This window comes from Stegostoma tigrinum, unplaced genomic scaffold (assembly GCF_030684315.1).
Source record: "Stegostoma tigrinum isolate sSteTig4 unplaced genomic scaffold, sSteTig4.hap1 scaffold_188, whole genome shotgun sequence".
Classification (NCBI taxonomy): Eukaryota; Metazoa; Chordata; class Chondrichthyes; order Orectolobiformes; family Stegostomatidae; genus Stegostoma; species Stegostoma tigrinum.
In genome coordinates, this window is record NW_026728128.1 from 87,227 (window position 1) to 231,405 (window position 144,179).

Genomic DNA, 144,179 nt, shown 5'->3' on the forward strand with positions numbered 1-144,179 from the left:
TGCGATGCAGTGACAGCGTGAAATGCGATGCAGTGACAGCGTGAAATGGGATTCAGTGACTGTGGTGAAGGAGATGCAGTGACTGAGGGAAATGGGATGCAGTGACTGTGTGAAACGTGATGCAGTGACTGAGTGAAATGTGATGCAGTGACTGAGAGAATTGGGATGCAGTGACTGAGTGAAATGGGATGCAGTGACTGAGTGAAATGGGATGCAGTCTCTGAGTGAAATGGGATGCAGTCTCTGAGTGAAATGGGATGCAGTCTCTGAGTGAAATGTGTTGCAGCCACTGAGTGAAATGGGACGCATCAATGAGTGAAATGGGATCCAGTGATTGACAGAAATGTGATGCAGTGACTGATGGAAATGGGATGCAGTGACTGAAGGAAATTGAATGTAGTGACTGAGTGAAATGGGATGCAGTGACTGAGGGAAATGGGATGCAGTGTCTAATTGAAATGGGATGCAGTGTCTCGGCGAAAGGAGATGCAGTGTCTTGGGGAAAGGAAATGCAGTGACTGAGTGAAATGGGATGCAGTGACTGCGTGAAATGCAATGCAGTGACAGGGTGAAATGCGATGCAGTGACAGCGTGAAATGCGATGCAGTGACAGCGTGAAATGGGATGCAGTGACTCTTTGAAATGGGATCCAGTGACTGAGGGAAATTGGACACAGTGACTGAGTGAAATGGGATGCAGTGACTGAGTGAAATGGGATGCAGTGACTGAGTGAAATGAGATGCCTTGTTTGACGGAAATGAGATGCAGTGACTGAGGGAAATGGGATGCAGTGACCAAGGGAAATGAGATGCAGTGACTGAGCGAAATGGGATGCAGTATTTGTGGGAAGGAGGATGCAATCACTGATTGAAATGAGATGCAGAGTCTGAGGGAAGGGAGACGCTGTGTCTATGGGAAATGGGATACAGTGAGTGTCAGAAATTGAAAGCAGCGTCTGTGAGATACGGGAACCAGTGACTGATGGAAATGGGATGCAGTGAGTGATGGAAATGGGATGCAGTGACTGAGTGAAATGGGATGCAGTGACTGTGTGAAACGTGATGCAGTGACTGAGTGAAATGGGATGCAGTCTCTGAGTGAAATGGGATGCAGTCTCTGAGTGAAATGTGTTGCAGTCACTGAGTGAAATGTGTTGCAGCCACTGAGTGAAATGGGACGCATCACTGAGTGAAATGGGATCCAATGATTGACAGAAATGTGATGCAGTGACTGATGGAAATGGGATGCAGTGACTGAAGGAAATTGAATGTAGTGACTGAGTGAAATGGGATGCATTTTCTGATGGAAATGGGATACAGTGTCTCGGCGAAAGGAAATGCAGTGACTGAGTGAAATGGGATGCAGTGACTGGGTGAAATGCGATGCAGTGACAGGGTGAAATGCGATGCAGTGACAGCGTGAAATGTGATGCAGTGACAGCGTGAAATGGGATGCAGTGACTGTGGTGAAGGAGATGCAGTGACTGAGGGAAATGGGATGCAGTGACAGAGTGACATGAGCTGTAGTGTCTGATGGAAATGTGATGCAGTACCTGATGGAAATTGGACGCAGTGACTGTGGTGAAGGAGACGCAGTGATTGAGTGAAATGGGATGCAGTGACTGAGTAAAATATGATGCAGTGACTGAGTGAAATGTGATGCAGTGACTGCGTGAAATGGGATGCAGTGACTGTGGTGAAGGAGATGCAGTGACTGAGGTAAATGGGATGCAGTGACAGAGTGACATGAGCTGCAGTGTCTGATGGAAATGTGATGCAGTACCTGATGGAAATGGGATGCAGTGACTGAGTGAAATGAGATGCAGTGACTGAGGGAAATGCGATGCAGTGACTGAGGGACATGGGATGCAGTGACTGAGGGAAATGCGATGCAGTGACTGAGGGACATGAGATGCAGTGACTGAGTGAAATGCAATTCAGAGACTGAGGGAAAGGAGATGCTGTGACTATGGGAAATGGGATGCAGTGACTGTGGGAAATTGAATGCAGCGCCTATGAGATACGGGAAACAGTGACGGATGGAAATGGAATGCAGTGACTGTGGTGAAGGAGATGCAGTGACTGAGTGAAATGGGATGCAGTGACTGTGTGAAACGTGATGCAGTGACTGAGTGAAATGTGATGCAGTGACTGAGAGAAATGTGATGCAGTGACTGAGAGAAATGTGATGCAGTGACTGAGTGAAATGGGATGCAGTGACTGAGTGAAATGGGATGCAGTGACTGAGTGAAATGGGATGCAGTGACTGAGGGACATGGGATGCAGTGACTGAGGGACATGGGATGCAGTGACTGAGGGACATGGGATGCAGTGACAGAGTAACATGAGCTGCAGTGAAGGAGGTACTGGGAAGGAGTTTCTGAGTTAATAGGGATTCAGTGCCCGAGCGGGCTTGGGGCGCAGTGACTGAGTGAAATGGGATACAGTGCCTGACCGAAAAGGGACGCACTGACTGAGTGAAATGGGATGCAGTGACTGAGGGACACGGGATGCAGTGACCTGAGGGAATTGGGATGCAGTGACTGAGGGAAATGGGATGCAGTGGATTGCGTGAAATGGGATGCAGTGACTGAGTGAAATGCGATGCAGTCACTGAGTGCAATGGGATGCATCACTGAGTGCAATGGGATGCAGGGACTGATGGAAATTGGATGCAGTGACTGACGGAAATGGGATGCGGTGACTGAGGGGAATGGGATGCAGTGACTGAGTAAAATATGATGCAGTGACTGAGTGAAATGTGATGCAGTGACTGCGTGAAATGGGATGCAGTGACTGTGGTGAAGGAGATGCAGTGACTGAGGGAAATGGGATGCAGTGACTGAGTGAAATGGGATGCAGTGTCTGAGGGAATTGGGATGCAGTGACCGAGTGAAATGAGATGCAGTGATTGAGCGCAATGGGATGCAGTATTTTTGGGAAGTAGGATGCAATCACTGATTGAAATGAGATGCAGAGACTGTGGGAAAGGAGACGCTGTGTCTATGGGAAATGGGATACAGTGAGTGTCGGAAATTGAATGCAGCGTCTGTGAGATACGGGAACCAGTGACTGATGGAAATGGGATGCTGTGACTGTGGTGAAGGAGATGCAGTGATTGAGTGAATTGGGATGCAGTGACTGAGTGAAATGTGATGCAGTGACTGAGTGAAATGTGATGCAGTGACTGAGTGAAATGTGATGCAGTGACTGAGTGAAATGTGATGCAGTGACTGTGTGAAATGCGATGCAGTGACTGCGTGAACTGGGATGCAGTGACTGATGGAAATGGTATGCAGTGACTGCGTGAAATGGGATGCAGTGACTGACGGAAATGGGATGCAGTGTCTGTGTGAAATGGGATGCAGTGGCTGTGTGAAATGGGATGCAGTGGCTGTGTGAAATGGGATGCAGTGGCTGTGTGAAATGGGATGCAGTGGCTGTGTGAACTGGGATGCAGTGACTGTGTGAATAGGGATGCAGTGACTGAGGGAAATGGGATTCAGTGACTGAGATGAATGGGACGCAGTGACTGATGGAAATGGGATGCAGTGACTGAGGGTAATGGGTTGCAGTCACTGAGTGAAATGGGATGCTGTGACACTGTGGAATGGGATGCAGTGACTCAGTGGAATGTGACGCATTGACTGAGGGAAAGGAGATGCAGTGAATGTGGGAAATGGGATGCTCTGACTGAGGGTAATGTGATGCATTGACTGTGGGAAATGGGATGCAGTGACTGAGGGAAATGGGATGCAGTGTTTGAGGGAATTGGGATGCAGTGTCTGAGGGAAATGGGATGCAGAGACTGAGTGAAATGGCATGCAGTGATTGAGGAACGGAGATGCAGTGACTGTGGGAAATGGGATGCAGTGACTGACGGAAATGGGATGCCGTGACTGAGGACAATGGGATGCAGTGATTGAGTGAACTGTGATTGAGTCACTGAGTGAACTGTGATGCAGTGGCTGAGTGAAATGGGATGCAGTGACTGACGGAAATGGGATGCAGTGACTGAGGGAAATGGGATGCAGTGACTGAGTTAAAATGGGATGCAGTGACTGAGTGAAATGTGATGCAGTGACTGAGTGAAATGTGATGCAGTGACTGAGTGAAATGTGATGCAGTGACTGAGTGAAATGTGATGCAGTGACTGAGTGAAATGTGATGCAGTGACTGAGTGAAATGTGATTCAGTGACTGAGTGAAATGCGATGCAGTGAATGAGTGAAATGAGATGCACTGACTGATGGAAATTGGATGCAGTGACAGAGTGACATGAGCTGCAGTGACTGCGTGAAATGGGATGCAGTATTTTTGGGAAGTAGGATGCAATCACTGATTGAAATGAGATGCAGAGACTGTGGGAAAGGAGACGCTGTGTCTATGGGAAATGGGATACAGTGAGTGTCGGAAATTGAATGCAGCGTCTGTGAGATACGGGAACCAGTGACTGATGGAAATGGGATGCTGTGACTGTGGTGAAGGAGATGCAGTGATTGAGTGAATTGGGATGCAGTGACTGCGTGAAATGCGATGCAGTGACTGCGTGAAATGCGATGCAGTGGCTCTGTGAAATGGGATGCAGTGGCTCTGTGAAATGGGATGCAGTGGCTGTGTGAAATGGGATGCAGTGGCTGTGTGAAATGGGATGCAGTGGCTGTGTGAACTGGGATGCAGTGACTGAGGGAAATGGGATTCAGTGACTGAGATGAATGGGACGCAGTGACTGATGGAAATGGGATGCAGTGACTGAGGGTAATGGGTTGCAGTCTCTGAGTGAAATGGGATGCTGTGACACTGTGGAATGGGATGCAGTGACTCAGTGGAATGTGACGCATTGACTGAGGGAAAGGAGATGCAGTGAATGTGGGAAATGGGATGCTCTGACTGAGGGTAATGTGATGCAGTGACTGTGGGAAATGGGATGCAATGACTGAGGGAAATGGGATGCAGTGACTGATGGAAATCAGATGCAGTGTCTGAGGGAAATGGGATGCAGTGTCTGAGGGAAATGGGATGCAGAGACTGAGTGAACTGGCATGCAGTGATTGAGGAACGGAGATGCAGTGACTGTGGGAAATGGGATGCAGTGACTGACGGAAATGGGATGCCGTGACTGAGGACAATGGGATGCAGTGATTGAGTGAACTGTGATTCAGTCACTGAGTGAACTGAGATGCAGTGACTGAGGGACATGGGATGCAGTGACTGAGGGACATGGGATGCAGTGACTGAGGGACATGGGATGCAGTGACTGAGGACATGGGATGCAGTGACTGAGGGACATGGGATGCAGTGACTGAGGGACATGGGATGCAGTGACAGAGGTACTGGGAAGGAGTGACTGAGTTAATAGGGAATCAGTGCCCGAGCGGGCTTGGGTTGCAGTGACTGAGGGAAATGGGATACAGTGCCTGACCGAAAAAGGACGCACTGACTGAGTGAAATGGGATGCAGTGACTGTGTGAAATGAGATGCAGTGACTGAGGGACATGGGATGCATTGACTGAGGGACATGGGATGCAGTGACTGAGGGACATGGGATGCAGTGACTGAGTGAAATGTGATGCAGTGACTGAGTGAAATGTGATGCAGTGACTGAGTGAAATGTGATGCAGTGACTGAGTGAAATGCGATGCAGTGAATGAGTGAAATGAGATGCACTGACTGATGGAAATTGGATGCAGTGACAGAGTGACATGAGCTGCAGTGACTGCGTGAAATGGGATGCAGTATTTTTGGGAAGTAGGATGCAATCACTGATTGAAATGAGATGCAGAGACTGTGGGAAAGGAGACGCTGTGTCTATGGGAAATGGGATACAGTGAGTGTCGGAAATTGAATGCAGCGTCTGTGAGATACGGGAACCAGTGACTGATGGAAATGGGATGCTGTGACTGTGGTGAAGGAGATGCAGTGATTGAGTGAATTGGGATGCAGTGACTGAGTGAAATGTGATGCAGTGACAGAGTGAAATGGGATGCAGTGACTGCGTGAAATGCGATGCAGTGACTGCGTGAAATGCGATGCAGTGGCTCTGTGAAATGGGATGCAGTGGCTCTGTGAAATGGGATGCAGTGGCTGTGTGAAATGGGATGCAGTGGCTGTGTGAACTGGGATGCAGTGACTGTGTGAATAGGGATGCAGTGACTGAGGGAAATGGGATTCAGTGACTGAGATGAATGGGACGCAGTGACTGATGGAAATGGGATGCAGTGACTGAGGGTAATGGGTTGCAGTCTCTGAGTGAAATGGGATGCTGTGACACTGTGGAATGGGATGCAGTGACTCAGTGGAATGTGACGCATTGACTGAGGGAAAGGAGATGCAGTGAATGTGGGAAATGGGATGCTCTGACTGAGGGTAATGTGATGCAGTGACTGTGGGAAATGGGATGCAATGACTGAGGGAAATGGGATGCAGTGACTGATGGAAATCAGATGCAGTGTCTGAGGGAAATGGGATGCAGTGTCTGAGGGAAATGGGATGCAGAGACTGAGTGAACTGGCATGCAGTGATTGAGGAACGGAGATGCAGTGACTGTGGGAAATGGGATGCAGTGACTGACGGAAATGGGATGCCGTGACTGAGGACAATGGGATGCAGTGATTGAGTGAACTGTGATTCAGTCACTGAGTGAACTGAGATGCAGTGACTGAGGGACATGGGATGCAGTGACTGAGGGACATGGGATGCAGTGACTGAGGGACATGGGATGCAGTGACTGAGGGACATGGGATGCAGTGACTGAGGGACATGGGATGCAGTGACAGAGGTACTGGGAAGGAGTGACTGAGTTAATAGGGAATCAGTGCCCGAGCGGGCTTGGGTTGCAGTGACTGAGGGAAATGGGATACAGTGCCTGACCGAAAAAGGACGCACTGACTGAGTGAAATGGGATGCAGTGACTGTGTGAAATGAGATGCAGTGACTGAGGGACATGGGATGCATTGACTGAGGGACATGGGATGCAGTGACTGAGGGACATGGGATGCAGTGACTGAGGGACATGGGATGCAGTTACTGTGGGACAATGGATGCAGTGACTGAGGTACTGGGAAGGAGTGACTGAGTTAAGAGGGATGCAGTGCCCGAGCGGGCTTGGGGTGCAGTGACTGAGTGAAATGAGATGCAGTGACTGAGTGAAATGGGATGCAGTGACTGTTGGAAATGGGATGCCGTGATTGAGTGAAATGGGATGCCGTGATTGAGTGAAATGGGATGCAGTGACTGATGCAAATGGGATGCAGTGACTGACGCAAATGGGATACATTGACTGAGGGAAATGGGTTGCAGTGATTGAGGGAAACGGGATGCAGTGACTGAGTGAAATGTGATGCAGTGACTGAGTGAAATGCGATGCAGTGACTGAGTGATTTGAAATGCATTGTTTGATGGAAATATGATGCAGTAACTGACGGAAATGAGATGCAGTGACCGAGGGAAATGTGATGTAGTGACCGTGGGAATTGGGATGCAGTGACCGAGTGAAATGAGATGCAGTGACTGAGCGAAATGGGATGCAGTATTTTTGGGAAGTAGGATGCAATCACTGATTGAAATGAGATGCAGAGACTGTGGGAAAGGAGACGCCTGTGTCTATGGGAAATGGGATACAGTGAGTGTCGGAAATTGAATGCCGCGTCTGTGAGATACGGGAACCAGTGACTGATGCTAATGGGATGCTGTGACTGTGGTGAAGGAGATGCAGTGATTGAGTGAATTGGGATGCAGTGACTGGGTGAAATGTGATGCAGTGACTGAGTGAAATGTGATGCAGTGACTGAGTGAAATGTGATGCAGTGACTGCATGAAATGCGATGCAGTGACTGCGTGAAATGGGATGCAGTGACTGATGGAAATGGTATGCAGTGACTGCGTGAAATGGGATGCAGTGACTGACGGAAATGGGATGCAGTGTCTGTGTGAAATGGGATGCAGTGGCTGTGTGAAATGGGATGCAGTGGCTGTGTGAACTGGGATGCAGTGACTGTGTGAATAGGGATGCAGTGACTGAGGGAAATGGGATTCAGTGACTGAGATGAATGGGACGCAGTGACTGATGGAAATGGGATGCAGTGACTGAGGGTAATGGGTTGCAGTCACTGAGTGAAATGGGATGCTGTGACACTGTGGAATGGGATGCAGTGACTCAGTGGAATGTGACGCATTGACTGAGGGAAAGGAGATGCAGTGAATGTGGGAAATGGGATGCTCTGACTGAGGGTAATGTGATGCATTGACTGTGGGAAATGGGATGCAGTGACTGAGGGAAATGGGATGCAGTGTTTGAGGGAATTGGGATGCAGTGTCTGAGGGAAATGGGATGCAGAGACTGAGTGAAATGGCATGCAGTGATTGAGGAACGGAGATGCAGTGACTGTGGGAAATGGGATGCAGTGACTGACGGAAATGGGATGCCGTGACTGAGGACAATGGGATGCAGTGATTGAGTGAACTGTGATTGAGTCACTGAGTGAACTGAGATGCAGTGACTGAGGGACATGGGATGCAGTGACTAAGGGACATGGGATGCAGTGACTGAGGGACATGGGATGCAGTGACTGAGGGACATGGGATGCAGTGACTGAGGGACATGGGATGCAGTGACTGAGGGACATGGGATGCAGTGACAGAGGTACTGGGAAGGAGTGACTGAGTTAATAGGGAATCAGTGCCCGAGCGGGCTTGGTTTGCAGTGACTGAGGGAAATGGGATACAGTGCCTGACCGAAAAAGGACGCACTGACTGAGTGAAATGGGATGCAGTGACTGTGTGTAATGAGATGCAGTGACTGAGGGACATGGGATGCATTGACTGAGGGACATGGGATGCAGTGACTGAGGGACATGGGATGCAGTGACTGAGGGACATGGGATGCAGTGACTGATGGAAATGAGATGCAGTGACTGAGTGAAATGGGATGCAGTGACTGTTGGAAATGGGATGCGGTGATTGAGTGAAATGGGATGCAGTGACTGATGCAAATGGGATGCAGTGACTGACGCAAATGGGATACATTGACTGAGGGAAATGGGTTGCAGTGACTGAGGGAAACGGGATGCAGTGACTGAGGGAAATGAGATGCACTTATTGTGTGAAATGAGATGCAGTGACTGTGTGAACTGGGATGCAGTGCCCGAGCGGGCTTGGGGTGCAGTGACTGAGGGAAATGAGATGCAGTGACTGAGGGAAATGAGATGCAGTGACTGAGGGAAATGAGATGCAGTGACTGAGTGAAATGAGATGCACTGAATGATGGAAATTGGATGCAGTGACAGAGCGACATGAACTGCAGCGACTGAGTGAAATGAGATGCCTTGTTTGACGGAAATGAGATGCAGTGACTGAGCGAAATGGGATACAGTGACTGTTGGAAATGGGATGCAGTGACCAAGTGAAATGAGACGCAGTGACTGAGCGAAATGGGATGCAGTATTTGTGGGAAGTAGGATGCAATCACTGATTGAAATGAGATGCAGAGTCTGAGGGAAGGGAGATGCTGTGTCTATGGGAAATGGGACTCTGTGAGTGTCAGAAATTGAAAGCAGCGTCTGTGAGATACGGGAACCAGTGACTGATGGAAATGGGATGCAGTGACTGATGGAAATGGGATGCAGTGACTTAGTGAGATGGGATGCAGTGAGTGTGGGAAATTGAATGCAGCGTCTGTGAGATACAGCAAACAGTGACTGATGGAAATTGGACGCAGTGACTGTGGTGAAAGAGATGCAGTGATTGAGTGAAATGGGATGCAGTGACTGGGTAAAATGCGATGCAGTGACTGAGTGAAATCGGATGCAGTGACTGAGTGAAATGGGATTCAGTGACTGAGATGAATGGGACGCAGTGACTGATGGAAATGGGATGCAGTGACTGAGGGTAATGGGTTGCAGTCTCTGAGTGAAATGGGATGCTGTGACACTGTGGAATGGGATGCAGTGACTCAGTGGAATGTGACGCATTGACTGAGGGAAAGGAGATGCAGTGAATGTGGGAAATGGGATGCTCTGACTGAGGGTAATGTGATGCAGTGACTGTGGGAAATGGGATGCAATGACTGAGGGAAATGGGATGCAGTGACTGATGGAAATGGGATGCAGTGTCTGAGGGAAATGGGATGCAGTGTCTGAGGGAAATGGGATGCAGAGACTGAGTGAACTGGCATGCAGTGATTGAGGAACGGAGATGCAGTGACTGTGGGAAATGGGATGCAGTGACTGACGGAAATGGGATGCCGTGACTGAGGACAATGGGATGCAGTGATTGAGTGAACTGTGATTGAGTCACTGAGTGAACTGAGATGCAGTGACTGAGGGACATGGGATGCAGTGACTGAGGGACATGGGATGCAGTGACTGAGGGACATGGGATGCAGTGACTGAGGGACATGGGATGCAGTGACAGAGGTACTGGGAAGGAGTGACTGAGTTAATAGGGAATCAGTGCCCGAGCGGGCTTGGGTTGCAGTGACTGAGGGAAATGGGATACAGTGCCTGACCGAAAAAGGACGCACTGACTGAGTGAAATGGGATGCAGTGACTGTGTGAAATGAGATGCAGTGACTGAGGGACATGGGATGCATTGACTGAGGGACATGGGATGCAGTGACTGAGGGACATGGGATGCAGTGACTGAGGGACATGGGATGCAGTTACTGTGGGACAATGGATGCAGTGACTGAGGTACTGGGAAGGAGTGACTGAGTTAAGAGGGATGCAGTGCCCGAGCGGGCTTGGGGTGCAGTGACTGATGGAAATGAGATGCAGTGACTGAGTGAAATGGGATGCAGTGACTGTTGGAAATGGGATGCCGTGATTGAGTGAAATGGGATGCCGTGATTGAGTGAAATGGGATGCAGTGACTGATGCAAATGGGATGCAGTGACTGACGCAAATGGGATACATTGACTGAGGGAAATGGGTTGCAGTGATTGAGGGAAACGGGATGCAGTGACTGAGTGAAATGTGATGCAGTGACTGAGTGAAATGCGATGCAGTGACTGAGTGATTTGAAATGCATTGTTTGATGGAAATATGATGCAGTAACTGACGGAAATGAGATGCAGTGACCGAGGGAAATGTGATGTAGTGACCGTGGGAATTGGGATGCAGTGACCGAGTGAAATGAGATGCAGTGACTGAGCGAAATGGGATGCAGTATTTTTGGGAAGTAGGATGCAATCACTGATTGAAATGAGATGCAGAGACTGTGGGAAAGGAGACGCCTGTGTCTATGGGAAATGGGATACAGTGAGTGTCGGAAATTGAATGCCGCGTCTGTGAGATACGGGAACCAGTGACTGATGCTAATGGGATGCTGTGACTGTGGTGAAGGAGATGCAGTGATTGAGTGAATTGGGATGCAGTGACTGGGTGAAATGTGATGCAGTGACTGAGTGAAATGTGATGCAGTGACTGAGTGAAATGTGATGCAGTGACTGCATGAAATGCGATGCAGTGACTGCGTGAAATGGGATGCAGTGACTGATGGAAATGGTATGCAGTGACTGCGTGAAATGGGATGCAGTGACTGACGGAAATGGGATGCAGTGTCTGTGTGAAATGGGATGCAGTGGCTGTGTGAAATGGGATGCAGTGGCTGTGTGAACTGGGATGCAGTGACTGTGTGAATAGGGATGCAGTGACTGAGGGAAATGGGATTCAGTGACTGAGATGAATGGGACGCAGTGACTGATGGAAATGGGATGCAGTGACTGAGGGTAATGGGTTGCAGTCACTGAGTGAAATGGGATGCTGTGACACTGTGGAATGGGATGCAGTGACTCAGTGGAATGTGACGCATTGACTGAGGGAAAGGAGATGCAGTGAATGTGGGAAATGGGATGCTCTGACTGAGGGTAATGTGATGCATTGACTGTGGGAAATGGGATGCAGTGACTGAGGGAAATGGGATGCAGTGTTTGAGGGAATTGGGATGCAGTGTCTGAGGGAAATGGGATGCAGAGACTGAGTGAAATGGCATGCAGTGATTGAGGAACGGAGATGCAGTGACTGTGGGAAATGGGATGCAGTGACTGACGGAAATGGGATGCCGTGACTGAGGACAATGGGATGCAGTGATTGAGTGAACTGTGATTGAGTCACTGAGTGAACTGAGATGCAGTGACTGAGGGACATGGGATGCAGTGACTAAGGGACATGGGATGCAGTGACTGAGGGACATGGGATGCAGTGACTGAGGGACATGGGATGCAGTGACTGAGGGACATGGGATGCAGTGACTGAGGGACATGGGATGCAGTGACAGAGGTACTGGGAAGGAGTGACTGAGTTAATAGGGAATCAGTGCCCGAGCGGGCTTGGTTTGCAGTGACTGAGGGAAATGGGATACAGTGCCTGACCGAAAAAGGACGCACTGACTGAGTGAAATGGGATGCAGTGACTGTGTGTAATGAGATGCAGTGACTGAGGGACATGGGATGCATTGACTGAGGGACATGGGATGCAGTGACTGAGGGACATGGGATGCAGTGACTGAGGGACATGGGATGCAGTGACTGATGGAAATGAGATGCAGTGACTGAGTGAAATGGGATGCAGTGACTGTTGGAAATGGGATGCGGTGATTGAGTGAAATGGGATGCAGTGACTGATGCAAATGGGATGCAGTGACTGACGCAAATGGGATACATTGACTGAGGGAAATGGGTTGCAGTGACTGAGGGAAACGGGATGCAGTGACTGAGGGAAATGAGATGCACTTATTGTGTGAAATGAGATGCAGTGCCCGAGCGGGCTTGGGGTGCAGTGACTGAGGGAAATGAGATGCAGTGACTGAGGGAAATGAGATGCAGTGACTGAGGGAAATGAGATGCAGTGACTGAGTGAAATGAGATGCACTGAATGATGGAAATTGGATGCAGTGACAGAGCGACATGAACTGCAGCGACTGAGTGAAATGAGATGCCTTGTTTGACGGAAATGAGATGCAGTGACTGAGCGAAATGGGATACAGTGACTGTTGGAAATGGGATGCAGTGACCAAGTGAAATGAGACGCAGTGACTGAGCGAAATGGGATGCAGTATTTGTGGGAAGTAGGATGCAATCACTGATTGAAATGAGATGCAGAGTCTGAGGGAAGGGAGATGCTGTGTCTATGGGAAATGGGACTCTGTGAGTGTCAGAAATTGAAAGCAGCGTCTGTGAGATACGGGAACCAGTGACTGATGGAAATGGGATGCAGTGACTGATGGAAATGGGATGCAGTGACTTAGTGAGATGGGATGCAGTGAGTGTGGGAAATTGAATGCAGCGTCTGTGAGATACAGCAAACAGTGACTGATGGAAATTGGACGCAGTGACTGTGGTGAAAGAGATGCAGTGATTGAGTGAAATGGGATGCAGTGACTGGGTAAAATGCGATGCAGTGACTGAGTGAAATCGGATGCAGTGACTGAGTGAAATGGGATTCAGTGACTGAGATGAATGGGACGCAGTGACTGATGGAAATGGGATGCAGTGACTGAGGGTAATGGGTTGCAGTCTCTGAGTGAAATGGGATGCTGTGACACTGTGGAATGGGATGCAGTGACTCAGTGGAATGTGACGCATTGACTGAGGGAAAGGAGATGCAGTGAATGTGGGAAATGGGATGCTCTGACTGAGGGTAATGTGATGCAGTGACTGTGGGAAATGGGATGCAATGACTGAGGGAAATGGGATGCAGTGACTGATGGAAATCAGATGCAGTGTCTGAGGGAAATGGGATGCAGTGTCTGAGGGAAATGGGATGCAGAGACTGAGTGAACTGGCATGCAGTGATTGAGGAACGGAGATGCAGTGACTGTGGGAAATGGGATGCAGTGACTGACGGAAATGGGATGCCGTGACTGAGGACAATGGGATGCAGTGATTGAGTGAACTGTGATTGAGTCACTGAGTGAACTGAGATGCAGTGACTGAGGGACATGGGATGCAGTGACTGAGGGACATGGGATGCAGTGACTGAGGGACATGGGATGCAGTGACTGAGGGACATGGGATGCAGTGACAGAGGTACTGGGAAGGAGTGACTGAGTTAATAGGGAATCAGTGCCCGAGCGGGCTTGGGTTGCAGTGACTGAGGGAAATGGGATACAGTGCCTGACCGAAAAAGGACGCACTGACTGAGTGAAATGGGATGCAGTGACTGTGTGAAATGAGATGCAGTGACTGAGGGACATGGGATGCATTGACTGAGGGACATGGGATGCAGTGACTGAGGGACATGGGATGCAGTGACTGAGGGACATGGGATGCAGTTACTGTGGGACAATGGATGCAGTGACTGAGGTACTGGGAAGGAGTGACTGAGTTAAGAGGGATGCAGTGCCCGAGCGGGCTTGGGGTGCAGTGACTGATGGAAATGAGATGCAGTGACTGAGTGAAATGGGATGCAGTGACTGTTGGAAATGGGATGCCGTGATTGAGTGAAATGGGATGCCGTGATTGAGTGAAATGGGATGCAGTGACTGATGCAAATGGGATGCAGTGACTGACGCAAATGGGATACATTGACTGAGGGAAATGGGTTGCAGTGATTGAGGGAAACGGGATGCAGTGACTGAGTGAAATGTGATGCAGTGACTGAGTGAAATGCGATGCAGTGACTGAGTGAAATGAAATGCATTGTTTGATGGAAATATGATGCAGTAACTGACGGAAATGAGATGCAGTGACCGAGGGAAATGTGATGTAGTGACCGTGGGAATTGGGATGCAGTGACCGAGTGAAATGAGATGCAGTGACTGAGCGAAATGGGATGCAGTATTTTTGGGAAGTAGGATGCAATCACTGATTGAAATGAGATGCAGAGACTGTGGGAAAGGAGACGCCTGTGTCTATGGGAAATGGGATACAGTGAGTGTCGGAAATTGAATGCCGCGTCTGTGAGATACGGGAACCAGTGACTGATGCTAATGGGATGCTGTGACTGTGGTGAAGGAGATGCAGTGATTGAGTGAATTGGGATGCAGTGACTGGGTGAAATGTGATGCAGTGACTGAGTGAAATGTGATGCAGTGACTGAGTGAAATGTGATGCAGTGACTGCATGAAATGCGATGCAGTGACTGCGTGAAATGGGATGCAGTGACTGATGGAAATGGTATGCAGTGACTGCGTGAAATGGGATGCAGTGACTGACGGAAATGGGATGCAGTGTCTGTGTGAAATGGGATGCAGTGGCTGTGTGAAATGGGATGCAGTGGCTGTGTGAACTGGGATGCAGTGACTGTGTGAATAGGGATGCAGTGACTGAGGGAAATGGGATTCAGTGACTGAGATGAATGGGACGCAGTGACTGATGGAAATGGGATGCAGTGACTGAGGGTAATGGGTTGCAGTCACTGAGTGAAATGGGATGCTGTGACACTGTGGAATGGGATGCAGTGACTCAGTGGAATGTGACGCATTGACTGAGGGAAAGGAGATGCAGTGAATGTGGGAAATGGGATGCTCTGACTGAGGGTAATGTGATGCATTGACTGTGGGAAATGGGATGCAGTGACTGAGGGAAATGGGATGCAGTGTTTGAGGGAATTGGGATGCAGTGTCTGAGGGAAATGGGATGCAGAGACTGAGTGAAATGGCATGCAGTGATTGAGGAACGGAGATGCAGTGACTGTGGGAAATGGGATGCAGTGACTGACGGAAATGGGATGCCGTGACTGAGGACAATGGGATGCAGTGATTGAGTGAACTGTGATTGAGTCACTGAGTGAACTGAGATGCAGTGACTGAGGGACATGGGATGCAGTGACTAAGGGACATGGGATGCAGTGACTGAGGGACATGGGATGCAGTGACTGAGGGACATGGGATGCAGTGACTGAGGGACATGGGATGCAGTGACAGAGGTACTGGGAAGGAGTGACTGAGTTAATAGGGAATCAGTGCCCGAGCGGGCTTGGTTTGCAGTGACTGAGGGAAATGGGATACAGTGCCTGACCGAAAAAGGACGCACTGACTGAGTGAAATGGGATGCAGTGACTGTGTGTAATGAGATGCAGTGACTGAGGGACATGGGATGCATTGACTGAGGGACATGGGATGCAGTGACTGAGGGACATGGGATGCAGTGACTGAGGGACATGGGATGCAGTGACTGATGGAAATGAGATGCAGTGACTGAGTGAAATGGGATGCAGTGACTGTTGGAAATGGGATGCGGTGATTGAGTGAAATGGGATGCAGTGACTGATGCAAATGGGATGCAGTGACTGACGCAAATGGGATACATTGACTGAGGGAAATGGGTTGCAGTGACTGAGGGAAACGGGATGCAGTGACTGAGGGAAATGAGATGCACTTATTGTGTGAAATGAGATGCAGTGACTGTGTGAACTGGGATGCAGTGCCCGAGCGGGCTTGGGGTGCAGTGACTGAGGGAAATGAGATGCAGTGACTGAGGGAAATGAGATGCAGTGACTGAGGGAAATGAGATGCAGTGACTGAGTGAAATGAGATGCACTGAATGATGGAAATTGGATGCAGTGACAGAGCGACATGAACTGCAGCGACTGAGTGAAATGAGATGCCTTGTTTGACGGAAATGAGATGCAGTGACTGAGCGAAATGGGATACAGTGACTGTTGGAAATGGGATGCAGTGACCAAGTGAAATGAGACGCAGTGACTGAGCGAAATGGGATGCAGTATTTGTGGGAAGTAGGATGCAATCACTGATTGAAATGAGATGCAGAGTCTGAGGGAAGGGAGATGCTGTGTCTATGGGAAATGGGACTCTGTGAGTGTCAGAAATTGAAAGCAGCGTCTGTGAGATACGGGAACCAGTGACTGATGGAAATGGGATGCAGTGACTGATGGAAATGGGATGCAGTGACTTAGTGAGATGGGATGCAGTGAGTGTGGGAAATTGAATGCAGCGTCTGTGAGATACAGCAAACAGTGACTGATGGAAATTGGACGCAGTGACTGTGGTGAAAGAGATGCAGTGATTGAGTGAAATGGGATGCAGTGACTGGGTAAAATGAGATGCAGTGACTGAGTGAAATCGGATGCAGTGACTGAGGGAAATGGGATGCGGTGACTGAGGGAAATGGGATGCAGTGAGTGTGGGATATTGAATGCCTCGTCTGTGAGATACAGGAAACAGTGACTGATGGAAATGTGATGCAGTGACTGTGGTGAAGGAGTTGCAGTGATTGAGTAAATGGGATGCAGTGACTGTGTGAAATGTGATGCAGTGACTGAGTGAAATGTGATGCAGTGGCTGCGTGAAATGGGAAGCAGTGACTGAGTGAAATGTGATGCAGTGACTGAGTGAAATGTGATGCAGTGACTGAGTGAAATGTGATGCAGTGACTGAGTGAAATGTGATGCAGTGACTGAGTGAAATGTGATGCAGTGACTGAGTGAAATGTGAGGCAGTGACTGAGTGAAATGTGATGCAGTGACTGCTTGAAATGGGATGCATCACTGAGTACAATGGGATGCAGGGACTGGGTGAAATGGGATGCAGTGACCGATGGAAATTGGATGCAGTGACAGAGTGACATGAGCTGCAGTGTCTGATGGAAATGTGATGCAGTGACTGAGGGAAATGGGATGTACTGTCTGATGGAAATGTGATGCAGTGACAGAGTGACATGAGCTGCAGTGACAGAGGTACTGGGAAGGAGTGACTGAGTCAATAGGGAAACACTGCCCGAGCGGGCTTGGTGTGCAGTGACTGAGGGAAATGGGATACTGTGCCTGAACGAAAAGGGACACACTGACCGAATGAAATGGGATGCAGTGACTGAGGGACATGCGATGCACTGACTGAGGGACATGGGATGCAGTGACACACGGACATGGGATGCAGTGACACACGGACATGGGATGCAGTGACACACGGACATGGGATGCAGTGTCACATGGACATGGGATGCAGTGACTGAGGGAATTGGGATGCAGTGACTGAGGGAAATGGGATGCAGTGACTGAGTGAAATGGGATGCAGTGACTGAGTGAAATGTGATGCAGTGAATGAGTGAAATGCGATGCAGTGAATGAGTGAAATGCGATGCAGTGAATGAGTGAAATGCGATGCAGTGACTGAGTGAAATGAGATGCAGTGACTGAGTGAAATGAGATGTATTGTTTGATGGAAATATGATGCAGTAACTGACGGAAATGAGATGCAGTGACTGCGTGAAATGGGATGCAGTGACTGACGGAAATGGGATGCAGTGTCTGTGTGAAATGGGATGCAGTGGCTGTGTGAAATGGGATGCAGTGGCTGTGTGAAATGGGATGCAGTGGCTGTGTGAAATGGGATGCAGTGGCTGTGTGAACTGGGATGCAGTGGCTGTGTGAACTGGGATGCAGTGACTGTGTGAATCGGGATGCAGTGACTGAGGGAAATGGGATTCAGTGACTGAGATGAATTGGACGCAGTGACTGATGGAAATGGGATGCAGTGACTGAGGGTAATTGGTTGCAGTCACTGAGTGAAATGGGATGCTGTGACACTGTGGAATGGGATGCAGTGACTCAGTGGAATGTGACGCATTGACTGAGGGAAAGGAGAGGCAGTGAATGTGGGAAATGGGATGCTCTGACTGAGGGTAATGTGATGCAGTGACTCTTGGAAATGGGATGCAATGACTGAGGGAAATGGGATGCAGTGACTGATGGAAATCAGATGCAGTGTCTGAGGGAAATGGGATGCAGTGTCTGAGAGAAATGGGATGCAGTGATTGAGGAACGGAGATGCAGTGACTGTGGGAAATGGGATGCAGTGACTGACGGAAATGGGATGCAGTGAATGAGGGAAATGGGATGTAGTGACCGAGGGAATTGGGATGCAGTGGCCGAGTGAAATGAGATGCAGTGACTGAGCTAAATGGGATGCAGTATTTTTGGGAAGTAGGATGCAATCACTGATTGAAATGAGATGCAAAGACTTTGGGAAAGGAGACGCTGTGTCTATGGGAAATGGGATACAGTGAGTGTCGGAAATTGAATGCAGCGTCTGTGAGATACGGGAACCAGTGACTGATGGAAATGGAATGCTGTGACTGTGGTGAAGGAGATGCAGTGCTTGAGTGAACTGGGATGCAGTGACTGAGTGAAATGTGATGCAGTGACTGAGTGAAATGGGATGCAGTGACTGCGTGAAATGCGATGCAGTGACTGTGTGAAATGCGATGCAGTGACTGCGTGAAATGCGATGCAGTGACTGCGTGAAATGCGATGCAGTGACTGCGTGAAATGGGACGCAGTGAATCAGTGAAATGTGATTCAGTCAGTGAGTGAAACGTGATTCCGTCACTGAGTGAAATATGATGCACTCACTGAGTGAACTGTGATACAGTGACTGAGTGAAATGGGATGCAGTGACTGAGTGAAATGGGATGCAGTGACTGAGTGAAATGGGATGCAGTGACTGAGTGAAATGGGATGCAGTGACTGAGGGACATGGGATGCAGTGACTGAGGGACATGGGATGCAGTGACTGAGGGACATGGGATGCAGTGACTGAGGGAAATGGGATGCAGTGACTGATGGAAATCAGATGCAGTGTCTGAGGGAAATGGGATGCAGTGTCTGAGGGAAATGGGATGCAGTGATTGAGGAACGGAGATGCAGTGACTGTGGGAAATGGGATGCAGTGACTGACGGAAATGGGATGCCGTGACTGAGGGACATGGGATGCAGTGACTGAGGGAAATGGGATGCAGTGACTGATGGAAATCAGATGCAGTGTCTGAGGGAAATGGGATGCAGTGTCTGAGGGAAATGGGATGCAGTGATTGAGGAACGGAGATGCAGTGACTGTGGGAAATGGGATGCAGTGACTGACGGAAATGGGATGCCGTGACTGAGGACAATGGGATGCAGTGATTGAGTGAACTGTGATTCAGTCACTGAGTGAACTGTGATGCAGTGGTTGAGTGAAATGGGATGCAGTGACTGAGTGAAATGAGATGCAGTGACTGAGGGACATGGGATGCAGTGACTGAGGGACATGGGATGCAGTTACTGTGGGACAATGGATGCAGTGACTGAGGTACTGGGAAGGAGTGACTGAGTTAATAGGGATGCAGTGCCCGAGCGGGCTTGGGGTGCAGTGACTGATGGAAATGGGATGCAGTGACTGATGGAAATGAGATGCAGTGACTGAGTGAAATGGGATGCAGAGACTCAGGGAAATGGGATTCAGTGATTGAGTGAAATGGGATGCAGTGACTGATGCAAATGGGATGCAGTGACTGACGCAAATGGGATACATTGACTGAGGGAAATGGGTTGTAGTGACTGAGGGAAATGGGATGCACTGAATGATGGAAATTGGATGCAGTGACAGAGCGACATGAACTGCAGTGACTGAGTGAAATGAGATGCCTTGTTTGACGGAAATGAGATGCAGTGACTGAGCGAAATGGGATGCAGTGACAGAGCGACATGAACTGCAGTGACCAAGTGAAATGAGACGCAGTGACTTAGCGAAATGGGATGCAGTATTTGTGGGAAGTAGGATGCAATCACTGATTGAAATGAGATGCAGAGTCTGAGGGAAGGGAGATGCTGTGTCTATGGGAAATGGGATACAGTGAGTGTCAGAAATTGAAAGCAGCGTCTGTGAGATACGGGAACCAGTGACTGATGGAAATGGGCTGCAGTGACTGATGGAAATGGGATGCAGTGACTGAGTGAAATGGGATGCAGTGAGTGTGGGAAATTGAATGCAGCGTCTGTGAGATACGGGGAACAGTGAGTGATGAAAATGGGATGCAGTGCTTGTGGTGAAGGAGATGCAGTGATTGAGTGAAATGGGATGCAGTGTCTGCGTGAAATGCGGTGCAGTGACTGCGTGAACTGCGGTGCAGTGACTGCGTGAAATGGGATGCAGTGACTGCTTCAAATGGGATGCAGTGACTGAGTGAAATGAGATGCAGTGACTGCCGGAAATGGGATGCAGTGACTGAGGGAAATGGGATGCAGTGATTGAGTGAAATGTGATGCAGTGACTGAGTGAAATGTGATGCAGTGACTGAGTGAAATGTGATGCAGTGACTGAGTGAAATGCGATGCAGTGAATGAGTGAAATGAGATGCAGTGACAGAGTGAAATGAGATGCATTGTTTGATGGAAATATGATGCAGTAACTGACGGAAATGAGATGCAGTGACTGAGGGAAATGGGATGTAGTGACTGCGTGAAATGGGATGCAGTAATTTTGGGAAGTAGGATGCAATCACTGATTGAAATGACATGCAGAGACTGTGGGAAAGGAGACGCTGTGTCTATGGGAAATGGGATACAGTGAGTGTCGGAAATTGAATGCAGCGTCTGTGAGATACGGGAACCAGTGACTGATGGAAATGGGATGCTGTGTCTGTGGTGAAGGAGATGCAGTGATTGAGTGAATTGGGATGCAGTGACTGAGTGAAATGTGATGCAGTGACTGAGTGAAATGTGATGCAGTGACTGAGTGAAATGTGATGCAGTGACTGAGCGAAATGTGATGCAGTGACTGAGTGAAATGGGATGCAGTGACTGCGTGAAATGCGATGCAGTGACTGCGTGAAATGTGATGCAGTGACTGCGTGAAATGGGATGCAGTGACTGATGGAAATGGTATGCAGTGACTGCGTGAAATGGGATGCAGTGACTGACGGAAATGGGATGCAGTGTCTGTGTGAAATGGGATGCAGTGGCTGTGTGAAATGAGATGCAGTGGCTGTGTGAAATGGGATGCAGTGGCTGTGTGAAATGGGATGCAGTGGCTGTGTGAACTGGGATGCAGTGACTGTGTGAATAGGGATACAGTGACTGAGGGAAATGGGATTCAGTGACTGAGATGAATGGGACGCAGTGACTGATGGAAATGGGATGCAGTGACTGTGTGAAATGGGTTGCAGTCACTGAGTGAAATGGGATGCTGTGACACTGTGGAATGGGATGCAGTGACTCAGTGGAATGTGACGCATTGACTGAGGGAAAGGAGATGCAGTGAATGTGGGAAATGGGATGCTCTGACTGAGGGTAATGTGATGCAGTGACTGTGGGAAATGGGATGCAATGACTGAGGGAAATGGGATGCAGTGACTGATGGAAATCAGATGCAGTGTCTGAGGGAAATGGGATGCAGTGTCTGAGGGAAATGGGATGCAGAGACTGAGTGAAATGGCATGCAGTGATTGAGGAACGGAGATGCAGTGACTGTGGGAAATGGGATGCAGTGACTGACGGAAATGGGATGCCGTAACTGAGGACAATGGGATGCAGTGATTGAGTGAACTGTGATTCAGTCACTGAGTGAACTGTGATGCAGTGGCTGAGTGAAATGGGATGCAGTGACTGAGTGAAATGGGATGCAGTGACTGAGTGAAATGAGATGCAGTGACTGAGGGACATGGGATGCAGTGACTGAGGGACATGGGATGCAGTGACTGAGGGACATGGGATGCAGTGACTGAGGGACATGGGATGCACTGACTGAGGGACATGGGATGCAGTGACAGAGGTACTGGGAAGGAGTGACTGAGTTAATAGGGAATCAGTGCCCGAGCGGGCTTGGGTTGCAGTGACTGAGGGAAATGGGATACAGTGCCTGAGCGAAAAGGGACGCACTGACTGAGTGAAATGGGATGCAGTGACTGTGTGAAATGAGATGCAGTGACTGAGGGACATGGGATGCATTGACTGAGGGACATGGGATGCAGTGTCTGAGGGACATGGGATGCAGTGTCTGAGGGACATGGGATGCAGTGTCTGAGGGACATGGGATGCAGTGACTGAGGGACATGGGATGCAGTGACTGAGGGACATGGGATGCAGTGACTCAGGGAAATGGGATGCAGTGATTGAGTGAAATGGGATGCACTGAATGATGGAAATTGGATGCAGTGACAGAGCGACATGAACTGCAGTGACTGAGTGAAATGAGATGCCTTGTTTGACGGAAATGAGACGCAGTGACTGAGCGAAATCGGCTGCAGTATTTGTGGGAAGGAGGATGCAATCACTGATTGAAATGAGATGCAGAGTCTGAGGGAAGGGAGATGCTGTGTCTATGGGAAATGGGATACAGTGAGTGTCAGAAATTGAAAGCAGCGTCTGTGAGATACGGGAACCAGTGACTGATGGAAATGGGATGCAGTGACTGAGTGAGATGGGATGCAGTGAGTGTGGGAAATTGAATGCAGCGTCTGTGAGATACGGGAAACAGTGACTGATGGAAATGGGATGCAGTGACTGAAGAAAATGGGATGCAGTGACTGAGTGAAATGAGATGCACTGACTGAGTGAAATGAGATGCACTGACTGTTGGAAATTGGATGCAGTGACAGAGCGAGATGAGCTGCAGTGACTGAGTGAAATGAGAAGCATTGAATGCACTGTCTGTGAGATACGGGAAACAGTGACTGTTGGAAATGGGATGCAGTGACTGTGGTGCAGGGGATGCAGCGACTGACTGAAATGGGATGCAGCGACTGAGTGAAATGGGATGCAGCGACTGAGTGAAATGAGATGCAGTGACTGAGGGACATGGGATGCAGTGACTGAGGGACATGGGATGCAGTGACTGAGGGACATGGGATGCAGTGACTGAGGGACATGGGAGGCAGTGACTGAGGGACATGGGATGCACTGACTGAGGGACATGGGATGCAGTGACAGAGGTACTGGGAAGGAGTGACTGAGTTAATAGGGAATCAGTGCCCGAGCGGGCTTGGGTTGCAGTGACTGAGGGAAATGGGATACAGTGCCTGAGCGAAAAGGGACGCACTGACTGAGTGAAATGGGATGCAGTGATTGTGTGAAATGAGATGCAGTGACTGAGGGACATGGGATGCATTGACTGAGGGACATGGGATGCAGTGACTGAGGGACATGGGATGCAGTGACTCAGGGAAATGGGATGCAGTGATTGAGTGAAATGGGATGCACTGAATGATGGAAATTGGATGCAGTGACTGAGCGACATGAACTGCAGTGACTGAGTGAAATGAGATGCCTTGTTTGACGGAAATGAGATGCAGTGACTGAGCGAAATGGGATGCAGTGACCAAGTGAAATGAGACGCAGTGACTGAGCGAAATCGGCTGCAGTATTTGTGGGAAGGAGGATGCAATCACTGATTGAAATGAGATGCAGAGTCTGAGGGAAGGGAGATGCTGTGTCTATGGGAAATGGGATACAGTGAGTGTCAGAAATTGAAAGCAGCGTCTGTGAGATACGGGAACCAGTGACTGATGGAAATGGGATGCAGTGACTGAGTGAGATGGGATGCAGTGAGTGTGGGAAATTGAATGCAGCGTCTGTGAGATACGGGAAACAGTGACTGATGGAAATGGGATGCAGTGACTGAAGAAAATGGGATGCAGTGACTGAGTGAAATGAGATGCACTGACTGAGTGAAATGAGATGCACTGACTGTTGGAAATTGGATGCAGTGACAGAGCGAGATGAGCTGCAGTGACTGAGTGAAATGAGAAGCATTGAATGCACTGTCTGTGAGATACGGGAAACAGTGACTGATGGAAATGGGATGCAGTGACTGTGGTGCAGGGGATGCAGCGACTGACTGAAATGGGATGCAGCGACTGAGTGAAATGGGATGCAGCGACTGAGTGAAATGGGATGCAGCGACTGAGTGAAATGGGATGCAGTGATTGAGTGAAATGCGATGCAGTGACTCAGGGAAATGGGTTGCCGTGACTGAGGGAAATGGGATGCAGTGACTGAGGGAAATGAGATGCACTGATTGTGTGAAATGGGATGCAGTGATTGTGTGAAATGGGATGCAGTGACTGAGGGAAATGGGATGCAGTGACCAAGTGAAATGAGATGCAGTGACTGAGCGAAATGGGATGCAGTATTTGTGGGAAGTAGGATGCAATGACTGATTGAAATGAGATGCAGAGTCTGAGGGAAGGGAGATGCTGTGTCTATGGGAAATGGGATACAGTGAGTGTCAGAAATTGAAAGCAGCGTCTGTGAGATACGGGAACCAGTGACTGATGGAAATGGGATGCAGTGACTGATGGAAATGGGATGCAGTGAGTGTGGGAAATTGAATGCAGCGCCTGTGAGATACGGAAAACAGTGAGTGATGAAAATGGGATGCAGTGACTGTGGTGAAGGAGATGCAGTGATTGAGTGAAATGGGATGCAGTGACTGAGTGAAATGGGATGCAGTGTCTGCGTGAAATGCGGTGCAGTGACTGCGTGAAATGCGGTGCAGTGACTGCGTGAAATGGGATGCAGTGACTGCTTCAAATGGGATGCAGTGACTGAGTGAAATGAGATGCAGTGACTGACAGAAATGGGATGCAGTGACTGAGGGAAATGGGATGCAGTGACTGAGGGAAATGGGATGCAGTGACTGAGGGAAATGGGATGCAGTGACTGAGGGAAATGGGATGCAGTGACTGAGTGAAATGCGATGCAGTGAATGAGTGAAATGAGATGCCCTGACTGATGGAAATTGGATGCAGTGACAGAGTGACATGAGCTGCTGTGACTGAGTGAAATGAGATGCATTGTTTAATGGAAATATGATGCAGTAACTGACGGGAATGAGATGCAGTGACTGAGGGAAATGGGATGCAGTGACCGAGGGAATTGGGATTCAGTGACCGAGTGAAATGAGATGCAGTGACTGAGCGAAATGGGATGCAGTATTTTTGGGAAGTAGGATGCAATCACTGATTGAAATGAGATGCAGAGACTGTGGGAAAGGAGACGCTGTGTCTTTGGGAAATGGGATACTGTGAGTGTCGGAAATTGAATGCAGCATCTGTGAGATACGGGAACCAGTGACTGATGGAAATGGGATGCTGTGACTGTGGTGAAGGAGATGCAGTGATTGAGTGAATTGGGATGCAGTGACAGAGTGAAATGTGATGCAGTGACTGAGTGAAATGTGATGCAGTGACTGAGTGAAATGTGATGCAGTGACTGAGTGAAATGTGATGCAGTGACTGAGTGAAATGGGATGCAGTGACTGAGTGAAATGGGATGCAGTGGCTGCGTGAAATGGGATGCAGTGACTGAGTGAAATGGGATGCAGTGACTGCGTGAAATGGGATGCAGTGACTGAGGGAAATTGGATGCAGTGACAGAGTGACATGAGCTGTAGTGTCTGATGGAAATGTGATGCAGTACCTGATGGAAATGGGATGCAGTGACTGAGGTACTGGGAAGGAGTGACTGAGTTCATGGGGATGCAGTGCCCGAGCGGACGTGGGGTGCAGTGTGTGAGGCAAATGGGATACAGTGCCTGAGTGAAATGAGATGCAGTGACTGAGGGAAATGGGATGCAGTGACTGAGTGAAATGAGATGCAGTGACTGAGGGAAATGGGATGCAGTAACTGAGGGAAATGGGATGCAGTGACTGAGGGAAATGGGATGCAGTGACTGAGTGAAATGTGATGCAGTGACTGCTTGAAATGGGATGCAGTGACTGAGGGAAATGGGATGCAGTGACAGAGCGACATGAACTGCAGTGACTGAGTGAAATGAGATGCCTTGTTTGACGGAAATGAGATGCAGTGACTGAGTGAAATCGGATGCAGTGACTGAGTGAAATGTGATTTAGTCGCTGAGTGAAATGGGATGCAGTCGCTGAGTGAAATGGGATGCATCACTGAGTGCAATGGGATGCAGTGACTGGGTAAAATGGGATGCAGTGACTGAGTGAAATCGGATGCAGTGACTGAGGGAAATGGGATGCACTGTCCGAGTGAAATGAGATGCAGTGACTGAGGGAAATGGGAAGCAGTGACAGAGTGACATGAGCTGTAGTGTCTGATGGAAATGTGATGCAGTACCTGATGGAAATTGGACGCAGTGACTGTGGTGAAGGAGACGCAGTGACTGAGTGAAATGTGATGCAGTGACTGCGTGAAATGGGATGCAGTGACTGTGGTGAAGGAGATGCAGTGACTGAGGGAAATGGGATGCAGTGACAGAGTGACATGAGCTGTCGTGTCTGATGGAAATGTGATGCAGTACCTAATGGAAATGGGATGCAGTGACTGAGGTACTGGGAAGGAGTGACTGAGGTCATGGGGATGCAGTGCCCGAGCGGACTTGGGGTGCAGTGTGTGAGGGAAATGGGATACAGTGCCTGAGTGAAATGAGATGCAGTGACTGAGGGAAATGGGATGCAGTGACTGAGTGAAATGTGATGCAGTGACTGAGTGAAATGCGATGCAGTGAATGAGTGAAATGAGATGCATTGTTTGATGGAAATATGATGCAGTGACTGAGGGAAATGGGATGTAGTGACTGCGTGAAATGGGATGCAGTATTTTTGGGAAGTAGGATGCAATCACTGATTGAAATGAGATGCAGAGACTGGGAAAGGAGACGCTGTGTCTATGGGAAATGGGGTACAGTGAGTGTCGGAAATTGAATGCAGCGTCTGTGAGATACGGGAACCAGTGACTGATGGAAATGGGATGCTGTGACTGTGGTGAAGGAGATGCAGTGATTGAGTGAATTGGGAAGCAGTGACTGAGTGAAATGTGATGCAGTGACTGAGTGAAATGTGATGCAGTGACTGAGTGAAATGGGATGCAGTGACTGCGTGAAATGGGATGCAGTGACTGATGGAAATGGTATGCAGTGACTGAGGGAAATGGGATGCAGTGACTGACGGAAATGGGATGCAGTGACTGTGTGAAATGGGTTCCTGCAACTGAAGGTAATGGGACGCAGTGACTGAGGGTAATGGGATGCCCTGACTGTTTGTAAAGTGAAGCATTGAGTGAAATGGGATGCAGTGGCTGTGTGAAATGGGATGCAGTGGCTGTGTGAAATGGGATGCAGTGGCTGTGTGAAATGGGATGCAGTGGCTGTGTGAAATGGGATGCAGTGGCTGTGTGAAATGGGATGCAGTGACTGTGTGAATAGGGATGCAGTGGCTGTGTGAAATGGGATGCACTGGCTGTGTGAAATGGGATGCAGTGGCTGTGTGAAATGGGATGCAGTGACTGTGTGAATAGGGATGCAGTGACTGAGGGAAATGGGATTCGGTGACTGAGATGAATGGGACGCAGTGAGTGATGGAAATGGGATGCAGTGACTGAGGGTAATGGGTTGCAGTCACTGAGTGAAATGGGATGCTGTGACACTGTGGAATGGGATGCAGTGACTGAGTGGAATGTGAGGCATTGACTGAGGGAAAGGAGATGCAGTGAATGTGGGAAATGGGATGCTCTGACTGAGGGTAATGTGATGCAGCGACTGTGGGAAATGGGATGCAATGACTGAGGGAAATGGGATGCAGTGACTGATGGAAATCAGATGCAGTGTCTGAGGGAAATGGGATGCAGAGACTGAGTGAAATGGCACGCAGTGATTGAGGAACGGAGATGCAGTGACTGTGGGAAATGGGATGCAGTGACTGATGGAAATGGGATGCCGTGACTGAGGAAAATGGGATGCAATGATTGAGTGAACTGTGATTCAGTCACTGAGTGAACTGTGATGCAGTGGCTGAGTGAAATGGGATGCAGTGACTGAGGGACATGGGATGCAGTGACTGAGGGACATGGGATGCAGTGACTGAGGGACATGGGATGCAGTGACTGAGGGACATGGGATGCAGTGACTGAGGGACATGGGATGCACTGACTGAGGGACATGGGATGCAGTGACAGAGGTACTGGGAAGGAGTGACTGAGTTAATCAGGAATCAGTGCCCGAGCGGGCTTGGGTTGCAGTGACTGAGGGAAATGGGATACAGTGCCTGACCGAAAAGGGACGCACTGACTGAGTGAAATGGGATGCAGTGACTGTGTGAAATGAGATGCTGTGACTGAGGGACATGGGATGCATTGACTGAGGGACATGGGATGCATTGACTGAGGGACATGGGATGCAGTGACTGAGGGACATGGGATGCAGTGACTGAGGGACATGGGATGCAGTGACTGAGGGACATGGGATGCAGTTACTGTGGGACAATGGATGCAGTGACTGAGGTACTGGGAAGGAGTGACTGAGTCAATAGGGATGCAGTGCCCGAGCGGGCTTGGGGTGCAGTGACTGATGGAAATGGGATGCAGTGACTGATGGAAATGAGATGCAGTGACTGAGTGAAATGGGATGCAGTGACTCAGGGAAATGGGATGCAGTGATTGAGTGAAATGGGATGCAGCGACTGATGCAAATGGGATGCAGTGACTGACGCAAATGGGATACATTGACTGAGGGAAATGGGTTGCAGTGACTGAGGGAAATGGGATGCAGTGACTGAGGGAAATGAGATGCACTGATTGTGTGAAATGAGATGCACTGATTGTGTGAAATGGGATGCAGTGACTGTGTGAAATGGGATGCAGTGCCCGAGCGGGCTTGGGATGCAGTGACTGAGGGAAATGAGATGCAGTGACTGAGTGAAATGAGATGCACTGAATGATGGAAATTGGAAGCAGTGACAGAACGACATGAACTGCAGTGACTGAGTGAAATGAGATGCCTTGTTTGACGGAAATGCGATGCAGTGACTGAGCGAAATGGGATGCAGTGACTGTTGGAAATGTGATGCAGTGGCTGCGTGAAATGGGAAGCAGTGACTGAGTGAAATGTGATGCAGTGACTGAGTGAAATGTGATGCAGTGACTGAGTGAAATGTGATGCAGTGACTGAGTGAAATGTGAGGCAGTGACTGAGTGAAATGTGAGGCAGTGACTGAGTGAAATGTGATGCAGTGACTGCTTGAAATGGGATGCATCACTGAGTGCAATGGGATGCAGGGACTGGGTGAAATGGGATGCAGTGACCGATGGAAATTGGATGCAGTGACAGAGTGACATGAGCTGCAGTGTCTGATGGAAATGTGATGCAGTGACTGAGGGAAATGGGATGCACTGTCTGATGGAAATGTGATGCAGTGACAGAGTGACATGAGCTGCAGTGACAGAGGTACTGGGAAGGAGTGACTGAGTCAATCGGGAAACACTGCCCGAGCGAGCTTGGTGTGCAGTGACTGAGGGAAATGGGATACAGTGCCTGAACGAAAAGGGACACACTGACTGAATGAAATGGGATGCAGTGACTGAGGGACATGGGATGCACTGACTGAGGGACATGAGATGCAGTGACTGAGGGACATGGGATGCACTGACTGTTGGAAATGGGATGCAGTGACCAAGTGAAATGAGACGCATTGACTGAGCGAAATGGGATGCAGTATTTGTGGGAAGTAGGATGCAATCACTGATTGAAATGAGATGCAGAGTCTGAGGGAAGGGAGATGCTGTGTCTATGGGAAATGGGATACAGTGAGTGTCAGAAATTGAAAGCAGCGTCTGTGAGATTCGGGAACCAGTGACTGATGGAAATGGGATGCAGTGACTGATGGAAATGGGATGCAGTGACTGAGTGAGATGGGATGCAGTGAGTGTGGGAAATTGAATGCAGCGTCTGCGAGATACGGGAAACAGTGAGTGATGAAAATGGGATGCAGTGACTGTGGTGAAGGAGATGCAGTGACTGAGGGAAATGGGATGCAGTGACTGAGGGAAATGGGATGCAGTGACTGAGGGAAATGGGATGCAGTGACTGAGGGAAATGGGATGCAGTGACTGAGTGAAATGCGATGCACTGACTGAGTGAAATGCGATGCACTGACTGAGTGAAATGAGATGCACTGACTGATGGAAATTGGATGCAGTGACAGAGCGAGATGAGCTGCAGTGACTGAGTGAAATGAGAAGCATTGAATGCACTGCCTGTGAGATACGGGAAACAGTGACTGATGGAAATGGGATGCAGTGACTGTGGTGAAGGGGATGCAGCGACTGAGTGAAATGGGATGCAGCGACTGAGTGAAATGGGATGCAGCGACTGTGTGAAATGGAATGCAGTGATTGAGTGAAATGCGATGCAGTGACTGCGTGAAATGTGATTTAGTCACTGAGTGAAATGGGATGCAGTCGCTGAGTGAAAAGGGATGCATCACTGAGTGCAATGGGATGCAGTGACTGAGTAAAATATGATGCAGTGACTGAGTGAAATGTGATGCAGTGACTGCGTGAAATGGGATGCAGTGACTGTGGTGAAGGAGATTTAGTGACTGAGGGAAATGGGATGCAGTGACAGAGTGACATGAGCTGTAGTGTCTGATGGAAATGTGATGCAGTACCTGATGGAAATGGGATGCAGTGACTGAGGTACTGGGAAGGAGTGACTGAGGTCATGGGGATGCAGAGCCCGAGCGGACTTGGGGTGCAGTGTGTGAGGGAAATGGGATACTGTGCCTGAGTGAAATGAATGCAGTGACTGAGGGAAATGGGCTGCAGTGACTGAATGAAATGGGATGCAGTGACTGAGGGAAATGGGATGCAGTGACTGAGGGACATGGGATGCAGTGACTGAGGGACATGGGAAGCATTGACTGAGTGAAATGCAATGCAGAGACTGAGGGAAAGGAGATGCTTTGACTATGGGAAATGCGATGCAGTGAGTGTGGGAAATTGAATGCAGCGCCTATGAGATACGGGAAACAGTGACTGATGGAAATGGAATGCAGTGACTGTGGTGAAGGAGATGCAGTGACTGAGTGAAATGGGATGCAGTGACTGTGTGAAATGGGATGCAGTGACTGAGTGAAATGGGATGCAGTGACTGAGGGACATGGGATGCAGTGACTGAGGGACATGGGATGCAGTGACTGAGGGACATGGGATGCAGTGACTGAGGGACATGGGATGCAGTGACTGAGGGAAATGGGATGCAGTGACAGAGTGACATGAGCTGCAGTGAAGGAGGTACTGGGAAGGAGTTTCTGAGTTAATAGGGATTCAGTGCCCGAGCGGGCTTGGGGCGCAGTGACTGAGTGAAATGGGATACAGTGCCTGACCGAAAAGGGACGCACTGACTGATTGAATTGGGATGCAGTGACTGAGGGACATGGGATGCAGTGACCTGAGGGAATTGGGATGCTGTGACTGAGGGAAATGGGATGCAGTGGTTTGCGTGAAATGGGATGCAGTGACTGAGTGAAATGCGATGCAGTCACTGAGTGCAATGGGATGCATCACTGAGTACAATGGGATGCGGGGACTAGGTGAAATGGGATGCAGTGACTGATGGAAATTGGATGCAGTGACTGACGGAAATGGGATGCGGTGACTGAGGGAAATGGGATGCAGTGAGTGTGGGATATTGAATGCCTCGTCTGTGAGATACAGGAAACAGTGACTGATGGAAATGTGATGCAGTGACTGTGGTGAAGGAGTTGCAGTGATTGAGTAAATGGGATGCAGTGACTGAGTGAAATGTGATGCAGTGACTGAGTGAAATGTGATGCAGTGACTGAGTGAAATGTGAGGCAGTGACTGAGTGAAATGTGATGCAGTGACTGAGTGAAATGTGATGCAGTGACTGAGTGAAATGTGATGCAGTGAAGGAGTGAAATGTGAGGCAGTGACTGAGTGAAATGTGATGCAGTGACGGCTTGAAATGGGATGCATCACTGAGTGCAATGGGATGCAGGGACTGGGTGAAATGGGATGCAGTGACCGATGGAAATTGGATGCAGTGACAGAGTGACATGAGCTGCCGTGTCTGATGGAAATGTGATGCAGTGACTGAGGGAAATGGGATGCACTGTCTGATGGAAATGTGATGCAGTGACAGAGTGACATGAGCTGCAGTGACAGAGGTACTGGGAAGGAGTGACTGAGTCAATAGGGAAACGCTGCCCGAGCGGGCTTGGTGTGCAGTGACTGAGGGAAATGGGATACAGTGCCTGAACGAAAAGGGACACACTGACCGAATGAAATGGGATGCAGTGACTGAGGGACATGAGATGCAGTGACTGAGGGACATGGGATGCAGTGACACACGGACATGGGATGCAGTGACATATGGACATGGGATGCAGTGACTGAGGGAATTGGGATGCAGTGACTGAGGGAAATGGGATGCAGTGACTGAGTGAAATGGGATGCAGTGACTGAGTGAAATGTGATGCAGTGACTGAGTGAAATGCGATGCAGTGAATGAGTGAAATGAGATGCAGTGACTGAGTGAAATGAGATGCAGTGACTGAGTGAAATGAGATGCATTGTTTGATGGAAATATGATGCAGTAACTGACGGAAATTAGATGCAGTGACTGAGGGAAATGGGATGTAGTGACTGCGTGAAATGGGATGCAGTATTTTTGGGAAGTAGGATCCAATCACTGATTGAAATGAGATGCAGAGACTGTGGGAAAGGAGACGCTGTGTCTATGGGAAATGGGATACAGTGAGTGTCGGAAATTGAATGCAGCGTCTGTGAGATACGGGAAACAGTGACTGATGGAAATGGGATGCAGTGACTGTGGTGAAGGGGATGCAGCGACTGAGTGAAATGGGATGCAGCGACTGAGTGAAATGGGATGCAGCGACTGAGTGAAATGGAATGCAGTGACTGAGTAAAATATGATGCAGTGACTGAGTGAAATGTGATGCAGTGACTGCGTGAAATGGGATGCAGTGACTGTGGTGAAAGAGATGCAGTGACTGAGGGAAATGGGATGCAGTGACAGAGTGACATGAGCTGTAGTGTCTGATGGAAATGTGATGCAGTACCTGATGGAAATGGGATGCAGTGACTGAGGTACTGGGAAGGAGTGACTGAGGTCATGGGGATGCAGAGCCCGAGCGGACTTGGGGTGCAGTGTGTGAGGGAAATGGGATACAGTGCCTGAGTGAAATGAATGCAGTGACTGAGGGAAATGGGATGCAGTGACTGAGTGAAATGAGATGCAGTGACTGAGGGAAATGGGATGCAGTGACTGAGGGACATGGGATGCAGTGACTGAGGGACATGGGAAGCATTGACTGAGTGAAATGCAATGCAGAGACTGAGGGAAAGGAGATGCTTTGACTATGGGAAATGCGATGCAGTGAGTGTGGGAAATTGAATGCAGCGCCTATGAGGTACGGGAAACAGTGACTGATGGAAATGGAATGCAGTGACTGTGGTGAAGGAGATGCAGTGACTGAGTGAAATGGGATGCAGTGACTGTGTGAAACGTGATGCAGTGACTGAGTGAAATGTGATGCAGTGACTGAGAGAAATGTGATGCAGTGACTGAGTGAAATGAGATGCAGTGACTGAGTGAAATGGGATGCAGTGACTGAGTGAAATGGGATGCAGTGACTGAGGGACATGGGATGCAGTGACTGAGGGACATGGGATGCAGTGACTAGGGACATGGGATGCAGTGACTGAGGGACATGGGATGCAGTGACAGAGTGACATGAGCTGCAGTGAAGGAGGTCCTGGGAAGGAGTTTCTGAGTTAATAGGGATTCACTGCCCGAGCGGGCTTGGGGCGCAGTGACTGAGTGAAATGGGATACAGTGCCTGACCGACAAGGGACGCACTGACTGAGTGAAATGGGATGCAGTGACTGAGGGACAAGGGATGCAGTGACCTGTGGGAATTGGGATGCTGTGACTGAGGGAAATGGGATGCAGTGGATTGCGTGAAATGTGATGCAGTGACTGAGTGAAATGAGATGCAGTGACTGAGTGAAATGAGATGCATTGTTTGATGGAAATATGATGCAGTAACTGACGGAAATTAGATGCAGTGACTGAGGGAAATGGGATGTAGTGACTGCGTGAAATGGGATGCAGTATTTTTGGGAAGTAGGATGCAATCACTGATTGAAATGAGATGCAGAGACTGTGGGAAAGGAGACGCTGTGTCTATGGGAAATGGGATACAGTGAGTGTCGGAAATTGAATGCAGCGTCTGTGAGATACGGGAACCAGTGACTGATGGAAATGGGATGCTGTGACTGTGGTGAAGGAGATGCAGTGATTGAGTGAATTGGGATGCAGTGACTGAGTGAAATGTGATGCAGTGACTGCGTGAAATGGGATGCAGTCACTGATGGAAATGGTATGCAGTGACTGCGTGAAATGGGATGCAGTGACTGACGGAAATGGGATGCAGTGTCTGTGTGAAATGGGATGCAGTGGCTGTGTGAAATGGGATGCAGTGGCTGTGTGAAATGGGATGCAGTGGCTGTGTGAAATGGGATGCAGTGGCTGTGTGAAATGGGATGCAGTGGCTGTGTGAAATGGGATGCAGTGGCTGTGTGAACTGGGATGCAGTTACTGTGTGAATAGTGATGCAGTGACTGAGGGAAATGGGATTCAGTGACTGAGATGAATTGGACGCAGTGACTGATGGAAATGGGATGCAGTGACTGAGGGTAATGGGTTGCAGTCACTGAGTGAAATGGGATGCTGTGACACTGTGGAATGGGATGCAGTGACTCAGTGGAATGTGACGCATTGACTGAGGGAAAGGAGATGCAGTGAATGTGGGAAATGGGATGCTCTGACTGAGGGTAATGTGATGCAGTGACTGTGGGAAATGGGATGCAATGACTGAGGGAAATGGGATGCAGTGACTGATGGAAATCAGATGCAGTGTCTGAGGGAAATGGGATGCAGTGTCTGAGGGAAATGGGATGCAGAGACTGAGTGAAATGGCATGCAGTGATTGAGGAACGGAGATGCAGTGACTGTGGGAAATGGGATGCAGTGACTGACGGAAATGGGATGCCGTGATTGAGGACGATGTGATGCAGTGACTGAGGGACATGGGATGCACTGACTGAGGGACATGGGATGCACTGACAGAGGTACTGGGAAGGAGTGACTGAGTTAATAGGGAATCAGTGCCCGAGCGGGCTTGGGTTGCAGTGACTTAGGGAAATGGGATACAGTGCCTGACCGAAAAGGGACGCACTGACTGAGTGAAATGGGATGCAGTGACTGTGTGAAATGAGATGCAGTGACTGAGGGACATGGGATGCATTGACTGAGGGACATGGGATGCAGTGACTGAGGGACATGGGATGCAGTGACTGAGGGACATGGGATGCAGTGACTGAGGGACATGGGATGCAGTGACTGAGGGACATGGGATGCAGTGACTGAGGGACATGCGATGCAGTGACTGAGGGACATGGGATGCAGTTACTGTGGGACAATGGATGCTGTGACTGAGGTACTGGGAAGGAGTGACTGAGTTAATAGGGATGCAGTGCCCGAGCGGGCTTGGGGTGCAGTGACTGATGGAAATGGGATGCAGTGACTGATGGAAATGAGATGCAGTGACTGAGTGAAATGGGATGCAGTGACTCAGGGAAATGGGATGCAGTGATTGAGTGAAATGGGATGCAGTGACTAATGCAAATGGGATGCAGTGACTGACGCAAATGGGATACATTGACTGAGGGAAATGGGTTGTAGTGACTGAGGGAAATGGGATGCAGTGACTGAGGGAAATGAGATGCACTGATTGTGTGAAATGAGATGCACTGATTGTGTGAAATGGGATGCAGTGACTGTATGAAATGGGATGCAGTGCCCGAGCGGGCTTGGGGTGCAGTGACTGAGGGAAATGAGATGCAGTGACTGAAGGAAATGAGATGCAGTGACTGAGTGAAATGAGATGCACTGAATGATGGAAATTGGATGCAGTGACCGAGCGACATGAACTGCAGTGACTGAGTGAAATGAGATGCCTTGTTTGACGGAAATGAGATGCAGTGACTGAGCGAAATGGGATGCAGTATTTGTGGGAAGTAGGATGCAATCACTGATTGAAATGAGATGCAGAGTCTGAGGGAAGGGAGATGCTGTGTCTATGGGAAATGGGATACAGTGAGTGTCAGAAATTGAAAGCAGCGTCTGTGAGATAGGGGAACCAGTGACTGATGGAAATGGGATGCAGTGACTGATGGAAATGGGATGCAGTGACTGAGTGAGATGGGAAGCAGTGAGTGTTTGAAATTGAATGCAGCGTCTGCGAGATACGGGAAACAGTGAGTGATGAAAATGGGATGCAGTGACTGTGGTGAAGGAGATGCAGTGACTGAGTGAAATGGGATGCGTCACTGAGTGAAATGAGATGCAGTGACTGACGGAAATGGGATGCAGTGACTGAGGGAAATGGGATGCAGTGACTGAGTTAAAATGGGATGCAGTGACTGAGTGAAATGTGATGCAGTGACTGAGTGAAATGTGATGCAGTGAATGAGTGAAATGAGATGCACTGACTGATGGAAATTGGATGCAGTGACAGAGTGACATGAGCTGCAGTGACTGAGTTAAATGAGATGCATTGTTTGATGGAAGTATGATGCAGTAACTGACGGAAATGAGATGCAGTGACTGAGGGAAATGGGATGCAGTGACCGAGGGAAATGGGATGCAGTGGCCGAGTGAAATGAGATGCAGTGACTGAGCTAAATGGGATGCAGTATTTTTGGGAAGTAGGATGCAATCACTGATTGAAATGAGATGCAAAGACTTTGGGAAAGGAGACGCTGTGTCTATGGGAAATGGGATACAGTGAGTGTCGGAAATTGAATGCAGCGTCTGTGAGATACGGGAACCAGTGACTGATGGAAATGGGATGCTGTGACTGTGGTGAAGGAGATGCAGTGACTGAGTGAAATGGGATGCATCACTGAGTGAAATGGGATGCATCACTGAGTGAAATGGGATGCATCACTGAGTGAAATGGGATGCAGTGACTGCGTGAAATGCGATGCAGTGACTGCGTGAAATGCGATGCAGTGACTGCATGAAATGCGATGCAGTGACTGCGTGAAATGCGATGCAGTGACTGCGTGAAATGGGACACAGTGAATCAGTGAAATGTGATTCAGTCACTGAGTGAAACGTGATTCCGTCACTGAGTGAAATATGATGCACTCACTGAGTGTACTGTGATTCAGTCACTGAGTGAACTGTGATACAGTGACTGAGTGAAATGGGATGCAGTGACTGAGTGAAATGAGATGCAGTGACTGACGGACATGGGATGCAGTGACTGACGGACATGGGATGCAGTGACTGAGGGACATGGGATGCAGTGACTGAGGGAAATGGGATGCAGTGACAGAGTGACATGAGCTGCATTGAAGGAGGTACTGGGAAGGATTTTCTGAGTTTATAGGGAATCAGTGCCCGCGCGGGCTTGGGGTGCAGTGACTGAGGGAAATGGGATACAGTGCCTGACCGAAAAGGGACCCACTGACTGAGTGAAATGGGATGCAATGACTGAGTGAAATGAGATGCAGTGACTGAGGGACATGGGATGCAGTGACTGAGGGACATGTGATGCAGTGACTGAGGGACATGGGATGCAGTGACAGAGGTACTGGGAAGGAGTGACTGAGTTAATAGGGAATCAGTGCCCGAGCGGGCTTGGGTTGCAGTGACTGAGGGAAATGGGATACAGTGCCTGACCGAAAAGGGACGCACTGACTGAGTGAAATGGGATGCAGTGACTGAGGGACATGGGATGCAGTGACTTAGGGACATGGGATGCAGTGACTGTGGGACATGAGATGCAGTGACACACGGGCATGGGATGCAGTGACCTGAGGGAATTGGGATGCAGTGATTGCGTGAAATGGGGCAGTGACTGAGTGAAATGCGATTCCGTCACTGAGTGCAATGGGATGCATCACTGAGTGCAATGGGATGCAGTGACTAGGTGAAATGGGATGCAGTGACTGAGTGAAATGTGATGCAGTGACTGAGAGAATTGGGATGCAGTGACTGAGTGAAATGGGATGCAGTCTCTGAGTGAAATGGGATGCAGTCTCTGAGTGTTAATGGGATGCAGTCTCTGAGTGAAATGTGTTGCAGTCACTGAGTGAAATGTGTTGCAGTCACTGAGTGAAATGGGACGCATCACTGAGTGAAATGGGATCCAGTGATTGACAGAAATGTGATGCAGTGACTGATGGAAATGGGATGCACTGACTGAGGGACATGGGATGCACTGACTGAGGGACATGAGATGCAGTGACTGAGGGACATGAGATGCAGTGACTAAGGGACATGGGATGCAGTGACACACGGACATGGGATGCAGTGACTGAGGGACATGGGAAGCATTGACTGAGTGAAATGCGATGCTGAGACTGAGGGAAAGGAGATGCTGTGACTGTGGGAAATGGGATGCAGTGAGTGTGGGAAATTGAATACAGCGTCTGTGAGATACGGGAAACAATGACTGTTGGAAATGGGATGCAGTGACTGTGGTGAAGGAGATGCAATGATTGAGTGAAATGGGATGCAGTGATTGAGTGAAATGGGAAGCACTGACTGAGTGAAATTGGATGCACTGACTGAGTTACATGTGATGCAGAGGCTGAATGAAATGGGATGCAGTGACTACTTGAAATGGGATGCAGTGACTGAGTGAAATGTGATTCACTCACAGAGTGAAATGGGATGCAGTCAGTGAGTGAAATGGGATTGCCGTGACTGTGGAAAGGAGAAGCAGTGACTGAGTGAAATGGGATGCAGTGACTGAGTGAAATGGGATTGCCGTGACTGTGGAAAGGAGATGCAGTGACTGAGGAAATGGGATGCAGTGTCTGAGGGAAATGGGATGCAGTGACTGAGGGAAATGGGATGCAGTGACCGAGGACAATGGGATGCAGTGACTGAGTGAACTGTGATTCAGTCACTGAGTGAACTGTGATTCAGTGGCTGAGTGGAATGGGATGCAGTGACTGAGGGACATGGGATGCAGTGACTGAGGGACATGGGATGCAGTGACTGAGGGACATGGGTTGCACTGACTGAGGGACATGGGATGCAGTGACAGAGGTACTGGGAAGGAGTGACTGAGTTAATAGTGAATCAGTGCCCGAGCGGGCTTGGGTTGCAGTGACTGAGGGAAATGGGATGCAGTGACTGAGTGAAATGAGATGCAATGACTGAGGGACAAGGGATGCAGTGACTGAGGGACAAGGGATGCAGTGACTGAGGGACATGGGATGCAGTGACTGAGGGACATGGGATGCAGTGACTGAGGGACATGCGATGCAGTGACTGAGGGACATGGGATGCAGTGACTGAGGGACATGGGATGCAGTGACTGAGGGACATGGGATGCAGTGACTGAGGGACATGGGATGCAGTGACATAGGTACTGGGAAGGAGTGACTGAGTTAATAGGGAATCAGTGCCCGAGCGGGCTTGGGGTGCAGTGACTGAGGGAAGTGGGATACAGTGCCTGACCGAAAAGGGAGGCACTGACTGAGTGAAATGGGATGCAGTGCCTGAGGGACATCGGATCCTGTGACACACGGACATGGGATGCCGTGACTGAGGGAAATGGGATGCAGTGAATTAGTGAAATGAGATGCATTGACTGATGGAAATTGGATGCAGTGACAGAGTGACATGCGCTGCAGTGCCTGATGGAAATGTGATGCAGTTACTGTGGGACATGGGATGCAGTGACTGAGGTACTGGGAAGGAGTGACTGAGATAATAGGGATGCAGTGCCCGAGCGGGCTTGGGGTGCAGTGACTGAGTGAAATGGGATGCTGTGACAGAGTGAAATGAGATACATTGACTGAGTGAAATGAAATGCAGTAACTGAGGGAAATGGGATACAGTGAATGAGGGAAATGGGATGCTTTGACTGAGTGAAATGAGATGCAGTGACTGATGCAAATGGGATGCAGTAACTTAGGGACATGTGATGCAGTGACTGAGGGACATGTGATGCAGTGACTGAGGGATGTGGGATGCAGTGAATGAGGGACATGGGATGCAGTGAATGAGGGACGTGGGATGCACTGATTGTGTGAAATGGGATGCAGTGACTGTGTGAAATGGGATGCAGTGCCCGAGCGGGCTTGGGGTGCAGTGACTGAGGGAAATGAGATGCAGTGTCTGAGGGAAATGAGATGCACTGAATGATGGAAATTGGATGCAGTGACAGAGCGACATGAACTGCAGTGACTGAGTGAAATGAGATGCCTTGTTTGACGGAAATGAGATGCAGTGACTGAGCGAAATGGGATGCAGTGACTGAGGGAAATGGGATGCAGTAGTTTGGGAAATTGAATGCATCGTCTGTGAGATACGGGAAACAGTGACTGATGGAAATGTGATGCAGTGACTGCTTGAATTGGGATGCATCACTGAGTGCAATGGGATGCAGGGAGTGGGTGAAATGGGATGCAGTGACTGATGGAAATTGGATGCAGTGACAGAGTGACATGAGCTGCAGTGTCTGATGGAAATGTGATGCAGTGACTGTGGGAAATGGGATGCAGTGACTGAGGGAAATGGGATGCAGTGACTGAGTGAAATGGGATACAGTCTCTGAGTGAAATGTGTTGCAGTCACTGAGTGAAATGTGACGCAGTGACTGAAGTTAAGGAGATGCAGTGACTCTGTGAAATGGGATGCAGTGACTGAGTGAAATGGGATGCAGTGGCTGTGTGAAATGGGATGCAGTGGCTGTGTGAACTGGGATGCAGTGACTGTGTGAATCGGGATGCAGTGACTGATGGAAATGGGATGCAGTGACTGCCTGAAATGGGATGCAGTGAATGAGTTAAATGAGATGCAGTGACTTATGGAAATTGGATGCAGTGACAGAGTGACATGAGCTGCAGTGTCTGATGGAAATGTGATGCAGTGACTGAGGGAAATGGGATGCACTGTCTGATGGAAATGTGATGCAGTGACAGAGTGACATGAGCTGCAGTGACAGAGGTACTGGGAAGGAGTGACTGAGTCAATCGGGAAACACTGCCCGAGCGGGCTTGGTGGGCAGTGACTGAGGGAAATGGGATACAGTGCCTGAACGAAAAGGGACACACTGACTAAATGAAATGGGATGCAGTGACTGAGGGACATGGGATGCACTGACTGAGGGACATGAGATGCACTGACTGAGGGACATGGGATGCATTGACACACGGACATGGGATGCAGTGACTGAGGGACATGGGAAGCATTGACTGAGTGAAATGCAATGCAGAGACTGAGGGAAAGGAGATGCTGTGACGATGGGAAATGGGATGCAGTGAGTGTGGGAAATTGAATGCAGCGCCTGAGATACGGGAAACAGTGACTGATGGAAATGGAATGCAGTGACTGTGGTGAAGGAGATGCAGTGACTGAGTGAAATGGGATGCAGTGACTGTGTGAAACGTGATGCAGTGACTGAGTGAAATGTGATGCAGTGACTGAGAGAATTGGGATGCAGTGACTGAGTGAAATGGGATGCAGTGACTGAGTGAAATGGGATGCAGTCTCTGAGTGAAATGGGATGCAGTCTCTGAGTCATATGTGTTGCAGTCACTGAGTGAAATGTGTTGCAGTCACTGAGTGAAATGGGACGCATCACTGAGTGAAATGGGATCCAGTGATTGACAGAAATGTGATGCAGTGACTGATGGAAATGGGATGCAGTGACTGAAGGAAATTGAATGCAGTGACTGAGTGAAATGGGATGCATTTTCTGATGGAAATGGGATGCAGTGTCTAATGGAAATGGGATGCAGTGTCTCGGCGTAAGGAGATGCAGTGTCTCGGGGAAAGGAAATGCAGTGACTGAGTGAAATGGGATGCAGTGACTGAGTGAAATGGGATGCAGTGACTGCGTGAAATGCGATGCAGTGACAGGGTGAAATGCGATGCAGTGACAGCGTGAAATGCGATGCAGTGACAGCGTGAAATGGGATGCAGTGACTCCTTGAAATGGGATCCAGTGACTGAGGGAAATGGGGCACAGTGACTGAGTGAAATGGGACGCAGTGACTGAGTGAAATGGGATGCAGTGACAGCGTGAAAGGGGATGCAGTGACTGCTTGAAATGGATCCAGTGACTGAGTGAAATGGGATGCAGTGACTGAGTGAAATTTGATTCAGTCACTGAGTGAAATGTGATGCATCACTGAGTGAAATGGGATGCATCACTGAATGAAATGCGATGCAGTGACTGAGAGAAATGCGATGCAGTGACTGTGAGAAATGCGATGCAGTGACTGAGTGAAATGGGATGCAGTGACTGTGTGAAATGGGATGAAGTGAAGGAGTGAAATGAGATGCAGTGACTGATGGAAATTGGATGCAGTGACAGAGTGACATGAGCTGCAGTGACTGAGTGAAATGAGATGCAGTGTCTGATGGAAATGTGACGCAGTGACTGAGGTACTGGGAAGGAGTGAGTGAGTTAATAGGGATGCAGTGCCGGAGCGGGCTTGGGGTGCAGTGACTGAGGGTCCTGGGATGCAGTGACTGAGGGCAATGGGATGCAGTGACTGAGGGAAATGGTATGCAGTGACTGAGGGAAATGGTATGCAGTGACTGAGGGAAATGGGATGCAGTGACTGAGGGAAATGGGATGCAATCACTGAGTGAAATGCGATGCAGAGACTGAGGGAAAGGAGATGCTCTGACTATGGGAAATGGGATACACTGAGTGTGGGAAATTGAATGCAGCGTCTGTGAGATATGGGAAACAGTGACTGATGGAAATGGGATGCACTGACTGTGATGAAGGAGATGCAGTGACTGAGTGAAATGGGATGCAGTTACTGACGGAAATGGGATGCACTGACTGAGTGAACTTTGATTCAGTCAGTGGGTGAAATGCGATGCAGGGAATGAGTGAAATGAGATGCACTGACTGATGGAAATTGGATGCAGTGACAGAGTGACATGAGCTGCAGTGACTGAGTGAAATGAGATGCATTGTTTGATGGAAATATGATGCAGTGACTGACGGAAATGAGATGCAGTGACTGAGGGAAATGGGATGCAGGGACTGAGGGAAATGGGATGCAGTGACCGAGTGAAATGAGATGCAGTGACTGTGGGAAAGGAGATGCTGTGTCTATGGGAAATGGGATACAGAGAGTGTCGGAAATTGAATGCAGCGTCTGTGAGATACGGGAACCAGTGACTGATGGAAATGGGATGCTGCGACTGTGGTGAAGTTGATTCAGTGATAGAGTGAATTGGGATGCAGTGACTGCGTGAAATGTGATGCAGTGACTGCGTGAAATGTGATGCAGTGACTGAGTGAAATGGGATGCAATGACTGCGTGAAATGCGATGCAGTGACTGCGTGAAATCGGATGCAGTGACTCAGTGAAATGTGATTCGGTCACTGAGTGAACTGTGATGCAGTGACTGAGTGAAATAGGATGCAGTGACAGAGGGACATGGTATTGCAGTGATCGAGGGACATGGGATGCAGTGACAGAGTGACATGAGCTGCAGTGACAGAGGTACTGGGAAGGAGTGACTGAGTTAATAGGGAATCAGTGCCCGAGCGGGCTTGGGGTGCAGTGACTGAGGGGAATGGGATGCAGTGACTGAGGGGAATGGGATGCAGTGACTGAGGGACATGGGATGCAGTGACACACGGACATGGGATGCAGTGACTGAGGGAAATGGGATGCAGTGACTGCGTGAAATGGGATGCAGTAGTTTGGGAAATTGAATGCATCGTCTGTGAGATACGGGAAACAGTGACTGATGGAAATGTGATGCTGTGACTGCTTGAATTGGGATGCATCACTGAGTGCAATGGGATGCAGGGAGTGGGTGAAAGGGGATGCAGTGACTGATGGAAATTGGATGCAGTCACAGAGTGACATGAGATGCAGTGTCTGATGGAAATGTGATGCAGTGACTGTGGGAAATGGGATGCAGTGACTGAGGGAAATGGGATGCAGTGACTGAGTGAAATGGGATACAGTCTCTGAGTGAAATGTGTTGCAGTCACTGAGTGAAATGTGACGCAGTGACTGAAGGAAAGGAGATGCAGTGACTCTGTGAAATGGGATGCAGTGACTGAGTGAAATGGGATGCAGTGGCTCTGTGAAATGGGATGCAGTGGCTGTGTGAAATGGGATGCAGTGGCTGTGTGAACTGGGATGCAGTGACTGTGTGAATAGGGATGCAGTGACTGCCTGAAATGGGATTCAGTGATTGAGTTAAATGAGATGCAGTGACTTATGGAAATTGGATGCAGTGATAGAGTGACATGAGCTGCAGTGTCTGATGGAAATGTGATGCAGTGACTGAGGGAAATGGGATGCACTGTCTGATGGAAATGTGATGCAGTGACAGAGTGACATGAGCTGCAGTGACAGAGGTACTGGGAAGGAGTGACTGAGTCAATAGGGAAACACTGCCCGAGCGGGCTTGGTGTGCAGTGACTGAGGGAAATGGGATACAGTGCCTGAACAAAAAGGGACACACTGACTAAATGAAATGGGATGCAGTGACTGAGTGAAATGGGATGCAGTGACAGCGTGAAAGGGGATGCAGTGACTGCTTGAAATGGATCCAGTGACTGAGTGAAATGGGATGCAGTGACTGAGTGAAATTTGATTCAGTCACTGAGTGAAATGTGATGCATCACTGAGTGAAATGGGATGCATCACTGAATGAAATGCGATGCAGTGACTGAGAGAAATGCGATGCAGTGACTGTGAGTAATGCGATGCACTGACTGAGTGAAATGGGATGCAGTGACTGTGTGAAATGGGATGAAGTGAATGAGTGAAATGAGATGCAGTGACTGATGGAAATTGGATGCAGTGACAGAGTGACATGAGCTGCAGTGACTGAGTGAAATGAGATGCAGTGTCTGATGGAAATGTGACGCAGTGACTGAGGTACTGGGAAGGAGTGAGTGAGTTAATAGGGATGCAGTGCCCGAGCGGGCTTGGGGTGCAGTGACTGAGGGACCTGGGATGCAGTGACTGAGGGCAATGGATGCAGTGACTGAGGGAAATGGTATGCAGTGACTGAGGGAAATGGTATGCAGTGACTGAGGGAAATGGGATGCAATCACTGAGTGAAATGCGATGCAGAGACTGAGGGTAAGGAGATGGTCTGACGATGGGAAATGGGATACAGTGAGTGTGGGAAATTGAATGCAGCGTCTGTGAGATATGGGAAACAGTGACTGAGTGAAATGGGATGCAGTGACTGTGATGAAGGAGATGCAGTGACTGAGTGAAATGGGATGCAGTGACCGTGGGAAATGGGATGCAGTTCCTGACGGAAATGGGATGCACTCACTGAGTGAACTTTGATTCAGTCAGTGGGTGAAATGCGATGCAGGGAATGAGTGAAATGAGATGCACTGACTGATGGAAATTGGATGCAGTGACAGAGTGACATGAGCTGCAGTGACTGAGTGACATGAGCTGCAGTGACTGAGTGAAATGAGATGCATTGTTTGATGGAAATATGATGCAGTGACTGACGGAAATGAGATGCAGTGACTGAGGGAAATGGGATGCAGTGACTGAGGGAAATGGGATGCAGTGACTGAGGGAAATGGGATGCAGTGACCGAGTGAAATGAGATGCAGTGTCTGAGTGAAATGGGATGCACTATTTTTGGGAAGTAGGATGCAATCACTGATTGAAATGAGATGCAGAGACTGTGGGAAAGGAGATGCTGTGTCTCTGGGAAATGGGATACAGAGAGTGTCGGAAATTGAATGCAGCGTCTGTGAGATACGGGAACCAGTGACTGATGGAAATGGGATGCTGCGACTGTGGTGAAGGAGATGCAGTGATGGAGTGAATTGGGATGCAGTGACTGACTGAAATGTGATGCAGTGACTGCGTGAAATGTGATGCAGTGACTGAGTGAAATGTGATTCAGTCACTGAGTGAAATGGGATGCAGTGACAGAGGGACATGGTATTGCAGTGATCGAGGGACATGGGATGCAGTGACAGAGTGACATGAGCTGCAGTGACAGAGGTACTGGGAAGGAGTGACTGAGTTAATAGGGAATCAGTGCCCGAGCGGGCTTGGGGTGCAGTGACTGAGGGGAATGGGATGCAGTGACTGAGGGGAATGGGATGCAGTGACTGAGGGACATGGGATGCAGTGACACACGGACATGGGATGCAGTGACTGAGGGAAATGGGATGCAGTGACTGAGGGAAATGGGATGCAGTGACAGAGTGACATGAGCTGCAGTGAAGGAGGTACTGGGAAGGAGTTTCTGAGTTCATAGGGATTCAGTGCCCGAGCGGGTTTGGGGCGCAGTGACTGAGTGAAATGGGATACAGTGCCTGACCGAAAAGGGACGCACTGACTGAGTGAAATGGGATGCAGTGACTGAGGGACATGGGATGCAGTGACCTGAGGGAATTGGGATGCAGTGACTGTGGTGAAGGAGATGCAGTGATTGAGTGAAATGGGATGCAGTGACTGTGGGAAATGGGATGCAGTGACTGAGTGAAATGGGATGCATCACTGAGTGAAATCGGATGCATCACTGAGTGAAATGAGATGCAGTAACTGACGGAAATGGGATGCAGTATTTTTGGGAAGTAGGATGCAATCACTGATTGAAATGAGATGCAGAGACTGTGGGAAAGGAGATGCTGTGTCTATGGGAAATGGGATACAGTGAGTGTCGGAAATTGAATGCAGCGTCTGTGAGATACGGGAACCAGTGACTGATGGAAATGGGATGCTGTGACTGTGGTGAAGGAGATGCAGTGACTGAGTGAATTGGGATGCAGTGACTGCGTGAAATGCGATGCAGTGACTGCGTTAAATGCGATGCAGTGACTGCGTGAAATGCGACGCAGTGACTCAGTGAAATGTGATTCAGTCACTGAGTGAAATATGATGCACTCAGAGTGAAATGGGATACAGTGGCTGAGTGAAATGGGATGCAGTGACTGACGGAAATGGGATGCAGTTACTGAGCTAAATGGTATGCAGTGACTGAGGGAAATGGGATGCAATCACTGAGTGAATTGCGAAGCAGAGACTGAGGGAAAGGTGATGCTGTGACGATGGGAAATGGGATGCAGTGAGGGTGGGAAACTGAATGCAGCGTCTGTGAGATACAGCAAACAGTGACTGATGGAAATTGGACGCAGTGACTGTGGTGAAGGAGATGCAGTGATTGAGTGAAATGGGATGCAGTGACTGAGTAAAATATGAGGCAGTGACTGAGTGAAATGTGATGCAGTGACTGCGTGAAATGGGATGCAGTGACTGTGGTGAAGGAGATGCAGTGACTGAGGGAAATGGGATGCAGTGACAGAGTGACATGAGCTGTAGTGTCTGATGGAAATGTGATGCAGTACCTGATGGAAATGGGATGCAGTGACTGAGGTCCTGGGAAGGAGTGACTGAGTTCATGGGGATGCAGTGCCCGAGCGGACTTGGGGTGCAGTGTGTGAGGCAAATGGGATACAGTGCCTGAGTGAAATGAGATGCAGTGACTGCGTGAAATGGGATGCAGTGACTGCTTCAAATGGGATGCAGTGACTGAGTGAAATGAGATGCAGTGACTGAGGGAAATGGGATGCAGTGACTGAGGGACATGGGATGCAGTGACGAAGGGACATGGGAAGCATTGACTGAGTGAAATGCAATGCAGAGACTGAGGGAAAGGAGATGCTGTGACTATGGGAAATGGGATGCAGTGAGTGTGGGAAATTGAATGCAGCGCCTGTGAGATACGGGAAACAGTGACTGATGGAAATGGAATGCAGTGACTGTGGTGAAGAAGATGCAGTGACTGAGTGAAATGGGATGCAGTGACTGTGTGAAACGTGATGCAGTGACTGAGTGAAACGTGATGCAGTGACTGAGTGAAATGTGATGCAGTGACTGAGTGAAATGGGATGCAGTCTCTGAGTGAAATGTGTTGCAGTCACTGAGTGAAATGTGTTGCAGCCACTGAGTGAAATGGGACGCATCATTGAGTGAAATGGGATCCAGTGATTGACAGAAATGTGATGCAGTGACTGATGGAAATGGGATGCAGTGACTGAAGGAAATTGAATGTCGTGACTGAGTGAAATGGGATGCATTTTCTGATGGAAATGGGACGCAGTGTCTAATGGAAATGGGATGCAGTGTCTCGGCGAAAGGAGATGCAGTGTCTCGGCGAAAGGAGATGCAGTGTCTCGGGGAAAGGAAATGCAGTGACTGAGTGAAATGGGATGCAGTGACTGAGTGAAATGGGATGCAGTGACTGCGTGAAATGCGATGCAGTGACAGGGTGAAATGCGATGCAGTGACAGTGTGAAATGCGATGCAGTGACAGCGTGAAATGCGATCCAGTGACTGAGGGAAATGGGACACAGTGATTGAGGGAAATGTGATGCAGTGACTCAGGGAAATGGGATGCAGTGATTGAGTGAAATGGGATGCAGTGACTGATGCAAATGGGATGCAGTGACTGACGCAAATGGGATACATTGACTGAGGGAAATGGGTTGCAGTGACTGAGGGAAATGGGATGCAGTGACTGAGGGAAATGAGATGCACTGATTGTGTGAAATGGGATGCAGTGACTGTGTGAAATGGGATGCAGTGACTGTGTGAAATGGGATGCAGTGCCCGAGCGGGCTTGGGGTGCAGTGACTGAGAGAAATGAGATGCAGTGTCTGAGGGAAATGAGATGCACTGACTGAGTGAAATGAGATGCACTGAATGATGGAAATTGGATGCAGTGACAGAGCGACATCAACTGCAGTGACTGAGTGAAATGAAATGCCTTGTTTGACGGAAATGAGATGCAGTGACTGAGCGAAATGGGATGCAGTGACTGAGCGAAATGGGATGCAGTGACTGAGGGAAATGGGACGCAGTGACCAAGTGAAATGAGATGCAGTGACTGAGCGAAATGGGATGCAGTATTTGTGGGAAGTAGGATGCATTCACTGATTGAAATGAGATGCAGAGTCTGAGGGAAGGGAGATGCTGTGTCTATGGGAAATGGGATACAGTGAGTGTCAGAAATTGAAAGCAGCGTCTGTGAGATACGGGAACCAGTGACTGATGGAAATGCGATGCTGTGACTGTGGTGAAGGAGATGCAGTGACTGAGTGAATTGGGATGCAGTGACTGAGTGAAATGCGGTGCAGTGACTGCGTGAAATGGGATGCAGTGACTGCTTCAAATGGGATGCAGTGACTGAGTGCAATGAGATGCAGTGACTGACGGAAATGGGATGCAGGGACTGAGGGAAATGGGATGCAGTGACTGAGTGAAATGTGATGCAGTGACTGAGTGAAATGCGATGCAGTGAATGAGTGAAATGCGATGCAGTGAATGAGTGAAATGCGATGCAGTGAATGAGTGAAATGCGATGCAGTGAATGAGTGAAATGAGATGCAGTGACTGAGTGAAATGAGATGCAGTGACTGAGTGAAATGAGATGCATTGTTTGATGGAAATATGATGCAGTAACTGACGGAAATGAGATGCAGTGACTGAGGGAAATGGGATGCAGTGACCGAGGGATTTGGGATGCAGTGACCGAGTGAAATGAGATGCAGTGACTGAGCGAAATGGGATGCAGTATTTTTGGGAAGTAGGATGCAATCACTGATTGAAATGAGATGCAGAGACTGTGGGAAAGGAGACGCTGTGTCTTTGGGAAATGGGATACAGTGAGTGTCGGAAATTGAATGCAGCGTCTGTGAGATACGGGAACCAGTGACTGATGGAAATGGGATGCTGTGACTGTGGTGAAGGAGATGCAGTGATTGAGTGAATTGGGATGCAGTGACCGAGTGAAATGTGATGCAGTGACTGAGGGAAATGGGATGCAGTGACTGCGTGAAATGCAATGCAGTGACTGCGTGAAATGCGATGCAGTGACTGCGTGAAATGGGATGCAGTGACTTCGTGAAATGGGACGCAGTGAATCAGTGAAATGTGATTCAGTCACTGAGTGAAATGTGATTCCGTCACTGAGTGAAATGTGATGCACTCACTGAGTGTACTGTGATTCAGTCACTGAGTGAACTGTGATGCAGTGACTGAGTGAAATGGGATGCAGTGGCTGAGTGAAATGGGATGCAGTGACTGAGTGAAATGAGATGCAGTGACTGAGTGAAATGGGATGCAGTGACTGAGGGACATGGGATGCAGTGACTGAGGGACATGGGATGCAGTGACTGAGGGACATGGGATGCAGTGACTGAGGGACATGGGATGCAGTGACAGAGTGACATGAGCTGCATTGAAGGAGGTACTGGGAAGGAGTTTCTGTGTTAATAGGGAATCAGTGCCCGCGCGGTCTTGGGGTGCAGTGACTGAGGGAAATCGGATACAGTGACTGACCGAAAAGGGACGCACTGACTGAGTGTAATGGGATGCAGTGACTGAGGGACATGGGATGCAGTGACACACGGACATGGGATGCAGTGACACACGGACATGGGATGCAGTGACCTGAGGGAATTGGGATGCTGTGACTGAGGGAAATGGGATGCAGTGGATTGCGTGAAATGGGATGCAGTGACTGAGTGAAATGCGATGCAGTCACTGAGTGCAATGGGATGCGGTGACTGAGGGAAATGGCATGCAGTATTTTTGGTAAGTAGGATGCAATCACTGAGTGAAATGAGATGCAGAGACTGTGGGAAAGGAGATGCTGTGTCTATGAGAAATGGGATACGGTGAGTGTCGGAAATTGAATGCAGCGTCTGTGAGATACGGGAACCAGTGACTGATGGAAATGGGATGCTGTGACTGTGGTGAAGGAGATGCAGTGACTGAGTGAAGTGGGATGCAGTGACTGAGTGAAGTGGGATGCAGTGACTGCGTGAAATGCGATGCAGTGACTGCGTGAAATGCGATGCAGTGACTGCGTCAAATGCGATGCAGTGACTGCGTGAAATGCGACGCTGTGACTGCGTGAAATGCGACGCTGTGACTGCGTGAAATGCGACGCTGTGACTGCGTGAAATGCGACGCAGTGACTCAGTGAAATGTGATTCCGTCACTGATTGAAATATGATGCACTCACTGAGTGCACTGTGATTCAGTCACTGAGTGAACTGTGATGCAGTGACTGAGTGAAATGGGATGCGGTGACTGAGTAAAATATGATGCAGTGACTGAGTGAAATATGATGCAGTGACTGAGGGAAATGGGATGCAGTGACTGACGGAAATGGGATGCAGTTACTGAGCTAAATGGTATGCAGTGACTGAGGGAAATGGGATGCAGTGACAGAGTGACATGAGCTGTAGTGTCTGATGGAAATGTGATGCAGTACCTGATGGAAATGGGATGCAGTGACTGAGGTACTGGGAAGGAGTTACTGAGTTCATGGGGATGCAGTGCCCGAGCGGACTTGGGGTGCAGTGTGTGAGGCAAATGGGATCCAGTGGCTGAGTGAAATGGGATGCAGTGACTGAGGGAAATGGGATGCAGTGACTGAGTGAAATGAGATGCAGTGACTGAGGGACATGGGATGCAGTGACTGAGGGACATGGGAAGCACTGACTGAGTGAAATGCAATGCAGAGACTGAGGGAAAGGAGATGCTGTGACTATGGGAAATGGGATGCAGTGACTGAAGGAAATTGAATGTAGTGACTGAGTGAAATGGGATGCATTTTCTGATGGAAATGGGATGCAGTGTCTCGGCGAAAGGAGATGCAGTGTCTCGGGGAAAGGAAATGCAGTGACTGAGTGAAATGGGATGCAGTGACTGAGTGAAATGGGATGCAGTGACTGCGTGAAATGCGATGCAGTGACTGCGTGAAATGCGATGCAGTGACAGGGTGAAATGCGATGCAGTGACAGGGTGAAATGCGATGCAGTGACAGGGTGAAATGCGATGCAGTAACAGCGTGAAATGCGATGCAGTGACAGCGTGAAATGGGATGCAGTCACTCCTTGAAATGGGATCCAGTGACTGAGGGAATTGGGACACAATGACTGAGTGAAATGGGATGCAGTGACTGAGTGAAATGGGATGCAGTGACAGCGTGAAAGGGGATGCAGTGACTGCTTGAAATGGATCCAGTGACTGAGTGAAACGGGATGCAGTGACTGAGTGAATTGGGATGCAGTGATTGCGTGAAATGGGATGCAGTGACTGAGGGAAATGGGATGCAGTGACTGAGGGAAATGTGATGCAGTGACTCAGGGAAATGGGATGCAGTGATTGAGTGAAATGGGATGCAGTGACTGATGCAAATGGGATGCAGTGACTGACGCAAATGGGATACATTGACTGAGGGAAATGGGTTGCAGTGACTGAGGGAAATGGGATGCAGTGACTGAGGGAAATGAGATGCACTGATTGTGTGAAATGGGATGCAGTGACTGTGTGAAATGGGATGCAGTGACTGTGTGAAATGAGATGCACTGAATGATGGAAATTGGATGCAGTGACAGAGCGACATGAACTGCAGTGACTGAGTGAAATGAGATGCAGTGACCAAGTGAAATGAGATGCAGTGACTGAGCGAAATGGGATGCAGTATTTGTGGGAAGTAGGATGCAATCACTGATTGAAATGAGATGCAGAGTCTGAGGGAAGGGAGATGCTGTGTCTATGGGAAATGGGATACAGTGAGTGTCAGAAATTGAAAGCAGCGTCTGTGAGATACGGGAACCAGTGACTGATGGAAATGGGATGCAGTGACTGATGGAAATGGGATGCAGTGACTGAGTGAGATGGGATGCAGTGAGTGTGGGAAATTGAATGCAGCGTCTGTGAGATACGGGTAACAGTGAGTGATGAAAATGGGATGCAGTGCCTGTGGTGAAGGAGATGCAGTGATTGAGTGAAATGGGATGCAGTGACTGAGTGAAATGGGATGCAGTGTCTGCGTGAAATGCGGTGCAGTGACTGCGTGAAATGCGGTGCAGTGACTGCGTGAAATGGGATGCAGTGACTGAGTGAAATGAGATGCAGTGACTGAGTGAAATGGGATGCAGTGACTGAGGGAAATGGGATGCAGTGACTGAGTGAAATGTGATGCAGTGACTGAGTGAAATGTGATGCAGTGACTGAGTGAAATGCGATGCAGGGAATGAGTGAAATGCGATGCAGTGAATGAGTGAAATGAGATGCAGTGACTGAGTGAAATGAGATGCAGTGACTGAGTGAAATGAGATGCATTGTTTGATGGAAATATGATGCAGTAACTGACGGAAATGAGATGCAGTGACTGAGGGAAATGGGATGTAGTGACCGAGGGAATTGGGATGCAGTGACCGAGTGAAATCAGATGCAGTGACTGAGCGAAATGGGATGCAGTATTTTTGGGAAGTAGGATGCAATCACTGATTGAAATGAGATGCAGAGACTGTGGGAAAGGAGACGCTGTGTCTTTGGGAAATGGCATCACAGTGAGTGTCGGAAATTGAATGCACGTCTGTGAGATACGGGAACCAGTGACTGATGGAAATGGGATGCTGTGACTGTGTGAAATGTGATGCAGTGACTGAGTGAAATGTGATGCAGTGACTGAGTGAAATGGGATGCAGTGGCTGAGTGAAATGGGATGCAGTGACTGAGTGAAATGGGATGCAGTGACTGAGTGAAATGAGATGCAGTGACTGAGTGAAATGGGATGCAGTGACTGAGGGACATGGGATGCAGTGACTGAGGGACATGGGATGCAGTGACAGAGTGACATGAGCTGCATTGAAGGAGGTACTGGGAAGGAGTTTCTGAGTTAATAGGGAATCAGTGCCCGCGCGGGCATGGGGTGCAGTGACTGAGGGAAATGGGATACAGTGCCTCACCGAAAAGGGACGCACTGACTGAGTGAAATGGGATACAGTGACTGTAGGACATGGGATGCAGTGACTTAGGGATATGGGATGCAGTGACTGAGGGACATGGGATGCAATGACAGACGGACATGGGATGCAGTGACCTGAGGGAATTGGGATGCAGTGACTGAGGGAAATGGGATGCAGTGACTGAGTGAAATGCGATGCAGTCACTGAGTGCAATGAGATGCATCACTGAGTGCAATGGGATGCAGTGACTAGGTGAAATGGGATGCAGTGACTGATGGAAATTGGATGCAGTGACTGAGGGAAAGGGGATGCAGTATTTTTGGGAAGTAGGATGCAATCACTGATTGAAATGAGATGCAGAGACTGTGGGAACGGAGATGCTGTGTCTATGGGAAATAGGATACAGTGAGTGTCGGAAATTGAATGCAGCGTCTGTGAGATACGGGAACCAGTGACTGATGGAAATGCGATGCTGTGACTGTGGTGAAGGAGATGCAGTGACTGAGTGAATTGGGATGCAGTGACTGAGTGAAATGCGATGCAGTGACTGCGTGAAATGCGATGCAGTGACTGCGTGAAATGCGACGCAGTGACACAGTGAAATGTGATTCAGCCACTGAGTGAAATGTGATTCCGTCACTGAGTGAAATATGATGCACTCACTGAGTGTACTGTGATTCAGTCACTGAGTGAACTGTGATGCAGTCACTGAGTGAACTGTGATGCAGTGGCTGAGTGAAATGGGATCCAGTGACTGAGGGAAATGGGACACAGTGACTGAGTGAAATGGGATGCAGTGACTGAGTGAAATGGGATGCAGTGACTGAGTGAAATGGGATGCAGTGACTGAGTGAAATGGGATGCAGTGACTGAGTGAAATGGGATGCAGTGACTGAGTGAAATGGGATGCAGTGACAGCGTGAAAGGGGATGCAGTGACTGCTTGAAATGGATCCAGTGGCTGAGTGAAATGGGATGCAGTGACTGAGGGAAATGGGATGCAGTGACTGAGGGAAATGGGATGCAGTGACAGACGGAAATGGGATGCAGTTACTGAGCTAAATGGTATGCAGTGACTGAGGGAAATGGGATGCAGTCACTGAGTCAATTGCGATGCAGAGACTGTTGGAAAGGTGATGCTGTGACGATGGGAAATGGGATGCAGTGAGGGTGGGAAATTGAATGCAGCGTCTGTGAGATACTGCAAACAGTGACTGATGGAAATTGGACGCAGTGTCTGTGCTGAAGGAGATGCATTGATTGAGTGAAATGGAATGCAGTGACTCAGTGAAATGCGATGCAGTCACTGAGTGCAATGGGATGCATCACTGAGTGCAATGGGATGCAGTGACTAGGTGAAATGGGATGCAGTGACTGATGGAAATTGGATGCAGTGACTGAGGGAAATGGGATGCGGTGACTGAGGGAAATGGGATGCAGTATTTTTGGGAAGTAGGATGCAATCACTGATTGAAATGAGATGCAGAGACTGTGGGAAAGGAGACGCTATGTGTATGGGAAATGGGATACAGTGAGTGTCGGAAATTGAATGCAGCGTCTGTGAGATACGGGAACCAGTGACTGATGGAAATGGGATGCTGTGACTGTGGTGAAGGAGATGCAGTGACTGAGTGAATTGGGATGCAGTGACTGCGTGAAATGCGATGCAGTGACTGCGTGAAATGCGACGCAGTGACTCAGTGAAATGTGATTCAGTCACTGAATGAAATGTGATTCCGTCACTGAGTGAAATGTGATTCCGTCACTGAGTGAAATATGATGCACTCACTGAGTGTACTGTGATTCAGTCACTGAGTGAACTGTGATGCAGTCGCTGAGTGAAATGGGATGCAGTGGCTGAGTTAAATGGGATGCAGTGACTGACGGAAATGGGATGCAGTTACTGAGCTAAGTGGTATGCAGTGACTGAGGGAAATGGGATGCAATCACTGAGTGAATTGCGATGCAGAGACTGAGGGAAAGGTGATGCTGTGACGATGGGAAATGGGATGCAGTGAGGGTGGGAAATTGAATGCTGCGTCTGTGAGATACAGCAAACAGTGACTGATGGAAATTGGACGCAGTGACTGTGGTGAAGGAGACGCAGTGATTGAGTGAAATGGGATGCAGTGACTGAGTAAAATATGATGCAGTGACTGAGTGAAATGTGATGCAGTGACTGCGTGAAATGGGATGCAGTGACTGTGGTGAAGGAGATGCAGTGACTGAGGGAAATGGGATGCAGTGACTGAGGGAAATGGGATGCAGTGACTGAGGGAAATGGGATGCAGTGACTGAGTGAAATGGGATGCAGTGACTGATGGACATGGGATGCAGTGACACACGGACATGGGATGCAGTGACTTAGGGACATGGGAAGCATTGACTGAGTGAAATGCAATGCAGAGACTGAGGGAAAGGAGATGCTGTGACTATGGGAAATGGGATGCAGTGAGTGTGGGAAATTGAATGCAGCGCCTGTGAGATACGGGAAACAGTGACTGATGCAAATGGAATGCAGTGACTGTGGTGAAGGAGATGCAGTGACTGAGTGAAATGTGTTGCAGTCACTGAGTGAAATGTGTTGCAGTCACTGAGTGAAATGTGTTGCAGCCACTGAGTGAAATGGGACCCATCACTGAGTGAAATGGGACCCATCACTGAGTGAAATGGGATCCAGTGATTGACAGAAATGTGATGCAGTGACTGATGGAAATGGGATGCAGTGACTGAAGGAAATTGAATGTAGTGATTGAGTGAAATGGGATGCATTTTCTGATGGAAATGGGATGCAGTGTCGAATGGAAATGGGATGCAGTGTCTCGGCGTAAGGAGATGCAGTGTCTCGGGGAAAGGAAATGCAGTGACTGAGTGAAATGGGATGCAGTGACTGAGTGAAATGGGATGCAGTGAAGCGTGAAATGCGATGCATTGACAGGGTGAAATGCGATGCAGTGACAGCGTGAAATGCGATGCAGTGACAGCGTGAAATGGGATGCAGTGACTCCTTGAAATGGGATCCAGTGACTGAGGGAAATGGGGCACAGTGACTGAGTGAAATGGGACGCAGTGACTGAGTGAAATGGGATGCAGTGACAGCGTGAAAGGGGATGCAGTGACTGCTTGAAATGGATCCAGTGACTGAGTGAAATGGGATGCAGTGACTGAGTGAAATGGGATGCAGTGACTGAGTGAAATGGGATGCAGTGACAGCGTGAAAGGGGATGCAGTGACTGCTTGAAATGGATCCAGTGACTGAGTGAAATGGGATGCAGTGACTGAGTGAAATTTGATTCAGTCACTGAGTGAAATGTGATGCATCACTGAGTGAAATGGGATGCATCACTGAATGAAATGCGATGCAGTGACTGAGAGAAATGCGATGCAGTGACTGTGAGAAATGCGATGCAGTGACTGAGTGAAATGGGATGCAGTGACTGTGTGAAATGGGATGAAGTGAATGAGTGAAATGAGATGCAGTGACTGATGGAAATTGGATGCAGTGACAGAGTGACATGAGCTGCAGTGACTGAGTGAAATGAGATGCAGTGTCTGATGGAAATGTGACGCAGTGACTGAGGTACTGGGAAGGAGTGAGTGGGTTAATAGGGATGCAGTGCCCGAGCGGCTTGGGGTGCAGTGACTGAGGGACCTGGGATGCAGTGACTGAGGGCAATGGGATGCAGTGACTGACGGAAATGGGATGCAGTGACTGACGGAAATGGGATGCAGTGACTGACGGAAATGGGATGCAGTGACTCAGGGAAATGGGATGCAGTGACTGAGGGAAATGGGATGCAATCACTGAGTGAAATGCGATGCAGAGACTGAGGGAAAGGAGATGCTCTGACTATGGGAAATGGGATACAGTGAGTGTGGGAAATTGAATGCAGCGTCTGTGAGATATGGGAAACAGTGACTGATGGAAATGGGATGCACTGACTGTGATGAAGGAGATGCAGTGACTGAGTGAAATGGGATGCAGTGACCGAGGGAAATGGGATGCAGTTCCTGACGGAAATGGGATGCACTCACTGAGTGAACTTTGATTCAGTCAGTGGGTGAAATGCGATGCAGGGAATGAGTGAAATGAGATGCCCTGACTGATGGAAATTGGATGCAGTGACAGAGTGACATGAGCTGCAGTGACTGAGTGAAATGAGATGCATTGTTTGATGGAAATATGATGCAGTGACTGACGGAAATGAGATGCAGTGACTGAGGGAAATGGGATGCAGTGACTGAGGGAAATGGGATGCAGTGACCGAGTGAAATGAGATGCAGTGACTGAGCGAAATGGGATGCACTATTTTTGGGAAGTAGGATGCAATCACTGATTGAAATGAGATGCAGAGACTGTGGGAGAGGAGATGCTGTGTCTCTGGGAAATGGGATACAGAGAGTGTCGGAAACTGAATGCAGCGTCTATGACATACGGGAACCAGTGACTGATGGAAATGGGATGCTGCGACTGTGGTGAAGGAGATGCAGTGATAGAGTGAATTGGGATGCAGTGACTGCGTGAAATGTGATGCAGTGACTGCGTGAAATGTGATGCAGTGACTGAGTGAAATGGGATGCAATGACTGCGTGAAATGCGATGCAGTGACTGCGTGAAATGGGATGCAGTGACTCACTGAAATGTGATTCAGTCACTGAGTGAAATGGGAAGCAGTGACAGAGGGACATGGTATTGCAGTGATCGAGGGACATGGGATGCAGTGACAGAGTGACATGAGCTGCAGTGACAGAGGTACTGGGAAGGAGTGACTGAGTTAATAGGGAATCAGTGCCCGAGCGGGCGTGGGGTGCAGTGACTGAGGGGAATGGGATGCAGTGACTGAGGGACATGGGATGCAGTGACACACGGACATGGGATGCAGTGACTGAGGGAAATGGGATGCAGTGACTGCGTGAAATGGGATGCAGTGACTGAGTGAAATGCGATGCAGTAGTTTGGGAAATTGAATGCATCGTCTTTGAGATACGGGAAACAGTGACTGATGGAAATGTGATGCAGTGACTGCTTGAATTGGGATGCATCACTGAGTGCAATGGGATGCAGGGAGTGGGTGAAATGGGATGCAGTGACAGAGTGACATGAGCTGCAGTGTCTGATGGAAATGTGATGCAGTGACTGTGGGAAATGGGATGCAGTGACTGAGGGAAATGGGATGCAGTGACTGAGTGAAATGGGATACAGTCTCTGAGTGAAATGTGTTGCAGTCACTGAGTGAAATGTGACGCAGTGACTGAAGGAAAGGAGATGCAGTGACTCTGTGAAATGGGATGCAGTGACTGAGTGAAATGGGATGCAGTGACTGAGTGAAATGGGATGCAGTGGCTCTGTGAAATGGGATGCAGTGGCTGTGTGAAATGGGATGCAGTGGCTGTGTGAACTGGGATGCAGTGACTGTGTGAACTGGGATGCAGTGACTGTGTGAATAGGGATGCAGTGACTGATGGAAATGGGATGCAGTGACTGCCTGAAATGGGTTGCAGTGAATGAGTTAAATGAGATGCAGTGACTTATGGAAATTGGATGCAGTGACAGAGTGACATGAGCTGCAGTGTCTGATGGAAATGTGATGCAGTGACTGAGGGAAATGGGATGCACTGTCTGATGGAAATGTGATGCAGTGACAGAGTGACATGAGCTGCAGTGACAGAGGTACTGGGAAGGAGTGACTGAGTCAATCGGGAAACACTGCCCGAGCGGGCTTGGTGTGCAGTGACTGAGGGAAATGGGATACAGTGCCTGAACGAAAAGGGACACACTGACTAAATGAAATGGGATGCAGTGACTGTGGTGAAGGAGATGCAGTGACTGAGGGACATGAGATGCAGTGACTGAGGGACATGAGATGCAGTGACTGAGGGACATGGGATGCAGTGACACACGGACATGGGATGCAGTGACTGAGGGACATGGGAAGCATTGACTGAGTGAAATGCAATGCAGAGACTGAGGGAAAGGAGATGCTGTGACTATGGGAAATGGGATGCAGTGAGCGTGGGAAATTGAATGCAGCGCCCGTGAGATACGGGAAACAGTGACTGATGGAAATGGAATGCAGTGACTGTGGTGAAGGAGATGCAGTGACTGAGGGAAATGGGATGCAGTGGATTGCGTGAAATGGGATGCAGTGACTGAGTGAAATGCGATGCAGTCACTGAGTGCAATGGGGTGCATCACTGAATGCAATGGGATGCAGGGACTAGGTGAAATGGGATGCAGTGACTGATGGAAATTGGATGCAGTGACTGACGGAAATGGGATGCGGTGACTGAGGGAAATGGGAAGCAGTGAGTGTGGGAAATTGAATGCATCGTCTGTGAGATAAAGGAAACAGTGACTGATGGAAATGTGATGCAGTGACTGTGGTGAAGGAGTTGCAGTGATTGAGTAAATGGGATGCAGTGACTGAGTGAAATGTGATGCAGTGACTGAGTGAAATGTGATGCAGTGGCTGCGTGAAATGGGAAGCAGAGACTGAGTGAAATGTGAGGCAGTGACTGAGTGAAATGTGATGCAGTGACTGCTTGACATGGGATCCATCACTGAGTGCATTGGGATGCAGGGACTGGGTGAAATGGGATGCAGTGACCGATGGAAATTGGATGCAGTGACAGAGTGACATGAGCTGTAGTGTCTGATGGAAATGTGATGTAGTGACTGAGGGAAATGGGATGCACTGTCTGATGGAAATGTGATGCAGTGACAGAGTGACATGAGCTGCAGTGACAGAGGTACTGGGAAGGAGTGACTGAGTCAATAGGGAAACACTGCCCGAGCGGGCTTGGTGTGCAGTGACTGAGGGAAATGGGATACAGTGCCAGAACGAAAAGGGACACACTGACTGAATGAAATGGGATGCAGTGACTGAGGGACATGGGATGCACTGACTGAGGGACATGAGATGCAGTGACTGAGGGAATTGGGATGCACTGACTGAGTGAAATGTGATTCAGTCACTGAGTGAAATGGGATGCAGTGACTGAGTGAAATGCGATGCAGTAACTGAGGGAAATGGGATGCAGTGACTGAGGGAAATGGGATGCAGTGACTGAGGGAAATGGGATGCAGTGACTGAGTGAAATCGGATGCAGTGACTGAGTGAAATGTGATTTAGTCACTGAGTGAAATGGGATGCAGTCGCTGAGTGAAATGGGATGCATCACTGAGTGCAATGGGATCCAGTGACTGGGTACAATGGGATGCAGTGACTGAGTGAAATCGGATGCAGTGACTGAGGGAAATGGGAAGCAGTGACTGAGGGAAATGGGGTGCAGTATTTGTGTGAAGAAGGATGCAATCACTGAGTGAAATGAGATGATGAGACTGAGGGCAAGGAGATGCTGTGACTATGGGAAATGGGATGGATGCACTGTGTGTGGGAAATTGAATGCAGCGTCTGTGAGATACGGGAAACAGTGACTGATGGAAATGGGATGCAGTGACAGAAGAAAATGGGATGCAGTGACTGAGGTACTGGGAAGGAGTGACTGAGTGAAATGCGATGCAGTGACTGAGTGAAATGCGATGCACTGACTGAGTGAAATGCGATGCACTGACTGAGTGAAATGAGATGCACTGACTGTTGGAAATTGGATGCAGTGACAGAGCGAGATGAGCTGCAGTGACTGAGTGAAGTAAGAAGCATTGAATGCACTGTCTGTGAGATACGGGAAACAGTGACTGATGGAAATGGGATGCAGTGACTGTGGTGAAGGGGATGCAGCGATTGAGTGAAATGCGATGCAGTGACTGCGTGAAATGGGATGCAGTGACTGCGTGAAATGGGATGCAGTGACTGCGTGAAATGTGCTGCAGTGACAGAGTGAACTCTGATGCACTCAGAGTGAAAGGGGATGCAGTGACAGAGTGAAATGGGATGCAGTGACGGATGCAAATGGGATGCAGTGACTGAGTGAAATGGGATTCAGTGACTGACGGAAATGGCATGCAGTGACTGAGGAAAATGGGATGCAGTGACTGAGGGAAATGAGATGCAGTGACTGAGGGAAATGAGATGCAGTGACTGAGGGAAATGCGATGCAGTGACTGCGTGAAATGGGATGCAGTGACTGCGTGAAATGGGATGCAGTCACTGAATGAAATGGGATGCACTGATTGTATGAAATGGGATGCAGTGACTGAGTGAAATGGGATGCACTGATTGTATGAAATAGGATGCAGTGACTGAGGGAAATGGGATATAGTGACTGATGGAAATGGGATGCAGTGACGGTGGGAAATATGATACAGTGACTGAGTGAATTGGGATGCAGTGATTGTGTGAAATGGGATGCAGTGACTGAGGGAAATGGGATGCAGTGACTCAGGGAAATGTGATGCAGTGACTCAGGGAAATGGGTTGCCGTGACTGAGGGAAATGGGATGCAGTAACTGTGTGAAATGGGATGCAGTGCCCGAGCGGGCTTGGGGTGCAGTGACTGAGGGAAATGATATGCACTGTCTGAGGGAAATGAGATGCACTGACTGAGTGAAATGAGATGCACTGAATGATGGAAATTGGATGCAGTGACAGAGCGACATCAACTGCAGTGACTGAGTGAAATGAGATGCCTTGTTTGACGGAAATGAGATGCAGTGACTGAGTGAAAGGGGATGCAGTGACAGAGTGAAATGGGATGCAGTGACGGATGCAAATGGGATGCAGTGACTGAGTGAAATGGGATTCAGTGACTGATGGAAATGGCATGCAGTGACTGAGGAAAATGGGATGCAGTGACTGAGGGAAATGTGATGCAGTGACTGAGGGAAATGCGATGCAGTGACTGCGTGAAATGGGATGCAGTGACTGCGTGAAATGGGATGCAGTGACTGCGTGAAATGTGCTGCAGTGACAGAGTGAACTCTGATGCACTCACAGAGTGAAAGGGGATGCAGTGACAGAGTGAACTGGGATGCAGTGACGGATGCAAATGGGATGCAGTGACTGAGTGAAATGGGATTCAGTGACTGACGGAAATGGCATGCAGTGACTGAGGAAAATGGGTTGCAGTGACTGAGGGAAATGAGATGCAGTGACTGAGGGAAATGAGATGCAGTGACTGAGGGAAATGGGATGCAGTGACTGAGGGAAATGGGATGCAGTGACTGAGTGAAATGGGATGCAGTGACTGAGTGAAATGTGATGCAGTCACTGAATGAAATGGGATGCACTGATTGTATGAAATGGGATGCAGTGACTGAGGGAAAATGGGTTGCAATGACTGATGGAAATGGGATATAGTGACTGATGGAAATGGGATGCAGTGACGGTGGGAAATGCGATACAGTGACTGAGTGAATTGGGATGCAGTGATTGTGTGAAATGGGATGCAGTGACTGAGGGAAATGGGATGCAGTGACTCAGGGAAATGTGATGCAGTGACTCAGGGAAATGGGTTGCCGTGACTGAGGGAAATGGGATGCAGTGACTGAGGGAAATGAGATGCACTGATGGTGTGAAATGGGATGCAGTGACTGTGTGAAATGGGATGCAGTGACTGTGTGAAATGGGATGCAGTGCCCGAGCGGGCTTGGGGTGCAGTGACTGAGGGAAATGAGATGCAGTGTCTGAGGGAAATGAGATGCACTGACTGAGTGAAATGAGATGCACTGAATGATGGAAATTGGATGCAGTGACAGAGCGACATCAACTGCAGTGACTGAGTGAAATGAGATGCCTTGTTTGACGGAAATGGGATGCAGTGACTGAGGGAAATGGGATGCAGTGACCAAGTGAAATGAGATGCAGTGACTGAGTGAAATGGGATGCAGTTTTTGTGGGAAGTAGGATGCAATCACTGATTGAAATGTGATGCAGAGTCTGAGGGAAGGGAGATGCTGTGTCTATGGGAAATGGGATACAGTGAGTGTCAGAAATTGAAAGCAGCGTCTGTGAGATACGGGAACCAGTGACTGATGGAAATGGGATGCAGTGACTGAGGGACATGGGATGCAGTGACTGAGCGACATGGGATGCAGTGACTGAGGGAAATGGGATGCAGTGACAGAGTGACATGAGCTGCATTGAAGGAGGTACTGGGAAGGAGTTTCTGACTTTATAGGGAATCAGTGCCCGCGCGGGCTTGGGGTGCAGTGACTGAGGGAAATGGGATACAGTGCCTGACCGAAAAGGGACGCACTGACTGAGTGAAATGGGATGCAATGACTGAGTGAAATGAGATGCAGTGACTGAGGGACATGGGATGCAGTGACTGAGGGACATGGGATGCAGTGACTGAGGGACATGTGATGCAGTGACTGAGGGACATGGGATGCAGTGACACAGGTACTGGGAAGGAGTGACTGAGTTAATAGGGAAACACTGCCCGAGCGGGCTTGGTGTGCAGTGACTGAGGGAAATGGGATACAGTGCCTGAACGAAGAGGGACACACTGACTGAATGAAGTGGGATGCAGTGACTGAGGGACATGGGATGCACTGACTGAGGGACATGAGATGCAGTGACTGAGGGACATGGGATGCAGTGACACACGGACATGGGATGCAGTGACACACGGACATGGGATGCAGTGACTGAGGGAATTGGGATGCAGTGACTGAGGGAAATGGGATGCACTGACTGAGTGAACTGTGATGCACTGACTGAGTGAAATGTGATTCAGTGACTGAGTGAAATGGGATGCAGTGACTGAGTGAAATGCGATGCAGTGACTGAGTGAAATGCGATGCAGTGACTGAGGGAAATGGGATGCAGTGACTGAGGGAAATGGGATGCGGTGACTGAGGGAAATGGGATTTGGTGACTGAGGGACATGGGATGCGGTGACTGAGGGACATGGGATGCAGTGACTGAGGGACATGGGATGCAGTGTCTGAGGGACATGGGATGCATGGACTGAGTGAAATGCGATGCTGAGACTGAGGGAAAGGAGATGCTGTGACTATGGGAAATGGGATGGATGCAATGTGTGTGAGAAATTGAATGCACTGTCTGTGAGATACGGGAAACAGTGACTGATGGAAATGGGATGCAGTGACTGAAGAAAATGGGATGCAGTGACTGAGGTACTGGGAAGGAGTGACTGAGTGAAATGCGATGCAGTGACTGAGTGAAATGCGATGCACTGACTGAGTGAAATGAGATGCACTGACTGAGTGAAATGAGATGCACTGACTGTTGGAAATTGGATGCAGTGACAGAGCCAGATGAGCTGCAGTGACTGAGTGAAATGAGAAGCATTGAATGCACTGTCTGTGAGATACGGGAAACAGTGACTGATGGAAATGGGATGCCTTGACTGTGGTGAAGGGGATGCAGCGACTGAGTGAAATTGGATGCAGCGACTGAGTGAAATGGAATGCAGTGATTGAGTGAAATGCGATGCAGTGACAGAGTGAAATGGGATGCAGTGACGGATGCAAATGGGATGCAGTGACTGAGTGAAATGGGATTCAGTGACTGACGGAAATGGAATGCAGTGACTGAGGAAAATGGGATGCAGTGACTGAGGGAAATGAGATGCAGTGACTGAGGGAAATGGGATGCAGTGACTGAGTGAAATGGGATGCAGTGACTGAGTGAAATGGGATGCAGTGACTGAGTGAAATGTGATGCTGTCACTGAATGAAATGGGATGCACTGATTGTATGAAATGGGATGCAGTGACTGAGGGAAAATGGGTAGCAATGACTGATGGAAATGGGATATAGTGACTGATGAAAATGGGATGCAGTGACGGTGGGAAATGCGATACAGTGACTGAGTGAATTGGGATGCAGTGATTGTGTGAAATGGGATGCAGTGACTGAGGGAAATGGGATGCAGTGACTCAGGGAAATGTGATGCAGTGACTCAGGGAAATGGGTTGCCGTGACAGAGGGAAATGGGATGCAGTGACTGAGGGAAATGAGATGCACTGATTGTGTGAAATGGGATGCAGTGACTGTGTGAAATGGGATGCAGTGACTGTGTGAAATGGGATGCAGTGCCCGAGCGGGCTTGGGGTGCAGTGACTGAGGGAAATGAGATGCAGTGTCTGAGGGAAATGAGATGCACAGACTGAGTGAAATGAGATGCACTGAATGATGGAAATTGGATGCAGTGACAGAGCGACATCAACTGCAGTGACTGAGTGAAATGAGATGCCTTGTTTGACGGAAATGAGATGCAGTGATTGAGGGAAACGGGATGCAGTGACTGAGGGAAATGGGATGCAGTGACCAAGTGAAAGGAGATGCAGTGACTGAGCGAAATGGGATGCAGTATTTGTGGGAAGTAGGATGCAATCACTGATTGAAATGAGATGCAGAGTCTGAGGGAAGGGAGATGCTGTGTCTATGGGAAATGGGATACAGTGAGTGTCAGAAATTGAAAGCAGCGTCTGTGAGATACGGGAACCAGTGACTGATGGAAATGGGATGCAGTGACTGATGGAAATGGGATGCAGTGACTTAGTGAGATGGGATGCAGTGAGTGTGGGAAATTGAATGCAGCGCCTGTGAGATACGGAAAACAGTGAGTGATGAAAATGGGATGCAGTGACTGTGGTGAAGGAGATGCAGTGATTGAGTGAAATGGGATGCAGTGACTGAGTGAAATGGGATGCAGTGTCTGCGTGAAATGCGGTGCAGTGACTGCGTGAAATGCGGTGCAGTGACTGCGTGAAATGCGGTGCAGTGACTGCGTGAAATGGGATGCAGTGACTGCTTCAAATGGGATGCAGTGACTGAGTGAAATGAGATGCAGTGACTGACGGAAATGGGATGCAGTGACTGAGGGAAATGGGATGCAGTGACTGAGTGAAATGTGATGCAGTGACTGAGTGAAATGTGATGCAGTGACTGAGTGAAATGCGATGCAGTGAATGAGTGAAATGAGATGCACTGACTGATGGAAATTGGATGCAGTGACAGAGTGACATGAGCTGCAGTGACTGAGTGAAATGAGATGCATTCTTTGATGGAAATATGATGCAGTAACTGACGGAAATGAGATGCAGTGACTGAGGGAAATGGGATGTAGTGACCGAGGGAATTGGGATGCAGTGACCGAGTGAAATGAGATGCAGTGACTGAGCGAAATGGGATGCAGTATTTTTGGGAAGTAGGATGCAATCACTGATTGAAATGAGATGCAGAGACTGTGGGAAAGGAGACGCTGTGTCTTTGGGAAATGGGATACAGTGAGTGTCGGAAATTGAATGCAGCGTCTGTGAGATACGGGAACCAGTGACTGATGGAAATGGGATGCTGTGACTGTGGTGAAGGAGATGCAGTGATTGAGTGAATTGGGATGCAGTGACTGAGTGAAATGTGATGCAGTGACTGAGTGAACTGTGATGCAGTGACTGAGTGAACTGTGATGCAGTGACTGAGTGAACTGTGATGCAGTGACTGAGTGAAATGAGATGCAGTGACTGCGTGAAATTCGATGCAGTGACTGCGTGAAATGGGATGCACTGACTGCGTGAAATGGGACGCAGTGAATCAGTGAAATGTGATTCAGTCACTGAGTGAAATGTGAGTCCTTCACTGAGTGAAATATGATGCACTCACTGAGTGTACTGTGATTCAGTCACTGAGTGAACTGTGATGCAGTGACTGAGTGAAATGGGATGCAGTGGCTGAGTGAAATGGAATGCAGTGACTGAGTGAAATGAGATGCAGTGACTGAGTGAAATGGGATGCAGTGACTGAGGGACATAGGATGCAGTGACTGAGGGACATGGTTTGCAGTGACTGAGGGAAATGGGATGCAGTGACAGAGTGACATGAGCTGCATTGAAGGAGGTACTGGGAAGGAGTTTATGAGTTAAGAGGGAATCAGTGCCTGCGCGGGCTAGGGGTGCAGTGACTGAGGGAAATGGGATACAGTGCCTGACCGAAAAGGGACGCACTGACTGAGTGAAATGGGATGCAGTGACTGAGGGACATGGGAGACAGTGACTTCGGGACATGGGATGCAGTGACTTCGGGACATGGGATGCAGTGACTGAGGGACATGGGATGCAGTGACTGAGGGACATGGGATGCAGTGACCTGAGGGAATTGGGATGCAGTGACTGAGGGAAATGGGATGCAGTGATTGCATGAAATGGGATGCAGTGACTGAGTGAAATGCGATGCAGTCACTGAGTGCAATGGGACGCATCACTGAGTGCAATGGGATGCATCACTGAGTGCAATGGGATGCAGTGACTGATGGAAATTGGATGCAGTGACTGATGGAAATTGGATGCAGTGACTGAGGGAAATGGGATGCGGTGACTGAGGGAAATGGGATGCAGTATTTTTGGGAAGTAGGATGCAATCACTGATTGAAATGAGATGCAGAGACTGTGGGAAAGGAGACGCTGTGTCTTTGGGAAATGGGATACAGTGAGTGTCGGAAATTGAATGCAGCGTCTGAGAGATACGGGAACCAGTGACTGATGGAAATGGGATGCTGTGACTGTGGTGAAGGAGATGCAGTGATTGAGTGAATTGGGATGCAGTGACTGAGTGAAATGTGATGCAGTGACTGAGTGAACTGTGATGCAGTGACTGAGTGAACTGTGATGCAGTGACTGAGTGAACTGTGATGCAGTGACTGAGTGAACTGTGATGCAGTGACTGAGTGAAATGAGATGCAGTGACTGCGTGAAATTCGATGCAGTGACTGCGTGAAATGGGATGCACTGACTGCGTGAAATGGGACGCAGTGAATCAGTGAAATGTGATTCAGTCACTGAGTGAAATGTGAGTCCTTCACTGAGTGAAATATGATGCACTCACTGAGTGTACTGTGATTCAGTCACTGAGTGAACTGTGATTCAGTCACTGAGTGAACTGTGATGCAGTGACTGAGTGAAATGGGATGCAGTGGCTGAGTGAAATGGAATGCAGTGACTGAGGGACATAGGATGCAGTGACTGAGGGACATGGTTTGCAGTGACTGAGGGAAATGGGATGCAGTGACAGAGTGACATGAGCTGCATTGAAGGAGGTACTGGGAAGGAGTTTATGAGTTAAGAGGGAATCAGTGCCTGCGCGGGCTAGGGGTGCAGTGACTGAGGGAAATGGGATACAGTGCCTGACCGAAAAGGGACGCACTGACTGAGTGAAATGGGATGCAGTGACTGAGGGACATGGGAGACAGTGACTTCGGGACATGGGATGCAGTGACTTCGGGACATGGGATGCAGTGACTTCGGGACATGGGATGCAGTGACTGAGGGACATGGGATGCAGTGACTGAGGGACATGGGATGCAGTGACCTGAGGGAATTGGGATGCAGTGACTGAGGGAAATGGGATGCAGTGATTGCATGAAATGGGATGCAGTGACTGAGTGAAATGCGATGCAGTCACTGAGTGCAATGGGATGCATCACTGAGTGCAATGGGATGCATCACTGAGTGCAATGGGATGCAGTGACTGATGGAAATTGGATGCAGTGACTGATGGAAATTGGATGCAGTGACTGAGGGAAATGGGATGCGGTGACTGAGGGAAATGGGATGCAGTATTTTTGGGAAGTAGGATGCAATCACTGATTGAAATGTGATGCCGAGACTGTGGGAAAGGAGATGCTGTGTCTATGGGAAATGGGATACAATGAGTGTCGGAAATTGAATGCAGCGTCTGTGAGATACGGGAACCAGTGACTGATGGAAATGGGATGCTGTGACTGTGGTGAAGGAGATGCAGTGACTGAGTGAATTGGGATGCAGTGACTGAGTGAATTGGGATGCAGTGACTGAGTGAAATGCGATGCAGTGACTGCGTGAAATGCGATGCAGTGACTGCGTGAAATGCGATGCAGTGTCTGCGTGAAATGCGACGCAGTGACTCAGTGAAATGTGATTCAGCCACTGAGTGAACTGTGATTCCGTCACTGAGTGAAATATGATGCACTCACTGAGTGTACTGTGATTCAGTCACTGAGTGAACTGTGATGCAGTCACTGAGTGAAATGAGATGCACTGAGTGTTGGAAATTGGATGCAGTGACTGACGGAAATGGGATGCAGTTACTGAGCTAAATGGTATGCAGTGACTGAGGGAAATGGGATGCAGTCACTGAGTGAATTGCGATGCAGAGACTGAGGGAAAGGTGATGCTGTGACGATGGGAAATGGGATGCAGTGCGGGTGGGAAATTGAATGCAGCGTCTGTGAGATACAGCAAACAGTGACTCATGGAATTTGGACGCAGTGACTGTGGTGAAGGAGATGCAGTGATTGAGTGAATTCGGATGCAGTGACTGAGTGACATGTGATGCAGTGACTGAGTGAAATGTGATGCAGTGACCTAGTGAACTGTGATGCAGTGACTGAGTGAAATGGGATGCAGTGACTGCGTGAAATTCGATGCAGTGACTGCGTGTAATTCGATGCAGTGACTGCGTGAAATGGGATGCAGTGTCTGCGTGAAATGGGACGCAGTGAATCAGTGAAATGTGATTCAGTCACTGAGTGAACTGTGATGCAGTGACTGAGTGAAATGGGATGCAGTGACTGAGTAAAATATGATGCAGTGACTGAGTGAAGTGTGATGCAGTGACTGCGTGAAATGGGATGCAGTGACTGTGGTGAAGGAGATGCAGTGACTGAGGGAAATCGGATGCAGTGACTGAGTGAAATGGGATGCAGTGACTGAGGGAAATGGGATGCAGTGAATGAGTGAAATGAGATGCAGTGACTGAGTGAAATGAGATGCAGTGACTGAGTGAAATGAGATGCATTGTTTGATGGAAATATGATGCAGTAACTGACGGAAATGAGATGCAGTGACTGAGGGAAATGGAAAGCAGTGACTGAGGGAAATGGGGGGCAGTATTTGTGGGAAGAAGGATGCAATCACTGAGTGAAATGAGATGATGAGACTGAGGGCAAGGAGATGCTGTGACTGTGGGAAATGGAATGGATGCACTGTGTGTGGGAAATTGAATGCAGCGTCTGTGAGATACGGGAAACAGTGACTGATGGAAATGGGATGCAGTGACTGAAGAAAATGGGATGCAGTGACTGAGGTACTGGGAAGGAGTGACTGAGTGAAATGCGATGCAGTGACTGAGTGAAATGAGATGCACTGACTGAGTGAAATGAGATGCACTGACTGAGTGAAATGAGATGCACTGACTGTTGGAAATTGGATGCAGTGACAGAGCGAGATGAGCTGCAGTGACTGAGTGAAATGAGAAGCATTGAATGCACTGTCTGTGAGATACGGGAAACAGTGACTGATGGAAATGGGATGCAGTGACTGTGGTGACGGGGATGCAGCGACTGAGTGAAATGGGATGCAGCGACTGAGTGAAATGGAATGCAGTGATTGAGTGAAATGCGATGCAGTGAATGCGTGAAATGGGATGCAGTGACTGACGGAAATGGCATGCAGTGACTGAGGAAAATGGGATGCAGTGACTGAGGGAAATGAGATGCAGTGACTGAGGGAAATGAGATGCAGTGACTGAGGGAAATGAGATGCAGTGACTGAGGGAAATGCGATGCAGTGACTGCGTGAAATGGGATGCAGTGACTGCGTGAAATGTGCTGCAGTGACTGCGTGAAATGGGATGCAGTGACTGCGTGAAATGGGATGCAGTGACTGCGTGAAATGTGCTGCAGTGACAGAGTGAACTTTGATGCACTCACAGAGTGAAAGGGGATGCAGTGACAGAGTGAAATGGGATGCAGTGACGGATGCAAATGGAATGCAGTGACTGAGTGAAATGGGATTCAGTGACTGACGGAAATGGCATGCAGTGACTGAGGAAAATGGGATGCAGTGACTGAGGGAAATGAGAGGCAGTGACTGAGGGAAATGAGATGCAGTGACTGAGGGAAATGGGATGCAGTGACTGAGTGAAATGGGATGCAGTGACTGAGTGAAATGTGAGGCAGTCACTGAATGAAATGGGATGCACTGATTGTATGAAATGGGATGCAGTGACTGAGGGAAAATGGGTTGCAATGACTGATGGAAATGGGATATAGTGACTGATGGAAATGGGATGCAGTGACGGTGGGAAATGCGATACAGTGACTGAGTGAATTGGGATGCAGTGATTGTGTGAAATGGGATGCAGTGACTGTGGGAAATGGGATGCAGTGACTCAGGAAAATGTGATGCAGTGACTCAGGGAAATGGGTTGCCGTGACTGAGGGAAATGGGATGCAGTGACTGAGGGAAATGAGATGCACTGATTGTGTGAAATGGGATGCAGTGACTGTGTGAAATGGGATGCAGTGCCCGAGCGGGCTTGGGGTGCAGTGACTGAGGGAAATGAGATGCAGTGTCTGAGGGAAATGAGATGCACTGACTGAGTGAAATGAGATGCACTGAATGATGGAAATTGGATGCAGTGACAGAGCGACATGAACTGCAGTGACTGAGTGAAATGAGATGCCTTGTTTGACGGAAATGAGCTGCAGTGACTGAGCGAAATGGGATGCAGTGACCAAGTGAAATGAGATGCAGTGACTGAGCGAAATGGGATGCAGTATTTGTGGGAAGTAGGATGCAATCACTGATTGAAATGAGATGCAGAGTCTGAGGGAAGGGAGATGCTGTGCCTATGGGAAATGGGATACAGTGAGTGTCAGAAATTGAAAGCAGCGTCTGTGAGATACGGGAACCAGTGACTGATGGAAATGGGATGCAGTGACTGAGGGACATGGGATGCAGTGACTGAGGGACATGGGATGCAGTGACTGAGGGAAATAGGATGCTGTGACAGAGTGACATGAGCTGCATTGAAGGAGTTACTGGGAAGGAGTTTCTGACTTTATAGGGAATCAGTGCCCGCGCGGGCTTGGGGTGCAGTGACTGAGGGAAATGGGATACAGTGCCTGACCGAAAAGGGACGCACTGACTGAGTGAAATGGGATGCAATGACTGAGTGAAATGAGATGCAGTGACTGAGGAACATGGGATGCAGTGACTGAGGGACATGTGATGCAGTGACTGAGGGACATGGGATGCAGTGACAGAGGTACTGGGAAGGAGTGACTGAGTTAATAGGGAAACACTGCCCGAGCGGGCTTGGTGTGCAGTGACTGAGGGAAATGGGATACAGTGCCTGAACGAAAAGGGACACACTGACTGAATGAAATGGGATGCAGTGACTGAGGGACATGGGATGCACTGACTGAGGGACATGAGATGCAGTGACTGAGGGACATGGGATGCAGTGACACACGGACATGGGATGCAGTGACACACGGACATGGGATGCAGTGACTGAGGGAATTGGGATGCAGTGACTGAGGGAAATGGGATGCACTGACTGAGTGAAATGTGATGCACTGACTGAGTGAAATGTGATTCAGTCACTGAGTGAAATGGGATGCAGTGACTGAGTGAAATGTGATGCAGTGACTGAGTGAAATGCGATGCAGTGACTGAGGGAAATGGGATGCAGTGACTGAGGGAAATGGGATGCGGTGACTGAGGGAAATGGGATGCGGTGACTGAGGGAAATGGGATGCAGTGACTGAGGGACATGAGATGCTGTGACTATGGGAAATGGGATGGATGCACTGTGTGTGAGAAATTGAATGCAGCGTCTGTGAGATACGGGAAACAGTGACTGATGGAAATGGGATGCAGTGACTGAAGAAAATGGGATGCAGTGACTGAGGTACTGGGAAGGAGTGACTGAGTGAAATGCGATGCAGTGACTGAGTGAAATGCGATGCACTGACTGAGTGAAATGAGATGCACTGACTGAGTGAAATGAGATGCACTGACTGTTGGAAATTGGATGCAGTGATAGAGCCAGATGAGCTGCAGTGACTGAGTGAAATGAGAAGCATTGAATGCACTGTCTGTGAGATACGGGAAACAGTGACTGATGGAAATGGGATGCATTGACTGTGGTGAAGGGGATGCAGCGACTGAGTGAAATGGGATGCAGTGACTGAGTGAAATGGGATGCAGTGATTGAGTGAAATGCGATGCAGTGACTGAGCGAAATGGGATGCAGTATTTTTGGGAAGTAGGATGCAATCACTGATTGAAATGAGATGCAGAGACTGTGGGAAAGGAGACGCTGTGTCTATGGGAAATGGGATACAGTGAGTGTCGGAAATTGAATGCAGCGTCTGTGAGATACGGGAACCAGTGACTGATGGAAATGGGATGCTGTGACTGTGGTGAAGGAGATGCAGTGATTGAGTGAATTGGGATGCAGTGACTGAGTGAAATGTGATGCAGTGACTGAGTGAAATGTGATGCAGTGACTGAGTGAAATGGGATGCAGTGACTGCGTGAAATGCGATGCAGTGACTGCGTGAAATGCGATGCAGTGACTGCGTGAAATGCGATGCAGTGACTGCGTGAAATGCGATGCAGTGACTGCGTGAAATGGGATGCAGTGACTGATGGAAATGGTATGCAGTGACTGAGTGAAATGGGATGCAGTGACTGACGGAAATGGGATGCAGTGTCTGTGTGAAATGGGATGCAGTGGCTGTGTGAAATGGGATGCAGTGGCTGTGTGAAATGGGATGCAGTGGCTGTGTGAAATGGGATGCAGTGGCTGTGTGAAATGGGATGCAGTGGCTGTGTGAACTGGGATGCAGTGGCTTTGTGAAATGGGATGCAGTGGCTGTGTGAACTGGGATGCAGTGACTGTGTGAATAGGGATGCAGTGACTGAGGGAAATGGGATTCAGTGACTGAGATGAATGGGACGCAGTGACTGATGGAAATGGGATGCAGTGACTGAGGGTAATGGGTTGCAGTCACTGAGTGAAATGGGATGCTGTGACACTGTGGAATGGGATGCAGTGACTCAGTGGAATGTGACGCATTGACTGAGGGAAAGGAGATGCAGTGAATGTGGGAAATGGGATGCTCTGACTGAGGGTAATATGATGCAGTGACTGTGGGAAATGGGATGCAATGACTGAGGGAAATGGGATGCAGTGACTGATGGAAATCAGATGCAGTGTCTGAGGGAAATGGGATGCAGTGTCTGAGGGAAATGGGATGCAGAGACTGAGTGAAACGGCATGCAGTGATTGAGGAACGGAGATGCAGTGACTGTGGGAAATGGGATGCAGTGACTGACGGAAATGGGATGCCGTGACTGAGGACAATGGGATGCAGTGATTGAGTGAACTGTGATTCAGTCACTGAGTGAACTGTGATGCAGTGGCTGAGTGAAATGAGATGCAGTGACTGAGGGACATGGGATGCAGTGACTGAGGGACATGGGATGCAGTGACTGAGGGACATGGGATGCAGTGACTGAGGGACATGGGATGCAGTGACTGAGGGACATGGGATGCAGTTACTGTGGGACAATGGATGCAGTGACTGAGGTACTTGGAAGGAGTGACTGAGTTAATAGGGATGCAGTGCCCGAGCGGGCTTGGGGTGCAGTGACTGATGGAAATGGGATGCAGTGACTGAGTGAAATGGGATGCAGTGACTCAGGGAAATGGGATGCAGTGACTGAGGTAAATGAGATGCACTGATTGTGTGAAATGAGATGCACTGATTGTGTGAAATGGGATGCAGTGACTGTGTGAACTGGGATGCAGTGCCCGAGCGGGCTTGGGGTGCAGTGACTGAGGGAAATGAGATGCAGTGACTGAGGGAAATGAGATGCACTGAATGATGGAAATTGGATGCAGTGACAGAGCGACATGAACTGCAGTGACTGAGTGAAATGAGATGCCTTGTATGACGGAAATGGGATGCAGTGACTGCTGGAAATGGGATGCAGTGACCAAGTGAAATGAGACGCAGTGACTGAGCGAAATGGGATGCAGTATTTGTGGGAAGTAGGATGCAATCACTGATTGAAAAAAGATGCAGAGTCTGAGGGAAGGGAGATGCTGTGTCTATGGGAAATGGGATACAGTGAGTGTCAGAAATTGAAAGCAGCGTCTGTGAGATACGGGAACCAGTGACTGATGGAAATGGGATGCAGTGAGTGATGGAAATGGGATTCAGTGACTGAGTGAGATGGGATGCAGTGAGTGTGGGAAATTGAATGCAGCGTCTGCGAGATACGGGAAACAGTGAGTGATGAAAATGGGATGCAGTGACTGTGGTGAAGGAGATGCAGTGACTGAGTGAAATGGGATGCGTCACTGAGTGAAATCGGATGCATCACTGAGTGAAATGAGATGCAGTGACTGACGGAAATGGGATGCAGTGACTGAGGGAAATGGGATGCAGTGACTGAGTTAAAATGGGATGCAGTAGTTTGGGAAATTGAATGCATCGTCTTTGAGATACGGGAAACAGTGACTGATGGAAATGTGATGCAGTGACTGCTTGAATTGGGATGCATCACTGAGTGCAATGGGATGCAGGGAGTGGGTGAAATGGGATGCAGTGACAGAGTGACATGAGCTGCAGTGTCTGATGGAAATGTGATGCAGTGACTGTGGGAAATGGGATGCAGTGACTGAGGGAAATGGGATGCAGTGACTGAGTGAAATGGGATACAGTCTCTGAGTGAAATGTGTTGCAGTCACTGAGTGAAATGTGACGCAGTGACTGAAGGAAAGGAGATGCAGTGACTCTGTGAAATGGGATGCAGTGACTGAGTGAAATGGGATGCAGTGACTGAGTGAAATGGGATGCAGTGGCTCTGTGAAATGGGATGCAGTGGCTGTGTGAAATGGGATGCAGTGGCTGTGTGAACTGGGATGCAGTGACTGTGTGAACTGGGATGCAGTGACTGTGTGAATAGGGATGCAGTGACTGATGGAAATGGGATTGCAGTGACAGAGTGACATGAGCTGCAGTGTCTGATGGAAATGTGATGCAGTGACTGAGGGAAATGGGATGCACTGTCTGATGGAAATGTAATGCAGTGACAGAGTGACATGAGCTGCAGTGACAGAGGTACTGGGAAGGAGTGACTGAGTCAATCGGGAAACACTGCCCGAGCGGGCTTGGTGGGCAGTGACTGAGGGAAATGGGATACAGTGCCTGAACGAAAAGGGACACACTGACTAAATGAAATGGGATGCAGTGACTGTGGTGAAGGAGATGCAGTGACTGAGGGACATGAGATGCAGTGACTGAGGGACATGGGATGCAGTGACACACGGACATGGGATGCAGTGACTGAGGGACATGGGAAGCAGTGACACACGGACATGGGATGCAGTGACTGAGGGACATGGGAAGCATTGACTGAGTGAAATGCAATGCAGAGACTGAGGGAAAGGAGATGCTGTGACTATGGGAAATGGGATGCAGTGAGCGTGGGAAATTGAATGCAGCGCCCGTGAGATACGGGAAACAGTGACTGATGGAAATGGAATGCAGTGACTGTGGTGAAGGAGATGCAGTGACTGAGGGAAATGGGATGCAGTGGATTGCGTGAAATGGGATGCAGTGACTGAGTGAAATGCGATGCAGTCACTGAGTGCAATGGGGTGCATCACTGAATGCAATGGGATGCAGGGACTAGGTGAAATGGGATGCAGTGACTGATGGAAATTGGATGCAGTGACTGACAGAAATGGGATGCGGTGACTGAGGGAAATGGGAAGCAGTGAGTGTGGGAAATTGAATGCATCGTCTGTGAGATACAGGAAACAGTGACTGATGGAAATGTGATGCAGTGACTGTGGTGAAGGAGTTGCAGTGATTGAGTAAATGGGATGCAGTGACTGAGTGAAATGTGATGCAGTGACTGAGTGAAATGTGATGCAGTGGCTGCGTGAAATGGGAAGCAGTGACTGAGTTAAATGTGATGCAGTGACTGAGTGAAATGTGATGCACTGACTGAGTGAAATGTGATGCAGTGACTGAGTGAAATGTGAGGCAGTGACTGAGTGAAATGTGATGCAGTGACTGCTTGACATGGGATCCATCACTGAGTGCATTGGGATGCAGGGACTGGGTGAAATGGGATGCAGTGACCGATGGAAATTGGATGCAGTGACAGAGTGACATGAGCTGTAGTGTCTGATGGAAATGTGATGCAGTGACTGAGGGAAATGGGATGCACTGTCTGATGGAAATGTGATGCAGTGACAGAGTGACATGAGCTGCAGTGACAGAGGTACTGGGAAGGAGTGACTGAGTCAATAGGGAAACAGTGCCCGAGCGGGCTTGGTGTGCAGTGACTGAGGGAAATGGGATACAGTGCCAGAACGAAAAGGGACACACTGACTGAATGAAATGGGATGCAGTGACTGAGGGACATGGGATGCACTGACTGAGGGACATGAGATGCAGTGACTGAGGGAATTGGGATGCACTGACTGAGTGAAATGTGATTCAGTCACTGAGTGAAATGGGATGCAGTGACTGAGTGAAATGCGATGCAGTAACTGAGGGAAATGGGATGCAGTGACTGAGGGAAATGGGATGCAGTGACTGAGGGAAATGTGATTTAGTCACTGAGTGAAATGGGATGCAGTCGCTGAGTGAAATGGGATGCATCACTGAGTGCAATGGGATCCAGTGACTGGGTACAATGGGATGCAGTGACTGAGTGAAATCGGATGCAGTGACTGAGGGAAATGGGAAGCAGTGACTGAGGGAAATGGGGTGCAGTATTTGTGTGAAGAAGGATGCAATCACTGAGTGAAATGAGATGATGAGACTGAGGGCAAGGGGATGCTGTGACTATGGGAAATGGGATGGATGCACTGTGTGTGGGAAATTGAATGCAGCGTCTGTGAGATACGGGAAACAGTGACTGATGGAAATGGGATGCAGTGACAGAAGAAAATGGGATGCAGTGACTGAGGTACTGGGAAGGAGTGACTGAGTGAAATGCGATGCAGTGACTGAGTGAAATGCGATGCACTGACTGAGTGAAATGCGATGCACTGACTGAGTGAAATGAGATGCACTGACTGAGTGAAATGAGATGCACTGACTGTTGGAAATTGGATGCAGTGACAGAGCGAGATGAGCTGCAGTGACTGAGTGAAGTAAGAAGCATTGAATGCACTGTCTGTGAGATACGGGAAACAGTGACTGATGGAAATGGGATGCAGTGACTGTGGTGAAGGGGATGCAGCGATTGAGTGAAATGCGATGCAGTGACTGCGTGAAATGGGATGCAGTGACTGCGTGAAATGGGATGCAGTGACTGCGTGAAATGTGCTGCAGTGACAGAGTGAACTCTGATGCACTCAGAGTGAAAGGGGATGCAGTGACGGATGCAAATGGGATGCAGTGACTGAGTGAAATGGGATTCAGTGACTGACGGAAATGGCATGCAGTGACTGAGGAAAATGGGATGCAGTGACTGAGGGAAATGAGATGCAGTGACTGAGGGAAATGAGATGCAGTGACTGAGGGAAATGAGATGCAGTGACTGAGGGAAATGCGATGCAGTGACTGCGTGAAATGGGATGCAGTGACTGCGTGAAATGGGATGCAGTCACTGAATGAAATGGGATGCACTGATTGTATGAAATGGGATGCAGTGACTGAGTGAAATGGGATGCAGTGACTGAGTGAAATGTGATGGAGTCACTGAATGAAATGGGATGCACTGATTGTATGAAATAGGATGCAGTGACTGAGGGAAAATGGGTTGCAATGACTGATGGAAATGGGATATAGTGACTGATGGAAATGGGATGCAGTGACGGTGGGAAATATGATACAGTGACTGAGTGAATTGGGATGCAGTGATTGTGTGAAATGGGATGCAGTGACTGAGGGAAATGGGATGCAGTGACTCAGGGAAATGTGATGCAGTGACTCAGGGAAATGGGTTGCCGTGACTGAGGGAAATGGGATGCAGTGACTGTGTGAAATGGGATGCAGTGCCCGAGCGGGCTTGGGGTGCAGTGACTGAGGGAAATGAGATGCAGTGTCTGAGGGAAATGAGATGCACTGACTGAGTGAAATGAGATGCACTGAATGATGGAAATTGGGTGCAGTGACAGAGCGACATCAACTGCAGTGACTGAGTGAAATGAGATGCCTTGTTTGACGGAAATGAGATGCAGTGACTGAGTGAAATGGCATGCAGTGACTGAGGAAAATGGGATGCAGTGACGGATGCAAATGGGATGCAGTGACTGAGTGAAATGGGATTCAGTGACTGATGGAAATGGCATGCAGTGACTGAGGAAAATGGGATGCAGTGACTGAGGGAAATGAGATGCAGTGACTGAGGGAAATGAGATGCAGTGACTGCGTGAAATGGGATGCAGTGACTGCGTGAAATGGGATGCAGTGACTGCGTGAAATGTGCTGCAGTGACAGAGTGAACTCTGATGCACTCACAGAGTGAAAGGGGATGCAGTGACAGAGTGAACTGGGATGCAGTGACGGATGCAAATGGGATGCAGTGACTGAGTGAAATGGGATTCAGTGACTGACGGAAATGGCATGCAGTGACTGAGGAAAATGGGTTGCAGTGACTGAGGGAATTGAGATGCAGTGACTGAGGGAAATGAGATGCAGTGACTGAGGGAAATGAGATGCAGTGACTGAGGGAAATGGGATGCAGTGACTGAGTGAAATGGGATGCAGTGACTGAGTGAAATGTGATGCAGTCACTGAATGAAATGGGATGCACTGATTGTATGAAATGGGATGCAGTGACTGAGGGAAAATGGGTTGCAATGACTGATGGAAATGGGATATAGTGACTGATGGAAATGGGATGCAGTGACGGTGGGAAATGCGATACAGTGACTGAGTGAATTGGGATGCAGTGATTGTGTGAAATGGGATGCAGTGACTGAGGGAAATGGGATGCAGTGACTCAGGGAAATGGGTTGCCGTGACTGAGGGAAATGGGATGCAGTGACTGAGGGAAATGAGATGCACTGATGGTGTGAAATGGGATGCAGTGACTGTGTGAAATGGGATGCAGTGACTGTGTGAAATGGGATGCAGTGCCCGAGCGGGCTTGGGGTGCAGTGACTGAGGGAAATGAGATGCAGTGTCTGAGGGAAATGAGATGCACTGACTGAGTGAAATGAGATGCACTGAATGATGGAAATTGGATGCAGTGACAGAGCGACATCAACTGCAGTGACTGAGTGAAATGAGATGCCTTGTTTGACGGAAATGGGATGCAGTGACTGAGGGAAATGGGATGCAGTGACCAAGTGAAATGAGATGCAGTGACTGAGCGAAATGGGATGCAGTTTTTGTGGGAAGTAGGATGCAATCACTGATTGAAATGTGATGCAGAGTCTGAGGGAAGGGAGATGCTGTGTCTATGGGAAATGGGATACAGTGAGTGTCAGAAATTGAAAGCAGCGTCTGTGAGATACGGGAACCAGTGACTGATGGAAATGGGATGCAGTGACTGAGGGACATGGGATGCAGTGACTGAGCGACATGGGATGCAGTGACTGAGGGAAATGGGATGCAGTGACAGAGTGACATGAGCTGCATTGAAGGAGGTACTGGGAAGGAGTTTCTGACTTTATAGGGAATCAGTGCCCGCGCGGGCTTGGGGTGCAGTGACTGAGGGAAATGGGATACAGTGCCTGACCGAAAAGGGACGCACTGACTGAGTGAAATGGGATGCAGTGACTGAGGGACATGGGATGCAGTGACTGAGGGACATGTGATGCAGTGACTGAGGGACATGGGATGCAGTGACACAGGTACTGGGAAGGAGTGACTGAGTTAATAGGGAAACACTGCCCGAGCGGGCTTGGTGTGCAGTGACTGAGGGAAATGATATGCAGTGTCTGAGGGAAATGAGATGCACTGACTGAGTGAAATGAGATGCACTGAATGATGGAAATTGGATGCAGTGACAGAGCGACATCAGCTGCAGTGACTGAGTGAAATGAGATGCCTTGTTTGACGGAAATGAGATGCAGTGACTGAGTGAAAGGGGATGAATTGACAGAGTGAAATGGGATGCAGTGACGGATGCAAATGGGATGCAGTGACTGAGTGAAATGGGATTCAGTGACTGATGGAAATGGCATGCAGTGACTGAGGAAAATGGGATGCAGTGACTGAGGGAAATGAGATGCAGTGACTGAGGGAAATGCGATGCAGTGACTGCGTGAAATGGGATGCAGTGACTGCGTGAAATGGGATGCAGTGACTGCGTGAAATGGGATGCAGTGACTGCGTGAAATGTGCTGCAGTGACAGAGTGAACTCTGATGCACTCACAGAGTGAAAGGGGATGCAGTGACAGAGTGAACTGGGATGCAGTGACGGATGCAAATGGGATGCAGTGACTCAGTGAAATGGCATTCAGTGACTGACGAAAATGGCCTGCAGTGACTGAGGAAAATGGGTTGCAGTGACTGAGGGAAATGAGATGCAGTGACTGAGGGAAATGAGATGCAGTGACTGAGGGAAATGGGATGCAGTGACTGAGTGAAATGGGATGCAGTGACTGAGTGAAATGTGATGCAGTCACTGAATGAAATGGGATGCACTGATTGTATGAAATGGGATGCAGTGACTGAGGGAAAATGGGTTGCAATGACTGATGGAAATGAGATATAGTGACTGATGGAAATGGGATGCAGTGACGGTGGGAAATGCGATACAGTGACTGAGTGAATTGGGATGCAGTGATTGTGTGAAATGGGATGCAGTGACTGAGGGAAATGGGATGCAGTGACTCAGGGAAATGTGATGCAGTGACTCAGGGAAATGGGTTGCCGTGACTGAGGGAAATGGGATGCAGTGACTGAGGGAAATGAGATGCACTGATGGGGTGAAATGGGATGCAGTGACTGTGTGAAATGGGATGCAGTGACTGTGTGAAATGGGATGCAGTGCCCGAGCGGGCTTGGGGTGCAGTGACTGAGGGAAATGAGATGCAGTGTCTGAGGGAAATGAGATGCACTGACTGAGTGAAATGAGATGCACTGAATGATGGAAATTGGATGCAGTGACAGAGCGACATCAACTGCAGTGACTGAGTGAAATGAGATGCCTTGTTTGACGGAAATGGGATGCAGTGACTGAGGGAAATGGGATGCAGTGACCAAGTGAAATGAGATGCAGTGACTGAGCGAAATGGGATGCAGTTTTTGTGGGAAGTAGGATGCAATCACTGATTGAAATGTGATGCAGAGTCTGAGGGAAGGGAGATGCTGTGTCTATGGGAAATGGGATACAGTGAGTGTCAGAAATTGAAAGCAGCGTCTGTGAGATACGGGAACCAGTGACTGATGGAAATGGGATGCAGTGACTGATGGAAATGGGATGCAGTGACTGAGGGACATGGGATGCAGTGACTGAGCGACATGGGATGCAGTGACTGAGCGACATGGGATGCAGTGACTGAGGGAAATGGGATGCAGTGACAGAGTGACATGAGCTGCATTGAAGGAGGTACTGGGAAGGAGTTTCTGACTTTATAGGGAATCAGTGCCCGCGCGGGCTTGGGGTGCAGTGACTGAGGGAAATGGGATACAGTGCCTGACCGAAAAGGGACGCACTGACTGAGTGAAATGGGATGCAATGACTGAGTGAAATGAGAAGCAGTGACTGAGGGACATGGGATGCAGTGACTGAGGGACATGGGATGCAGTGACTGAGGGACATGGGATGCAGTGACTGAGGGACATGGGATGCAGTGACACAGGTACTGGGAAGGAGTGACTGAGTTAATAGGGAAACACTGCCCGAGCGGGCTTGGTGTGCAGTGACTGAGGGAAATGGGATACAGTGCCTGAACGAAGAGGGACACACTGACTGAATGAAGTGGGATGCAGTGACTGAGGGACATGGGATGCACTGACTGAGGGACATGAGATGCAGTGACTGAGGGACATGGGATGCAGTGACACACGGACATGGGATGCAGTGACACACGGACATGGGATGCAGTGACTGAGGGAATTGGGATGCAGTGACTGAGGGAAATGGGATGCACTGACTGAGTGAACTGTGATGCACTGACTGAGTGAAATGTGATTCAGTGACTGAGTGAAATGGGATGCAGTGACTGAGTGAAATGCGATGCAGTGACTGAGGGAAATGGGATGCAGTGACTGAGGGAAATGGGATGCGGTGACTGAGGGAAATGGGATGCGGTGACTGAGGGACATGGGATGCGGTGACTGAGGGACATGGGATGCAGTGACTGAGGGACATGGGATGCAGTGTCTGAGGGACATGGGATGCATGGACTGAGTGAAATGCGATGCTGAGACTGAGGGAAAGGAGATGCTGTGACTATGGGAAATGGGATGGATGCACTGTGTGTGAGAAATTGAATGCAGCGTCTGTGAGATACGGGAAACAGTGACTGATGGAAATGGGATGCAGTGACTGAAGAAAATGGGATGCAGTGACTGAGGTACTGGGAAGGAGTGACTGAGTGAAATGCGATGCAGTGACTGAGTGAAATGCGATGCACTGACTGAGTGAAATGAGATGCACTGACTGAGTGAAATGAGATGCACTGACTGTTGGAAATTGGATGCAGTGACAGAGCCAGATGAGCTGCAGTGACTGAGTGAAATGAGAAGCATTGAATGCACTGTCTGTGAGATACGGGAAACAGTGACTGATGGTAATGGGATGCCTTGACTGTGGTGAAGGGGATGCAGCGACTGAGTGAAATTGGATGCAGCGACTGAGTGAAATGGAATGCAGTGATTGAGTGAAATGCGATGCAGTGACAGAGTGAAATGGGATGCAGTGACGGATGCAAATGGGATGCAGTGACTGAGTGAAATGGGATTCAGTGACTGACGGAAATGGCATGCAGTGACTGAGGAAAATGGGATGCAGTGACTGAGGGAAATGAGATGCAGTGACTGATTGAAATGAGATGCAGTGACTGAGGGAAATGCGATGCAGTGACTGCGTGAAATGGGATGCAGTGACTGCGTGAAATGTGCTGCAGTGACAGAGTGAACTCTGTTGCACTCACAGAGTGAAAGGGGATGCAGTGACGGCGTGAAATGGGATGCAGTGACGGATGCAAATGGGATGCAGTGACTGAGTGAAATGGGATTCAGTGACTGACGGAAATGGCATGCAGTGACTGAGGAAAATGGGATGCAGTGACTGAGGGAAATGAGATGCAGTGACTGAGGGAAATGGGATGCAGTGACTGAGTGAAATGGGATGCAGTGACTGAGTGAAATGTGATGCAGTCACTGAATGAAATGGGATGCACTGATTGTATGAAATGGGATGCAGTGACTGAGGGAAAATGGGTAGCAATGACTGATGGAAATGGGATATAGTGACTGATGAAAATGGGATGCAGTGACGGTGGGAAATGCGATACAGTGACTGAGGGAAATGGGATGCAGTGACTCAGGGAAATGTGATGCAGTGACTCAGGGAAATGGGTTGCCGTGACAGCGGGAAATGGGATGCAGTGACTGAGGGCAATGAGATGCACTGATTGTGTGAAATGGGATGCAGTGACTGTGTGAAATGGGATGCAGTGACTGTGTGAAATGGGATGCAGTGCCCGAGCGGGCTTGGGGTGCAGTGACTGAGGGAAATGAGATGCAGTGTCTGAGGGAAATGAGATGCACAGACTGAGTGAAATGAGATGCACTGAATGATGGAAATTGGATGCAGTGACAGAGCGACATCAACTGCAGTGACTGAGTGAAATGAGATGCCTTGTTTGACGGAAATGGGATGCAGTGACTGAGGGAAATGGGATGCAGTGACCAAGTGAAAGGAGATGCAGTGACTGAGCGAAATGGGATGCAGTATTTGTGGGAAGTAGGATGCAATCACTGATTGAAATGAGATGCAGAGTCTGAGGGATGGGAGATGCTGTGTCTATGGGAAATGGGATACAGTGAGTGTCAGAAATTGAAAGCAGCGTCTGTGAGATACGGGAACCAGTGACTGATGGAAATGGGATGCAGTGACTGATGGAAATGGGATGCAGTGACTTAGTGAGATGGGATGCAGTGAGTGTGGGAAATTGAATGCAGCGCCTGTGAGATACGGAAAACAGTGAGTGATGAAAATGGGATGCAGTGACTGTGGTGAAGGAGATGCAGTGATTGAGTGAAATGGGATGCAGTGACTGAGTGAAATGGGATGCAGTGTCTGCGTGAAATGCGGTGCAGTGACTGCGTGAAATGCGGTGCAGTGACTGCGTGAAATGGGATGCAGCGACTGCTTCAAATGGGATGCAGTGACTGAGTGAAATGAGATGCAGTGACTGACGGAAATGGGATGCAGTGACTGAGGGAAATGGGATGCAGTGTCTGAGTGAAATGTGATGCAGTGACTGAGTGAAATGCGATGCAGTGACTGAGTGAAATGCGATGCAGTGAATGAGTGAAATGAGATGCACTGACTGATGGAAATTGGATGCAGTGACAGAGTGACATGAGCTGCAGTGACTGAGTGAAATGAGATGCATTGTTTGATGGAAATATGATGCAGTAACTGACGGAAATGAGATGCAGTGACTGAGGGAAATGGGATGTAGTGACCGAGGGAATTGGGATGCAGTGACCGAGTGAAATGAGATGCAGTGACTGAGCGAAATGGGATGCAGTATTTTTGGGAAGTAGGATGCAATCACTGATTGAAATGAGATGCAGAGACTGTGGGAAAGGAGACGCTGTGTCTCTGGGAAATGGGATACAGTGAGTGTCGGAAATTGAATGCAGCGTCTGTGAGATACGGGAACCAGTGACTGATGGAAATGGGATGCTGTGACTGTGGTGAAGGAGATGCAGTGACTGAGTGAAATGTGATGCAGTGACTGTGTGAACTGTGATGCAGTGACTGAGTGAACTGTGATGCAGTGACTGAGTGAACTGTGATGCAGTGACTGAGTGAACTGTGATGCAGTGACTGAGTGAAATGAGATGCAGTGACTGCGTGAAATTCGATGCAGTGACTGCGTGAAATGGGATGCACTGACTGCGTGAAATGGGACGCAGTGAATCAGTGAAATGTGATTCAGTCACTGAGTGAAATGTGATTCCGTCACTGAGTGAAATATGATGCACTCACTGAGTGTACTGTGATTCAGTCACTGAGTGAACTGTGATGCAGTGACTGAGTGAAATGGGATGCAGTGGCTGAGTGAAATGGAATGCAGTGACTGAGTGAAATGAGATGCACTGACTGAGTGAAATGAGATGCACTGAGTGTTGGAAATTGGATGCAGTGACTGACGGAAATGGGATGCAGTTACTGAGCTAAATGGGATGCAGTCACTGAGTGAATTGCGATGCAGAGACTGAGGGAAAGGTGATGCTGTGACGATGGGAAATGGGATGCAGTGCGGGTGGGAAATTGAATGCAGCGTCTGTGAGATACAGCAAACAGTGTCTCATGGAATTTGGACGCAGTGACTGTGGTGAAGGAGATGCAGTGATTGAGTGAATTCGGATGCAGTGACTGAGTGACATGTGATGCAGTGAGTGAGTGAAATGTGATGCAGTGACCTAGTGAACTGTGATGCAGTGACTGAGTGAAATGGGATGCAGTGACTGCGTGAAATTCGATGCAGTGACTGCGTGAAATTCGATGCAGTGACTGCGTGTAATTCGATGCAGTGACTGCGTGAAATGGGATGCAGTGACTGCGTGAAATGGGACGCAGTGAATCAGTGAAATGTGATTCAGTCACTGAGTGAACTGTGATGCAGTGACTGAGTGAACTGTGATGCAGTGACTGAGTGAACTGTGATGCAGTGACTGAGTGAAATGAGATGCAGTGACTGCGTGAAATTCGATGCAGTGACTGCGTGAAATGGGATGCACTGACTGCGTGAAATGGGACGCAGTGAATCAGTGAAATGTGATTCAGTCACTGAGTGAAATGTGATTCCGTCACTGAGTGAAATATGATGCACTCACTGAGTGTACTGTGATTCAGTCACTGAGTGAACTGTGATGCAGTGACTGAGTGAAATGGGATGCAGTGGCTGAGTGAAATGGAATGCAGTGACTGAGTGAAATGAGATGCAGTGACTGAGGGACATGGGATGCAGTGACTGAGGGACATGGTTTGCAGTGACTGAGGGAAATGGGATGCAGTGACAGAGTGACATGAGCTGCATTGAAGGAGGTACTGGGAAGGAGTTTATGAGTTAAGAGGGAATCAGTGCCTGCGCGGGCTAGGGGTGCAGTGACTGAGGGAAATGGGATACAGTGCCTGACCGAAAAGGGACGCACTGACTGAGTGAAATGGGATGCAGTGACTGAGGGACATGGGAGACAGTGACTGAGGGACATGGGATGCAGTGACTGAGGGACATGGGATGCAGTGACTGAGGGACATGGGATGCAGTGACCTGAGGGAATTGGGATGCAGTGACTGAGGGAAATGGGATGCAGTGATTGCATGAAATGGGATGCAGTGACTGAGTGAAATGCGATGCAGTCACTGAGTGCAATGGGATGCATCACTGAGTGCAATGGGATGCATCACTGAGTGCAATGGGATGCAGTGACTGATGGAAATTGGATGCAGTGACTGATGGAAATTGGATGCAGTGACTGAGGGAAATGGGATGCGGTGACTGAGGGAAATGGGATGCAGTATTTTTGGGAAGTAGGATGCAATCACTGATTGAAATGTGATGCCGAGACTGTGGGAAAGGAGATGCTGTGTCTATGGGAAATGGGATACAGTGAGTGTCGGAAATTGAATGCAGCGTCTGTGAGATACGGGAACCAGTGACTGATGGAAATGGGATGCTGTGACTGTGGTGAAGGAGATGCAGTGACTGAGTGAATTGGGATGCAGTGACTGAGTGAAATGGGATGCAGTGACTGCGTGAAATGCGATGCAGTGACTGCGTGAAATGCGATGCAGTGACTGCGTGAAATGCGACGCAGTGACTCAGTTCAATGTGATTCAGCCACTGAGTGAACTGTGATTCCGTCACTGAGTGAAATATGATGCACTCACTGAGTGTACTGTGATTCAGTCACTGAGTGAACTGTGATGCAGTCACTGAGTGAAATGAGATGCACTGACTGAGTGAAATGAGATGCACTGAGTGTTGGAAATTGGATGCAGTGACTGACGGAAATGGGATGCAGTTACTGAGCTAAATGGGATGCAGTCACTGAGTGAATTGCGATGCAGAGACTGAGGGAAAGGTGATGCTGTGACGATGGGAAATGGGATGCAGTGCGGGTGGGAAATTGAATGCAGCGTCTGTGAGATACAGCAAACAGTGTCTCATGGAATTTGGACGCAGTGACTGTGGTGAAGGAGATGCAGTGATTGAGTGAATTCGGATGCAGTGACTGAGTGACATGTGATGCAGTGAGTGAGTGAAATGTGATGCAGTGACCTAGTGAACTGTGATGCAGTGACTGAGTGAAATGGGATGCAGTGACTGCGTGTAATTCGATGCAGTGACTGCGTGAAATGGGATGCAGTGACTGCGTGAAATGGGACGCAGTGAATCAGTGAAATGTGATTCAGTCACTGAGTGAACTGTGATGCAGTGACTGAGTGAAATGGGATGCAGTGACTGAGTAAAATATGATGCAGTGACTGAGTGAAGTGTGATGCAGTGACTGCGTGAAATGGGATGCAGTGACTGTGGTGAAGGAGATGCAGTGACTGAGGGAAATGGGATGCAGTGACTGAGTGAAATGGGATGCAGTGACTGAGGGAAATGGGATGCAGTGAATGAGTGAAATGAGATGCAGTGACTGAGTGAAATGAGATGCATTGTTTGATGGAAATATGATGCAGTAACTGACGGAAATGAGATGCAGTGACTGAGGGAAATGGAAAGCAGTGACTGAGGGAAATGCGGTGCAGTATTTGTGGGAAGAAGGATGCAATCACTGAGTGAAATGAGATGATGAGACTGAGGGCAAGGAGATGCTGTGACTGTGGGAAATGGAATGGATGCACTGTGTGTGGGAAATTGAATGCAGCGTCTGTGAGATACGGGAAACAGTGACTGATGGAAATGGGATGCAGTGACTGAAGAAAATGGGATGCAGTGACTGAGGTACTGGGAAGGAGTGACTGAGTGAAATGCGATGCAGTGACTGAGTGAAATGAGATGCACTGACTGAGTGAAATGAGATGCACTGACTGAGTGAAATGAGATGCACTGACTGTTGGAAATTGGATGCAGTGACAGAGCGAGATGAGCTGCAGTGACTGAGTGAAATGAGAAGCATTGAATGCACTGTCTGTGAGATACGGGAAACAGTGACTGATGGAAATGGGATGCAGTGACTGTGGTGACGGGGATGCAGCGACTGAGTGAAATGGGATGCAGCGACTGAGTGAAATGGAATGCAGTGATTGAGTGAAATGCGATGCAGTGACTGCGTGAAATGGGATGCAGTGACTGACGGAAATGGCATGCAGTGACTGAGGAAAATGGGATGCAGTGACTGAGGGAAATGAGATGCAGTGACTGAGGGAAATGCGATGCAGTGACTGAGGGAAATGCGATGCAGTGACTGCGTGAAATGGGATGCAGTGACTGCGTGAAATGGGATGCAGTGACTGCGTGAAATGGGATGCAGTGACTGAGTGAAATGAGATGCACTGACTGAGTGAAATGAGATGCACTGACTGTTGGAAATTGGATGCAGTGACAGAGCGAGATGAGCTGCAGTGACTGAGTGAAATGAGAAGCATTGAATGCACTGTCTGTGAGATACGGGAAACAGTGACTGATGGAAATGGGATGCAGTGACTGTGGTGACGGGGATGCAGCGACTGAGTGAAATGGAATGCAGTGATTGAGTGAAATGCGATGCAGTGACTGCGTGAAATGGGATGCAGTGACTGACGGAAATGGCATGCAGTGACTGAGGAAAATGGGATGCAGTGACTGAGGGAAATGAGATGCAGTGACTGATTGAAATGAGATGCAGTGACTGAGGGAAATGCGATGCAGTGACTGCGTGAAATGGGATGCAGTGACTGCGTGAAATGGGATGCAGTGACTGCGTGAAATGGGATGCAGTGACTGCGTGAACTTTGATGCACTCACAGAGTGAAAGGGGATGCAGTGACAGAGTGAAATGGGATGCAGTGACGGATGCAAATGGAATGCAGTGACTGAGTGAAATGGGATTCAGTGACTGACGGAAATGGCATGCAGTGACTGAGGAAAATGGGATGCAGTGACTGAGGGAAATGAGATGCAGTGACTGAGGGAAATGAGATGCAGTGACTGAGGGAAATGGGATGCAGTGACTGAGTGAAATGGGATGCAGTGACTGAGTGAAATGTGAGGCAGTCACTGAATGAAATGGGATGCACTGATTGTATGAAATGGGATGCAGTGACTGAGGGAAAATGGGTTGCAATGACTGATGGAAATGGGATGCAGTGACGGTGGGAAATGCGATACAGTGACTGAGTGAATTGGGATGCAGTGATTGTGTGAAATGGGATGCAGTGACTGTGGGAAATGGGATGCAGTGACTCAGGAAAATGTGATGCAGTGACTCAGGGAAATGGGTTGCCGTGACTGAGGGAAATGGGATGCAGTGACTGAGGGAAATGAGATGCACTGATTGTGTGAAATGGGATGCAGTGACTGTGAAATGGGATGCAGTGACTGTGTGAAATGGGATGCAGTGCCCGAGCGGGCTTGGGGTGCAGTGACTGAGGGAAATGAGATGCAGTGTCTGAGGGAAATGAGATGCACTGACTGAGTGAAATGAGATGCACTGAATGATGGAAATTGGATGCAGTGACAGAGCGACATCAACTGCAGTGACTGAGTGAAATGAGATGCCTTGTTTGACGGAAATGAGCTGCAGTGACTGAGCGAAATGGGATGCAGTGACTGAGGGAAATGGGATGCAGTGACCAAGTGAAATCAGATGCAGTGACTGAGCGAAATGGGATGCAGTATTTGTGGGAAGTAGGATGCAATCACTGATTGAAATGAGATGCAGAGTCTGAGGGAAGGGAGATGCTGTGTCTATGGGAAATGGGATACAGTGAGTGTCAGAAATTGAACGCAGCGTCTGTGAGATACGGGAACCAGTGACTGATGGAAATGGGATGCAGTGACTGAGGGACATGGGATGCAGTGACTGAGGGACATGGGATGCAGTGACTGAGGGAAATGGGATGCTGTGACAGAGTGACATGAGCTGCATTGAAGGAGGTACTGGGAAGGAGTTTCTGACTTTATAGGGAATCAGTGCCCGCGCGGGCTTGGGGTGCAGTGACTGAGGGACATGGGATGCAGTGACTGAGGGACATGGGATGCAGTGACTGAGTGAAATGGGATGCAATGACTGAGTGAAATGAGATGCAGTGACTGAGGGACATGGGATGCAGTGACTGAGGGACATGTGATGCAGTGACTGAGGGACATGGGATGCAGTGACAGAGGTACTGGGAAGGAGTGACTGAGTTAATAGGGAAACACTGCCCGAGCGGGCTTGGTGTGCAGTGACTGAGGGAAATGGGATACAGTGCCTGAACGAAAAGGGACATACTGACTGAATGAAATGGGATGCAGTGACTGACGGACATGGGATGCACTGACTGAGGGACATGAGATGCAGTGACTGAGGGACATGGGATGCAGTGACACACGGACATGGGATGCAGTGACACACGGACATGGGATGCAGTGACTGAGGGAATTGGGATGCAGTGACTGAGGGAAATGGGATGCACTGACTGAGTGAAATGTGATGCACTGACTGAGTGAAATGTGATTCAGTCACTGAGTGAAATGGGATGCAGTGACTGAGTGAAATGTGATGCAGTGACTGAGTGAAATGCGATGCAGTGACTGAGGGAAATGGGATGCAGTGACTGAGGGAAATGGGATGCGGTGACTGAGGGAAATGGGATGCAGTGACTGAGGGACATGAGATGCTGTGACTGTGGGAAATGGGATGGATGCACTGTGTGTGAGAAATTGAATGCAGCGTCTGTGAGATACGGGAAACAGTGACTGATGGAAATGGGATGCAGTGACTGAAGAAAATGGGATGCAGTGACTGAGGTACTGGGAAGGAGTGACTGAGTGAAATGCGATGCAGTGACTGAGTGAAATGCGATGCACTGACTGAGTGAAATGAGATGCACTGACTGAGTGAAATGAGATGCACTGACTGTTGGAAATTGGATGCAGTGACAGAGCCAGATGAGCTGCAGTGACTGAGTGAAATGAGAAGCATTGAATGCACTGTCTGTGAGATACGGGAAACAGTGACTGATGGAAATGGGATGCATTGACTGTGGTGAAGGGGATGCAGCGACTGAGTGAAATTGGATGCAGCGACTGAGTGAAATTGGATGCAGCGACTGAGTGAAATGGGATGCAGCGACTGAGTGAAATGGGATGCAGTGATTGAGCGAAATGCGATGCAGTGACTGAGCGAAATGGGATGCAGTATTTTTGAGAAGTAGGATGCAATCACTGATTGAAATGAGATGCAGAGACTGTGGGAAAGGAGACGCTGTGTCTATGGGAAATGGGATACAGTGAGTGTCGGAAATTGAATGCAGCGTCTGTGAGATACGGGAACCAGTGACTGATGGGAATGGGATGCTGTGACTGTGGTGAAGGAGATGCAGTGATTGAGTGAATTGGGATGCAGTGACTGAGTGAAATGTGATGCAGTGACTGAGTGAAATGTGATGCAGTGACTGAGTGAAATGCGATGCAGTGACTGCGTGAAATGGGATGCAGTGACTGCGTGAAATGGGATGCAGTGGCTGTGTGAAATGGGATGCAGTGGCTGTGTGAAATGGGATGCAGAGACTGAGTGAAATGGCATGCAGTGATTGAGGAATGGAGATGCAGTGACTGTCGGAAATGGGATGCAGTGACTGATGGAAATGGGATGCCGTGACTGAGGACAATGGGATGCAGTGATTGAGTGAACTGTGATTCAGTCACTGGTGAACTGTGATGCAGTGGCTGAGTGAAATGGGATGCAGTGACTGAGTGAAATGAGATGCAGTGACTGAGGGACATGGGATGCAGTGACTGAGGGACATGGGATGCAGTGACTGAGGGACATGGGATGCAGTGACAGAGGTACTGGGAAGGAGTGACTGACTTAATAGGGAATCAGTGCCCGAGCGGGCTTGGGTTGCAGTGACTGAGGGAAATGGGATACAGTGCCTGACCGAAAAGGGACGCACTGACTGAGTGAAATGGGATGCAGTGACTGTGTGAAATGAGATGCAGTGACTGAGGGACATGGGATGCATTGACTGAGGGACATGGGATGCATTGACTGAGGGACATGGGATGCAGTGACTGAGGGACATGGGATGCAGTGACTGAGGGACATGGGATGCAGTTACTGTGGGACAATGGGTGCAGTGACTGAGGTACTGGGAAGGAGTGACTGAGTTAATAGGGATGCAGTGCCCGAGCGGGCTTTGGGTGCAGTGACTGATGGAAGTGGGATGCAGTGACTGATGGAAATGAGATGCAGTGACTGATGCAAATGGGATGCAGTGACTGACGCAAATGGGATACATTGACTGAGGGAAATGGGTTGCAGTGACTGAGGGAAATGGGATGCAGTGACTGAGGGAAATGGGATGCAGTGACTGAGGGAAATGAGATGCACTGATTGTGTGAAATGAGATGCACTGATTGTGTGAAATGGGATGCAGTGACTGTGTGAAATGGGATGCAGTGACTGTGTGAAATGGGATGCAGTGCCCGAGCGGGCTTGGGGTGCAGTGACTGAGGGAAATGAGATGCAGTGACTGAGGGAAATGAGATGCAGTGACTGAGTGAAATGAGATGCACTGAATGATGGAAATTGGATGCAGTGACAGAGCGACATGAACTGCAGTGACTGAATGAAATGAGATGCCTTGTTTGACGGAAATGAGATGCAGTGACTGAGCGAAATGGGATGCCATGACTGAGTGAAATGAGATGCATTGTTTGATGGAAATATGATGCAGTAACTGACGGAAATGAGATGCACTGACTGAGGGAAATGGGATGTAGTGACTGCGTGAAATGGGATGCAGTATTTTTGGGAAGTAGGATGCAATCACTGATTGAAATGAGATGCAGAGACTGTGGGAAAGGAGACGCTGTGTCTATGGGAAGTGGGATACAGTGAGTGTCGGAAATTGAATGCAGCATCTGTGAGATACGGGAACCAGTGACTGATGGAAATGGGATGCTGTGACTGTGGTGAAGGAGATGCAGTGATTGAGTGAATTGGGATGCAGTGACTGAGTGAAATGTGATGCAGTGACTGAGTGAAATGCGATGCAGTGACTGCGTGAAATGCGATGCAGTGACTGCGTGAAATGGGATGCAGTGACTGAGTGAAATGGGATGCAGTGACTGATGGAAACGGTATGCAGTGACTGAGGGAAATGGGATGCAGTGACTGACGGAAATGGGATGCAGTGTCTGTGTGAAATGGGATCCTGCAACTGAAGGTAATGGGACGCAGTGACTGAGGGTAATGGAATGCCCTGACTGTTTATAAAGTGAAGCATTGAGTGAAATGGGATGCAGTGGCTGTGTGAAATGGGGTGCCGTGGCTGTGTGAAATGGGGTGCCGTGGCTGTGTGAAATGGGATGCACTGGCTGTGTGAAATGGGATGCACTGGCTGTGTGAAATGGGATGCAGTGGCTCTGTGAAATGGGATGCAGTGACTGTGTGAATAGGGATGCAGTGACTGAGGGAAATGGGATTCGGTGACTGAGATGAATGGGACGCAGTGACTGAGGGTAATGGGTTGCAGTCACTGAGTGAAATGGGATGCTGTGACACTGTGGAATGGGATGCAGTGACTCAGTGGAATGTGACGCATTGACTGAGGGAAAGGAGATGCAGTGAATGTGGGAAATGGGATGCTCTGACTGAGGGTAATGTGATGCAGTGACTGTGGGAAATGGGATGCAATGACTGAGGGAAATGGGATGCAGTTACTGATGGAAATCAGATGCAGTGTCTGAGGGAAATGGGATGCAGTGTCTGAGGGAAATGGGATACAGAGACTGAGTGAAATGGCATGCAGTGATTGAGGAACGGAGATGCAGTGACTGTGGGAAATGGGATGCAGTGACTGATGGAAATGGGATGCCGTGACTGAGGACAGTGGGATGCAATGATTGAGTGAACTGTGATTCAGTCACTGAGTGAACTGTGATGCAGTGGCTGAGTGAAATGGGATGCAGTGACTGAGTGAAATGAGATGCAGTGACTGAGGGACATGGGATGCAGTGACTGAGGGACATGGGATGCAGTGACTGAGGGACATGGGATGCAGTGACAGAGGTACTGGGAAGGAGTGACTGAGTTAATAGGGAATCAGTGCCCGAGCGGGCTTGGGTTGCAGTGACTGAGGGAAATGGGATACAGTGCCTGAGCGAAAAGGGACGCACTGACTGAGAGAAATGGGATGCAGTGACTGTGTGAAATGAGATGCAGTGACTGAGGGACATGGGATGCAGTGACTGAGGGACATGGGATGCAGTGACTGAGGGACATGGGATGCAGTGACTGAGGGACATGGGATGCAGTTCCTGTGGGACAATGGATGCAGTGACTGAGGTACTGGGAAGGAGTGACTGAGTTGATAGGGATGCAGTGCCCGAGCGGGGTTGGGGTGCAGTGACTGATGGAAATGGGATGCAGCGACTGATGGAAATGAGATGCAGTGACTGAGTGAAATGGGATGCAGTGACTCAGGGAAATGGGATGCAGTGATTGAGTGAAATGGGATGCAGTGACTGATGCAAATTGGATGCAGTGACTGAGGGAAATGGGATGCAGTGACTGAGGGAAATGGGATGCAGTGACTGAGGGAAATGGGATGCAGTGACTGAGGGAAATGAGATGCAGTGACTGAGTGAAATGAGATGCACTGAATGATGGAAATTGGATGCAGTGACAGAACGACATGAACTGCAGTGACTGAGTGAAATGAGATGCCTTGTTTGACGGAAATGAGATGCAGTGACTGAGCGAAATGGGATGCACTGACTGTTGGAAATGGGATGCAGTGACCAAGTGAAATGAGACGCAGTGACTGAGCGAAATGGGATGCAGTATTTGTGGGAAGTAGGATGCAATCACTGATTGAACTGAGATGCAGAGTCTGAGGGATGGGAGATGCTGTGTCTATGGGAAATGGGATACAGTGAGTGTCAGAAATTGAAAGCAGCGTCTGTGAGATACGGGAACCAGTGACTGATGGAAATGGGATGCAGTGACTGATGGAAATGGGATGCAGTGACTGAGTGAAATGGGATGCGTCACTGAGTGAAATGAGATGACGGAAATGGGATGCAGTGACTGAAGGAAATGGGATGCAGCGTCTGTGAGATACGGGAACCAGTGACTGATGGAAATGGGATGCTGTGACTGTGGTGAAGGAGATGCAGTGATTGAGTGAAATGTGATGCAGTGACTGAGTGAAATGTGATGCAGTGACTGAGTGAAATGTGATGCAGTGACTGAGTGAAATGGGATGCAGTGACTGCGTGAAATGCGATGCAGTGACTGCGTGAAATGGGATGCAGTGACTGATGGAAATGGTATGCAGTGACTGAGTGAAATGGGATGCAGTGACTGACGGAAATGGGATGCAGTGTCTGTGTGAAATGGGATGCAGTGGCTGTGTGAAATGGGATGCAGTGGCTGTGTGAAATGGGATGCAGTGGCTCTGTGAAATGGGATGCAGTGGCTGTGTGAAATGGGATGCAGTGGCTGTGTGAAATGGGATGCAGTGGCTTTGTGAAATGGGATGCAGTGGCTGTGTGAACTGGGATGCAGTGACTGAGGGAAATGGGATTCAGTGACTGAGATGAATGGGACGCAGTGACTGATGGAAATGGGATGCAGTGACTGAGGGTAATGGGTTGCAGTCACTGAGTGAAATGGGATGCTGTGACACTGTGGAATGGGATGCAGTGACTCAGTGGAATGTGACGCATTGACTGAGGGAAAGGAGATGCAGTGAATGTGGGAAATGGGATGCTCTGACTGAGGGTAATGTGATGCAGTGACTGTGGGAAATGGGATGCAATGACTGAGGGAAATGGGATGCAGTGACTGAGGGAAATGGGATGCAGTGACTGATGGAAATCAGATGCAGTGTCTGAGGGAAATGGGATGCAGTGTCTGAGGGAAATGGGATGCAGAGACTGAGTGAAATGGCATGCAGTGATTGAGGAACGGAGATGCAGTGACTGTGGGAAATGGGATGCAGTGACTGACGGAAATGGGATGCCGTGACTGAGGACAATGGGATGCAGTGATTGAGTGAACTGTGATTCAGTCACTGAGTGAACTGTGATGCAGTGGCTGAGTGAAATGGGATGCAGTGACTGTGTGAAATGAGATGCAGTGACTGAGGGACATGGGATGCAGTGACTGAGGGACATGGGATGCAGTGACTGAGGGACATGGGATGCAGTGACTGAGGGACATGGGATGCAGTTACTGTGGGACAATGGATGCAGTGACTGAGGTACTTGGAAGGAGTGACTGAGTTAATAGGGATGCAGTGCCCGAGCGGGCTTGGGGTGCAGTGACTGATGGAAATGGGATGCAGTGACTGAGTGAAATGGGATGCAGTGACTCAGGGAAATGGGATGCAGTGACTGAGGTAAATGAGATGCACTGATTGTGTGAAATGAGATGCACTGATTGTGTGAAATGGGATGCAGTGACTGTGTGAACTGGGATGCAGTGCCCGAGCGGGCTTGGGGTGCAGTGACTGAGGGAAATGAGATGCAGTGACTGAGGGAAATGAGATGCACTGAATGATGGAAATTGGATGCAGTGACAGAGCGACATGAACTGCAGTGACTGAGTGAAATGAGATGCCTTGTATGACGGAAATGAGATGCAGTGACAGAGCGAAATGGGATGCAGTGACTGCTGGAAATGGGATGCAGTGACCAAGTGAAATGAGACGCAGTGACTGAGCGAAATGGGATGCAGTATTTGTGGGAAGTAGGATGCAATCACTGATTGAAAAAAGATGCAGAGTCTGAGGGAAGAGAGATGCTGTGTCTATGGGAAATGGGATACAGTGAGTGTCAGAAATTGAAAGCAGCGTCTGTGAGATACGGGAACCAGTGACTGATGGAAATGGGATGCAGTGAGTGATGGAAATGGGATTCAGTGACTGAGTGAGATGGGATGCAGTGAGTGTGGGAAATTGAATGCAGCGTCTGCGAGATACGGGAAACAGTGAGTGATGAAAATGGGATGCAGTGACTGTGGTGAAGGAGATGCAGTGACTGAGTGAAATGGGATGCATCACTGAGTGAAATCGGATGCATCACTGAGTGAAATGAGATGCAGTGACTGACGGAAATGGGATGCAGTGACTGAGGGAAATGGGATGCAGTGACTGAGTTAAAATGGGATGCAGTGACTGAGTTAAAATGGGATGCAGTGACTGAGTGAAATGTGATGCAGTGACTGAGTGAAATGTGATGCAGTGACTGAGTGAAATGATAAGCATTGAATGCACTGTCTGTGAGATACGGGAAACAGTGACTGATGGAAATGGGATGCAGTGACTGTGGTGAAGGGGATGCAGCGACTGAGTGAAATGTGATTTAGTCACTGAGTGAAATGGGATGCAGTCGCTGATTAAAATATGATGCAGTGACTGAGTGAAATGTGATGCAGTGACTGCGTGAAATAGGATGCAGTGACTGTGGTGAAGGAGATGCAGTGACTGAGGGAAATGGGATGCAATGACAGAGTGACATGAGCTGTAGTGTCTGATGGAAATGTGATGCAGAACCTGATGGAAATGGGATGCAGTGACTGAGGTACTGGGAAGGAGTGACTGAGGTGATGGGGATGCAGTGCCCGAGCGGACTTGGGGTGCAGTGTGTGAGGGAAATGGGATACAGTGCCTGAGTGAAATGAGATGCAGTGACTGAGGGAAATGAGATGCAGTGACTGAGGGAAATGGGATGCAGTGACTGAGTGAAATGAGATGCAGTGACTGAGTGAAATGGGATGCAGTGACTGAGGGACATGGGATGGAGTGACTGAGGGACATGGGAAGCATTGACTGAGTGAAATGCAATGCAGAGACTGAGGGAAAGGAGATGCTTTGACTATGGGAAATGCGATGCAGTGAGTGTGGGAAATTGACTGCAGCGCCTATGAGATACGGGATACAGTGACTGATGGAAATGGAATGCAGTGACTGTGGTGAAGGAGATGCAGTGACTCAGTGAAATGGGATGCAGTGACTGTGTGAAACGTGATGCAGTGACTGAGTGAAATGTGATGCAGTGACTTTGAGAAATGTGATGCAGTGACTGAGTGAAATGGGATGCAGTGACTGAGTGAAATGGGATGCAGTGCCTGACCGAAAAGGGACGCACTGACTGAGTGAAATGGGATGCAGTGACTGAGGGACATGGGATGCAGTGACCTGAGGGAATTGGGATGCAGTGACTGAGGGAAATGGGATGCAGTGGATTGCGTGAAATGGGATGCAGTGACTGAGAGAAATGCGATGCCGTCACTGAGTGCAATGGGATGCATCACTGAGTGCAATGGGATGCAGGGACTAGGTGAAATGGGATGCAGTGACTGATGGAAATTGGATGCAGTGACTGACGGAAATGGGATGCAGTGACTGAGGGAAATGGGATGCAGTGAGTGTGGGATATTGAATGCACCGTCTGTCAGATACAGGAAACAGTGACTGATGGAAATGTGATGCAGCGACTGAGTGAAATGGGATGCAGCGACTGAGTGAAATGGGATGCAGTGATTGAGTGAAATGCGATGCAGTGACTGAGTGAAATGTGATGCAGTGGCTGCGTGAAATGGGAAGCAGTGACTGAGTGAAATGTGATGCAGTGACTGAGTGAAATGTGATGCAGTGACTGAGTGAAATCAGATGCAGTGACTGAGTGAAATCAGATGCAGTGACTGAGTGAAATGGGATGCAGTGACTCAGGGAAATGGGATGCAGTGATTGAGTGAAATGGGATGCAGTGACTGATGCAAATGGGATGCTGTGACTGACGCAAATGGGATACATTGACTGAGGGAAATGGGTTGCAGTGACTGAGGGAAATGGGATGCAGTGACTGAGGGAAATGAGATGCACTGATTGTGTGAAATGAGATGCACTGATTGTGTGAAATGGGATGCAGTGACTGTGTGAAATGGGATGCAGTGCCCGAGCAGGCTTGGGGTGCAGTAACTGAGGGAAATGGGATGCAGTGACTGAGGGAAATGGGACGCAGTGACTGAGTGAAATGTGATGCAGTGACTGCTTGAAATGGGATGCAGTGACTGAGGGAAATGGGATGCAGTGACTGAGTGAAATCGGATGCAGTGACTGAGTGAAATGTGATTTAGTCACTGAGTGAAATGGGATGCAGTCGCTGAGTGAAATGGGATGCATCACTGAGTGCAATGGGATGCAGTGACTGGGTAAAATGGGATGCAGTGACTGAGGGAAATCGGATGCAGTGACTGAGGGAAATGGGATGCACTGTCCGAGTGAAATGAGATGCAGTGACTGAGGGAAATGGGAAGCAGTGACTGAGGAAAATGGGGTGCAGTATTTGTGGGAAGAAGGATGCAATCACTGAGTGAAATGAGATGATGAGACTGAGGGCAAGGAGATGCTGTGACTATGGGAAATGGGATGGATGCACTGTGTGTGGGAAATTGAATGCAGCGTCTGTGAGATACGGGAAACAGTGACTGATGCAAATGGGATGCAGTGACTGAAGAAAATGGGATGCAGTGACTGAGGTACTGAAAAGGAGTGACTGAGTGAAATGCGATGCAGTGACTGAGTGAAATGCGATGCACTGACTGAGTGAAATGAGATGCACTGACTGTTGGAAATTGGATGCAGTGACAGAGCGAGATGAGCTGCAGTGACTGAGTGAAATGAGAAGCATTGAATGCACTGTCTGTGTGATACGGGAAACAGTGACTGATGGAAATGTGATGCAGTGACTGTGGTGAAGGGGATGCAGCGAGTGAGTGAAATGGGATACAGCGAGTGAGTGAAATGGGATGCAGTGATTGAGTCAAATGGGATGCAGTGATTGAGTGAAATGCGATGCAGTGACTGCGTGAAATTGGATGCAGTGACTGCGTGAAATGGGATGCAGTGACAGAGTGAACTCTGATGCACTCACAGAGTGAAAGGGGATGCAGTGACAGAGTGAAATGGGATGCAGTGACTGAGTGAAATGCGATTCAGTGACTGACGGAAATGGCATGCAGTGACTGAGGAAAATGGGATGCAGTGACTGAGGGAAATGAGATGCAGTGACGGATGCAAATGGGATGCAGTGACTGAGTGAAATGGGATGCAGTGACTGAGTGAAATGCGATTCAGTGACTGACGGAAATGGCATGCAGTGACTGAGGAAAATGGGATGCAGTGACTGAGGGAAATGAGATGCAGTGACTGAGGGAAATGAGATGCAGTGACTGAGGGAAATGGGATGCAGTGACTGAGTGAAATGGGATGCAGTCACTGAATGAAATGGGATGCACTGATTGTATGAAATGGGATGCAGTGACTGAGGGAAAAATGGGTTGCAATGACTGATGGAAATGGGATATAGTGACTGATGGAAATGGGATGCAGTGACGGTGGGAAATGCGATACAGTGACTGCGTGAAATTGGATGCAGTGACTGCGTGAAATGTGCTGCAGTGACAGAGTGAACTCTGATGCACTCACAGAGTGAAAGGGGATGCAGTGACAGAGTGAAATGGGATGCAGTGACGGATGCAAATGGGATGCAGTGACTGAGTGAAATGGGATTCAGTGACTGACGGAAATGGCATGCAGTGACTGAGGAAAATGGGATGCAGTGACTGAGGGAAATGAGATGCAGTGACTGAGGGAAATGAGATGCAGTCACTGAGGGAAATGGGATGCAGTGACTGAGTGAAATGGGATGCAGTGACTGAGTGAAATGTGCTGCAGTCACTGAATGAAATGGGATGCACTGATTGTATGAAATGGGATGCAGTGACTGAGGGAAAATGGGTTGCAATGACTGATGGAAATGGGATATAGTGACTGATGGAAATGGGATGCAGTGACGGTGGGAAATGCGATACAGTGACTGAGTGAATTGGGATGCAGTGATTGTGTGAAGTGGGATGCAGTGACTCAGGGAAATGTGATGCAGTGACTCAGGGAAATGGGTTGCCGTGACTGAGGGAAATGGGATGCAGTGACTGAGGGAAATGAGATACACTGATTGTGTGAAATGGGATGCAGTGACTGTGTGAAATGGGATGCAGTGCCCGAGCGGGCTTGGGGTGCAGTGACTGAGGGAAATGAGATGCAGTGTCTGAGGGAAATGCGATGCACTGACTGAGTGAAATGAGATGCACTGAATGATGGAAATTGGATGCAGTGACAGAGCGACATGAACTGCAGTGACTGAGTGAAATGAGATGCCTTGTTTGACGGAAATGAGATGCAGTGAGTGAGGGAAATGGGATGCAGTGACTGAGGGAAATGGGACGCAGTGACCAAGTGAAATGAGATGCAGTGACTGAGCGAAATGGGATGCAGTATTTGTGGGAAGTAGGATGCAATCACTGATTGAAATGAGATGCAGAGTCTGAGGGAAGGGAGATGCTGTGTCTATGGGAAATGGGATACAGTGAGTGACAGAAATTGAAAGCAGCGTCTGTGAGATACGGGAACCAGTGACTGATGGAAATGGGCTGCAGTGACTGATGGAAATGGGATGCAGTGACTGAGTGAGATGGGATGCAGTGAGTGTGGGAAATTGTATGCAGCGTCTGTGAGATACGGAAAACAGTGAGTGATGAAAATGGGATGCAGTGACTGTGGTGAAGGAGATGCAGTGATTGAGTGAAATGGGATGCAGTGACTGAGTGAAATGGGATGCAGTGTCGGCGTGAAATGCGGTGCAGTGACTGCGTGAAATGCGGTGCAGCGACTGCGTGAAATGCGGTGCAGTGACTGCGTGAAATGGGATGCAGTGACTGCTTCAAATGGGATGCAGTGACTGAGTGAAATGAGATGCAGTGACTGACGGAAATGGGATGCAGTGACTGAGTGAAATGAGATGCAGTGACTGACGGAAATGGGATGCAGTGACTGAGTGAAATGGGATGCAGTGACTGAGTGAAATGTGATGCAGTGACTGAGTGAAATGCGATGCAGTGAATGAGTGAAATGAGATGCACTGACTGATGGAAATTGGATGCAGTGACAGAGTGACATGAGCTGCAGTGACTGAGGGACATGGGATGCAGTGACTGAGGGAAATGGGCTGCAGTGACCGAGTGAAATGAGATGCAGTGAGGATGCAGTGACACACGGACATGGGATGCAGTGACCTGAGGGAATTGGGATGCAGTGACTGAGGGAAATGGGATGCGGTGACTGAGGGAAATGGGATGCGGTGACTGAGGGAAATGGGATGCATTGTTTGATGGAAATATGATGCAGTATCTGACGGAAATGAGATGCAGTGACTGAGGGAAATGGGATGCAGTGACCGAGGGAATTGGGATGCAGTGACCGAGTGAAGTGAGATGCAGTGACTGAGCGAAATGGGATGCAGTATTTTTGGGAAGTAGGATGCAATCACTGATTGAAATGAGATGCAGAGACTGTGGGAAAGGAGACGCTGTGTCTATGGGAAAATGGATACAGTGAGTGTCCGAAGTTGAATGCAGCGTCTGTGAGATACGGGAACCAGTGACTGATGGAAATGGGATGCTGTGACTGTGGTGAAGGAGATGCAGTGATTGAGTGAATTGGGATGCAGTGACTGCCTGAAATGGGATGCAGTGACTGCGTGAAATGGGATGCAGTGACTGCGTGAAATGGGATGCAGTGACTGCGTGAAATGGGATGCAGTGACTGCGTGAAATGGGACGCAGTGAATCAGTGAAATGTGATTCAGTCACTGAGTGAAATGTGATTCCGTCACTGAGTGAAATGTGATTCCGTCACTGAGTGAAATATGATGCACTCACTGAGTGTACTGTGATTCAGTCACTGAGTGAAATGGGATGCAGTGACTGAGTGAAATGAGATGCAGTGACTGAGTGAAATGGGATGCACTGACTGAGTGAAATGGGATGCAGTGACTGAGGGACATGGGATGCAGTGACACACAGACATGGGATGCAGTGACCTGAGGGAATTGGGATGCAGTGACTGAGGGAAATGGGATGCGGTGACTGAGGGAAATGGGATGCAGTATTTTTGGGAAGTAGGATGCAATCACCTATTGAAATGAGATGCAGAGACTGTGGGAAAGGAGATGCTGTGTCTATGGGAAATGGGATACAGTGAGGGTGGGAAATTGAATACAGCGTCTGTGAGATACAGCAAACAGTGACTGATGGAAATTGGACGCAGTGACTGTGGTGAAGGAGATGCAGTGATTGAGTGAAATGGGATGCAGTGACTGTGGTGAAGGAGATGCAGTGACTGAGGGAAATGGGATGCAGTGAGTGTGGGAAATGGGAAGCATTGACTGAGTGAAATGCAATGCAGAGACTGAGGGAAAGGAGATGCTGTGACTATGGGAAATGGGATGCAGTGAGTGTGGGAAATTGAATGCAGCGCCTGTGAGATACGGGAAACAGTGACTGATGGAAATGGAATGCAGTGACTGTGGTGAATGGGATGCAGTGACTGTGTGAAACATGATGCAGTGACTGAGTGAAACGTGATGCAGTGACTGAGAGAATTGGGATGCAGTGACTGAGGGACATGGGATGCAGTGACACACGGACATGGGATGCAGTGACTGAGGGAATTGGGATGCAGTGACTGAGGGAAATGGGATGCACTGACTGAGTGAAATGTGATTCAGTCACTGAGTGAAATGGGATGCAGTGACTGAGTGAAATGCAATGCAGTGACTGAGTGAAATGCGATGCAGTAACTGAGGGAAATGGGATGCAGTGACTGAGGGAAATGGGATGCAGTGACTGAGGGAAATGGGATGCAGTGACTGAGTGAAATCGGATGCAGTGACTGAGTGAAATGTGATTTAGTCACTGAGTGAAATGGGATGCAGTCGCTGAGTGAAATGGGATGCAGTCGCTGAGTGAAATGGGATGCATCACTGAGTGCAATGGGATGCAGTGACTGAGGGACATGGGATACAGTGACTTCGGGACATGGGATGCCCTGACTGAGGGACATGGGATGCAGTGACACACGGACATGGGATGCAGTGACTGAGGGAAATGGGATGCAGTGACAGCGTGAAATGGGATGCAGTGACTGAGTGAAATGCGATGCAGTAGTTTGGGAAATTGTATGCATCGTCTGTGAGATACGGGAAACAGTGACTGATGGAAATGTGATGCAGTGACTGCTTGAATTGGGATGCATCACTGAGTGCAATGGGATGCAGGGAGTGGGTGAAATGGGATGCAGTGACTGATGGAAATTGGATGCAGTGACAGAGTGACATGAGCTGCAGTGTCTGATGGAAATGTGTTGCAGTCACTGAGTGAAATGTGACGCAGTGACTGAAGGAAAGGAGATGCAGTGACTGAGTGAAATGGGATGCAGTGACTGAGTGAAATGGGATGCAGTGGCTGTGTGAAATGGGATGCAGTGGCTGTGTGAAATGGGATCAGTGGCTGTGTGAACTGGGATGCAGTGACTGTGTGAATAGGGATGCAGTGACTGATGGAAATGGGATGCAGTGACTTCCTGAAATGGGATGCAGTGAATGAGTTAAATGAGATGCAGTGACTTATGGAAGTTGGATGCAGTTACAGAGTGACATGAGCTGCAGTGTCTGATGGAAATGTGATGCAGTGACTGAGGGAAATGGGATGCACTGTCTGATGGAAATGTGATGCAGTGACAGAGTGACATGAGCTGCAGTGACAGAGGTACTGGGAAGGAGTGACTGAGTCAATAGGGAAACACTGCCCGAGCGGGCTTGGTGTGCAGAGACTGAGGGAAATGGGATACAGTGCCTGAACGAAAAGGGACGCACTGACTGAGAGAAATGGGATGCAGTGACTGAGGGACATGAGATGCAGTGACTGAGGGACATGAGATGCAGTGACTGAGGGACATGAGATGCAGTGACTGAGGGACATGGGATGCAGTGACTGAGGGAATTGGGATGCAGTGACTGTGGGGACATGGGATGCAGTGTCTGGGGTAATGGGATGCAGTGACTGGGGTAATGGGGTGCACTGACTGACTGAAATGGGATGCAGTGGCTGAATGACATGGGATGCAGTGACTGGGGTAATGGGATGCAGTGACTGGGGTAATGGGATGCACTGACTGAGTGAAATGGGATGCACTGACTGAGTGAAATGGGATGCAGTGGCTGAGGGACATGGGATGCAGTGACTGAGGGACATGGGTTGCACTGACTGAGGGACATGGGATGCTGTGACAGAGGTACTGGGAAGGAGTGACTGAGTCAATAGGGAAACCCTGCCCGAGTGGGCTTGGTGTGCAGTGACTGAGGGAAATGTGATACAGTGCCTGAACGAAAAGGGACACACTGACTGAATGAAATGGGATGCAGTGACTGAGGGACATGGGATGCACTGACTGAGGGACATGAGATGCAGTGACTGAGGGACATGGGATGCAGTGACACACGGATATGGGATGCAGTGACACACGGATGTGGGATGCAGTGACTGAGGGAATTGGGATGCGGTGACTGAGGGAAATGGAATGCAGTGACTGAGGGAAATGGAATGCAGTGACTGAGGGACATGGGATGCAGTGACTGAGGGACATGGGATGCATCGACTGAGTGAAATGCGATGCAGAGACTGAGGGAAAGGAGATGCTGTGACTGTGGGAAATGGGATGCAGTGAGTGTGGGAAATTGAATACAGCGTCTGTGAGATACGGGAAACAATGACTGTTGGAAATGGGATGCAGTGACTGTGGTGAAGGAGATGCAATGATTGAGTGAAATGGGATGCAGTGATTGAGTGAAATGGGAAGCACTGACTGAGTGAAATGTGATGCAGTGACTGAGTGAAATGTGATGCAGTGACTGAGTGAAATGGGATGCAGTGACTGCGTGAAATGGGATGCAGTGACTGCGTGAAATGGGATGCAGTGACTGCGTGAAATGGGACGCAGTGAATCAGTGAAATGTGATTCAGTCACTGAGTGAAATGTGATTCCGTCACTGAGTGAAATGTGATTCCGTCACTGAGTGAAATATGATGCACTCACTGAGTGTACTGTGATTCAGTCACTGAGTGAAATGGGATGCAGTGACTGAGTGAAATGAGATGCAGTGACTGAGTGAAATGAGATGCAGTGACTGAGTGAAATGGGATGCACTGACTGAGTGAAATGGGATGCAGTGACTGAGGGACATGGGATGCAGTGACTTAGGGACATGGGAGAAAGTGACTGAGGGACATGGGATGCAGTGACACACGGACATGGGATGCAGTGACCTGAGGGAATTGGGATGCGGTGACTGAGGGAAATGGGACGCGGTGACTGAGGGAAATGGGATGCAGTATTTTTGGGAAGTAGGATGCAATCACCTATTGAAATGAGATGCAGAGACTGTGGGAAAGGAGATGCTGTGTCTATGGGAAATGGGATACAGTGAGGGTGGGAAATTGAATACAGCGTCTGTGAGATACAGCAAACAGTGACTGATGGAAATTGGACGCAGTGACTGTGGTGAAGGAGATGCAGTGATTGAGTGAAATGGGATGCAGTGACTGTGGTGAAGGAGATGCAGTGACTGAGGGAAATGGGATGCAGTGAGTGTGGGAAATGGGAAGCATTGACTGAGTGAAATGCAATGCAGAGACTGAGGGAAAGGAGATGCTGTGACGATGGGAAATGGGATGCAGTGAGTGTGGGAAATTGAATGCAGCGCCTGTGAGATACGGGAAACAGTGACTGATGGAAATGGAATGCAGTGACTGTGGTGAAGGAGATGCAGTGACTGAGTGAAATGGGATGCAGTGACTGTGTGAAACATGATGCAGTGACTGAGTGAAATGTGATGCAGTGACTGAGAGAATTGGGATGCAGTGACTGAGGGACATGGGATGCAGTAACACACGGACATGGGATGCAGTGACTGAGGGAATTGGGATGCAGTGACTGAGGGAAATGGGATGCACTGACTGAGTGAAATGTGATTCAGTCACTGAGTGAAATGGGATGCAGTGACTGAGTGAAATGCAATGCAGTAACTGAGGGAAATGGGATGCAGTGACTGAGGGAAATGGGATGCAGTGACTGAGGGAAATGGGATGCAGTGACTGAGTGAAATCGGATGCAGTGACTGAGTGAAATGTGATTTAGTCACTGAGTGAAATGGGATGCAGTCGCTGAGTGAAATGGGATGCAGTCGCTGAGTGAAATGGGATGCAGTCGCTGAGTGAAATGGGATGCATCACTGAGTGCAATGGGATGCAGTGACTGAGGGACATGGGATACAGTGACTTCGGGACATGGGATGCCCTGACTGAGGGACATGGGATGCAGTGACACACGGACATGGGATGCAGTGACTGAGGGAAATGGGATGCAGTGACTGCGTGAAATGGGATGCAGTGACTGAGTGAAATGCGATGCAGTAGTTTGGGAAATTGTATGCATCGTCTGTGAGATACGGGAAACAGTGACTGATGGAAATGTGATGCAGTGACTGCTTGAATTGGGATGCATCACTGAGTGCAATGGGATGCAGGGAGTGGGTGAAATGGGATGCAGTGACTGATGGAAATTGGATGCAGTGACAGAGTGACATGAGCTGCAGTGTCTGATGGAAATGTGTTGCAGTCACTGAGTGAAATGTGACGCAGTGACTGAAGGAAAGGAGATGCAGTGACTGAGTGAAATGGGATGCAGTGACTGAGTGAAATGGGATGCAGTGGCTGTGTGAAATGGGATGCAGTGGCTGTGTGAAATGGGATCAGTGGCTGTGTGAACTGGGATGCAGTGACTGTGTGAATAGGGATGCAGTGACTGATGGAAATGGGATGCAGTGACTTCCTGAAATGGGATGCAGTGAATGAGTTAAATGAGATGCAGTGACTTATGGAAGTTGGATGCAGTTACAGAGTGACATGAGCTGCAGTGTCTGATGGAAATGTGATGCAGTGACTGAGGGAAATGGGATGCACTGTCTGATGGAAATGTGATGCAGTGACAGAGTGACATGAGCTGCAGTGACAGAGGTACTGGGAAGGAGTGACTGAGTCAATAGGGAAACACTGCCCGAGCGGGCTTGGTGTGCAGAGACTGAGGGAAATGGGATACAGTGCCTGAACGAAAAGGGACGCACTGACTGAGAGAAATGGGATGCAGTGACTGAGGGACATGAGATGCAGTGACTGAGGGACATGAGATGCAGTGACTGAGGGACATGAGATGCAGTGACTGAGGGACATGAGATGCAGTGACTGAGGGACATGAGATGCAGTGACTGAGGGACATGGGATGCAGTGACTGAGGGAATTGGGATGCAGTGACTGTGGGGACATGGGATGCAGTGTCTGGGGTAATGGGATGCAGTGACTGGGGTAATGGGGTGCACTGACTGACTGAAATGGGATGCAGTGGCTGAATGACATGGGATGCAGTGACTGGGGTAATGGGATGCAGTGACTGGGGTAATGGGATGCACTGACTGAGTGAAATGGGATGCACTGACTGAGTGAAATGGGATGCAGTGGCTGAGGGACATGGGATGCAGTGACTGAGGGACATGGGTTGCACTGACTGAGGGACATGGGATGCTGTGACAGAGGTACTGGGAAGGAGTGACTGAGTCAATAGGGAAACCCTGCCCGAGTGGGCTTGGTGTGCAGTGACTGAGGGAAATGTGATACAGTGCCTGAACGAAAAGGGACACACTGACTGAATGAAATGGGATGCAGTGACTGAGGGACATGGGATGCACTGACTGAGGGACATGAGATGCAGTGACTGAGGGACATGGGATGCAGTGACACACGGATATGGGATGCAGTGACACACGGATGTGGGATGCAGTGACTGAGGGAAATGGGATGCGGTGACTGAGGGAAATGGAATGCAGTGACTGAGGGAAATGGAATGCAGTGACTGAGGGACATGGGATGCAGTGACTGAGGGACATGGGATGCATCGACTGAGTGAAATGCGATGCAGAGACTGAGGGAAAGGAGATGCTGTGACTGTGGGAAATGGGATGCAGTGAGTGTGGGAAATTGAATACAGCGTCTGTGAGATACGGGAAACAATGACTGTTGGAAATGGGATGCAGTGACTGTGGTGAAGGAGATGCAATGATTGAGTGAAATGGGATGCAGTGATTGAGTGAAATGGGAAGCACTGACTGAGTGAAATGTGATGCAGTGACTGAGTGAAATGTGATGCAGTGACTGAGTGAAATGGGATGCAGTGACTGCGTGAAATGGGATGCAGTGACTGCGTGAAATGGGATGCAGTGACTGCGTGAAATGGGACGCAGTGAATCAGTGAAATGTGATTCAGTCACTGAGTGAAATGTGATTCCGTCACTGAGTGAAATGTGATTCCGTCACTGAGTGAAATATGATGCACTCACTGAGTGTACTGTGATTCAGTCACTGAGTGAAATGGGATGCAGTGACTGAGTGAAATGAGATGCAGTGACTGAGTGAAATGAGATGCAGTGACTGAGTGAAATGGGATGCACTGACTGAGTGAAATGGGATGCAGTGACTGAGGGACATGGGATGCAGTGACTTAGGGACATGGGAGAAAGTGACTGAGGGACATGGGATGCAGTGACACACGGACATGGGATGCAGTGACCTGAGGGAATTGGGATGCGGTGACTGAGGGAAATGGGACGCGGTGACTGAGGGAAATGGGATGCAGTATTTTTGGGAAGTAGGATGCAATCACCTATTGAAATGAGATGCAGAGACTGTGGGAAAGGAGATGCTGTGTCTATGGGAAATGGGATACAGTGAGGGTGGGAAATTGAATACAGCGTCTGTGAGATACAGCAAACAGTGACTGATGGAAATTGGACGCAGTGACTGTGGTGAAGGAGATGCAGTGATTGAGTGAAATGGGATGCAGTGACTGTGGTGAAGGAGATGCAGTGACTGAGGGAAATGGGATGCAGTGAGTGTGGGAAATGGGAAGCATTGACTGAGTGAAATGCAATGCAGAGACTGAGGGAAAGGAGATGCTGTGACGATGGGAAATGGGATGCAGTGAGTGTGGGAAATTGAATGCAGCGCCTGTGAGATACGGGAAACAGTGACTGATGGAAATGGAATGCAGTGACTGTGGTGAAGGAGATGCAGTGACTGAGTGAAATGGGATGCAGTGACTGTGTGAAACATGATGCAGTGACTGAGTGAAATGTGATGCAGTGACTGAGAGAATTGGGATGCAGTGACTGAGGGACATGGGATGCAGTAACACACGGACATGGGATGCAGTGACTGAGGGAATTGGGATGCAGTGACTGAGGGAAATGGGATGCACTGACTGAGTGAAATGTGATTCAGTCACTGAGTGAAATGGGATGCAGTGACTGAGTGAAATGCAATGCAGTGACTGAGTGAAATGCGATGCAGTAACTGAGGGAAATGGGATGCAGTGACTGAGGGAAATGGGATGCAGTGACTGAGGGAAATGGGATGCAGTGACTGAGTGAAATCGGATGCAGTGACTGAGTGAAATGTGATTTAGTCACTGAGTGAAATGGGATGCAGTCGCTGAGTGAAATGGGATGCAGTCGCTGAGTGAAATGGGATGCAGTCGCTGAGTGAAATGGGATGCATCACTGAGTGCAATGGGATGCAGTGACTGAGGGACATGGGATACAGTGACTTCGGGACATGGGATGCCCTGACTGAGGGACATGGGATGCAGTGACACACGGACATGGGATGCAGTGACTGAGGGAAATGGGATGCAGTGACTGCGTGAAATGGGATGCAGTGACTGAGTGAAATGCGATGCAGTAGTTTGGGAAATTGTATGCATCGTCTGTGAGATACGGGAAACAGTGACTGATGGAAATGTGATGCAGTGACTGCTTGAATTGGGATGCATCACTGAGTGCAATGGGATGCAGGGAGTGGGTGAAATGGGATGCAGTGACTGATGGAAATTGGATGCAGTGACTGTGGGAAATGGGATGCAGTGACTGAGGGAAATGGGATGCAGTGACTGAGTGAAATGGGATACAGTCTCTGCGTGACATGTGTTGCAGTCACTGAGTGAAATGTGACGCAGTGACTGAAGGAAAGGAGATGCAGTGACTCTGTGAAATGGGATGCAGTGACTGAGTGAAATGGGATGCAGTGACTGAGTGAAATGGGATGCAGTGACTGAGTGAAATGGGATGCAGTGGCTGTGTGAAATGGGATGCAGTGGCTGTGTGAAATGGGATCAGTGGCTGTGTGAACTAGGATGCAGTGACTGTGTGAATAGGGATGCAGTGACTGATGGAAATGGGATGCAGTGACTTCCTGAAATGGGATGCAGTGAATGAGTTAAATGAGATGCAGTGACTTATGGAAATTGGATGCAGTGACAGAGTGACATGAGCTGCAGTGTCTGATGGAAATGTGATGCAGTGACTGAGGGAAATGGGATGCACTGTCTGATGGAAATGTGATGCAGTGACAGAGTGACATGAGCTGCAGTGACAGAGGTACTGGGAAGGAGTGACTGAGTCAATAGGGAAACACTGCCCGAGCGGGCTTGGTGTGCAGTGACTGAGGGAAATGGGATACAGTGCCTGAACGAAAAGGGACGCACTGACTGAGAGAAATGGGATGCAGTGACTGAGAGAATTGGGATGCAGTGACTGAGGGACATGAGATGCAGTGACTGAGGGACATGAGATGCAGTGACTGAGGGACATGGGATGCAGTGACTGAGGGAATTGGGATGCAGTGACTGTGGGGACATGGGATGCAGTGTCTGGGGTAATGGGATGCAGTGACTGGGGTAATGGGATGCACTGACTGACTGAAATGGGATGCAGTGGCTGAGTGACATGGGATGCAGTGACTGGGGTAATGGGATGCAGTGACTGGGGTAATGGGATGCACTGACTGAGTGAAATGGGATGCACTGACTGAGTGAAATGGGATGCACTGGCTGAGGGACATGGGATGCAGTGACTGAGGGACATGGGTTGCACTGACTGAGGGACATGGGATGCTGTGACAGAGGTACTGGGAAGGAGTGACTGAGTCACTAGGGAAACCCTGCCCGAGTGGGCTTGGTGTGCAGTGACTGAGGGAAATGGGATACAGTGCCTGAACGAAAAGGGACACACTGACTGAATGAAATGGGATGCAGTGGCTGAGGGACATGGGATGCACTGACTGAGGGACATGAGATGCAGTGACTGAGGGACATGGGATGCAGTGACACACGGACATGGGATGCAGTGACACACGGATGTGGGATGCAGTGACTGAGGGAAATGGGATGCGGTGACTGAGGGAAATGGGATGCAGTGACTGAGGGACATGGGATGCAGTGACTGAGGGACATGGGATGCATCGACTGAGTGAAATGCGATGCTGAGACTGAGGGAAAGGAGATGCTGTGACTCTGGGAAATGGGATGCAGTGAGTGTGGGAAATTGAATACAGCATCTGTGAGATACGGGAAACAATGACTGTTGGAAATGGGATGCAGTGACTGTGGTGAAGGAGATGCAATGATTGAGTGAAATGGGATGCAGTGATTGAGTGAAATGGGAAGCACTGACTGAGTGAAATTGGATGCACTGACTGAGTTACATGTGATGCAGAGGCTGAATGAAATGGGATGCAGTGACTACTTGAAATGGGATGCAGTGACTGAGTGAAATGTGATTCAGTCACTGAGTGAAATGGGATGCAGTGAGTGAGTGAAATGGGATTGCCGTGACTGTGGAAAGGAGATGCAGTGACTGAGTGAAATGGGATGCAGTGACTGATGGAAATTGGATGCAGTGACAGAGTGACATGCGCTGCAGTGCCTGATGGAAATGTGATGCAGTTACTGTGGGACATGGGATGCAGTGACTGAGGTACTGGGAAGGAGTGACTGAGTTAATAGGGATGCAGTGCACGAGCGGGCTTGGGGTGCAGTGACTGAGTGAAATGGGATGCTGTGACAGAGTGAAATGAGATACATTGACTGAGTGAAATGAAATGCAGTAACTGAGGGAAATGGGATGCAGTGAATGAGGGAAATGAGATGCTTTGACTGAGTGAAATGAGATGCAGTGACTGATGGCAATGGGATGCAGTAACTGAGGGACATGGGATGCAGTGACTGAGGGACATGGGATGCAGTGACTGAGGGACGTGGGATGCAGTGAATGAGGGACGTGGGATGCAGTGAATGAGGGACGTGGGATGCAGTGACTGAGGGACGTGGGATGCAGTGACTGCGTGAAATGGGATGCGGTGACTGAGTGAAATGAGATGCGGTGACTGAGGGAAATGGGATACAGTGACTGAGGGACATGGGATGCAGTGACTGAGGGACATGGGATGCAGTGACTGAGGGACATGGGATGCAGTGACTGAGGGACATTGGATGCAGTGACTGAGGGACATGGGATGCATCGACTGAGTGAAATGCGATGCAGAGACTGAGGGAAAGGAGATGCTGTGACTGTGGGAAATGGGATGCAGTGAGTGTGGGAAATTGAATACAGCGTCTGTGAGATACGGGAAACAATGACTGTTGGAAATGGGATGCAGTGACTGTGGTGAAGGAGATGCAATGATTGAGTGAAATGGGATGCAGTGATTGAGTGAAATGGGATGCACTGACTGAGTTAAATGGGATGCAGAGGCTGAATGAAATGGGATGCAGTGACTGAGGGAAATGGGATGCAGTGAATTAGTGAAATGAGATGCAGTGACTGATGGAAATTGGATGCAGTGACAGAGTGACATGCGCTGCAGTGCCTGATGGAAATGTGATGCAGTTACTGTGGGACATGGGATGCAGTGACTGAGGTACTGGGAAGGAGTGACTGAGTTAATAGGGATGCAGTGCCCGAGCGGGCTTGGGGTGCAGTGACTGAGTGAAATGGGATGCTGTGACAGAGTGAAATGAGATACATTGACTGAGTGAAATGAGATACATTGACTGAGTGAAATGAAATGCAGTAACTGAGGGAAATGGGATACAGTGAATGAGGGAAATGGGATGCTTTGACTGAGTGAAATGAGATGCAGTGACTGATGGCAATGGGATGCAGTAACTTAGGGACATGGGATGCAGTGACTGAGGGACATGTGATGCAGTGACTGAGGGATGTGGGATGCAGTGAATGAGGGACATGGGATGCAGTGAATGAGGGACGTGGGATGCAGTGACTGAGGGACATGGGATGCAGTGACTGTGTGAAATGGGATGCAGTGACTGAGTGAAATGAGATGCGGTGACTGAGGGAAATGGGATACAGTGACTGCGTGAAATGGGATGCAGTGACTGAGTGAAATGAGATGCGGTGACTGAGGGAAATGGGATACAGTGACTGAGGGACATGGGATGCAGTGACTGGGGGACATTGGATGCAGTGACTGAGGGACATGGGATGCATCGACTGAGTGAAATGCGATGCAGAGACTGAGGGAAAGGAGATGCTGTGACTGTGGGAAATGGGATGCAGTGACTGTGGTGAAGGAGATGCAATGATTGAGTGAAATGGGATGCAGTGATTGAGTGAAATGGGAAGCACTGACTGAGTGAAATGGGATGCACTGACTGAGTTAAATGGGATGCAGTGGCTGAATGAAATGGGATGCAGTGACTGAGTGAAATGTGTTGCAGTCACTGAGTGAAATGGGATGCAGTGACTGAGTGAAATGGGATACAGTGACTGAGGGAAATGGGATGCAGTGACTGAGGGAAATGAGATGCCGAGACTGAGTTACCGGGATGCAGTGACTGATGGAAATGGTATGCACTGACTGAGGGAAATTGGATGCAGTGACTGACGGAAATGGGATGCAGTGTCTGTTTGAAATGGGATCCTGCGACTGAAGTTAATGGGATGCAGTGACTGAGTGAAATGAGAAACATTGACTGAGTCAAATGGAATGCAGTAACTGAGGGAAATGGTATGCAGTGACTGACGGAAATGGGATGCAGTGACTGAGTGAAATAGGATGCAGTGACTGAGTGAAGTGGGATGCAGTGACTGAGGGTAATGGGATGCAGTGACTGAGGACAATGGGATGCAGTGACTGACGGAAATGGGATGCAGTGACTGAGTGAAATGAAATGCAGTAACTGAGGGAAATGGGATGCAGTGACTGAGGGACATGGGATGCAGTGACTGAGGGACATGGGATGCAGTAACAGAGGTACTGGGAAGGAGTGACTGAGTTAATAGGGAATCAGTGCCCGAGCGGGCTTGGGTTGCAGTGACTGAGGGAAATGGGATACAATGCCTGACCGAAAAGGGACGCACTGACTGAGTGAAATGGGATGCAGTGACTGAGGGACATGGGATGCAGTGACAGAGGGACATGGTATTGCAGTGATCGAGGGACATGGGATGCAGCGACAGAGTGACATGAGCTGCAGTGACAGAGGCACTGGGAAGGAGTGACTGAGTTAATAGGGAATCAGTGCCCGAGCGGGCTTGGGGTGCAGTGACTGAGGGGAATGGGATGCAGTGACTGAGGGACATGGGATGCAGTGACTGAGGGACATGGGATGCAGTGACACACGGACATGGGATGCAGTGACTGAGGGAAATGGGATGCAGTGACTGCGTGAAATGGGATGCAGTGACTGAGTGAAATGCGATGCAGTAGTTTGGGAAATTCAATGCATCGTCTGTGAGATACGGGAAACAGTGACTGATGGAAATGTGATGCAGTGACTGCTTGAATTGGGATGCATCACTGAGTGCAATGGGATGCAGGGAGTGGGTGAAATGGGATGCAGTGACTGATGGAAGTTGGATGCAGTGACAGAGTGACATGAGCTGCAGTGTCTGATGGAAATGTGATGCAGTGACTGTGGGAAATGGGATGCAGTGACTGAGGGAAATGGGATGCAGTGACTGAGTGAAATGGGATGCAGTGGCTCTGTGAAATGGGATGCAGTGGCTGTGTGAAATGGGATGCAGTGGCTGTGTGAAATGGGATGCAGTGGCTGTGTGAACTGGGATGCAGTGACTGTGTGAATAGGGGTGCAGTGACTGATGGAAATGGGATGCAGTGACTGCCTGAAATGGGATGCAGTGAATGAGTTAAATGAGATGCAGTGACTTATGGAAATTGGATGCAGTGACAGAGTGACATGAGCTGCAGTGTCTGATGGAAATGTGATGCAGTGACTGAGGGAAATGGGATGCACTGTCTGATGGAAATGTGATGCAGTCACTGAGTGAAATGTGTTGCAGTCACTGAGTGAAATGGGACGCATCACTGAATGAAATGGGATCCAGTGATTGACAGAAATGTGATGCACTGACTGATGGAAATGGGATGCAGTGACTGAGGGACATGGGATGCACTGACTGAGGGACATGAGATGCAGTGACTGAGGGACATGGGATGCAGTGACACACAGACATGGGATGCAGTGACTGAGGGACATGGGAAGCATTGACTGAGTGAAATGCAATGCAGAGACTGAGGGAAAGGAGATGCTGTGACTATGGGAAATGGGATGCAGTGAGTGTGGGAAATTGAATGCAGCGCCTATGAGATACGGGAAACAGTGACTGATGGAAATGGAATGCAGTGACTGTGGTGAAGGAGATGCAGTGACTGTGTGAAACGTGATGCAGTGACTGAGTGAAATGTGATGCAGTGACTGAGAGAATTGGGATGCAGTGACTGAGTGAAATGGGAAGCAGTGACTGAGTGAAATGGGATGCAGTCTCTGAGTGAAATGGGATGCAGTCTCTGAGTGAAATGTGTTGCAGTCACTGAGTGAAATGGGACGCATCACTGAGTGAAATGGGATCCAGTGATTGACAGAAATGTGATGCAGTGACTGATGGAAATGGGATGCAGTGACTGAAGGAAATTGAATGTAGTGACTGAGTGAAATGGGATGCATTTTCTGTTGGAAATGGGATGCAGTGTCTAATGGAAATGGGATGCAGTGTCTCGGCGTAAGGAGATGCAGCGTCTCGGGGAAAGGAAATGCAGTGACTGAGTGAAATGGGATGCAGTGACTGAGTGAAATGGGATGCAGTCACTGAGTGCAATGGGATGCATCACTGAGTGCAATGGGATGCAGTGACTAGGTGAAATGGGATGCAGTGACTGATGGAAATTGGATGCAGTGACTGAGGGAAATGGGATGCGGTGACTGAGGGAAATGGGATGCAGTATTTTTGGGAAGTAGGATGCAATCACTGATTGAAATGAGATGCAGAGACTGTGGGAAAGGAGATGCTGTGTCTATGGGAAATGGGATACAGTGAGTGTCGGAAATTGAATGCAGCGTCTGTGAGATCCGGGAACCAGTGACTGATGGAAATGGGATGCTGTGACTGTGGTGAAGGAGATGCAGTGACTGAGTGAATTGGGATGCAGTGACTGAGTGAAATGTGATGCAGTGACTGCGTGAAATGCGATGCAGTGACTGCGTGAAATGCGACGCAGTGACTGAGTGAAATGTGATTCAGTCACTGAGTGAAATGTGATTCCGTCACTGAGTGAAATATGATGCACTCACTGAGTGTACTGTGATTCAGTCACTGAGTGAACTGTGATGCAGTGGCTGAGTGAAATGGGATGCAGTGGCTGAGTGAAATGGGATACAGTGACTGAGGGAAATGGGATGCAGTGACTGACGGAAATGGGATGCAGTGACTGAGCTAAATGGGATGCAGTGACTGAGGGAAATGGGATGCAATCACTGAGTGAATTGCGATGCAGAGACTGAGGGAAAGGTGATGCTGTGACGATGGGAAATGGGATGCAGTGAGGGTGGGAAATTGAATGCAGCGTCTGTGAGATACAGCAAACAGTGACTGATGGAAATTGGACGCAGTGACTGTGGTGAAGGAGACGCAGTGATTGAGTGAAATGCGATGCAGTGACTGAGTAAAGTATGATGCAGTGACTGAGTGAAATGTGATGCAGTGACTGCGTGAAATGGGATGCAGTGACTGTGGTGAAGGAGATGCAGTGACTGAGGGAAATGGGATGCAGTGACAGAGTGCCATGAGCTGTAGTGTCTGATGGAAATGTGATGCAGTACCTGATGGAAATGGGATGCAGTGACTGAGGTACTGGGAAGGAGTGACTGAGTTCATGGGAATGCAGTGCCCGAGCGGACTTGGGGTGCAGTGTGTGAGGGAAATGGGATACAGTGCCTGAGTGAAATGAGATGCAGTGACTGAGGGAAATAGGATGCAGTGACTGAGTGAAATGAGATGCAGTGACTGAGGGACATGCGATGCAGTGACTGAGGGACATGCGATGCAGTGACTGAGGAACATGGGATGCAGTGACTGAGGGACATGGGAAGCATTGACTGAGTGAAATGCAATGCAGAGACTGAGGGAAAGGAGATGCTTTGACTCTGGGAAATGCGATGCAGTGAGTGTGGCAAATTGAATGCAGCGCCTATGAGATACGGGAAACAGTGACTGATGGAAATGTAATGCAGTGACTGTGGTGAAGGAGATGCAGTGACTCAGTGAAATGGGATGCAGTGACTGTGTGAAACATGATGCAGTGACTGAGTGAAATGTGATGCAGTGACTGAGAGAAATGGGATGCAGTGACGGAATGAAATGGGATGCAGTGACTGAGTGAAATGGGTTGCAGTGACTGAGGGACATGGGATGCAGTGACTGAGGGACATGGGATGCAGTGACTGAGGGAAATGGGATGCAGTGACAGAGTGACATGAGCTGCAGTGAAGGAGGTACTGGGAAGGAGTTTCTGAGTTAATAGGGATTCAGTGCCCGAGCGGGCTTGGGGCGCAGTGACTGAGTGAAATGGGATACAGTGCCTGACCGAAAAGGGACGCACTGACTGAGTGAAATGGGATGCAGTGACTGAGGGACATGGGATGCAGTGACCTGAGGGAATTGGGATGCAGTGACTGTGGTGAAGGAGATGCAGTGATTGAGTGAAATGGGATGCAGTGACTGAGGGAAATGGGATGCAGTGACTGAGTGAAATGGGATGCAGTGACTGAGGGAAATGGGATGCAGTGACTGAGTGAAATGGGATGCATCACTGAGTGAAATCGGATGCATCACTGAGTGAAATGAGATGCAGTGACTGACGGAAATGGGATGCAGTGACTGAGGGAAATGGGATGCAGTGACTGAGTTAAAATGGGATGCAGTGACTGAGTGAAATGTGATGCAGTGACTGAGTGAAATGTGATGCAGTGACTGAGCGAAATGGGATGCAGTGACTGAGTGAAATGGGATGCATCACTGAGTGAAATCGGATGCATCACTGAGTGAAATGAGATGCAGTGACTGACGGAAATGGGATGCAGTGACTGAGGGAAATGGGATGCAGTGACTGAGTTAAAATGGGATGCAGTGACTGAGTGAAATGTGATGCAGTGACTGAGTGAAATGTGATGCAGTGACTGAGCGAAATGGGATGCAGTATTTGTGGGACGTAGGATGCAATCACTGATTGAAATGAGATGCAGTGACTTTGGGGAAGGAGACGCTGTGTCTATGGGAAATGGGATACAGTGAGTGTCGGAAATTGAATGCAGCGTCTGTGAGATACGGGAACCAGTGACTGGAAATGGAATGCTGTGACTGTGGTGAAGGAGATGCAGTGATTGAGTGAATTGGGATGCAGTGACTGAGTGAAATGTGATGCAGTGACTGAGTGAAATGGGATGCAGTGACTGCGTGAAATGCGATGCAGTGACTGCGTGAAATGCGATGCAGTGACTGCGTGAAATGGGACGCAGTGACTGAGTGAAATGGGATGCAGTGACTGAGGGACATGGGATGCAGTGACTGAGGGAAATGGGATGCAGTGACAGAGTGACATGAGCTGCATTGAAGGAGGTACTGGGAAGGAGTTTCTGACTTTATAGGGAATCAGTGCCCGCGCGGGCTTGGGGTGCAGTGACTGAGGGAAATGGGATACAGTGCCTGACCGAAAAGGGACGCACTGACTGAGTCAAATGGGATGCAATGACTGAGTGAAATGAGATGCAGTGACTGAGGGATATGGGATGCAGTGACTGAGGGACATGGGATGCACTGACTGAGGGACATGGGATGCAGTAACAGAGGTACTGGGAAGGACTGACTGAGTTAATAGGGAATCAGTGCCCGAGCGGGCTTGGGTTGCAGTGACTGAGGGAAATGGGATACAATGCCTGACCGAAAAGGGACGCACTGACTGAGTGAAATGGGATGCAGTGACTGAGGGACATGGGATGCAGTGACTTAGGGACGTGGGATGCAGTGACTGTGGGACATGGGATGCAGTGACACACGGACATGGGATGCAGTGACACACGGACATGGGATGCAGTGACCTGAGGGAATTGGGATGCAGTGACTGAGGGAAATGGGATGCAGTGACTGAGTGAAATGCGATGCAGTCACTGAGTGCAATGGGATGCAGTGACTAGGTGAAATGGGATGCAGTGACTGATGGAAATTGGATGCAGTGACTGAGGGAAATGGGATGCGGTGACTGAGGGAAATGGGTTGCAGTATTTTTGGGAAGTAGGATGCAATCACTGATTGAAATGAGATGCAGAGACTGTGGGAAAGGAGATGCTGTGTCTATATGAAATGGGATACAGTGAGTGTCGGAAATTGAATGCAGCGTCTGTGAGATACGGGAACCAGTGACTGATGGAAATGGGATGCAGTGACTGATGGAAATGGGATGCAGTGACAGAGTGACATGAGCTGCAGTGAAGGAGGTACTGGGAAGGAGTTTCTGAGTTAATAGGGATTCAGTGCCCGAGCGGGCTTGGGGCGCAGTGACTGAGTGAAATGGGATACAGTGCCTGACCGAAAAGGGACGCACTGACTGAGTGAAATGGGATGCAGTGACTGAGGGACATGGGATGCAGTGACCTGAGGGAATTGGGATGCAGTGACTGTGGTGAAGGAGATGCAGTGATTGAGTGAAATGGGATGCAGTGACTGAGGGAAATGGGATGCAGTGACTGAGTGAAATGGGATGCAGTGACTGAGGGAAATGGGATGCAGTGACTGAGTGAAATGGGATGCATCACTGAGTGAAATCGGATGCATCACTGAGTGAAATGAGATGCAGTGACTGACGGAAATGGGATGCAGTGACTGAGGGAAATGGGATGCAGTGACTGAGTTAAAATGGGATGCAGTGACTGAGTGAAATGTGATGCAGTGACTGAGTGAAATGTGATGCAGTGACTGAGCGAAATGGGATGCAGTATTTGTGGGACGTAGGATGCAATCACTGATTGAAATGAGATGCAGTGACTTTGGGGAAGGAGACGCTGTGTCTATGGGAAATGGGATACAGTGAGTGTCGGAAATTGAATGCAGCGTCTGTGAGATACGGGAACCAGTGACTGGAAATGGAATGCTGTGACTGTGGTGAAGGAGATGCAGTGATTGAGTGAATTGGGATGCAGTGACTGAGTGAAATGTGATGCAGTGACTGAGTGAAATGGGATGCAGTGACTGCGTGAAATGCGATGCAGTGACTGCGTGAAATGCGATGCAGTGACTGCGTGAAATGGGACGCAGTGACTGAGTGAAATGGGATGCAGTGACTGAGGGACATGGGATGCAGTGACTGAGGGAAATGGGATGCAGTGACAGAGTGACATGAGCTGCATTGAAGGAGGTACTGGGAAGGAGTTTCTGACTTTATAGGGAATCAGTGCCCGCGCGGGCTTGGGGTGCAGTGACTGAGGGAAATGGGATACAGTGCCTGACCGAAAAGGGACGCACTGACTGAGTCAAATGGGATGCAATGACTGAGTGAAATGAGATGCAGTGACTGAGGGATATGGGATGCAGTGACTGAGGGACATGGGATGCACTGACTGAGGGACATGGGATGCAGTAACAGAGGTACTGGGAAGGACTGACTGAGTTAATAGGGAATCAGTGCCCGAGCGGGCTTGGGTTGCAGTGACTGAGGGAAATGGGATACAATGCCTGACCGAAAAGGGACGCACTGACTGAGTGAAATGGGATGCAGTGACTGAGGGACATGGGATGCAGTGACTTAGGGACGTGGGATGCAGTGACTGTGGGACATGGGATGCAGTGACACACGGACATGGGATGCAGTGACACACGGACATGGGATGCAGTGACCTGAGGGAATTGGGATGCAGTGACTGAGGGAAATGGGATGCAGTGACTGAGTGAAATGCGATGCAGTCACTGAGTGCAATGGGATGCAGTGACTAGGTGAAATGGGATGCAGTGACTGATGGAAATTGGATGCAGTGACTGAGGGAAATGGGATGCGGTGACTGAGGGAAATGGGTTGCAGTATTTTTGGGAAGTAGGATGCAATCACTGATTGAAATGAGATGCAGAGACTGTGGGAAAGGAGATGCTGTGTCTATATGAAATGGGATACAGTGAGTGTCGGAAATTGAATGCAGCGTCTGTGAGATACGGGAACCAGTGACTGATGGAAATGGGATGCTGTGACTGTGGTGAAGGCGATGCAGTGACTGAGTGAATTGGGATGCAGTGACTGAGTGAAATGTGATGCAGTGACTGCGTGAAATGCGATGCAGTGACTGCGTGAAATGCGATGCAGTGACTGCGTGAAATGCGATGCAGTGACTGCGTGAAATGCGACGCAGTGACTCAGTGAAATGTGATTCAGTCACTGAGTGAAATGTGATTCCGTCACTGAGTGAAATATGATGCACTCACTGAGTGTACTGTGATTCAGTCACTGAGTGAACTGTGATGCAGTCGCTGAGTGAAATGGGATGCAGTGGCTGAGTGAAATGGGATGCAGTGACTGAGGGAAATGGGATACACTGACTGAGGGAAATGGGATGCAGTGACTGAGTGAAATGGGATGCAGTGGCTGAGTGAAATGGGATGCAGTGACTGAGGGAAATGGGATGCAGTGACTGACGGAAATGGGATGCAGTTACTGAGCTAAATGGGATGCAGTGACTGAGGGAAATGGGATGCAATCACTGAGTGAATTGCGATGCAGAGACTGAGGGAAAGGTGATGCTGTGACGATGGGAAATGGGATGCAGTGAGGGTGGGAAATTGAATACAGCGTCTGTGAGATACAGCAAACAGTGACTGATGGAAATTGGACGCAGTGACTGTGGTGAAGGAGACGCAGTGATTGAGTGTAATGGGATGCAGTGACAGAGTGCCATGAGCTGTAGTGTCTGATGGAAATGTGATGCAGTACCTGATGGAAATGGGATGCAGTGACTGAGGTACTGGGAAGGAGTGACTGAGTTCATGGGGATGCAGTGCCCGAGCGGACTTTGGGTGCAGTGTGTGAGGGAAATGGGATACAGTGCCTGACTGAAATGAGATGCAGTGACTGAGGGAAATGGGATACAGTGACTGAATGAAATGAGATGCAGTGACTGAGGGAAATGCGATGCAGTGACTGAGGGACATGGGATGCAGTTACTGAGAGACATGGGAAGCATTGACTGAGTGAAATGCAATGCAGAGACTGAGGGAAAGGAGATGCTTTGACTCTGGGAAATGCGATGCAGTGAGTGTGGCAAATTGAATGCAGCGCCTATGAGATACGGGAAACAGTGACTGATGGAAATGTAATGCAGTGACTGTGGTGAAGGAGATGCAGTGACTCAGTGAAATGGGATGCAGTGACTGTGTGAAACGTGATGCAGTGACTGAGTGAAATGTGATGCAGTGACTGAGAGAAATGTGATGCAGTGACTGAGTGAAATGGGATGCAGTGACTGAGTGAAATGGGATGCAGTGACTGAGGGACATGGGATGCAGTGACTGAGGGACATGGGATGCAGTGACTGAGGGACATGGGATGCAGTGACTGAGGGAAATGGGATGCAGTGACAGAGTGACATGAGCTGCAGTGAAGGAGGTACTGGGAAGGAGTTTCTGAGTTAATAGGGATTCAGTGCCCGAGCGGGCTTGGGGCACAGTGACTGAGTGAAATGGGAAACAGTGCCTGACCGAAAAGGGACGCACTGACTGAGTGAAATGGGATGCAGTGAGTGAGGGACATGGGATGCAGTGACCTGAGGGAATTGGGATGCAGTGGATTGCGTGAAATGGGATGCAGTGACTGAGGGAAATGGGATGCAGTGACTGAGTGCAATGGGATGCATCACTGAATGCAATGGGATGCAGGGACGAGGTGAAATGGGATGCAGTGACTGATGGAAATGGGATGCAGTGACTGACGGAAATGGGATGCGGTGACTGAGGGAAATGGGAAGCAGTGAGTGTGGGAAATTGAATGCATCGTCTGTGAGATACAGGAAACAGTGACTGATTGAAATGTGATGCAGTGACTGTGGTGAAGGAGTTGCAGTGATTGAGTAAATGGGATGCAGTGACTGAGTGAAATGTGATGCAGTGACTGAGTGAAATGTGATGCAGTGACTGAGTGAAATGTGATGCAGTGGCTGAGTGAAATGGGAAGCAGTGGCTGAGTGAAATGGGAAGCAGTGACTGAGTGAAATGGGAAGCAGTGACTGAGTGAAATGTGATGCAGTGACTGAGTGAAATGTGATGCAGTGACTGAGTGAAATGTGATGCAGTGGCTGAGTGAAATGTGATGCAGTGGCTGAGTGAAATGTGATGCAGTGACTGAGTGAAATGTGATGCAGTGACTGAGTGAAATGTGATGCAGTGACTGAGTGAAATGTGAGGCAGTGACTGAGTGAAATGGGATGCAGTGACTGCGTGAAATGTGCTGCAGTGACAGAGTGAAATGGGATGCAGTGACAGAGTGAAATGGGATGCAGTGACAGAGTGAAATGGGATGCAGTGACGAAAGTAAATGGGATGCAGTGACTGCGTGAACTCTGATGCACTCACAGAGTGAAAGGGGATGCAGTGACAGAGTGAAATGGGATGCAGTGACGAAAGTAAATGGGATGCAGTGACTGAGTGAAATGGGATTCAGTGACTGACGGAAATGGCATGCAGTGACTGAGGGACATGGGATGCAGTGACTGAGGGACATGGGATGCAGTGACTGAGGGACATGGGATGCAGTGACTGAGGGACATGAGATGCAGTGACTGAGGGAAATGGGATGCAGTGACTGAGTGAAATGGGATGCAGTGACTGAGTGAAATGTGATGCAGTCACTGAATGAAATGGGATGCACTGATTGTATGAAATGGGATGCAGTGACTGAGGGAAAATGGGTTGCAATGACTGATGGAAATGGGATATAGTGACTGATGGAAATGGGATGCAGTGACGGTGGGAAATGCGATACAGTGACTGAGTGAATTGGGATGCAGTGATTGTGTGAAATGGGATGCAGTGACTGAGGGAAATGGGATGCATTGACTCAGGGAAATGTGATGCAGTGACTCAGGGAAATGGGTTGCCGTGACTGAGCGAAATGGGATGCAGTGACTGAGGGAAATGAGATGCACTGATTGTGTGCAATGGGATGCAGTGACTGTGTGAAATGGGATGCAGTGCCCGAGCGGGCTTGGGGTGCAGTGACTGAGGGAAATGAGATGCAGTGTCTGAGGGAAATGAGATGCACTGACTGAGTGAAATGAGATGCACTGAATGATGGAAATTGGATGCAGTGACAGAGCGACATCAACTGCAGTGACTGAGTGAAATGAGATGCCTTGTTTGACGGAAATGAGATGCAGTGACTGAGGGAAATGGGATGCAGTGACCAAGTGAAATGAGATGCAGTGACTGAGCGAAATGGGATGCAGTATTTGTGGGAAGTAGTATGCAATCACTGATTGAAATGAGATGCAGAGTCTGAGGGAAGGGAGATGCTGTGTCTATGGGAAATGGGATACAGTGAGTGTCAGAAATTGAAAGCAGCGTCTGTGAGATACGGGAACCAGTGACTGATGGAAATGGGATGCAGTGAGTGATGGAAATGGGATGCAGTGACTGAGTGAGATGGGATGCAGTGACTGCGTGAAATGTGCTGCAGTGACAGAGTGAACTCTGCTGCACTCACAGAGTGAAAGGGGATGCAGTGACAGAGTGAAATGGGATGCAGTGACGGATGCAAATGGGATGCAGTGACTGAGTGAAATGGGATTCAGTGACTGACGGAAATGGCATGCAGTGACTGAGGAAAATGGGATGCAGTGACTGAGGGAAATGAGATGCAGTGACTGAGGGAAATGGGATGCAGTGACTGAGGGAAATGGGAAGCAGTGAGTGTGGGAAATTGAATGCATCGTCTGTGAGATACAGGAAACAGTGACTGATGGAAATGTGATGCAGTGACTGTGGTGAAGGAGTTGCAGTGATTGAGTAAATGGGATGCAGTGACTGAGTGAAATGTGATGCAGTGACTGAGTGAAATGTGATGCAGTGACTGAGTGAAATGTGATGCAGTGGCTGCGTGAAATGGGAAGCAGTGACTGAGTGAAATGTGATGCAGTGACTGAGTGAAATGTGATGCAGTGGCTGAGTGAAATGGGAAGCAGTGACTGAGTGAAATGTGATGCAGTGACTGAGTGAAATGTGAGGCAGTGACTGAGTGAAATGTGAGGCAGTGACTGAGTGAAATGTGAAGCAGTGACTGAGTGAAATGTGATGCAGTGACTGCTTGAAATGGGATGCATCACTGAGTGCAATGGGATGCAGGGACTGGGTGAAATGGGATGCAGTGACCGATGGAAATTGGATGCAGTGACAGAGTGACATGAGCTGCAGTGTCTGATGGAAATGTGATGCAGTGACTGAGGGAAATGGGATGCACTGTCTGATGGAAATGTGATGCAGTGACAGAGTGACGTGAGCTGCAGTGACAGAGGTACTGGGAAGGAGTGACTGAGTCAATAGGGAAACACTGCCCGAGCGGGCTTGGTGTGCAGTGACTGAGGGAAATGGGATACAGTGCCAGAACGAAAAGGGACACACTGACTGAATGAAATGGGATGCAGTGACTGAGGGACATGGGATGCACTGACTGAGTGAAATGTGATACACTGACTGAGTGAAATGTGATTCAGTCACTGAGTGAAATGGGATGCAGTGACTGAGTGAAATGCGATGCAGTAACTGAGGGAAATGGGATGCAGTGACTGAGGGAAATGGGATTCAGTGACTGAGGGAAATGGGATGCAGTCGCTGAGTGAAATGGGATGCATCACTGAATGCAATGGGATGCAGTGACTGGGTAAAATGGGATGCAGTGACTGAGTGAAATCGGATGCAGTGACTGAGGGAAATGGGAAGCAGTGACTGAGGGAAATGGGGTGCAGTATTTGTGGGAAGAAGGATGCAATCACTGAGTGAAATGAGATGATGAGACTGAGGGCAAGGAGATGCTGTGACTATGGGAAATGGGATGGATGCACTGTGTGTGGGAAATTGAATGCAGCGTCTGTGAGATACGGGAAACAGTGACTGATGGAAATGGGATGCAGTGACTGAAGAAAATGGGATGCAGTGACTGAGGTACTGGGAAGGAGTGACTGAGTGAAATGCAATGCAGTGACTGAGTGAAATGCGATGCACTGACTGAGTGAAATGCGATGCACTGACTGAGTGAAATGCGATGCACTGACTGAGTGAAATGAGATGCACTGACACTGAAATGAGATGCACTGACTGTTGGAAATTGGATGCAGTGACAGAGCGAGATGAGCTGCAGTGACTGAGTGAAGTAAGAAGCATTGAATGCACTGTCTGTGAGATACGGGAAACAGTGACTGATGGAAATGGGATGCAGTGACTGTGGTGAAGGGGATGCAGCGACTGAGTGAAATGGGATGCAGCGACTGAGTGAAATGGGATGCAGCGACTGAGTGAAATTGGATGCAGTGACTGCGTGAAATTGGATGCAGTGACTGCGTGAAATGGGATGCAGTGACTGCGTGAAATGGGATGCAGTGACTGCGTGAAATGTGCTGCAGTGACAGAGTGAAATGTGATGCAGTGACTGCTTGAAATGGGATGCATCACTGAGTGCAATGGGATGCAGGGACTGGGTGAAATGGGATGCAGTGACGGACGCAAATGGGATGCAGTGACTGAGTGAAATGGGATTCAGTGACTGACGGAAATGGCATGCAGTGACTGAGGAAAATGGGATACACTGACTGAGGGAAATGAGATGCAGTGACTGAGGGAAATGAGATGCAGTGACTGAGGGAAATGGGATGCAGTGACTGAGTGAAATGGGATGCAGTGTCTGAGTGAAATGGGATGCAGTGACTGAGTGAAATGTGATGCAGTCACTGAATGAAATGGGATGCAGTGATTGTATGAAATGGGATGCAGTGACTGAGGGAAAATGGGTTGCAATGACTGATGGAAATGGGACAGAGTGACTGATGGAAATGGGATGCAGTGACGGTGGGAAATGCGTTACAGTGACTGAGTGAATTGGGATGCAGTGATTGTGTGAAATGGGATGCAGTGACTGAGGGAAATGTGATGCAGTGACTCAGGGAAATGGGTTGCCGTGACTGAAGGAAATGGGATGCAGTGACTGAGGGAAATGAGATGCACTGATTGTGTGAAATGGGATGCAGTGACTGTGTGAAATGGGATGCAGTGCCCGAGCGGGCTTGGGGTGCAGTGACTGAGGGAAATGAGATGCAGTGTCTGAGGGAAATGAGATGCACTGACTGAGTGAAATGAGATGCACTGAATGATGGAAATTGGATGCAGTGACAGAGCGACATGAACTGCAGTGACTGAGTGAAATGAGATGCCTTGTTTGACGGAAATGGGATGCAGTGACTGAGGGAAATGGGATGCAGTGACCAAGTGAAATGAGATGCAGTGACTGAGCGAAATGGGATGCAGTATTTATGGGAAGGAGGATGCAATCACTGATTGAAATGAGATGCAGAGTCTGAGGGAAGGGAGATGCTGTGTCTATGGGAAATGGGATACAGTGAGTGTCAGAAATTGAAAGCAGCGTCTGTGAGATACGGGAACCAGTGACTGATGGAAATGGGATGCAGTGACTGATGGAAATGGGATGCAGTGACTGAGTGAGATGGGATGCAGTGAGTGTGGGAAATTGAACGCAGCGTCTGTGAGATCCGGGAAACAGTGAGTGATGAAAATGGGATGCAGTGACTCTGGTGAAGGAGATGCAGTGATTGAGTGAAATGGGATGCAGTGACTGAGTGAAATGGGATGCAGTGACTGAGGGAAATGGGATGCAATCACTGAGTGAAATGCGATGCAGAGACTGAGGGAAAGGAGATGCTCTGACGATGGGAAATGGGATACAGTGAGTGTGGGAAATTGAATGCAGCATCTGTGAGATATGGGAAACAGTGACTGATGGAAATTGGACGCAGTGACTGTGGTGAAGGAGCTGCAGTGATTGAGTGAAATGGGATGCAGCGACTGAGGGAAATGGGATGCAGCGACTGAGGGAAATGGGATGCAGCGACTGAGGGAAATGGGATGCAGTGACTCTGGGAAATGGGATTCCTTGAGTGACGGAAATGGGATGCAGTGATTGACGGAAATTGAATGCAGCCTCAGTGAGAAACGGGATACAGTGACTGAGTGAAATGGGATGCAGTGACTGAGGGAAGTGGGATGCAGTGACTGAGTGAAATGGGATGTTTTGACTGCTGGCATTGGGGTGCAGTGACCACATCAGCACTGGGTCATGATCCTGGCCAGGTGTTAGATTTCGAAGTAGTTGATCACCTTGGTGATAGCGATCACAATTCTGTTATGTTTACTTCAGGTATGGAAAGGTATAGGTGTACACCACTGGGCAAGAGTTATAGCTGGGGGAAAGGCGATTACGAAGAGATTATGCAAGATTTAGGGAGCATGGGATGGGGAAGGAAACTGCAGTGGATGGGCACAATAGAAATGTGGAGCTTATTCAAGGAAAAGCTCCTGTGTGTCCTAGATAAGTATGTACCTGTCAGGCAGTGAGTAAGCTGTAGGGTGCGGGAGCCGTGGTTTACGAAGGAAGTGGAATCTCTGGTCAAGAGGAAGAAGAAGGCTTCTGTTACTTTCGGATGTGAAGGCTCAGTTAGGGTGATTGAGGATTACAAGGTAGCCAGGAAAGACCGAAAGAGAGAGCTCAGAAGATCCGGGAGGAGACATGAGAAGTTGTTGGCGGATAGGATCAGGGTAAACCCTCAGGCTTTCTATCGGTATTTAAGGAAGAAAAGAATGACAAAAGTAAGATGAGGCCCAATCAAGGATAATAGTGGTAAGTTGTGTGTGGAGTCAGATGAGATAGGGGAAGCGCTAAATGAATATTTTTCAACAGTATTCACTCTAGAAAACCACAATGTTGTCGAGGAGAATACAGACATACAGGCTACTGGACTAAGTGGGATTGAGTTTCACAAGGAAGAGGGTTTTGAAATCCTACAGAGGGTGAAGATAGCAATTTTCCCTGGGCCGGATGGGATTTATCCTCGGATCCTCTGAGAATCCAGGGAGGAGATTGCCAAGCCTTTGGCATTGATCTTTAACTCATCATTGTCTACAGGAATAGTGCCAGATGACTGGAGGATAGCAATTGTGGTTCCCTTGTTCAAGAAGGGGAGTAGAGACAACCATGGTAATTGTCGGCCAGTGAGCCTTACCTCAGTTGTCGGTAAAGTGTTGAAAAAGGTTATCTGGGATAGGATTTACAATCATCTAGAAAAGAATAAATTGATTCGGGATAGTCAGCACGGTTTTGTGAAGGGAAGGTCGTGCTTCACAAACCTTATTGAGTTCTTTGAGAAGGTGACCAAACAGGTGGATGAGAGTAAACCGGTTGATGTGGTGTATATGGATTTCAGCAAGACGTTCGATAAGGTTCCCCATAACAGACTATTGTACAAAATGCAGAGGAATGGAATTGTGGGAGATATAGCAGTTTGGATCGGAAATTAGCTTGCTGAAAGAAGACAGAGGGTGGTAGTTGATGGGAAACGTTCATCCTGGAGACCAGTTACTGGTGGTGTACCGCAAGGGTGGGTGTTGGGTCCACTGCTGTTTGTCATTTTTATAAATGACCTGGATGAGGGCGTAGAAGGATGGGTTAGTAAATTTGCAGATGACACTAAGATCGGTGGACTTGTGGATAGTGACAAAGGATTGGTTGCAGAGAGACATAGATAAGCTGCAGAGCTGGTCTGAGAGGTGGCAAATGGAGTTTAATGCAGACAAGTGTGAGGTGATGCACTTTGGTAGGAGTAACCAGAAGGCAAAGTACAGGGCTAATGGTAAGATGCTTAGTAGTATGGATGAGCAGAGAGATCTCGGTGTCCATGAACACAGATCCTTGAAAGTCGCCACCCAGGGTGACAGGGCCGTTAAGAAGGCATACAGTGTTTTAGCTTTGATTAATAGAGGGATCGAGTTCCGGAACCAAGAGGTTATGGTGAAGCTGTACAAAACTCTGGTGCACTTGGAGTATTGTGTACAGTTCTGGTCACCGCATTATAAGAAGGATGTGGAAGCTTTGAAAAGGGTGCAGAGGAGATTTACTAGGATGTTGCCTGGTATAGAGGGAAGGTCTTAGAATGAATGGCTGAGGGACTTGAGGCTGTTTTCATTAGAGAGAAGAAGGTTGAGAGGTGACTTAATTGAGACATATAAAATAATCAGAGGGTTAGATCGGGTGGATAGGGAGAGCCTTTTTCCTCGGATGGTGATGGCGAACACGAGGGGGCATAGCTTTAAATTGAGGGGTGAAAGATATAGGACAGATGTCAGAGGTAGTTTCTTTACTCAGAGAGTAGTAAGGGAATGGAACGCTTTGCCTGCAACGGTCGTAGATTTGCCAACTTTACGTACATTTAAGTCGCCATTGGATAAGCATATGGGCGTACATGGAATAGTGCAGGTTAGATGGGCTTGAGATCGGCATGACAGGTCGGCACAAGGTCGAGGGCCGAAGGGCCTGTACTGTGCTGTAATGTTCTATGTTCTATGGCTAGCTCTCCCTGTGCTCCGTGTGATTTAACTTCCCTCTTGGACTACCGTGAGGAACCTTCTTGAACGCCTTACTGAAGCCCATATGCGTCCATCTTTCTGCCTTAATCAATGCTCTTGATTACTACTTTAAAAAACTCATTCAAATTACATGAATTATGATTTCCTGTGCACATGTGCCCTCGGATCCCATGGACTGTTTCCTGTTCTAACAGTCTTCAAATGGGGGATCTTGTCAAAAGCTTTGCTGAAGCCCAAGTAGACTGTATCAAATGCATTGCCCTCATGCACACATCTAGTTAGCTCTTCAGTCATAGATTCATAGAGTCATACAGCACAGGATCAGGACCTTCAGTCCCACTCGTCTGTACTGATCAGGTGTCCCAAACTTAACCGGTCCCATTTGCCTGTGTTTGGGATCCGTCTAAACCTTTCCTAATTGTGTACCTGTCCAAATGTCTTTTCAATCCAGCAATTTTATCTGCCTCGACCACATCTGTTGGCAGCTCCTTCCATTCACGAACCCCCCACCCCCACCCCTTGTGGAAAGTTGGATGAAAGTCAAAGCTGTGAATGTTAGAGATTCATCAACAAACCTCTTGCTGTCAACTGAAAGAAACCAGAGCTGATAAATCTCATTAGTAATCAAAATCATAGTTCTCCAGATTTAGTAACCATTATTTAGTAATTCCTCTTTTAATAGCTCTCACACAGTTGGCTGTCACTGAGGGGACTCCTCCTTGTACGTTTCCTGCCATTAACCCAGTGCACTCTACAGGGACAGAAGACAGTAAAACTAAATAAAGAAACTCTAATTCAAAGAAAGAAGAATTATGGAAATGTCCTGCCCTCACCCCTTCTTTCCTCACAACCGCTCCCCACCCCTTTCACAAAGAACGATCAAACGAATGCTGTTGTAACATCTTACTTTGTTCCAATCCCAGTTTATTTGTTGCTGAAACAGGCATTTTTGCTATTGGTCCCTTTGCACTTAATTATTCCAGTGCACCCTGCGCACCTCTCGCTTTCTATTCTCGATAAAATCAGGGTCTTCTGCTGTTTATGTTAACCGTTCATAGCACACCCTGTGCCCCGTGACCTGCATCAATTCCAAGTTCAGCAAATCCTCAATTTTAATATTAATTAATAAACTCTAGTTTCGGTTTCAAATCCCTCCACGGTCTTGAATCCCTCCCCTAATCTCTGTAATCCCCTCCAGTCTCCTAGTTTTCAGAGCTATCTACAGTCTTACACTAACTCATTCCTGAACATTTCCAGTTGTAGTTAGCTCACAGGTGGCATTGCTGTGAGCTGCCAAGGTACTAACACTGGAATTTCTTTCCTCAACCACTCTGTCCCTCAACCAGTTATTCCTCATTTCGGACACTGAGCATGAGTGACCTGCAGTGAGGTCTCAAGGAATTGGAGCCAGTTCACCAGAGGATGAAGTCACACTCCATTTCAGCTACAGGGGATTCAGATGAGAACTGCAATGGGGATGGGGTGGCCGACAGAAGAAGGATTGGTGCATTGGCAGGTTAGAAAGCCTGCCATTAATGTCACGGAGCATGAAAGACTCTGGCTTCAATCTGGCGCAGTGTTTGGAACCCATCCACTCCAGCACTGAGTTGTGGCCAACCTGATGGGAACAGTTACAGATTGAGTCATGATTGGTATCTCTGCTCCAGAAAAAGCAGAAGCCAATGAAATGGCTGCAAGGTCAGACTCATGTCATCATGCCCAGCAATTCCAGTGCTCAAAGTGCAGTGCATTTCCAGCACTGCTGCCCAGGGCTGGGTGGTGGTGGGGTGGTGGGGGTGACAGTCACAGCAAGAAGTGGCAGTGATGCAATGGGTCATGAACCACCTGTCTGCAAGTGTCCTTCCCTTATTGCCAATCCTTTGCCTTGTTAGTGCCCTTGCTAACATTGCTGGTCAGCCAGCCAGCCCTGATTTCTGCCACACCTTGCTGTTGTGGTACAGTCCTGGGTGGGCCCTTCTGGAGCTAGAGTTACTCAGAATAAACACAATAAAAATCATCAGCTTTCACCTGCAGTGCCACAGTCACAGGGATCGCACTCTGTGGGAGCATTAAGCAAGAAAAAGGCACCTGTAATACTGGTATGAAGGAAATAAATGAGGGCAGTTGATATTTGCATGCATTATGGCATAGATTGTTCAACATTATTGTTTTGAAATATCGATATTGTGATGGCATTTACTGTTGTTTGTAGACAAGTGGTGCAGTGGTAGTCAACAGCCAAGGAGAGGGAAGGTTCAGCCTTGTTAGTGGAATTTGAGCTTACATTTACCTGTATTACAGTTGGTCGAGTGGATCACAGAAAGTCTGGCAACAAAAAAGCTGCAATGGTTACCTCCTCACTGCTTCCAACTCCTCCTCTTTCTCAGCTGGTGCCCTATCACTGGCAGCGACAGCGTACCCTCATGATGCCAAGGTTGGAGACTATCAAGAATCATGACGACACCGGCCCTTCTCTGTCCTGCAGGACTGCCCCAGAGTGCTCCAGGCAGCAGAAACAACATTGAACTACTCCAGTGGTCTGCACCATTACATTTCCTGTGGTACTTTATGCAGCCCCTCTGAGTGTGTAATACACACTCCCATATGGACCTCGTCATCAAACAAAGGCTCTTGTCACCTCCTCATTACTTCAAGTTGTTCAAATGAGGATGGCAGGGCAGAATATTGAAGAATTATTACAAAGTCTTCTGTTCAGTATCCTGCTGCTCTCTGACAAGGAAAACTGAAATGTACTTGATTTTCATGTAATTTTGATTCCCATTACAGGTCCTTATGGGAACAGGAAAAATGACAAGCTGGAAAATTTTGCAAGTAATCTTTGGGCCAGCCTGGAATCTTCCCATCCTCTGGCCATGACCTTGTGACCCTGCTTGGAGGTTGTAGTTCCAGTTTCAGAAGTGATCAATTCCAGTGAGGATGTCTGTACTAAGGTGAAAGCTCACGCACAGTTCTTCACGACGGGAAAAATGGCTCCATTCAGACTCTGGAGATTCAGGTATCCCACTGAGAATCGTTGTCTCCTTCATCATTCACCTTATTCCAGTCACCTGTCCTGCTCTGTGTGATTTCTGTCCATTCTCTCAGTCATGCTTGTCTGAGGGGACAGCCACTACTGTAGCCCTGTTGTTGACTTGTGCAGTATCCTCACAGTCAGGGAATGCTTCCCCATTCCTGAGAGATTTCAGCTGGCTTAAACAGCTCTGAAAACCACGAAACACTTTTACAAGAGTCAGCGGAAATCCACTTGCATCTAACCTGTAAGTAGTTGGTGATATCTCTATCCTCACTGCACTGGATTAAGAGAGGATTGTAACTGGAATACTGAGGTCAAAACATATACCATTAGCATCCAAGCAGCATTACGCATACTTCCATCAGAATGTGAATCAGATGACAGGGATTATACCTAGCACTTGGAGAACTGACATGAACCCCAGGTTACCTTGTCAGGAAAGTTCCAGTGAATGAAGTGCCAACCGAGCACTTAACCATTCGGGGGCAGTCTGTGGCTAAAACCCCACTCACTGAGAGATGCTGGCCAAACAGAGACTAGTGTCTCGCCATTGCAGGTGGTGCCACCAGGAAGGGTGGCTGATGCTGGTACTGCAATTAATCCAATGCTATTAGTGAGTCGTGAACAAATTGGGGTCGTGGGAGAGGTTTTCTGGCCAGGGAATCAGGAGGTTGTAAGAAAAGGTAGTCAGGTGCTATCTGTTTGCCATCGCTACTAATATGGCATGGCGGATCAATGGTTAGCACTGCTGCCTCACAGCTCCAGGGACCCAGGTTCAATTCCAACCTCAGGTGACTGTCTGTGTGGAGTTTGCACATTCTGTATATGTCTGCATGGGTTTCCTCTGGGTGCTCCAGTTTCCTCCCACAGTCCAAAGATGTGCAGGTTAGATGGCTTGGCCATGCTAAGTTGCCCAGAGTGTCCAGGTATGTGTGGGTTAGGTGGGTTATAGTGGAATGGGTGTGGGTGGAATGCTGCAAAGGTCAATGTTGGGTCAAAGGGTCTGATTGTACACTGTAGGGATTCTGTAATTAAGAGTTTTACTTCTCAAACTTTCTGTGTGATATTTGTTCAGCCTAAGTTATTAATTGCCCACTCAGGGGAGTAAAGAACATTTACCAGCCTTCCCAATCGAGACTGCATCAGGGTAAAACTTGAAAGACAGTCAGGTCCGTACTTACACTCTCCAGCTCAAACCCCGCATAAAGAGAGGGGTGTTAAATTCTACCCGTCATGTACAAAATCCAGCACCTACGTGATTGCCTGCAAAAATGCCATCCATCACTGCCCACAACAGAAGAGTGAACCTGGCAGAAACGCAGAATTGCTACAACGCAGAAGGAGGACATTCAGCCCATCATACTTGCCAAGCTCTCTGAGCACTCTAATTTAAGGCCAATCTTCTACCTTTTTCCAAAAACCCTGCATGTATTTTTTTTTCTGTTTAAGTAACCATCCCTCTTGCGTGTTTTCGCTGAATCTGCAACCACCACATTTCCAGGCAGTGGATTCCAGGCCCAGATCACTCACTGGCTGAATAAAGTATTTTTTCTCACTGCCCATTTGCTTCTTTTGTTCGCATCTTTGAAACTGTGCCCTCTGGTTCTAGATTCATTTTAGGAGTGGGAACATTTTATTCCTAGATAACAAGGTGTAGAACTGGATGAAGAGCTTTCTGAACTTTCTTCAGAAAAATGAAGAAGGGTCTCGGCCTGAAATGCCAGCCTTCCTGCTCCTCTGATGCTGCTGGGCCTGCTGCGTTCATCCAGCTCAGCACCTTGTTATCTCAGATTCCCCAGCATCTGCAGTTCCTACTATCTCTGAAGCATTTTATTCCTATCTGCTTTCTCCTGAGCACTCATGGTTTTGGAAAGTTTCTATCAAGTTTCCAAGGAAAGCAGTCCCAGTACCTTGAAAAAATCCTCATAACTGAGTTTCTCATCCCTGAGAATCATTCTCATAAATGGAGGCATTGTGACAACATCACTGGACTAGTAATCCGGAGATTCAGGTAATCAGAATCAACTTTCACCATGACGCATGTTTGAATCCAATTTCAATTTAAAAACAACACCCAGGAATGAAAGTCTAATGGCGCCCATGAAATGGACCAACGACTGTGCTGTACATTTCTATGACTCTATGTCTCATAACAGGTCACGGTACATTGGAGTTTTGTGTCATCTGTGCAGTACAATGTTGTCCCCTGCACACCCAAGCCTGGATCATTTATGTACCTATCAGGAAAGCAAGGGTCTCAATACCAGCCTCAGGGGAACTCCACAACAAACATCCTCTCAATCAGAAAAACACCCATCACACTCTCTTTCTTGTGATCAGAGATAATGGGAACTGCAGATGCTGGAGAATCCAGGATAACAAAGTGTGGAGCTGGATGAACACAGCAGGCTGAGCAGCATCTCAGGAGCACAGAAGCTGACGTCAGCTTTGGTGCTCCTGAGATGCTGCTTGGCCTGCTGTGTTCATCCAGCTACACACTTTGTTATATTACACTCTCTTTCTTATCCCTCAGACAATTTTGGATCCATTTTGCTGCTGTCCCTTTCATTCTAAGATTTTCTTCAAAAATTGTACAAAATGCTTTTGGATAGCCCATGCACAGCACAACAGCATCTTTGTCCTTTTCAACCTTCTCTGTTACCTGCGACTATCTCAAGCATCCAAATGATGTGGGCAAGTGGATACTGACGTTATTGGATCTTAAGACACGGAAAATAACTCATTGATAATGTGGTATCCCAAATTAGAACCATCAGAGATTTACATGTCGGTGATAATTTACACACATGAGAGGGGTGCAGACACTTAGAGCCGTTCAGCCGCTAGGTGAAAACATTTCCGAGTTAATTGCCACCCTGCGCAGAGTGCACATACAAATCTTGATGACAAGCATGACCCCAAGTCAGACAGCATCATTTAGCATTGCTTCCAGATTAAAAATAACCCAGGGAGAACAAGACACTGCCTTCCAGACAGGTGTGGAGATAATTCCCAAATAACTAGCTTGATCCCAGACCACAGAGGGGATGTACAATTATGGATTGACCAGATAAGGAACCAGCCAGGGTGCTCAGTGATAACTGGTTAACGTGGCGGGGAAGGGAGTGAAAAAATAACGAGACGTGCTAATCGGAATTGAGAGATAATGGGAACTGCAGATGCTGGAGATTCCAAGATAATAAAATGTGAGGCTGGATGAACACAGCAGGCCAAGCAGCATCTCAGGAGCACAAAAGCTGACGTTTCGGGCCTAGACCCTTCATCAGAGAGGGGGATGGGGGGAGGGAACTGGAATAAATAGGGAGAAAGGGGGAGGCGGACCGAAGATGGAGAGTAAAGAAGATAGGTGGAGAGAGTGTAGGTGGGGAGGTAGGGAGGGGATAGGTCAGTCCAGGGAAGACGGACAGGTCAAGGAGGTGGGATGAGGTGAGGAGGTAGCTGGGGGTGCGGCTTGGGGTGGGAGGAAGGGATGGGTGAGAGGAAGAACCGATTAGGGAGGCAGAGACAGGTTGGACTGGTTTTGGGATGCAGTGGGCGGGGGGGAAGAGCTGGGCTGGTTGTGTGGTGCAGTGGGGGGAGGGGACGAACTGGGCTGGTTTAGGGATGCAGTAGGGGAAGGGGAGATTTTGAAACTGGTGAAGTCCACATTGATACCATATGGCTGCAGGGTTCCCAGGCGGAATATGAGTTGCTGTTCCTGCAACCTTCGGGTGGCATCATTGTGGCAGTGCAGGAGGCCCATGATGGACATGTCATCAAGAGAATGGGAGGGGGAGTGGAAATGGTTTGCGACTGGGAGGTGCAGTTGTTTGCACCTCCCAGCCGCATCAGTTCGCAACAAACAACTGCACCTCCCAGTCGCAAACCATTTCCACTCCCCCTCCCATTCTCTTGATGACATGTCCATCATGGGCCTCCTGCACTGCCACAATGATGCCACCCGAAGGTTGCAGGAACAGCAACTCATATTCCGCCTGGGAACCCTGCAGCCATATGGTATCAATGTGGACTTCACCAGTTTCAAAATCTCCCCTTCCCCCACTGCATCCCTAAACCAGCCCAGTTCATCCCCTCCCCCCACTGCAACACACAACCAGCCCAGCTCTTCCCCCCCACCCACTGCATCCCAAAACAAGTCCAACCTGTCTCTGCCTCCCTAACCAGTTCTTCCTCTCACCCATCCCTTCCTCCCACCCCTTGCCGCACCCCCAGCTACCTACTAACCTCATCCCACCTCCTTGACCTGTCCGTCTTCCCTGGACTGACCTATCCCCTCCCTACCTCCCCACCTACACCCTCTCCACCTATCTTCTTTACTCTCCATCTTCGGTCCGTCTCTCCCTATTTATTCCAGTTCCCTCCCCCCATCCCCCTCTCTGATGAAGGGTCTAGGCCCGAAACGTCAGCTTTTGTGCTCCTGAGATGCTGCTTGGCCTGCTGTGTCCATCCAGCCTCACATTTTATTATCTTGGAATCTCCAGCATCTGCAGTTCCCATTATCTCTGCCTCCCTAACTGGTTCTTCCTCTCACCCATCCCTTCCTCCCACCCCAAGCCGCACCCCCAGCTACCTACTCACCTCATCCCACCTCCTTGACCTGTCCGTCTTCCCTGGACTGACCTATCCCCTCCCTACCTCCCCACCTACACTCTCTCCACCTATCTTCTTTACTCTCCATCTTCGGTCCCCCTCCCCTTCTCTCCCTATTTATTCCAGTTCCCTCCCCCCATCCCCCTCTCTGATGAAGGGTCTAGGCCCGAAACGTCAGCTTTTTGTGCTCCTGAGATGCTGCTTGGCCTGCTGTGTTCATCCAGCCTCACATCTCATCGGAATTGAGCTGTATTTGTGTGTTAAGTATAATTGAAGGGGCGTAAGAAGTGGGAGAGGGCTGTGGTGGCGGGTGGAATGATTGATGGAAGCCGCATTTGCTTCTTGTCCAAGTTTAATTCACTTCCGGAGACGCCGGTATTATTTTCAAATTGGCGCTATTTGCAGCGTAAAATTGCAATCGCCAAATGCTATGCTGACTCCTGAGACAGCAGGTTGGCAACCCCCAGTGAAAAGGGACCAGGTACCAACGCTGCATTACCTTGCAGTTCTTAATCCAGGATGATAGAGAGTTTGGAACAGTCCCGGCCAAGTTGAAGTTACAGCATCCATTTCCATCAGTTAATATTGTGACGAGCATAATGTTTAAATGTGCAGTTTCACCTGTTCAATTCTTGTCTATCGACCAATAAATACAGATATTGCAATGGTGGGAAGGATTAGCGGGATGTTAGAAAGTAAAGCGGTGTTATTTTCAGAAAATGGTTACAAACCAGAGATTTTAAAAGGATTAGTTCCACCCCTTTCCGACCCCACCCCACCCCCAACACGCACTCCTTGGTAGGGGTTTCCTTTGAGAGCGCTTCCAGAAATAAACCTGTCTTGTCCCAGGATCTGTCCTATTTGGTATGAGAGGGATGTGATGATTTGGCTCCTGTACAATCTTCCTCCGCCATGCGGCAGGGTAGGAGCATTGAAAGCAGATCTCAGCTCTTGTGGAGGGAGAGAGAGCGTGAGGCAGCGGCTGCGAAACGCGATGGGAGTGAGGACGGACTGAAGAACCATGGCATCGCCGCTGTGTACTTAATGCAGCCACCAGGCTCTCCGGGGGGGACAGCAAGGAGGATTTTGTGTTGTCCTTTTTATTTGCAATAATCCGGGGTGGGGAAGGGGAGAGAGAGCTGAGATAATGGGAACTGCAGATGCGGGAGAATGCCAAGATAATAAAATGTGAGGCTGGATGAACGCAGCAGGCCAAGCAGCATCTCAGGAGCACAAAAGCTGACGTTTCGGGCCTAGACCCTTCATCAGAGAGGGGGATGGGGAGAGGGAACTGGAATAAACAGGGAGAGAGGGGGAGGCGGACCGAAGATGGAGGGTAAAGAAGATAGGTGGGGAGGTAGGGAGGGGATAGGTCAGTCCAGGGAAGACGGACAGGTCAAGGAGGTGGGATGAGGTTAGTAGGTAGATGGAGGTGCGGCTTGCGGGGAGGTGGGGGGGTGGGGGGGGAAGGGATGGGTGAGAGGAAGAACCGGTTAGGAAGGCAGAGACAGGTTGGACTGGTTTTGGGATGCAGTGGGTGGGGTGGGGGAAGAGCTGGGCTGGTTGTGTGGTGCAGTGGGGGGAGGGGACGAACTGGGCTGGTTTAGGGATGCTAAATCTCCCCTTCCCCCACCGCATCCCTAAACCAGCCCAGCTCTTCCCCCCCGACCCACTGCATCCCAAAACCAGTCCAACCTGTCTCTGCCTCCCTAACCGGTTATTCCTCTCACCCATCCCTTCCTCCCACCCCAAGCCGCACCCCCAATTACCTACTAACCTCATCCCACCTCCTTGACCTGTCCGTCTTCCCTGGACTGACCTATCCCCTCCCTACCTCCCCACCTATCTTTACTCTCCATCTTCGGTCCGTCTCTCCCTATTTATTCCAGTTCCCTCTCCCCATCCCCCTCTCTAATGAAGGGTCTAGGCCCGAAACGTCAGCTTTTGTGCTCCTGAGATGCTGCTTGGCCTGCTGCGCTCATCCAGCCTCACATTTTATTATCTTGGGAGAGAGAGCTGTTTTGGTTTGTGATACAAGAGACGAGGCTGTCTATGCCTTTCACCCATCGGTCGCTCTCCTCCTGTCCCTGCCTCTATGCACACACACTGCCAGGCATAGTCTTCCTCCTTCTGTGTGTGTGTGTGTGTCTCTCTCTCTCTCTCGCTTCAGCTCCTAAAACGTAAGATGCATCGGATATAAAAACACGCACATAAACACACACACATCAACAAGCCATGGGGAAAGATCAGGAATTACTGCAAGCTGTCAAAACCGAAGATGTAGCTGCAGTGCAGAAGCTGTTGCAAAGGCCGAAACAAGGCAAAGCGAGTACCCTTTACACACCGT